At 35.3% G+C, this 117,891-nt stretch overlaps 5 protein-coding genes, 2 long non-coding RNA genes and 3 other non-coding genes across 13 annotated transcripts; 6 read left to right on the top strand and 4 right to left on the bottom strand.

Moving 5' to 3' along the window:
* Positions 1-5,832: 5,832 nt before the first annotated feature.
* On the top strand, positions 5,833-7,530 carry LOC123257898 (UDP-N-acetylmuramoylalanine--D-glutamate ligase). The gene has a single exon (XM_044717864.1). The coding sequence runs from the start codon at positions 5,905-5,907 to the stop codon at positions 7,456-7,458; it is 1,554 nt and encodes a 517-aa protein (XP_044573799.1). The 5' UTR covers positions 5,833-5,904; the 3' UTR covers positions 7,459-7,530.
* A 20,719-nt stretch (positions 7,531-28,249) lies between these two features.
* Positions 28,250-30,536, top strand: LOC123257896. The gene is made up of 2 exons (XR_006507944.1): positions 28,250-28,507; positions 28,573-30,536. It is a non-coding gene; the product is annotated as an uncharacterized LOC123257896 (long non-coding RNA).
* A 3,320-nt stretch (positions 30,537-33,856) lies between these two features.
* Trnan-guu lies at positions 33,857-33,928 on the top strand. Its single transcript has one exon. It is a non-coding gene; the product is annotated as a tRNA-Asn (tRNA).
* An 18,174-nt stretch (positions 33,929-52,102) lies between these two features.
* On the bottom strand, positions 52,103-54,309 carry LOC123257864 (chaperone protein HscA-like). The gene has a single exon (XM_044717836.1). It carries the CDS (start codon positions 54,212-54,214, stop codon positions 52,466-52,468), a length of 1,749 nt encoding a protein of 582 aa, XP_044573771.1. The 5' UTR covers positions 54,215-54,309; the 3' UTR covers positions 52,103-52,465.
* A 1,735-nt stretch (positions 54,310-56,044) lies between these two features.
* Positions 56,045-58,022, bottom strand: LOC123257895 (DNA repair protein RadA-like). Of its 3 annotated transcripts, XR_006507943.1 has the most exons (4): positions 57,501-58,018; positions 57,318-57,439; positions 57,189-57,253; positions 57,052-57,126 (listed from the first exon to the last, which is right to left on the bottom strand). XR_006507943.1 is itself a non-coding variant. In XM_044717863.1 (2 exons), exons 1-2 carry the CDS (start codon positions 57,535-57,537, stop codon positions 56,529-56,531), a joined length of 948 nt encoding a protein of 315 aa, XP_044573798.1. In that variant the 5' UTR covers positions 57,538-58,022; the 3' UTR covers positions 56,045-56,528. The 3 variants fall into 3 exon arrangements, 1 of the variants encoding a protein (XP_044573798.1); XR_006507942.1 differs by having other exon boundaries at positions 57,189-57,439; positions 57,501-58,019; XM_044717863.1 differs by having other exon boundaries at positions 56,045-57,439; positions 57,501-58,022.
* A 442-nt stretch (positions 58,023-58,464) lies between these two features.
* LOC123257892 lies at positions 58,465-68,273 on the top strand. The gene is made up of 3 exons (XR_006507937.1): positions 58,465-58,489; positions 58,552-58,605; positions 67,740-68,273. It is a non-coding gene; the product is annotated as an uncharacterized LOC123257892 (long non-coding RNA).
* Positions 64,221-64,294, bottom strand: Trnam-cau. The gene has a single exon. It is a non-coding gene; the product is annotated as a tRNA-Met (tRNA).
* Positions 65,570-65,642, top strand: Trnag-gcc. The gene has a single exon. It is a non-coding gene; the product is annotated as a tRNA-Gly (tRNA).
* A 15,155-nt stretch (positions 68,274-83,428) lies between the features above and the next one.
* Positions 83,429-85,998, bottom strand: LOC123257890 (ankyrin-1-like; the record flags this gene model as incomplete). The annotated part of the gene is made up of 1 exon (XM_044717859.1): positions 83,429-85,998. A coding segment is annotated over one exon (1,935 nt), but the record flags the coding sequence as incomplete, so codon positions are not given.
* Positions 85,999-104,630: 18,632 nt separating this feature from the next.
* LOC123257891 (aspartate-semialdehyde dehydrogenase-like) lies at positions 104,631-107,198 on the top strand. Of its 2 annotated transcripts, XM_044717861.1 has the most exons (3): positions 104,631-104,879; positions 105,550-106,190; positions 106,251-107,198. In XM_044717861.1, exons 2-3 carry the CDS (start codon positions 105,952-105,954, stop codon positions 106,984-106,986), a joined length of 975 nt encoding a protein of 324 aa, XP_044573796.1. In that variant the 5' UTR covers positions 104,631-104,879; positions 105,550-105,951; the 3' UTR covers positions 106,987-107,198. The 2 variants fall into 2 exon arrangements, with proteins under 2 accessions (XP_044573796.1, XP_044573795.1); XM_044717860.1 differs by having other exon boundaries at positions 105,550-107,198.
* Positions 107,199-117,891: the final 10,693 nt, after the last annotated feature.

Below are 117,891 nucleotides of genomic sequence, written 5' to 3'. Positions count from 1 at the left end.
GTACATCGCACCAACCTGAGGAACGGTGACATGACTCTCATCAAACAAATATAAATTACGTCTTTGGGTAAATATTCAAACAAAGTAGGCGGTGGATCCCTGCTTCCATTCCATAGAGATAACGCGGAATAATTTTCAATACCTTTACATATTCCTGTTGTTCTCATCATTTCGATATCAAAATTAGTGCGTTGCTCGAGGCGCTTTGCTTCAACAATCTTATTTTGCGAGTAGTAATAATCCAAGCGTTCATGCAGCTCTTTTTTGACTAGTTCAATTGCCTGCAACAAAGCCTCACGCGGGGTTATGTAATAGCTATTTGGAAAAATGGTGATTTTATTTACGCCTTTGGTAACATTGCCCGTTATAGCATCAACTTCAGAAATTTCTTCTATTTCATCGCCAAATAACGATAAACGCCAAGCTTTATTTTCATAATGGGAAGGAAATATATCAACAATATCGCCGCGCACTCTGAAATATCCTCTCTCAAACCTGGCATCAGAGCGCTTGTATTGAAGATCAGTTAAGTTGCTCAGGAAATCATTAATACGAATTTTATTTCCAACACTAAGCGGTATGATCATGCTGCGGTAGCTCTCAGGCGAACCAAGACCGTATATGCAGGAAACACTGGCAACTACGATCGTATCCCTGCGCTCCAAAAGGGAGCAGACGGTGGAATAACGCAGCATCTCAATTCTTTCGTTAATTGCAGAATCTTTTTCGATATAAGTATCAGTTTGTGGTAAATAGGCTTCAGGTTGATAATAATCATAATAAGAAATGAAGTATTCAACAGCATTATGGGGAAACAATCCTTTCATTTCCTCATAAAGCTGTGCTGCTAAAGTTTTATTGTGTGCCATAATTAATGCAGACCTGTTTGTCCTTGCAATAACATTTGCCATAGTAAAAGTTTTCCCAGAACCAGTAACTCCAAGCAAAACCTGATCTCTTTTATTGCTATTTAGCCCTGCAATTAAGCTATCGATTGCCTGTGGTTGATCCCCAGCCGGTTGAAAATGTGTAGCGATTTGAAATTCCATAGACTTTACTTACTATCTTTGATTCATTGTATAGTAAACACTATATTGCTTTTAAGATAAGTTGTATAGCTATCGTAAAGCCATAAAACATTAACCAACAATGTCATGCAAGTAGCTGACACTGGAATCTTGTTTCAATGTTAAACAAAATACCATAGAATTCAAGAAGACAATTCCTAAAAAATCCCTACATCCAAAAAAAGGCAAAATGCTGCTTGAATAAGCTAAATTTTTTTAGATGCAAAAACAATAAAACATAGTTGATACTAAAGTTATAGTACTCCTATGACAACGTTACAAAAATTAAGGAAATAGGATAGCTCTGATCAATTGGAATAGTATTTTCAGGTACCGGTGGTCAATATGACATTTTTAAAATAAAGATTTAGAACCTGTTTAAAATCTTCTCAATAGAAGAGAAATGAAGGAAAGAACGACCATTTGTAGGCTAGTGTTAAGTTTTCGCTCGCAATTTTTCCACAATCGTCTGCATTTTTCTAACCAAGCGAAAGATCGCTCTACAACCCATCTTTGTGGCAATACAGCAAAGGAATGTAATTCACTTCGTTTTATTACTTCTACAGTTGCTCCAATAATCGTTTTTATTTGAGTTGCAAAATTTTCTCCTGTATAACCTGCATCGACCAGTATATTTTTAACTTCCGAGAGGTTTTCTTTTGCGCTTTCAACCATTCTCACAGCACTGCTACCCCAGTTGTAAATTAGAAAAAATAGAAAAGGTAAGGAAATAGGGTAAACTCCGAGGTATTTGATATTCATTCCTAAAATAGGAGGTTACCAATGAAAAAAAAAGTAACAGAAATCTTTTGTATAGTCGATGATTTTTGCAATACAGTCGATGAAAATTTTGCAGAAAAACTTCTACCAAGTGGCAAAAAACCAACCAGGACGCCAGAGATTACGCATTCAGAGATTTTTACCATAATATTGCTATATCAAGTGCGACAATTTTAAAATTTTCTATGTGCATTATTTGAAATGATTATACGAATCAGCGTTTCCAAAATTGCCATCCTATAGTAGGTTTATCAGGCTAAAATCGCGGGTTTTATGGTATTTAGCGCTCTTAATGCAATGGTTTTGCGAACAGTCAAAAGTGACAGGGATTTCGTACATAATCTATCGCTGTTTGCCATCCAAAAAGGACCTCGAGAAACAAAGTTTTCAAAGGGTTGGCAAAGATTGGAAAGACTACTTATGGGTGGTTTTTCGGTACATCTAGTAATCAATGAAACTGGCGAAATTCAAGGGGTTACGGTGATAAAAGGCAACGTTGATACCTGTGCCAAATTTAACTAAGAAATTGACTGGATTATTGTTTGGAGATAAAGGATATATCAAAAAAGATCTTTTTCACGAATTATTCGATAGAGGGTTAAAGCTTGTAACCAGTATAAAAAAGGTATGAAAAACTCATTAATGGCGCTAAATGAGAAGATTTTGTTAAGAAAAAGATCGATTATTGAGACAGTTTTTGGCTCTCTGAAAAACAAATTTGAGATTGAGCATACTCGCCACAGATCACCGATAAATTTTTTGGTACACATTTTTTCTACGCTTGTTTCATATTCCATGCAGCCGCTGCATTTCTAAGCTTTACTTCGTTGGCTAATCCGCAACTGGGGTATATAGGGTTGACACCAAGGCAATATTCTTCTGGAAAAGTTGATCGGCATGGCAGCATATCAAAGATGGGACCAGCGGAATGTAGAAGTATGTTATATGAAGCTGCACAAACAATGCTTACAGTTACCAAGAGGACATTTAAATTAAAAAACTGGGGTTGCGAAGAAAAAAGGAATGAAAAAAGCAATTGTAGCAGTAGCAAGAAAATTAGCTGTAATTATGCATAGGATGTTGGTTGATAAAACAGAATTTTATTATCAATAAACATCAAAAGAGCATAGGACAATAATTTTATTGAAAATAAAGATAGCAATGCCGATGGAAGGGACAAGCAAGAACTTAGTTAGACTTCGTGGTAAACATGTTGCCGTCCACTTCCGCCTAACAAGTATAATGCGGCTTGACAAGTTTATTGTCATCTCAGACCGCGGAGAGAACCATATGCTACTTTTAACTTACGTGGAATTACCAAGGATTATGGAGAAGATATGCTGTTTTGATTTGTGTGAAAATTATTGTTGACTTATGTGCAATTAGAGAACCTAAGTCACTTTAGCTATATATAAAAGGTTTAAGTGGTTGTATTGATGTATCTTTGTATTAAAAAACACCCAATAAGCAGAGTTGTAAGTGGAATAAACCACAAAATGTAAGTGCTAGATTTTATAGGCGGTACGATTATAATTGAATTGCCGTAAGAATTTTTTAACTCTGAGATTATCTCTTCATCTGTGTATCCATCATTGATTTTTTTACGAATTGCTTCTCGCATATCATACGCGATCTGAGATCCAGATTCAGACAATGATTCGCCAGAACATATTGGACACCTTATTATTTCAAATAAACTGGTTGCTCGTTTTTCCATGCTTTTATCTCTGAGTTTATTATCCAGAGTAAAAGCGTTTACGCCTGAGTGAAATATCAATATGAAAAGTAAACTAACTACTGCTCTCATCCTTGGTTAATTGGGTTATTTTACCAAGTTGGTTCATAAAATCAGTAGTGGATAACTTTCCAATAAAGCTTGACCCTACATCATCATCGTACTTTATTGAAAATTGAATGCCATCATCAGTTGTTTTTTCTGATAAGGAAGACATTAATTTTTCAAACACATCTGAAGTTTTTGAGTCACCAATCATAAACGAGATTAATTCTTTATAATTTGATATAGCCACGTTGATTTTGTCTTTAAATGAAGACGTAACCAAATTTAATTTTGCACTCCACCATCTGCAGCAAGAGAAAAATTATTACTTTGAATTAAAAATTTCTCTATGTTGAAATTAACTCTGGAAGCTGAGATGTGGTTTACAAATTCGTAATCAAATTTAGTGTCGATACTAAGGTAATTTTCAGGACTTGCAGTATTTTTATACCGATAAGTATAAAAATCAAATCCTAGTTTAGTATTTCCACTTGGTTCTTTATCGAGATGAAATTGAATGTAATTACTTTTATCATTCACTTCAGTTATAACACTTTGCTGATTTTCTGAAACATCACATTTTAATCCATAATCTTCGTAACGAAGTGTATCTATATAGTCTATCACGGTACTATTTTTGTTGAATCGCAATGAAGATGGTAAATCGTTTAGTCTAACAACAAAGTGGCTGCTATCGTTTGTGTGGCATTTTATATTCTTTTTCTCATCATCATGAACAGCAATGTTGACTTCATTGCTTGGTATGTAGATATATACTGATTTATCAAACAATCTATTTTTTATCAATAAAGCATCAGATGAGATGGTTAATTGCTCATTGGAAAATTTTGGGTTTGTCACACGGAAAATTAGGTTAGAAGGAAATCCACTAAAATCATGTGAAATATCAAATTTTTCGTCGTTAATGTATAGTATTGTTTCAGCTAAAAGATTTTTTACCTTACATGCAGAAAAATACCAAAAACCACTATACGCTACAGGAATAAACAAAAGTAAAGAGATGATAATATAGATAAAAATCTTACGCATGATTCCCCTATTTATCTAATGATATGTTTCTTGTACCCCTTGGTATGGTTACACACAAGCCGTCGATATCTTTTGTGATTTTTATTTGGCATCCAAGCCTCGACGTCTCTGTTAAGCCGAAAGCTAGGTCTAACATATCATTTTCCTCATCAGATATAGGGTTATGTATTTCTACAGCATTATAAAACTTTGGATCAACAATTACATGGCATGTAGAGCAAGCAAGAGAACCTTCACATGCACCTTCAAGCAGATCTGGATCACTTCTGTGGGCTAAATTGAGCAGAGTTTCTCCCTCTGCAGCTTCATAGCTTTTCTTACTCCCATCAGGTAAAATAAAAGTAACAGATGGCATATTATTCCTATTAAAATCCTTACTAATTTCTTTATATCCTACAGGTAATAACTAATATTTGCAAACTCTTTACAATTCCAGTACCTATATTTCTTGTTATCCAAGTAGCTCTTTGTTGTCATCCGAGTAGCTGACACTGGTTCCTTTATGACGGCAGTGCCCTCTTCTTGTCATCCCAGTGCCCTGATTACTTGGATCCAGAAAAAAGAATGGTGTCATGCAAGTAGCCTCCTTCTCCTGTCATCCGAGTAGCTGACACTGGGATGACACCCCACTTAACCGTCATACTGCCGCGGTATCTCTTAGCCGCTAACAAGCAGCGGGATGACGATTGTCGTTTAGCCATAAATATTAAGAAATTTACCAAATGAAAAAAAGGCAAAAGAATCCCCGTGGTTGGCTAATTACTTACATTATACTTTCAAGTATGGCGTTTTTTTATTCTAAACGTTTAATAACCGCGATTCAGTTGCTTTTAAGCCGCAACTAATCTAAATTATAAACATTAAGAAATTTACTAAACAGAAAAAAAGGCAAAAGAAACCCTAGGGTAGCTAATTATTCACTATCCATTTTTTAAGTTGGCGTTTTTTAATGTTTTAAATGCTTTATAAGCGTATCTCAGCTTGTGTAGGTAAAAACCTAGAAATTTGATAAAGACATAAGGTGCACATAGTGCAAAAAATTAAACATGAGACGCCAGATACGTGAGTTTTTTTGTCATTTAATCTGTACAGAGAAGACAAATAAATAGCTTCAGTTTCATGATAAGGAGGCTGGCGGAGTTTGTCAAGGAAGTTTTTTGTTTCTATTGAATGACAGTTGTAACCTACGAAAGAAGTCTGTTGTAATTTGTACGATATCTTTATAAAATGGTTCGCATAAGTTATCTAGCAGTGCAACTAAACAAATACAAAAATCAAAACGTCGCGGTTTTTGGTCTTGGTAAAACTGGTTTATCCGCCATTAACGCTCTAACAAAGAGTGGTGCAAGAATATATGCATGGGATGATCATGAAGAGCAAATAGCAAATGCAAAAATGATGTATAAAAAATGTAATTTTATTCATCCCAAGGAATACAATTGGCATGAGATCAGTGCATTGGTTTTAAGCCCTGGAGTGCCAACAGAGCCACATTGGATAGTAAAACTTGCAAGGAGATTTGATTGCAAAATAAAATCAGACATTGAGCTATTTCTTGAAGCTAAAACTACGAACCAGAAGGTAATAGGCGTCACAGGAACAAATGGTAAATCAACCACTACATCACTAATAGGGCACATATTAAAATCTGCAGGGAAAAAAGTAGCTATTGGTGGAAATTTAGGCGTTCCTGTTTTGGATCTAGAAAGAGATGCAGAAATTTATGTAATCGAACTCTCCTCTTTTCAATTGGAGTTGATGAATGAAATTAACGTGGACATTTCAGCACTGCTCAATATTACACCAGATCACATAGATAGGCATGGAAGTATGGAGAACTACATAGCAACTAAATTAAAACTGATAAACGGTAGTGAGGTTGCCGTAATAGGATGTGACAATGAGATTACTGCTGATATATTCAACAAATTCACTGGAGACAAAATTCCAATCTCAGTAACATATTCCCCGATGTCATTCCAGCGCGTGACGCTGGAATCCAGAAAAGAAAAACCATTGCCAACTACTCAGATGACAGAGGGTGGTGCAAGAGATCTAATATCATTGGCAGGTAACAATTTGCTTGATTATAGTGAACAGATTACTGGTATAGATCGAAATTATCTGGATCCCAGTGTCAGCTACTTGGATGACAAAAGGGGCACTGGGATCCAGAAGATCTCGTTAAAACTAGAGAATCATAGCTTATCAGTAAGCGACGTGAAAATAAACCTAATATCCAACGCAGAAAACATAGCAGCCACATATGCCGTATGTAAGGTACTTGGAGTAGATAGCAACACTATTATCAATGGAATCAAGTCCTTTTCAGGACTGAGGCATAGGAATGAACTGCTTGGCAAAATAAGAAATGTGTTTTTCGTGAACGATAGCAAAGCAACTAATGCAAAATCGAGCGAAAAGGCGATCTTATCTTATGAAAACATAAATTGGATCGCTGGTGGAAGAAGCAAAAAAGGTGGAATAGAATCATTAAGCAAGCATTTTACAAGGGTTAGAAAAGCTTTTCTTATTGGAGAATCAACCGAAGCTTTTGCAAATGTTATGGAGAATAAAGTAGATTATGTTAAATGTTGCAATCTAGAAGATGCATTCAGATTGGCTTTTGAAGAGGCCTTAAATAGCGCAGAAGAAGTAACAATATTACTTTCTCCCGCGTGTGCTTCTTTTGATCAATGGAAAAATTTCGAGGAACGTGGTGAAGCATTTTGTAGAATGTTTGAAAATCTCAGGTACAATCACACATGCTGTTTAGTATGATGTTGCGTGGAACAAAAGTTAATAATAGATAAGCTAATTAGGGTTATTCCATTTGAAGGGATAAGCGATGAAACCCTATTAAAGGTGTGCACTGACCTTAATCTAGCTAATAGCTTTTGCAAATTTCAGAATGGAATATATAGCGCTTTGGAGCACATAGCAGAGGACTTAAATAGCTCAATGGAAGCTGAACTAAGGAATTCTAATTTAGAAGATATAAAAGTGCGAGAGCGAGTAAAGTTAGCTATTCAAATACGCCTTTCAAACTACGCTAAGCTACCGAATTATAGAGAACTTTTAAAAAATGTTTTATCATTCTCCGTATCACCAAAAAATACATATTTTTCTAGTAAACTTTTATATAGAACTATTAGCGCGATTTGGTATGGCATTTATGATCAATCAACAGATTTTAACTACTATACAAAAAGAGCAATATTAGCTGGAGTGTACTTAAGTACGATACTTTTTTTTATCAATGATTATTCAGAAGATTTTGCGGATACTTTATCGTTTCTTGATAACCGTATCAACAATGTCATGACATTTCAAAAATTCAAAACTCGCTTAAAAGGAATCATAGGAAATTTCTTATAAGCTATTGATTGTTGGTAGAAAAAGTACTTGAGCACGATCCTGAAAAGGTTTGTGAAAATAAAAATATTCATGCTGATCATAAAGAACATTTAGTTTATCGTGAGGATAATAATGGTACAACAAAATACACCAGTTACGAAGAAAAAGAAAATAAATTTATTGAAGAAGCACATGAATATTTAATAGACTCTGAATTTAATAAAAATTTTGATCTAGGCAGTACAGAATAAGTAATTTCTCCGGAAACTTGACGAAAATAGAACTGGAACTCATCAATGAAAAGTATATGCAAGTTCAAGTTAATAGAGAAAGAAAAATTATTCTCGCTATACCGTAGGTGCGTTCCAAGATTATACTGAAGTTTTTATTGCACTCAGAAATCTTCGTTTTTCCTAATCTCTAGAATTATCAATGCATCATCACTTAACCAGCCTGAGTGAGCTAGTCCATTCAACGTTGATTCAACTAGATTGCTATTGTAAGGTGGGTCTATAAAAACTATGTCACATTTTGAAATAGGTTGTGGTAAGCAGTTAGCACTGCAGCAAATTAGCGTAACACTTGTCCGTAATTCCAAAATCTTTTGCTGTTTTTTTAGGCAATTGCAAATTGTAATAATCTGAATCTACCATAAATGCATGTTTAGCGCCGCGAGAAAGCGCTTCAAATGAAAAAGAACCACTACCACAGAATAAATCAAGTACATTCAAGTTATAAATAGGTTTTCTTGAGGAAAGCATATTAAATATTGCTTCTCGGACAATACTCATAGTTGGCCGTGCAGCTAAATGCTTACCTGTAGTTATTTTTCTTCCGCGATATTTGCCTGCAATGATGCGTAGCATATTAAATAAGCTCCAAAATAATTAATTATTTATACTATATGATTAATGTCAATATGGGCTTTAGCAGTTTAATAGAGAGAAGCTATCGAGTCGCTTGTAAGAAAAACACAAACACAAAACTCATCAGTTATCTTTTTCTGATTTGCCTGCTGCATTAATTGCTTGACCAATCTCATCTTGTAAATCATCATGATCATTTTTTTTCATCATGATTTAGCCCTTCAATTCTGCTTTCTAACTCTAACTTAATTATAGTATTGATTTTATCTATATTATCAAGAAAGCCTCTACATTCTTCTTCACTATACTCTTCACCAGATGCTTTTTTTTCAATAAATAGGTTTTTAAATCCTGCTAGATCAGAATTCTGATCGGTATTTAGTACAACATTTCTCTCTATGAAGCTAAGATCTGACAGCAGTAAGCTAACCTCTAACAGATCTTCACTTTTCACGCTTTTAAGGTCTTCAAGACTTTCTAAAATACTAAACACCTTAATCCTTTCTTGTACAATCTCTTTGTCTTCCTTATCAAATTCAGACAATAAACCATGATTATCTACAAATTTCTCACTCAAAGCTTATTCAATTTAGCAAAATTGACATCCTTGTCAAGTGATGTGTTATCCCGCAACAAGTCTACCCTTGCCCTACGCGCATTTAAAATGTCGTCGTAGTCATTTAACTTTATGTTGCCATCTTTGTCTTGCTGCAATTTATAATAATCAAGGCCTTGAAATTTTTTATTAGTCTTCATCTTCAATCCTCTTCTCATCTCCTTTTGCATCTGGTTTCCTCATTGTTCCGGTAATTTCCTTTTACTGTCTTCTCGATTTCTTTTTTCCTCTCTTTCAGCACGTTTTTTATAGCTTCCTGGGTATTCATTTCAAAAAGTGCCTTAACGTACTCTCTGGATTTTTTGGTTCTTTAAATAAAGGCTTAAGATTATAAACTTCGTCTTTTCGATCTCTTTCTTCTTTTCTTCTAGCTCTTTCAGCACGTTTTTTCTACAGCTTCTGGAGTGTTCATTTTCAAAAAGTGGTGAGAGGTTGTAAACTTTATCTTGATTTCTTCTGCCTTCTCTTTCAGCAACGTTTTTCCATACCTTCAAAAGCAGATCCAAAATCATCAATTTCATCTGAACCTTTTGGTTCCGTGCCTAAATTTCGTGTCACTTCATTTGATTGATCAGGCTTATCTTCTTCTGTTGGCTGATCATGCTGTAGTTGATTAGGCTTGTCTTCTTGTTCTGTGCTTAGTTCTCGTACTACCTTATCTGGCTGACCTCCCCTCGTAGTCGAAGAGGGTCGCCTTCTTCATAGTGGCTGATCATGGTTATCTCTTACTAGTTCCGTGCCTAACTCTCGTTCTACTTTATTTGATTGATCAGGATTGTCTTTTTCTGGTTCTCTCTTACGGCCGATAGTGTAATCATGAAGCTTCTCTAAGAAATCTCGCCTATATTCTTTTGCTCTATAGAGTAGGTTATGATCATAGCCATGCTTTCCTATAGAGCAAGACCATGCTCCCAAGTAAATTTCATAGCATCTTCTATTGTATAGCCCAAATTGATCCTACGTATCCTTTATAATAATCTAAATATTTAGCCGATCCTTCTGTGTGTAATATCTTCCTTATCAACTCCAAATGCCCCTGTAAATTTTTTCCTCGAGCTTATCAACATCATTTTCAGCGATGTTGCAAACTTCGTTGCTTCATAGTAGCACCTACAAACTTACGTGGGCACATCAATAGCGTATTTCAGCACTCCTCCAACTCTTGGTATCCTACCCAGTAGATTAGCTGTACCTCGGCTAATCTATCCGGTAAATGAGTAGCCCAATTACCTAAAGATTCTAGTTTTCCACCAATTGCGTCTTGCAATAATGCTGTTTTAATCCTTCCATTATGCCAACCAAGGCGATGCTTCATACATTCTAGATATATTGTAAACGCTGAATCCACCACCAGCTATACTTGAGCCCATTTGTTGTACGAACTCGCGTAAGGAGAACATTAAAAATGAAAGCAAGAATAACACAAAGATTTCCCTGCATTGATTAAATAACCTCTCTGTATGTCTTGGCACCCTTTGGTAATCGCGTATTTTCTTGATAATTTTTGCAATCCTCACAATCTTTACATTTCTGACAGTATTCACTGTTGGGATCCTTATATAAATCATGAAGTTTCAGTATTCTACAACCTTGTTTTTCTATCGCACTCCGCACTAAAGATCTTATTTCATTAATTATTTCCCTATAACTATTGCATTTATTTATATCTTGACAGTAGCGTTTTATTATTTCACTAACATCACCTATCCTTTTCTCTATATTTTTGATCAGTAATATAATGTCAGCCCTCTCTGATGCATGAGATAAACTATTTGTTAAGCGCACTAGATCTTTTTCACTACAGCCATTACTAACTACCATATCACTTCTGCAATATAGTGGTCTGCTGGATTATCTTTAGTTCCAGGCATTGGATTAAAGAAAGGATAATCTATATAACGAAACCCTTTATATGTTCAACCATTTTATCTTAGGGTAATCCGGTGGAAGCGGGATATATCCAGCGCCTCCAGTAAATTTTATTGTACCACCTTCTCTGCTTATCTTTTCTATACCTTCTATACTTTTATCTATGTTAGAGAAAGAAGCTTCTCCAAGAGTGAAGGTACAAAAATTTGCCCTGGGGTCCAACCAAAGTACTGCTTATCAACGATACAAAAACCGCCAAACACCCATTTTGGAGCACATAACTTTACCTCGAACCATTTATTGTAGCATACAGTAAAACCTAGTTGTCTATAAAAGGTGTTCATTATAATAGCAGCCAGCAATGACAGCAGGGTAAATATCATAATCGACTGTAAACAAAAGCTTATACAGAATTTTATCCAACCTTCAAATAGACTTTTCAGCGGTGAAAATAAAATAGAGATCAGGAACAGTGGCATGATAGCTATAAGAAAAGCTATACCCATAAAGCCAGAGAGAAATATTATGTAAGCATACAAGCACAACAAGAAGTATAGCACAATCCCTATGAAAATTGCCGGTATCATAAGAAGGCTTGCCCACATTTGGTAATGTAAAAACGCTGCAAACTTTTTCCAAACAGAATAAGCAAAAAATTTATTGAACATGTCCTCCATGAAGCTAAACAACTTAGCTTCATCTTCTTGAGCAATACTTCCGGTGTTCATGTTGGGAGCAAAGTTAGTAATTACACTTATCAATTGTTCAAGACCTTTAACGAATAAAACAAGAAAATGATCATAGAAAAATCTAAAACTTCCAGGAGATATAAGCACTATTACTAGAGTGATTTTCATCATTCTGATGAGCATATCATGCTTAGTTTCTTGTATCATGCCAAAAAGATAAAGAAGCGATGAAATCATTACAAATAGAACAAGCAAGGAAAGAACAAAATTGTGAAAGCTCGTACTTTTTTCAGCTATATTTTCGAACATAGCTTGTGCAACTGCAGGATCATTGCTATTAAAATGTTCTTTGCAATTTTCGTTAATCAATAATACACATTTTAGATAGTTATAAATGTAATCAAAAAACCCAAAACTACTTGGCTGCTGCACTCCACTTAAGAACTCAAAAGAGTAGCCACCTACATTATCTAAGTAATATCTATCTAATATTTTTACATATATTTTCCATCCCTTTTTTAACTTCAACTCATTACAATTTCTGTCTTTTAATTTAGTGCTATCTCTGTCTAAAGTAAAAAGACCGCTCCCATTTTCTGCCACGGAGTTGTAACCTAGATGTACAGTAGGATATTGAGGATCGCGCATTAACTTTAGATTTTCGTTAGGATCATCTTTCCCCGTTTGAAACAAAAGATAAGCACCATGACCATTGGTAAACCAACATGGAGCACCACGTGATACTGTATTTGCGCTATCATCTTCATTAATGCACTTGCAATTTACAGTGCAACTTGTATCAGACTTACTTGAAAATTTTTGTATGCTAGGTTTATAATCATTACAAACTAAGTGAAAATTAGGTAAACTATTATCACTTTGTTTACCTTCAAATTTAGTTGCATATTTTAACTGCTCCAAGCTTTGTAAGGTATAACTGCCTTTTTTAGATTCCTTCTTGTTATTATTACTCCAAGATGTCCATGCACCATTTACTCGCACTATTAAGCTATCTCCATTGGTTTCTAATCCAGTATCTTTCCACTTCACCACTTGGTTATGGTGAAAACCAGAATTAATTTCACCAGTGTCAGGATCAATAACGCTTTCATCTTCACCTTCTGGAATAAAAGCATCATGATCGCTTGAAAAATGAGCGCTTACTGCAATAGGTTCAGGACCAAAATAGTCAGCAGATATGCACCTTGGAAAAGGCATATCGTTCTTACTACAACCTGTGATCAGCACATAAGCTGCAAGAAGTAATACCCTAAACCAACATTTGCCTAAACGTGATTGCATATCTAAACTTTTTCCAAATACAGAATAAATTTCTAAAACTTTACTTAAAATATCTTTTTAATTAGTTACTCCATAACATCATTCATATCTTACTCCTCTCCATTTTCTTCCTTGTTTTTAGCTTTAGCACTAGGATCACTTCTTATTGTTTCATCAGAATTTTTTTGCTGATCTGATTGTTTTAATGTTTTAGGTCTATCACTCGTTGTTTTATCAGAACTTCCTTTAGAATCTTCTTTTTTGTCTGGTTGCTTTGGTGTGTTAGGTAATTTAGCCTCAATTTTTCCCCGATCTTTACTCATTTCTGCTTGATACTCTGTATCATACTTTGGGTCTTATCATCAAGGCCAACGGTTGACAGCATAGCTTGCGATGCGCTCTTAGCAACTGTACCAACACTGCCAGTAACTCCATAACCAGAGCTAAATAGTGTTTGTACCATAGTTTCCGATATAGAAACAAAAGCTTCCATTGCACCGGCAATAATGAGGTATATAAACGCCTGGATTAGGTCTATAGGTAATGCTGCAAAGTGTCCACCAGCCCTTTCTCCGGTACTGAGTGCAACATCAACGCTAGTGCCAGGACTGTATCCAAGAGGCAGTATTGATTTCATCAAGCACAGATCATACGATAAGAAATTTACGCTAATTAAACATTGATAGCATGCAGAAAAATTTGTGAGGTTATATAAAACTGAATACATCAACTGATTTAAAAGAGATAAAAATGAAAATAAAATGACTGGTTCTAATGAAACATGAGCCAACGTTTTTATCCAATTATCAAACAAGGGTTTAGTCTTTTGAAATAGAATAAATACGATAAATAAAGGTGTTAATGACAGTAAAAACGCCACTAGAACAGTAGATATTACATATTTAAACGTAGCGCTAATAATGCATTTTAAAAACGCATAAGTAGCGCAGAATATTACCCAAAATGCAATAAAGCCAAAAGGACCAGAGAGCATCAATGATAAAAACTTTAACCAAGTTTCTGCTGTGAATAATACTCCTGCTGTCAAGTCTAAGAATGCAAATTTTCTCTCCCCTTCTCCTACATAGCCAGAAAAACTATCAACTAAATAAGTGCTACCATCTATAAAAAGTCTGGATAAAGTTGTACCAAAAAGTTCCCAGCTTCTATCGCTAAAGGCAAAAGCTATAAATGCTATCTTGAACATTCTTACAATGAAATCAAATTTACTTAGCTGTATTGTTCCAAGCATATAGCCAACGACAGTAAATATAACGTATAGAGTAAGCAAAGCTCTTACCCCTTGAAGAAGACCTCTTGCATATCCTTTGTATGAATCTTTAACGCTGTCCCCAATTACTTCTTCTTTTATAAGTTTAAATACCCCGTTTACATTCGATGAAATAAAATCATTAATTTTTCTTTTAACAAATAAAGTTACTGTGTACTTATTATTTTCATAATATTTGCCATTTTTATCTGTAATGTCATCTCTCTCTACGTTGCTTACATTGATGCCGAAATATATCTTCTTAGATTCTTCGTTCTGAAGTGTTCTCCGCTTATTACATCTAATATGGTGTACTCATCTTTTCCGTTTACTCTTTCTCTCACTCCTACCACTTTAAAATCATTAGTTCCCACACCATGCAAATCTTTAGGTGGCTCATCACCTAAATATACATATAATTTTTCGCCATTAATATATTCACATGATCTAGTCACTTTAACATGGTACCCTCCTCTATTATAGTAATAATGACCATAATCTGCGATAGCGAGCATCACACTACTACCGGGCGTTACCTCGTCATTTACTGGATAATCATTGTTCAATTCCAGAGAAAAATCCTCGAATTTATTGTTATCGCCAATTTGCGAACACATATTATCCCCTTTTGCACCCTCTTTCTTTGGAAGACATTGAATACCTTTAGCGGTATTTTTATCATCAGGATCACCAATTTTTGCAACAAGAGCCTCAGCCCAAGATTTATCATCTTCAGTAAAACTACCTGCTTTAACATTCCCTTCCATTTTTTCTAGATAAGAATACATATCACATTTATTCCTTTATCGTACTTCTTATACCTTATAGAGGAGACACAGTTCCGTTCTCCTGCTTGACCTAAACCATAGTTCCATATACCCTTCTCAGTATAGCATATATTTTGATGGTAACAGTTAAGCTCATAGGAGGAGTACTTTTTTCTCTCATCAAGACTACAGTTTTTTCCATCACATAACTCGTTCAATCCTATTTTAGCGCGGCGTAAATCAAGTAGTGAACCATATACCCATGGTTCGTTGTCTTGAATATAACCTTTATTAAAATGCACCTTATTATCATATGGGGTATACCCATTGCCAACTAGCACTTTGCTTTCCTTTGCTTTTGTTTTATCAAGAGGTAAAAATTGTATTTTATTTTTTGTACCATCTTTACCATCACAAAAAAACTCTCCCCCCTGATGTACTTCACTCACTGTAGCTTTCTTATATACAGTTTCCTTACGATCATTTTCTACAGCTTTATAACAATTGTCATCAAAATTGATGCCTTTCCCTTCTGGATTGTCGTAATCAATTGTTATTTTTCTGGGAACTAAGCTGAAGCTTAACTTGTCACCAGGATTTACTTTAATTCCAGTGTCCACATAACGTCTATTGCTGCCAAATCCTTTGCCACCACATAGTTCGTTTTTACTTTCATTAACACCATAATTGTTAGGTACACTATTAATATCCGCAGCCTTACTATAATTTGGTTCTGAGCCATCAGCACAAAAGCTAGCTGGCACAAGTACTTTCCTTGGATTTTTGTCTTCTTTAAAAGGGCAAAAATTTACTGATCCATCGAGGGTGAATTTGATTTTCTCACCCTGACTAATTACCTGACCAGAATCAACCCAATGAATTTTATCGGCTTTACGAACTGGAACATCCACATTAACGCTGGTGTTTTTGCTCTGCAACCCAGGCTCGACACAATCCATATTACAACCAGTGATTGCAAGACACAGTATCAATAATAGTGATCTTTTACTTATCATTGCTGTCTTCCTGGTTGTGGTATCTGAGGCGTTGACCTTTGAGTCCCTTGTGGTATTTGAGGTCTTGACGTACCTGACTGTTGAGAGGCATCTCCTCTTTCTCTTCTTTGAACGCTTTGTTCATCTAACCCTACTGTTCCCATTAAGCTTTGTTGATACTGTCTTCCAGGTTCGCTTGCTACATAAGCACCAAACAACGAGTCAGATATTGCCGAAGAAGCTTCAACTAAAGCTTTCATAGCGTGTCCCAAAATAACAAAAGCCATCATAGCGGTAATATTAGGTGTATATTTGGAAGCATAACCATAAAAATACAAGGGTTAAAAATCTTTAGGTTAATATTAAGTATACATGTAGAGCAGACCTCAAAATCAAATACTGAATACACAATATAATCCATAACCTGACTTATCAGTGATATAAAAATTAAAAGGACCACTGGATGAATTGCAAATCTTGCTAAATTTTTAACCCAGTTTTGAAACATCTGCCTAGTATACGCAAATAAAAGACAAATAATAAAAATAGGTGCTAAAGAAAGTAATAACGCAACTATTGCTATAGATGTAATAAAAGAAAATAAGGCATTAAAAATAGATAAGCTCACTGTGATTAAACCCCAAATCACCAAGCAAAAAGATACAATGCCCAAAGGGCCAGAAAATATAAGAGATACTATTAACAATACTGAATGCGATGACAAGAACCTATTGAGCGGCAAATCAAGAAACTCAAAAACATTTGAAGTAGTGCCTCTAAAATTTGCTATTTCTATTGTTGTTTTGGAGTGTTAATAAATATAGAGAATGCGTTGTTATAAAAAAAGTCCCAGCTATTATCCTGCAATAGCTGAGCGATGATTCCTATCTTTACGCATATAATTAAAAACTCATATATAGAAATATGAGTTAATCCAAAAAAGTAATAAAGAGTATATAAGATTATATATAGTACTAATAGTGATATTATAGTAGATCTAATGGTATTTGTTCTGCTTGATTTTATAAACTTTCGTAAAGAGACTTTACAGGACTAGTATCAGAGTGAATTGCGTTAGGGTCTTTATAATTAGAGCCGAAAAATGCAGTTTTCACTTTTTCATCAAAGAAATTATATATTGCACTAAAAGTTTTTGTAGGTGGCTCTTGAGTTGTTAGGTTAATGCTAAACTGACCTTCATTTTTGTAATCGCAGCCATGGTCCTCTTATTCCGTAATATATGGTGCCTGTTTTGTCTTTTAATTTTCCTTTCAAGTTTTCCATGTCATGAACTTTGCTGATATCTACAGATATATCCGCTTGATTTTCACCAGGCTTATGCTCAGGAATTTATCGGAAACACTTATATACAAGCTATTTTCCAGACTATGGTTCTTCGTTACTCTTATGTTGAACCCGCCTTTGTCATTTGTATTGTAGCAGCTCTTGTCATTTCTGCTACATAGACTAAAAGTTAAACTTGGTATTTGATGGTCATTCTCCATCTTATGATCACAACTAGTACATAAACCACCACCTGGAATGTGTTCAAGAGTTTCATTATCCATACCAACTTTTAGAAATGTAATGTCAGTTTTTACCTGTTTTCCCTTTAATACGTTACTAATAATTTCAGCAACAACAGATTCACCACTAGAATTTAAAGCATTGAATAGCTCAATTTCTATATTATTATATTCAATATACACGCAATCCTCGCCTCTACGACCAGAAGAAAATTTACATATACGTCTACAGAGTGAATTTAAAATGTGCGTATCTATCTTACTTGCACTGCTCTCTGAAAGCTTGCTGCAATCTATATTCTCTCCTTGTTTTATAGAGTTAATAATATTTTCAATTTCCTTTTTTCTTTCATCTTGATCTAACTTCGAAAACCAGTACTCTCTTCCACTCAACCATTGCGCATCGCCTATTATATATTTATTAGGACATATCCCATCCTTGCCACCTTGGCATTTCTCTTGATTTAAAACATGTGCAAAATGTTCCGTTTCTTGCTCGCTACACTTTTCGTCGATTTCAAATACCTGATTTTTGTCTCACTCTCTTTATCTTTACACACTTTACTTCCAATCACACTAAAGCTTATCGTATCGCCTTTTTTAAGTGCAAATGGTAATGCAACGTCATTTCTCCCAGGCCCAATTGCAAAATCTGCATACTGCTTAGGACAAAAATTAACCTTACTAGGCACTATATCAATCTCTGTTACTCTTATTCTATCTGAGATATTAACACCAGAATCAACCCATTTCTGCTCTGTTGACACTATATCTAGTTTTTCACGCAAACCTGATAAATTTTCTGGCTTAATACAGTGATGTTCCCCGCAGCCTGACAGAAAAAAAAAACGGTATTATCAGCAAAAATTTTAGCATAAATCCAACTCATTCAGTGCTTTTGTTAACACTCTCGGAGCTACTAGAACCAGAACCTCGAGATTTACTCTTGTCTCCACCACTCAACTTCTTAGCAGCAGCACCAGCAACTCCAGCAACACCCCCAGCAGCAGCTTTGGCAGCAGATAAAGCTTTGCCCACTATTTGTCCAGGTGTCTGACCTGAGCCAAGTGCTGCTCTATGGTTACCAGCAAGTTCAGCAGCCATGCCAGGAAGAATGTTTAAAAAGTGGTAAAAGAGGAATAATACTAAACACAATTTTAATAATTCTCCGATGAGAGAGCTGCCAAACTCCATGTATGTAAAGTCGAATAGACCAAGTATGCTGCTCTTTTTAAAGCTATAATTTTGCATCATACATGCAAGAGTAGTTTCATTTTTATCACATTCCCCATCTTTCAATTTAAACCACTGTTTTTTCTTACTATATGAGATTTCTGCTTGTTTCTTTTCATATGACTTGTCCGGTTGTTCATTTTTATATGACTCGTCCAGTTCAAAATTTAAATTTTTAAAATAGATTTTATCACATGCTATGAACATAAAGGACAAAAACGCAAAAAGGATAACCGGGTATAAGCTATAGGTAATCAACTCTTTCACCCAGCCTTCAAAATATCCTTTGGTGTGTTGGAATAAAACCATAGGAATGAACAAAGGTGATAAAATGATGATTACACTTAAAGCAACTAGAGATAAAATAAATACATAGCACAGCCACAAAATAACCATCATCATCAGAACGGCCATAATATACAGACAAGAGCTACTAAAATTTGTCCACCAGCAAAAATAATACCGATTACCGAACCTGCAACTAATAAGACAGGAGCAGCACCAAGCAAGACTGCTAACGTTGCAACACCTCCAGTACCAATTTTGCCACCAATTCCATCTAAAGGGGCACCTAAATAAAATAAAATTCTACAATCAAGCCTATCCCAAGGTGCAAGATAACTGTAAGATACCCTCTTTCCTGCACGAGTATATTCATAATCTGTACCTGCTTTATAATTACATATGCCTTTACTTTCAGATGATGCTTTTAGCACTATCTCTGACAAACCATTTGAGAGACGAGTTAATTCTCCATAATAATGAGACATGGTACTGCCTGTTGTGAAGTAAATCACTAAAGCGAATTTTATGATCAACATATACATTTCTTGAGGCCTCTGAACTCCACCAGACATGGCTTTTATAGAGAACAGTATTAAAGCTAAAACTAAAACAGCAGTTACAGTGTTTTTCAGCCTTTTCTGTGCTACAGATATAAAACTCTCACCATTTGGTGCACCTTTACCTGCAACTAAATTATCTAACGATTCCTTAATGCATTGCACTATCATAGAAGTTACGGGAATAGGAGCTAATGATTTACTCCCTGCCTGGTTATAACAAGCTTCAGAAACATACGAGCTAAAACAGCCAGCATTATCATAACCTACAAAAATTTTCCCCCCTTGTCCGTTGAGTCTTTTTTCTTTAGATCTGATAATAGTTTTATAGTCATCATTATTACCAATAGGAACTTTTTCCTCTCCTGTACCATCTTTATTTTTGAATATCATCACAGATTTTTCACACATAGGAGCAAGTGGGTCAGGTGGCAATTCCGTGCACCCCATATCAACCCCTTGCGGCCAAGGAGTCATTTCGATACCAAGCATTTTCACACTTGCTAACTCCACACACAATCTGCCCATTTTTCTCACTGCTTTGAATGTAGCTCCATGTATGGGTTCGCTCTGTCCTGCTTTGAGAACTCTACATTCCAGACCACCATCAACCTTCGAGGACCATGACCCATCTACGTATCCAGTGTCTTTCTCCCTGACATCAAAGTCTATGTATCCAGGTTTTCCTCTGGAATTAAAGTCTACCTTATTAAAAAGATTACCAAAAGTTAAAGGGTTTCGATGACATACTTCTATATATTCACTGTATTGCACACCATTTTTTGGCCAGTAATAACTCTCTGTACTCTCCTGAACGTTAGAATTTAAGGCTTCTTTTTCTGCTCTTTTCCCGTCATAATCTTTTTTGTTCACGTCTTCCCGAGCTTTATTTTGCAAACAAGAAAAATATTCCTCTTCTGTTTGGTAATTTTCATTGGTGCAGCCACTATAACCTGTGTCTTCTAATTTAAAATTTTTGTATTTTCCATCATGATCACGTGCAACTGGGTGTTTAACAAAACTATGTTCACAAACAACAAGCCCTCCTATCGCTTTCCAGACTCCAACAATTGCAGCTATCATTCCAACAATAACAAGAGCGGTAAACAAACCAGCAGAAGAAACGATCAAAACAATGCCAGTAAATATTGCACCAACAGCAATCGCTATTCCAGCAAGTGCTGCAGCTGTTTTAAACGCTCCACAATCAGGATTAGAGGCACGACTAAAACTGCCAATGGAATTAAATCTGCTAACAAATTCTGTCTTGTCAGTACCACTTACTCCATCTGCAAGCACTGGATATGAGAGTAAAAAGTCTATATTTAGTAAAAATATCGCAATTAATAGCAATGACAGCTTAGTCTTAAACATTTTTTACCTTCTGATAAAATATAGGCAACCATACTTTTGGGTTGTCCCCAACTTCATTTAATATATCGTGTAACAATAGAACACTTTCTGCACGTCCGGATAATACGTTGATTATATCATCCAGGCCTTTTAAGTCTATTCTAGCTACTACAGCATTGACTCCTTGTTTCACCAAAAAGAATCTAGTACTCGGATCTGTGTGCTTAATTAATATATATTCACGTTCAGTTAACATAAAAACATCCCGATAGACACTAGTAGCTTTCAGATTTGGTAAAAAAATCTGTGTCGCTGTTTGTTGTACAAGCGTATCGCTAATAGTACTTTTACTTGCATCCTCAACACTCTGAGTAGCAAAAATCACAAAAGCATTTAGTTTTCTCAGTACCTTCAACCAGTCTTTTATCTTGGGTGCAAAAACTGGATTATCTATTAACGCCCATGCCTCATCAAGAACGATAATAGATGGAGTGCCATCAAGAGATATACTAATCCTATGAAATAAATAAATCAAGACCGGTCCAAGAGCAACAGGATCTTTGAGCAAGCTAGCCATCTCAAAACCAAATACTCTTGCTCGTGAAAAATCTAGCAAATCTTCTTTATTGTCAAATATTGCAGCATGAGAACCATTATCATGCCACATAGATATTGCCCCAGCTAGAGTATCAGGACCTGCAAGCCCTAAAAACGGTACGAGGTTTCTCAAGAATCTGTCTTCTTTTCTTAATTTAAAATTTCCTTCAATTGCATCATTAATTCGTGCAATATCTTCTGAAGTAAATTTATCATTATATACCGAAATTAAAGACTTTATCCACTCCATTAAAAATGTTCTATTATCAGAGGTATCATCAAGTTGTAAAGGATTAAAATTTGTTTTAGTTCTTGGTTCTATTACAGTATAGATACCACTAAGTGCTCTTAAGAAAATCTCTGCACCGCGATCTTTATCAAAAAAGAATATCCTTGGAGAAAACTTCATCGCTTGGGCACACAGGAAATTCATTAAAACAGTTTTACCAGCACCAGTTGGGCCAATTATCATAGTGTGTCCAACATCCCTTATATGAAAGTTGAAAAAAAATGGAGTACCAGATGTCGTGTCAAAAACTGTAACGGCATCTCCCCAGTGGTTATTGAATTTATTACCAGTAGGATAATTATGTTGAGATGCAAATCCAGCCAAATTAAGACTACTTATTGTAGCTTTTCTCACTATATAATCGAAATTACCAGGAATTTGCGCCCAAAATGCTGGTTCAAGGTTAACTCTCTCACGTATAGGGTAAACACCGCAATTAGAAAGCTCTGATTCTACCAACGACAGAGCGTTATCCAATGATTTAGGACTTTTTTCTATACATAAAATAGTCAGGTGATGTTGACCAAACGCAATCTTACCACTCATTGCGTCATCAAGCGCTTGAGAAATTTCTGCTATTTGAGAAATAGCTTTATCTGCAGACTGTATCATTCGATTTTGCTGTATCTGCATTTTTCCAATCGCCATTTGCCTGTTTATAAATTGAAAAGATTGCGTAATTATAAACTCGTAAGGAAGTTGTAAAAACGAATCAAGCATTCCTGCAGAAGTATGATTTCCATATTCTTTGATACTAATTATTCCAGCATATTTACTCTCATTATGAGTCACAACCTGTATCATCTTACGGCCAAAGAATAACCTATGTACTGGTAAGTACCTTGATATTTCAGTTCTTAGCGGAAAAAGCGTATTTGTAACGAAGCCACAATTTACGATTCTAGATAGAAACTCCATTATTTCGCAGAACAAACCATCTGGAGTTTCTTTTACTCCAAGAATTTTAGGCGAATAATTTCTAAGGCTTGTCACTACACGATTTGTCGTTTCCTCTAAATCTTCATACGTGGCACGTATATCACTTTCCCAAGCATGTTTTGAAGTTACATGTCCGAATTTTTTTAGTAGATGTGACAAAAATTCTACTCCTTTTGTGTCCGCTCTACGGATAATCGTAATGTATAGGTCATTAATAAATGATTGCCTTGTTGCGTGTTTTTCTCTCCATTTTAGATTTACGTGATTAGCGAAAAAATTCGGCAAACCTTGACTTGCAAATTCATCAGAAAAAATATTTTTCTTACGTCTGATAGTATGAAAATACAAACTAAATGCCGGAGATGAAATGCTTCTTAGCATCTGATTCCTGATGTTGTTCTGTATGACTAAATCCTCGTCATCGGCAGTTTCAAATGCAAAACCACTTAATTTTATAACCTTAACCAACCAATTTTCTTTTGTCATCAAGGTTGTGCTATTCCAATAGCAAGAATAAGGAATAAATTCAGCAGCGTGAACTTCCCTGTTCAGAGTAGATTTATTCTTTGATTGAATAGCCCTAAACCTCAGCATCACACAACGTTAAGCAATATCATAAGAATTGGCTCCATGGTAAAAACGATTTAAACATTTCGAGCACTTTCCCAATTTTACCATAAATAATTCAATAAACAACGGTTCTTTTGCAGAAGCTATATAACCAAGTCCATGTATACCTGGTAACATTAAGAGAATCACTCTTAAATCATTTGAATTAATGAAAATTAGCATGCAAATCAGGACGTTTAATATTGCAAACATATAACTCACACCAAAGAGCATTGCAGGTCTTGTAAGACCTTTAAATAATTGATCTGTTTGTATACTACCTGTGGACATATCTTTAACCTTCTAATAATAGCTCTAACACTAATACTATATCATTATATTAAAAAGCCATTGAAACTAGTAGCACTTTAAGTTAAGATACATTATTTAATCCCGATAATGACAAGTTGGCCATTTCAAGAAGCAGAAAAAATATTGCAAGAGTTTCCTAATAAAAAAGAAATAATATTTGAAACTGGTTATGGACCCTCTGGTTTACCCCACATAGGAACCTTTGGAGAGGTTTTCCGCACTACAGTTATTGTAAATGCATTAAAAAAAATAGCTCCTGGTATAAAAACCAAAATCATTGCAATTTCAGATGATATGGATGGTTTGCGAAAAATACCAGATAATGTGCCAAATCAAGAGATGCTAAGAGAGCACTTAAATAAACCATTGACTATGATACCTGATCCATTTGGCACTCATCAGAGTTATGGTCATCATATGAATTCATTGTTGTGTAAATTTCTTGATATGTTTGAATTTGAATACGAGTTCAGGAGTGCAACAGAGTGTTATAAATCTGGCGTTTACGATGAAAAACTTTTACTCTTACTGAAAAATTATGATAAAGTGATGGACGTAATGCTTCCATCATTTCGGGAAGAAAGACAGCAGACTTATAGTCCATTCTTGCCAATATGCCCAAAAACTTCTCAAGTTTTACAAGTTCCAGTAATTGAAACAAATACAGAGAAAGGAACAATCACATATGAAGACCCAAACGGGGGAAAAATAGAAGTTCCAGTGACAAAAGGAAAATGTAAACTGCAATGGAAACCTGATTGGGGAATGAGGTGGGCCGCATTTGGAGTAAATTACGAAGCTCACGGAAAAGATTTAACTCCATCTGCTGTGCTTTCAAGTCAAATATGTGAAATACTTGGAGAAAAGCCACCACTTCTGTTTTGCTACGAGCTTTTCCTTGATAAAGAAGGAAAGAAAATATCAAAATCAAAAGGAAATGGCATTTCAATTGAAGAGTGGCTAACTTACGCACCAACAGAGAGCTTAGCATTGTACATTTTTCAGAGTCCTAAAAAAGCTAAACGTTTATATTTTGATGTGATACCAAAATCAACTGATGAATATTTAGAATTTGTAAAGCGTTATCATGAGAACAAAGAAAAGGATATAAATAATCCTGCTTGGCACATTCACCAGGGCAATGTTCCCAGTATAGAAACTTCAGGCATAAATTTCTCACTACTTTTAAACCTAGCAGCAGCTTGTAATGCTGAAAACAAAGAGATCCTATGGGGTTTTATATCCTCTTATGCACCAAACGTTACACCAGAAAATAATAAAATGCTTGATAGACTTTCAGACTTTGCAGTAAAGTATTATCACGATTTTATCAAGCCAACAAAATCATATAAAACTCCAAATGAAAAAGAAAAAGCAGCGTTACTAGATTTGAAGGACACTTTACATTCTCTATCTACAACTGCTACTGCTGAAGAAATTCAATCTCAGGTATTTTCTATTGGAAAAAAATATGATTACACCAACTTACGTGACTGGTTTCAGCTATTATATGAAACGTTACTTGGCCAAAAAACCGGTCCAAGAATGGGATCTTTCATAAAGCTTTACGGAATAGGTAATACGATTTCTCTCATAGAAAGCGCTACTAAATGTATACTTTAGAGTTTACCTCCTTTCATTTGAGCTCTTTAGTTTTAATAAGAATTCCTTGACAAACTCCGCTAGCCCCCTTATCATGAAACTGAAGCTATTGTATTTGCTTTCGCCAATCTGCAGATTAAAAGGTAAGGATTACTTAATGTATCGGCGTCTTATGTTCAATTTTTTGCAGTATATAGATACTGTATGTCTTTACAAAACTTCATCTACATCTAGATTTTTATCTAAATAAGCTGAACGCGCTTATAAAGCGTTACAAGACATCAAAAAATGCCAATACTCGACAGAGATAGTAAAAGACTAGCTAACTCGGGGATTCTTTGTCTTTTTTTCTGCTTAGTAAATTTCTTAAACGTTTGCAGCGTAAGTTAGTTGCAATTAAAAGCAGCTGAATTTCGCTTGTCAAGCGTTTAAAACATAAAAAACGCCAATATTTTAAAGCGGATAATAACCACGGGGCTTCTTTTGCCTTTTTTTTCATTTGGTAAATTTCTTAATGTTTGTGGCTGAACGACAACCGTCATCCCGCTACTTGTTAGCGAGATCTCTTGTTAGCGGCTGAGATACCGCGAATGAATCGCGGTATGACGGTTCGCGGCGGCATGACGATAAGGTTTATACCTTGTCATCCCAGTGCTTGACACTGGGATCCAGCTTTCTTTATAAATTCACCAAAAGTGCTTCATTCTATAACGCAAAACCCATACTCACCAAATCCAATGCATTACTTGCAATTAAGTTTCCTGGATCCCAGTGTCTGGGCACTGGGATGACACCATCATAAAGGAATCAGTGTCAGCTACTTTCATGACACCATTCTTTTTCCTGGATCCAAGTAGTCGAGCTACTTGGATGACAGCTAGCCTGACAACCGTCATCCCGCTACCTGTTAGCGGGATCTATGCTAAGAGATACCGCGAATGAATCGCGGTATGACGTTTTGCAACGGTATGACGGTTCGCGGCGGCATAGTAATTCGTCATCCCGCTGCTTGTTAGCGGGATCTCTTGTTAGCGGCTAAGAGATCCCGCGAATGAATCGCGGTATGACGGTGTAGACGATGGTTAAGTATCCCGCTGCTTGTTAGCGCCGCGGCGGTATGACGGTTCGTGGTGGTATGACGTAGAGTGCTTAGAAGCTGCTATTTTGCTACAAATGGCTGTAATGGCATCATCTATTTTATTGCTATCACAGCCTGTTTGTGCAAGTTCAGCGTTCCCACCACAATTTTTTTCAACTGCTATTGATACTAGTTCTTTTGCACTAATTTTATTAGCTAAGTCTTTACTTACTTTAATAATCAAGACTGTTTTATCTTTTTCTGTTGCCGTGAAAGCTATTATCGTTTTTGGTTTTTGTTGCTGCAAAACAAACTCTCTTATTATATTCGCTGGAATATTGGTAAAAGCATGACTTACAAAATTTATTCCATTTATTTCAGTGCTTTTTATGCTCTCTGCGCTTATAAGTTTTTTATATAAATTTTTTATTTTAGCTTCAGATTCTTTGCGCTCTTGATTTAAAATATTTAATCGGTTTATTATTTCACTCACTGGCGCTTTTACGAATTCTGCAACTTTTTTTAAGTTAATTTCATTATCACGTACATAATTGATTGCTTCTTGACCAGTTAAAGCTTCAATTCTTCTCACTCCAAAAGCAACAGAACTTTCTGTTACTATCTTAAATAAACCGATTTCTCCAGTATGTTCAACGTGTGTGCCACCACACAGTTCCCTTGAATCTCCAATCTTCACTACTCTTACTTGGTTGCCATATTTTTCACCGAATAACGCCATAGCTCCTTCGTCTATTGCCTGATTCATGCTCTGAATTTTTGTAGACGTAGAAAGGTTTCTCTGATTAGAGAGTTTACCATATCTTCTACTAAGAATAGCTGATCCTGAGTAACTTGAGTGTTATGACTAAAGTCAAATCGTAACTTATCCGGTGCAACTAGGGAACCTTTTTGAGTGACATGATCACCCAAGATTTTTCTCAATACAAAGTGCAAAAGGTGTGTAGCTGAATGATTTCTTCTTAAGGTTTGCCTTCTTTCCTTGTCAATGCTTGCTGCAACTGTGTTACCTTTACAAATTGAACCGAACTTAACTATGCATCTGTGCAAATATAGGTCATTAACCTTATTGGTATTCTCGACTATAATAATACTTCTATCAGATTTGATCAGACTGCCAGTATCTCCCACTTGTCCACCTGACTCGCCATAAAAAGGTGTTTTATCAAGTATAATGGTTATCTTTTCTCCCTCCTTTGCAGAATCAATTACTTCATTTTTAGAGGAAACTATAGCTAGTATTTTCGCATCATTTACTTCATTGAACTCATAACCAACAAATTTTGTTTTGCCAAATTTATCGATCAAATCAAACCATACTTGCTCAACAGATTTTTCACCAGATCCAGCCCATTTAGCACGTGCTCTCTCTTTTTGTTCTCCCATTGCATCATCAAAACCCTTCTGGTCAAAATTTATTTTTTTCTCTTTTAAAATATCAAGTGTAATATCCAAAGGAAATCCGTAGGTGTCATATAGCTTAAACGCTGATTCTCCAGGCAAAGTATCGCCCGATTTTAAATCTGCAGTGAATTTTTCCAATAGACTAATGCCTTTCATCAAAGTGTCTTTAAAGTTTTCTTCCTCTGATTTTAACGTCGTTTCTATTAAGCTTTTAGCTCTGATCAATTCAGGATAAATATCCCCCATATAAGCCGAACTCGTGCTATCTATCAGCACCGGAAAAACGCGATGGAGTAGGGAATCATTATATCCAAGCAGGTGGATATAACGCGCGGCTCTCCTAATTAATCTGCGTAATACGTAATTCCTGCCTTCATTTCCAGGGAGCACCCCCTCTGCGATGAGAAATGCAGCCGCGCGAAGATGATCTGCTATGATCTTATGCGCTATTTTATTTTCCGTTCTTCCACAGTACTCTTGTGATTTACTTATCAGAGCAGAAAATAGATCAATATCATAGTTATCATGGACGTTTTGCATAACAGCCGCTATTCTTTCAAGGCCCATTCCAGTATCGATGCATTTTTTTGGCAATTTGTGTAAATTACCTTCTTCATCTTTGTTAAACTCCATGAATACCAGATTCCAGATTTCAACAATTCTATCGCCCTCTTGTAAATTAGGACTCCCATGGTCATAAAAAATTTCAGAACATGGACCGCACGGACCAGTATTTCCCATACTCCAAAAGTTATCATCCGTTGTAATTCTTATGATTTTATCACTTGAAAAGCCACTTATCTTACGCCAAATCTCGTACGCCTCATCATCAGTATGGTAGACGGTTATGGATAGTCTGTTTTTATCAAGAGATAACTCTTTAGTGATAAATTCCCACGCAAATTCTATCGCAGTTTCCTTAAAGTAATCACCGAAGCTAAAATTTCCGAGCATTTCAAAAAATGTGTGATGCCGAGTTGTATAGCCAACATTTTCAAGATCATTGTGTTTACCGCCTGCTCTTAGGCACTTTTGACTTGAGACAGCACGTTTCATTTCAGTTTTTTGAGCACCAGTAAAAATATTTTTAAACTGCACCATACCAGCATTTGTGAACATGAGCGTTGGGTCATGTTCTGGAATCAAAGGAGAAGAAGAAACCTGCTCGTGGTCATTATTTACAAAAAATTTTATAAATCTTTCTCTGATTTCGTTTAGCTTCATCGTTTTTATTGAGGTTATCTATAAATAATAAGTTGTAATGGAAATAAAATCAATACCACTCTCTAGATCTCAGAACTTCTAGTGACATGCACCTTGTGGTAAGAAAAAATCAATATATTCACGATAAATTTACCTCATATCTGTGTTTTATATGTGGAAATTGGAATGGAAATTTATGTAGGCAAAGAAAAAAGAATAGCAAATGTGGTGACTCAACACTGGAATGACATAAAAGGATCAGACAGAGATTGGCCAGAAAGGCATGAAATAGACACTGCAGAAATAATGGAGTCATGGCAGCATTGTTTTATCATTGAAGTCAAAGATCAAGGTTATATTTGCGAAAATGCAGGAGAAAAGGCCGTTGAATTCTATGGTTTTGAGAAAAAGACGCGCATTGATAATAAGTATGCAATTGATGCACCATTTCTGCGACTATATAAAATAGATGCAGTCATTGATAAACTTGATACTGTAATAGAGAGTAAATGCCCAATCAATGAAGAGGAAGAAAGTGAAAGTGTTAAAATGAGGCAAGTATTGTTGCCACTTGGGAATAAAGAAGGTATAACACACATATTGGGCGTAATTACTTTTAAACTCCTTTAATATACAATTTTAATTTGATTCTTTAATAAAATTATTTATACTAATGCTTAATTACTATTAAAGAACTCAATAGTAGTGCTTGTAAATTTATTTGGAATATGAAGAAAATAAAATTAAAAACCAAATCTTCTGTGAAAAAGCGCTTTCACCTTACAGCTAAGGGTAAAGTTATTTCTACTCAGTCAGGCAAAAGGCATGGCATGGTAAAGAGAAGTAAATCTAATATTCGTAATCAGCGCGGTACAACGATTCTTGGTAAATCTGACTCGCGTATAGTTAAGCTTCATATGCCTTACGGTATTTAACAAAATGGAGGTAAAATAAAATGGCTCGGGTAAAACGTGGAGTCACTACTCACGCTCGCCATAAAAAAATATTGAAACTGGCAAAGGGTTATAGAGGGCGCGCAAAAAGTTGTTATAGAATTGCATTACAAAGAGTTGAAAAAGCACTGCAATATGCTTATAGAGACAGAAGAACCCGTAAACGTGATTTCCGTAGCTTATGGATAATACGTATTAATGCAGCAGCAAGAGAGCATGGGCTTACCTATGGTAGGTTTATGCATGGTCTTACACTTGCCGGCATTGATTTAAATAGAAAAATTCTTGCTGAGATGGCAGTTAATTATAAGGATGATTTTGCCAAATTAGTAGAAACTGTAAGTGGTAAATTAGCGGAGAATTCTTAAAGCAAAAACACCATGAGAATTATTTTCATGGGATCACCAGGATTTGCTGTTAATTCTCTGAGCTTGTTACTGAAATCAAAGAGCGAAGTGGTGGCAGTATACACCAAGGCTCCAAAACCTTCGGGGCGTGGACAGAAGCCAATGAAATCTCCAGTACATGTTATCGCTGAAGAAAGTAACATAGAGGTATGTACTCCTATCTCTCTAAAGTTCTCGGCAGAGCAAGAAAAATTTAGAAATTTCAAGCCAGACGTTGCGGTTGTTGCCGCGTATGGATTGATACTTCCAAGAGAAATTTTGAATATTCCAAAATATGGTTGTATTAATATTCATCCTTCATTACTACCGAGGTGGCGCGGTGCAGCTCCGATACAGCACACAATTTTAGCAGGAGATCAAGAAACCGGGGTTAGCATTATGCAACTGGATGAAGGATTAGATTCTGGCCCTATTTTAAAACAGGAAAAATTTCTTATCGAAAAGAACGATAACTACAAGACATTGCATGATAAATTATCTAAGCTAGGCAGTGATTTACTGCTGAAAGTGCTAAACGAAATTGAAAAACAGCTTCCCTTAAAACAGAACGATAACGATGCATGTTACGCTGACAAAGTGGAAGACTATAAAATTTATGCAAGTGATGCCTGTGAAGTTGCTTATAGAAAGGTTAAAGCGTTTTACCCAAAAGCGTTTATCAAGATAGAGAATAAACGTATCAGGATACTTGATGCTGACTTTGAAGCTCTCGCTTCAGAACAAGGTAAGATTGTTAACGATAATATGCACATAAGTTTAAAAGGTGGCACTTTAATTCCTAAAGTTGTACAAATGGAAGGGAGAAATCCTTGCAGTATTGAAGATTTTATTCGTGGCTTGAAATCAAGCATGGTAAAAAAATTTATAGAATAGGCTGCTTTAAATTAGTGTAGAAATGTAATAGCTAAATTTCCTTTTCTTAGATATAATCTTAAAAAACTTTCCATATAAAAATGAAAATAAAAAGAGCTTTAATATCAGTATACGATAAAACGAATATAATTGATCTTGCATCGTTTTTAACGCAGCAACAAATAGAAATTCTTTCAACGGGAAATACTTATAAAACGCTATCTAGTGCAGGAATAAAAACACAAGAGGTCTCAGATTACACACAATTTCCAGAGATACTTGGTGGTAGAGTAAAAACTTTACACCCTAAAATTCATGGAGGAATACTTTGCAATAGAGAAAAACACAAAACGGAAATACAAAATCTAGGTATTAAGCCAATAGACCTGCTTATAACTAACCTATACCCATTTTGGGAGACAGTAAATAGCGGCTCAAATGAAGAGCAAATTATAGAACAAATTGATATCGGCGGAGTGGCGTTAATTAGAGCTGCAGCAAAAAACTTTCGTTTTACTTCAGTTATTTCTAGCATTCAAGACTACGAAGCACTAAAAGCTGAGATGATAAAAAATAACAATAAAACAACATTGGAATATAGAAAACACTTAGCAACCAAAGCATTTGCTCTCACTGCACACTACGATTCTAATATTCACAGTTGGTTTTTATCCCAGAGTAAAAATAATGAGTTGCCAGAGTTTTTTGCTCTATACGGGCATAAAGTACAAGAACTCAGGTATGGTGAAAATCCCCATCAAAAAGCTGCATTTTATAGTAATCAATTTACCAAATATCCGTTGGAAAAAATACATGGAAAAGAGTTGAGTTATAATAATATAGTAGATATAGAATCCGCACTTAACATAACTTCTGAATTCGAAGAACCTGCAGCAGTGATAATCAAGCATAATAACCCATGTGGCGCTGCTATTGGTAATAATGCTTTGGAGGCATATGAAAAAGCTCTATCGTGCGATGAAGTAAGCAGTTTTGGTGGTATAGTTGCCTTAAACCGGGAAATAGATTTAAAGCTAGCGGAAAAATTAAACGAGATATTTTTAGAAGTTGTGATAGCACCATCAGTAAACAATGAGGCACTAAAAATTTTGCAAAGAAAGAAAAATTTAAGAGTGATTATTCATAAATCTTTTCAACAAAATGTGAAATACCAAACTAAAAATGTTATTGGTGGGTTTTTGGTGCAAGAAAATAATGATCACAAGATAAAAGCAGAACAAGTAACAGAATGCACTACAACAAAAAAAGGAAAGGAAGATCTTATTTTTGCCTGGAAAATATGTAAGCATGTGAAATCCAACGCAATAGTTATAGCAAAAGATGGTTGTGCTATTGGCATCGGCGCAGGGCAAACAAGCAGAATAGATAGTGTGAACATTGCAGTGAAAAAAGCAGGTGAAAAATGTAAAGGTGCAGTGCTTGCTTCAGATGCATTTTTTCCATTCCCAGATAGCATAGTAGAAAGTGCAAAACATGGAATTACAGCTATAATTCAGCCCGGCGGCTCGCTGAAAGATCAAGATGTGATAAAAGCTGCAAATGAAAATAAAATTGCTATGTTTTTCACTGGCGTTCGCAGTTTTTTCCATTAGGCTTTGTGTCTTATCGTCATACTGCCGCGAACCGTCACGGTATCTCTTGGCCGCTAACAAGCAGCGGAATGACGGCTGTCGCTTAGCCATAAACATTAAGAAATTTACCAAACGAAAAAAAAGGCAAAAGAAGCCCCGTGGTTATTATCCGCTTTAAAATATTGGCGTTTTTTATGTTTTAAAACGCTTGATAAGCGAGATTCAGCTGCTTTTAATTGCAACTAATCTACGCTGCAAATGTTTAAGAAATTTACTAAGCAGAAAAAAAGACAAAGAATCCCCGAGTTAGCTAGTCTTTTACTATCTCTGTCGAGTATTGGCATTTTTTGATGTCTTGTAACGCTTTATAAGCGCGTTCAGCTTATTTAGATAAAAATCTAGATGTAGATGAAGTTTTGTAAAGACATACAGTATCTATATACTGCAAAAAATTGAACATAAGACGCCGATACATTAAGTAATCCTTACCTTTTAATCTGCAGATTGGCGAAAGCAAATACAATAGCTTCAGTTTCATGATAAGGGCGCTGGCGGAGTTTGTCAAGTAAGTTTTTTCGTTTCTGTGACCAGTTGGACTTAAAGTCTACACAAAAAACGTTTACAACCAACGTTCAACATGGTAAATTAAAAACGGTTTATTCCTCGGTAGCTCAGTGGTAGAGCAGTTGGCTGTTAACCAATTGGTCGCTGGTTCGAATCCGGCCCGGGGAGCTCTTCTCTGTTGAATTTTAGTGTTGATTTTATATGGGCATTAAATCAGTCGTTTTATGTATACTAGATGGTTGGGGAAATGGAGTAGAAAACAGTAAATACAATGCTATTAGCAACGCAAATCCACCCTGTTGGCAATATATTAGCTCTAATTATCCAAAATGCAGTTTATCCGCCTGTGGAACTGATGTGGGGTTACCTGGTGGTCAAATAGGTAACTCAGAAGTTGGCCATATGAATATTGGCAGTGGTAGAGTGGTAATACAAAGCCTTCAGCGCATTAATCAAGAGATTGGAACAATAGAAAACAATGTAAATCTACAAAGTTTTATTAGTAATCTAAAAAGTAAGAACGGAGTATGCCATATAATGGGATTAGTGTCAGATGGCGGTGTTCATTCGCATCAAAAGCATATTTCAACTTTAGCAAATAAAATATCACAGCATGGAATCAAAGTGGTGATACATGCATTTTTAGATGGCAGAGACACATTGCCAAATTCAGGAAAAAAATGCATTCAAGAATTTATAAAGAGTATAAAGGGAAATGACATAAGAATTGCTACTGTTTCTGGGCGTTACTATGCTATGGACCGTGATAACAGGTGGGAGAGAACAATTGAAGCTTATGAGGCTATCGCATTTGCAAAGGCACCTCGTCATGATAATGCAGTATCGTTGATTGATGAAAATTATCAAAATAACATAACTGATGAGTTTATCAGGCCCGCAGTAATAGGTGACTATCAAGGTATAAAACCAGAAGATGGAGTGCTGTTGGCTAACTTTCGTGCTGATCGAATGATACAATTAGCAAGTATTTTGCTTGGCAAAACAGATTACGCTAAGGTAGCAAAATTCTCTTCAATTCTAAGCATGATGAAATATAAAAAAGATCTTCAGATCCCTTATATTTTTCCTCCTACTTCTTTCGCTGATACTCTAGGACAAACAATAGAAGACAATAAATTGCAACAATTACGTATCGCCGAAACCGAGAAATACGCTCATGTGACTTTCTTTTTCAATTGTGGAAAAGAAGAACCTTTCTCTGGTGAAGAAAGAATACTCATTCCCTCACCAAAAGTTCAAACTTACGATTTGCAGCCCGAAATGTCAGCCTTCGAGCTCACAGAAAAGCTTGTAGAAAAAATTCACTCCCAAGAATTCGCACTGATAGTTGTAAATTACGCTAATCCTGATATGGTAGGACATACAGGTAATATAAAAGCAGCCGAGAAAGCTGTGCTAGCTGTAGATGATTGTCTTGCAAAAGTGCTGAGTGCTGTTAAAAAGTCAAGCAACACCGCATTAATTGTTACTGCAGACCATGGTAATGTGGAATGTATGTTCGATGAAGAAAATAATACACCTCATACAGCACACACTCTAAATAAAGTGCCATTTATTGTGTCTTGCGATAATCTAAAACTAAGAGACGGAAGGTTATCTGACATCGCCCCTACTATTTTACAGCTACTTGGAATTAAGAAACCTGATGAAATGACAGGTAGTTCATTGATTTCTTGCATTACCCTCTGTCATTCCAGCTAGGCAGCGTTATGCACCGGAATGACATCAAATAGATGTGTTTTAACTTAATCCAACTTTTAAATTTTTCGCTGTTAGTACTAATGATTCATTAAAGAAGCTGTCAATATCACCAATACTATCTATATTTTTTGTACTGATAGATTGGTCAATTCTTTTGACCAAATTAGATAAAACTTTATTAGGGCCAATTTCAACAAATTTGTTAATGCCACGGCTTGACATATACAAAACCATTTCTCTCCATTTCACTCTGCTTACAACTTGCTTGGCGAGTAAAGTTTTTATAACTTTGGGATCACTCTCCTCTTTAGCTGTAACATTTGTTATCAAAGGAACTATAGGACGGGTTATTTTAATACCCTTCAAAAACTCCAAAACTTTTTCATCAGCAGGTTTCATAAGAGATGAATGAAAAGGCCCACTAACCTGTAATTTAATTAGTTTCCTCACACTCGAGTTTTTGAATAAATCGGGTAACATTTCAAGAGCTTCTCTAGTGCCACTTATAACCACTTGTCCGCCACCGTTATCGTTTGCAATTTCACAAATTCCGTCAATTTGAACTGATTTCAATATATCTTCCACTTCATTTATCTCTGCTCCAAGCAACGCAACCATTCCGCCTTTACATTTCAGTGAAGCTTCATGCATTGCTTCGCTGCGAACTTTCAGCAGCTTGATTGCAGACTCAAGCGTTAACGCTCCTGCAGCACACAGCGCTGTATATTCGCCAACTGAATGCCCACAAACATATTTAACATTGTGATCAGTGAAAAGAGATTTGCCAAACATATGCTCCATAACACGTAGCATTGCAATTGATACTGCCATTATAGCTGGCTGAGCGTTTTCTGTAATGGTTAATTCTTCAATAGGACCGTTGAAGATTAAATGAGACAGCTTTCTACCCAATATGCTATCTACTTCATTAAATACTTGTCTTGCAACGGAAAACTCACTATATAAGCTCCTTCCCATTCCTACAAACTGAGAGCCCTGACCAGGGAAAGCGAAAATCATGATAACTATTATTTATTCCCTATTGAGTATAACATTTTATCTATTTTTTGTCAATATTTTAGAATAATGATTGACTTAGTGAATTAAGTTCACTAGAATATTAACTGACTAAAAGTTTATAAGCAACAATGAATTATCATAAAATTATTATAGTTATGACAGACGGTCAAGAGTTTGAAACTCGTTCCACTTATGGAAAGGAGGGAGATAGGGTAAAACTTGATAGAGATCCTCTTACTCACCCTGCATGGACTGGAAGTTTGACAAGCGGGTTAGCAAGTAAAACTAGCAAATTAGCTAAGTTTAACGATAAATATGGAAGCATTTTCTAATTCTCCTCCTCTTTAAGTTTTAGAGAGTTTACTGAAGCATGCATAAATACAAAAATATAGGCTATGTTGCTTCTCCATCACCAAAATCGCAGGAAGTATCTAAACTATTAAAGAAACTTAATTTTATCAATATAACAGAAGAAAATAAGTCCGAAATTGATCTACTGATAGTTGTTGGCGGTGATGGCTTTATGCTGCGTACCTTGCATAATTACGTTATAGAAAATAAAAACATGCATGTGTATGGGATAAACACTGGCAATGTTGGGTTTTTGATGAATAAATGCTTTAGCTGCAGTGAAGATTTAATTGATCATATAGAGCATGCAACTTCAACTCAGTTAACTTTGCTAAAAATGGAAGCAACAGACACAAGTGGCAAGAGATATCATTACATAGCAGTAAACGAAGTATACGTTTTTAGAAAAGCGAACCAAATAGTAGAGATGAATATTACTATCAACGATAAGCTAAAAGTAGAGAAATTTAGAGGGGACGGAGTAATATTATCTACCCCCACAGGCAGCACTGCATACAACTTCTCTGCCGGTGGCCCAATCTTGCCGCTAAATTCAAATTTACTTGCATTAACCTCTATCAATAGCTATTACCCAAGGCATTGGAATGGAGCGTTAATATCAAACGATACAATCGTACAAATTGACATTAACGACACAAAAAACCGTCCAGCACTTGTAGTATCAGATTACAAAGAATTTCATGATATATCACAGATAAAAATACAAAAAGACCATGAGAACACAATCACTTTGCTTTTTGACAAAGATTACCCTCTGAATGAAAGAATCTTTGATAGACAATTTCTATACTAATAATTATCCGTAAATTGGTATTTACTATATCTTAATAACTATAGCGTAATCAATGCAGCATAGTAATTAATTTTGGAGTGAATATGCCTGGACCAGTAAATGAAGAACAAACAGTAACATTAATTTCTTCCACATCAATAAGTGAAGATGGCGAGATAACACCAGGAATTTTACCAATACCAGCACTTAGGACAAGTACTCCGAAAAAAAATGATGAAAATACAGCTTTAGAAGCTTTGTTAGAGGAAGAATTTAAAGAGAAAAAAAACAGCAATGCTAATTCAAGAGATCCGTTAACTCTTGAGACTCAAGTATCACCTCCTTCCCTAGAAGAAACAAAAGGTGAAGAAACTCATGTTGACGTGCCACAAAATCCCACTCTAAGCAGATCACCTTTTCAAGAGACAGTATTTAGTCCACCTTGGAATAGTGAAATATTAGAAGATTTACAAAGAACTAACAGCTCAAGTATACCTCCAACTGGCTCACTACCATCATACACAAGCGCAGCAGATGGCTCTAAAAAGTCTTTGCTTACAAATAGTAAATTTAACATAAATGACGATGCAATTTTAAAAAATAAAAAAACAAACAGATTCTTGCCAAGAGCAAAGTATGCCATGCAGCAGAAGGGTTTTATAATTTTTGGTGCAAGTGCTATTATACTCAGTATATCTGCAGCTTTATTATATTTACAAGATAAAGCAAAATTTATTGCATTTTTTACAAACAGCCCAAAATATATCACTATACCAGTTATCGCACTTGCTGCATTGCTTGCAATTGGTCCAATATTTTTTGCAACAAGGCAATTTATAGATACTGAAGAACATTCCATTCAAAAAAAAGATGCGGATAAAATTTTAGCTGAGGTGTTGGAGCACCAGCCAAAAGATAAAGCTATAAAATCTGTAAGACTGGAATATAGCAATGGCACTCATTCAAATTTTGTACTTAATGCTTGGGAAGCTAAACAAGGCTTCACTAACATTGACGAAAAAGTAATTACTAGAACTAATAAAATAAAATCAGTAATTAACGACAGACCAATATTTACTGCATTATTTACTGGTGTAGTTGCTGCAAATATAGCGTTTCCTCTAGGGCTACTTGCAACACATGGTGTTAATGGTGTACAAAAATTTTACCAAAACCCTTTGACTAATAACATAGGATTATCATTACTTATAGGTTCTGGTATACTTGCATTACTCATTGTGGGTTTTGGCATACATTATTATAGAAAAACAAATTGCACTAACCTTATATATTCTGAAGAAGAGATTGATCCTAAAGATGTTAATGGGAAATTCATTGAGGAAATAAAACGAGAAAGAACAAATGTTCTTGGGGAAAATCACAGTAAAGACGCTAAACGCAGCAGCTTAACGCTTGAGCAAGTTGTGGTTCAATCTCATAATTGTAAGGATATTGTTTATAGTGTCGGTTAATAAAATGCATGATATAGCTAGTGCAGCCCTACGTCATACCGCTGCAGACCGTCATACCGCGATTCATTCGCGGTATCTCTAGATCCCGCTAACACGTAGCGGGATGACGATTGTCAGGGTAGCACCTCCCTCCCCTGTCATCCAAGTAGCTGACACTGGGATGACAAAAAAAGGAGCACTGGAATGACATCACAGGGGCACTGAAATGACATCCTCCTAGTAGAGATCGCTTTTGTAATTGCAACATTCACGTGTATCCGTTCAGCTAAGCGGTGTAAGAGATGATAGATAAGAGGTTTTGGAAAGGATTGAGACCCCTTTGTTTCCATGTCAAGTATAATGAAATTATCCGTTCAAGGAATGCATTTCCCCGCTTCGATTGGGTAAAATATGAATTTTTGCGATAAACGACATAATGCCGAATTTGCTGTTCAGCATGGTTATTTGTCAGCGGAATATTTTCTGGGTCATCTAAAAATTTCCACATCATTCTTTCAGATTTCAAAATATTCTTTGCAACTCGAGAAGCTCCAATTGCTTCAGGTAAGCGAGATATTTCCTTCAAATAATACCTTGTACGTTTTCGCAATTTTCTTGCACGTCTGGCAAATCTTAAAATGTCTATCTCATTTTTTAGTAAAGCTTTTTTTAGTGCAAATAATTCAGTAGTGACATCTCTTACATAACAGCCAAGAATCTTAACTTCAATGTTCCAGCTATGAGCCAGCCTTTCAAAATCTCTTATTAAATAAGCCCAGCAGATTTGCCTTTTCTTATCATTAAAGTAGTTGTAGGCTGAATATCTATCAGTTACTATCAAACTATTGCGATTGCAAAATGTGCTGTCTTGCAAAACCTTCATTCCTCTTGATTCTGTCAATTTTACAAAACTTGCCGTATTGCTTGCAAACATCCAACACCAGCCAAGTTTTCCTTTGTTATAGTGACTGGTTTCATCGATATGCAAAACCTCACTTCTGCTTATTTCTTGTTCGATTTTCTCATATGTTTTTTCGCATTTTAATGCAACTCTGTGTTCACTATTTGATATGCTGCCAACACTTATGTTCAAATTAAAAATGTCATTTATGATACTAGCCACTTCATGCTTTGAGTTTTTGTAAAATCCGCTGAGTGCTGCAATTATAGACTTAACCCTTGGACCAAATGTATCTGGCGTAACACCTTCTGGTAACTTGCTACTTTTTCTTTTTCTGCATCTCCGACAACGACCATGTTCCAATTACTACATAAGGCCTAATTTCCGGAAGATCAACTTTTTGGTGAACATAAGGTTTTTCGCATATTACAAGCTCTCCTCCGCATTCGCAAATATTAGGCAACTCTATTTTTACTACTTTATCCGCTTCCATTGTAGCATGAAAATTTCCTTTATGCCCAACCTGATCGCCAACATTCCTTTCGCTTTTTGGCTTGTCCTTTTTTGTTTTGTACAATTCTTTAGAGCTCGGTAGAGATGAATTTTTCGAGTTTAAACCAAGCCTTTCCTTTAATTCAGCGTTCTCTATCTTTAAAGCTTTATTTTCTGCTTTTAAGTTTTCTATCTCTGCTTTCAGTTTTTCTATTTTTTGCTGTAAATTTTTGCAAAGTTCTAAAAGGTTTACCACATTACCTCACTTTTGCTCTATGATTATCTTTTTAGATCACTTTGTCTACCTTATTCTACCACTCCGCTGAACGGATACCTTGGGTTAGCTATAGCTAACACCACAATTGTACTAACATTGTGATTTGAGAACAACCTTCACCAGAAAGGGTGTCATTCCAGTGTTAAGCACTGGAATGACGAGAGGTAACGCAAGAAGTTTACTCTTAATAAAAACCTGATGATGAATCATTATTACCAAATTTCGGCCTATTTCTGTTGCTGAAACCAGAACGAGGACGAGGAGGCCTCTTATGGTGACTTCCTCCAGGTTTTCTACTAAATGAATTATTGTAATAATTATCCCTGTCATTTGGACCATCTTTCCTTTCCTCGTTGTAAAGCTCACCTTCAAAAAACTCTCCCGTCTCTTGATCAACCCGACGTCTTGACAACTTTGGACACCCACCTTTTTCGAAGTCAATTACTAGTGCTTTGAAAGTATCATCTTGTTTAAGTACGCTCTCTATAGAATCTATATGTTCATTAGCTACTTCACTTATGTGCATTTTTCCTTTTCTGCCATTAAGAAATTCAAGCTCTACAATAGACTTCTCTATTCTTACAACCTTGACATCAACTATAGAACCTTGTTCTAGTTCTGTTATTGAATCAATCATCATACTCTTTGCAATTTCAGCTTCAGTGCCACTCGTAGCAAAAACAGAAACTTTACCATCATCTCCTATTTCAATTTTTGCATTACTTCTTTCACACACACTGCGTATATTTTTCCCCTTAGAACCTATAGCAGCAGAAATTTTGTCTTTATCTATGTAAAATGATAACATCCTTGGTGCATGGTCTTTGACATCATCACTGTGTTCTGAAATCACTGCATTCATTTTTTCTAAAATATGTAATCTTCCAGCTTTCGCCTGTTCTAAAGATTTTTCAACAATTTCAAAGCTTATACCAGAAATTTTCATGTCCATTTGTAGCGCCGTAACCCCTTCACTAGTTCCTGCTACTTTAAAGTCCATATCACCAAGATAATCTTCATCACCAAGTATATCGGAAAGTATTACATACTCGTCTTTATCTTTGATGAGACCCATAGCAATTCCAGCAACAGGGGCCTTTATTGGCACACCCGTATCCATTAAAGCAAGAGAAGTCCCACAAACTGTTGCCATAGAAGAAGAACCATCAGACTCCAAAATTTCGGACACTACTCTTATTGTATAAGGAAATTCAGACTTATCGGGTAAAACAGGATGAATTGCTTTCCAAGCAAGTTTGCCATGACCGATTTCTCTTCTTCCTGGTGCACGCGCAGCAGAAGTTTCTCCAACAGCAAATGAGGGAAAGTTATAATGCAACATGAAATGCTCACGTCTATCCCCTTCAATATCATCCACAATTTGCTCATCTTGAGTGGTGCCAAGAGCAGTAACAACCAGTGCCTGAGTATTGCCTCTTGTAAATAGTGCAGAACCGTGAGTTTTGGACAGAATATCAACTTCAACTTCTATCTGACGTATCTCATCATGCTTACGACCGTCTATCCTTACACTTTTCTTCCTAATTATTTCACGTACTAAAGATCTTTCAAAGTTTTTTACTGCATACGTAATTAACTTTTCGTCTTTTCCAGTTTCTTTAAGAGTATTCAATATATTCTCTCTGATCGCTTCTAGAGCTTGAACTCGCTCTTGTTTTACTGTTTGCGAATATGCTTTTTCAAAATCTTTACCGTATTTTTCGAGCTCTTGTGTTATATCTGATGCATCAATAGGGGCAAAGCTCTCAGGTTTATTGCCAATTGTATCAGCAAACTCTTTTATGAGCTTAATGACAGGCTTAAGGTGTTCATGGCCAAATTTTATTGCATTAAAAACATTTTCTTCAGAGAGCTCTTTCACTTCTGATTCAACCATTAAAATTGAATTTTCATCACCAGACAAAAACAGATCCAAGCTGCTTGCTTTCATCTCTTGAACAGAAGGGTTGAGTATATAGTTATTATTTTCATCACAACCAACCATCACTCCAGCTATAGTAAAGTGAAAGGGAACACCAGAAATTGCAAGAGCTGCAACAGCACCAATCAATGCTGGCACTTCAGGAGGATTGACTGTATCATAAGTTAATAGATTGCACACCACACTAATTTCATCATGAAATCCTTCTGGGAATAGTGGTCTTATACTTCTATCTATTACCCTTGAGATTAAAGTTTCTCTATCAGATGGCTTGCCTTCTCTTTTAAAAAAGCCGCCAGGGATCTTACCCATGGCATAGCTTTTTGCGATAAACTGTACATTTAAAGGAAAATCAACATTTTCTTCCTTCTTTTTACTTACAACAGTTACTAAAACAGAAGTATCACCGTAATTTACAACTACTGAACCATGTGCTTGGCGTGCTATTTTTCCTGTTTCTAAAGATAAGGTACGACCACCCCACTCTATAGATTTTTTTATAATTTTAAACATACTAAATTCCTCGATTATTTTCTAATGCCTAACTTCTCTATTAATTCCTGATAGGCTTCATTACCAAATTTACGCTTTATATAATTTAAGTGCTTGCGTCTTCTACCTATCAATATAAGTAAACCACGCTTAGAGTGATGGTCATGCTTGTGCACTTTAAAATGCTCAGTTAAGTTACTGATCCTCTCGGTCAAAATTGCACATTGTACAAAAGATGAACCTGTATCATCTTCTTTAATTGCATATATATTTATCAAACTCTTTTTCTTTTCGGATGTTATCGACATCTAAACCTCATTTTAAATATTAAAAACACGAATAGGTTTCACACAACCATAAATAAAACTGCAGATTGCAATAGGTACACTACCCACCACCGTACAACAAATATCATGATTCTTTAAATTACGCAAGTTATTTAATACAACTTCCTGACCTTTTCTGATTTTCCCCGCATCTTCTAGGGAAATTTCAACTTTGAACATCGATTTTAAAGCCGATTCAATGGGGATGACGAAACTTTTTGTATTACTCCCTGTCACTCCATCATCTTCTGTCATCCCACTCCCCTCTGTCATCCAAGTAGCTGACACTGGGATGGCTTTGTTGCATCGCTCTTCGGATAGTAGGTAACGCACAATAAATTTATGAAGCTATCTCAAATTTAGCCATACCAATATCAGTGAACTTATTGAGCAAATAGCATTTAACAAGTAGTTCCTTCTCTCTATTTGTCTCAGATTTATTCCTAAAACTAAACCCGAATGTTTGTTTCAGTCGCGAGAAAAAACTTTCTATATAAGATCTTTTTCCATAACTCATCTCTTTTTTCCACTTCTTTATACCATCTTCATCATATGACTTTATGAGCTTGACTGCAGAATTTCTCTCAGCCATATAGTCTAACTTTGGATGCTCTGCTGCGTTGTTTTTCGGAGGAATTTTCGTTTTTATACCATATTGATTACACAGCTTATAGAGCTTTTCTCTGTCATATGCCCTATCTGCATATAGTACTTTTATGACATACTGAAAATCGACTTCTTTTAGCAAATCACAAGCTCCATAGTGATCAGCCGTTACTGTATTTTACAGCTATGGCTTTTTTGCTGTTTGTATTCAACATTACATGCAATTTTCTTGTCTGTTCATAGCTGCGATACTTTCTATCTTCGCTATTTTCTTTGCTATGACCAGGAGTGTTGTTGTATATACTAATTCCTGTACTGTCTATAGCAATTTCGATATCTTCCATATTATTTTCTGCAATCATTGATCTTAATATTGAGTTTCTTAAACCTTCTTGATGATTGTGAATAGCTGATAACTTGCAAATTTTTCCCAATTTGCTCAAGGTATCCTGCTATAAACCCAACTGTTTGCCTCAGGCCTATTCTAAATAAACAAGTTATTATGTGCACCAAAATTACAACTTTATCGCTATAAATATTGTTGCCACCTGGTATTTTTGGACCATTCTCGTACCACTTTTCTATGGCTTCGTTGATATAATGAAAAATATTTCCTCTTTTTTCTAGAAATTTGTTATATTCGCTATGGTTACTGACCCTCATTTTTTGTGGCATATTTTTCCTTCAACAGTTAAATCGCTATTTATAATGAATTTTGTCAGTAATCACTAATTTTTCTGCTGCTATGCAACAAAGCCCACTGGGATCCAGGAAAGTTTGCTTGTGAGCAAGCAAACTAGTATAGAAAGTGGTTACAACATTTTCGATGAGATTATATGGAAAACTGGATCCCAGTGTCAGCTACTCGGATGACAGGAGAGGGGACTGGGATAGCAAGAGAAGAATTCTGAAACGACAAACCTCAAAAAAAACTTATGTAAAATCTAGCATTAACGAAAATTATACTTTTTTCATGCATGCTATGGTTTTTATAATTAACGGAGAGTGTGATATGGCGTTGAATGATCGATTGAGTAATAAAACAGAACAAGAACTCATAAACGACAATGATTTTATAAATGCTTTAGTAGGAAAGCTTACAGCAGGCCAGGATCCACAAATGTATCCTAAAGGAACATTAGATACTAAATTCAATGATAAAGTTAATGTTACTGGTAGCAATCTTCAGTTGCCTGCTTTCGTAACAGCACTAGCAGCACGGGATGGTGCTAATGGTGTTTATACTAAAGCTGCTGCCGATGCTGCATTAGCTAACAAACTTAATGTTGATGGTACCAACATATCAGACCCTTTTGTAACTGCCCTTACAACAGGTGGTACTAATAACAATAGGGTGTATACTAAAACAGCAGCAAATACTGAATTAGCTACTAAAGCTGAGTTGTTACGTTATGATGACAACGGTAATCAAGTGCCTATAACAAGCATAGCCGATTTAGTACCACGGCTCGCAGCAGGTGCTGGTGATAATGGTGTTTATACTAAAACAGCAGCAGATACTAAATTCGATGGTAAAGTTAATGTTGATGGTTCCAATGCAACTGATCCTGGTGTAACTGCCATGCTAGGCAAACTTATAGATGCAAATAAAGTTCTTAAAGTTGATGGTTCCAATGCAACTGATCCTGGTGTAACTGCTATGCTAGGCAAACTTACTGGAGCTAACATAGTTGCTAAAATCGATGCTTCTAACCTTACAGATGCAGCAAACAAGAAAGCTTTCGCGGAAGCTATACTTCCTGCACAAGACGGCAACAAATCAATTTTAGTAAATAAACTTGGGGAAGCTTTGGATAGGGTTCAAAATAATGCTAACGACAAAGTATATGGTGCTGCTGGTCAGGAAAAAATAGCAAAAGATTTCTTAGCTGATAAATATCCTTTTGCTAAAATCGATGCTTCCAACCTTACAGATGCAGCAAGCAAGAAAGCTTTCGCAGAAGCTATACTTCCTGCACAAGACGGCAACAAATCAATTTTAGTAAATAAACTTGGGGAAGCTTTGGATAGGGTTCAAAATAATGCTAAGAGGTTGTCCGGAAACTAGTAAATTCAAGCATATTCCCTCTTTAACATAACCCTACTCATAGCTAGGTATATGAAATTCTCAGTGGATGTTGTGAGTAAATCATACTCCTTCGATAGCCTTCTATTCCTATTAACCCAAGCAAAAGTCCTTTCTACAACCCATCTTCTTGGCTGTACTTTAAACCCTTGTTCTCTTGTTGGTAGTAGCTCAGGTGGCGTATCTTTGTGCACCCAAAATCTACATGGAGGCCTTTTAACAATTTCAATATCTATGTCATATTCTTCCTTTATGTGATTCTTTAAATTTCTTCCTTGGTATCCCATGTCAGCCCACATTTTTTTAACTTTAGTATATTTTGTTCTCATATTGTTTAATGCTATTTTAATACCATCTCTATCATTTTCGTTAGCAGCGCCTACGTAACAACCTAGTATAAAACCCTGAGTGTCTGTAATTATATGCCTTTTTCTACCCTTTACTTTTTTACTTCCATCATAGCCTTTGATCCCCCCTTTTCTGTAGTCTTTACAGATTGACTATCTACTATACAGGCACTCGGCTGCTCATTCCTTCCTATTTTTCTTCTACTATATTTTGTAATTTCATAATTCATTTTCTCAAAAATTCCCTGCTTCTTCCATTGCCTGAACTGCTCATACACAGTCTTCCATAGCGGAAAATCATTTGGTAAATACCGCCATTGACACCCTGTACGCAATACATAGAAAATTGCTTCTAATATTTCTCTTTTGCTATACTTTGGCGGCCTTCCTCCTTTCTTGTATGATACTCTGAAGTGTTTTTCTATTCTTGCCCATTCCCTTTCGCTTAGATCTGTTGGATACTTTTTTCTCATCTTTACCCCGTACTAAAATTTCAGATATTATAGCCTTTTACTTGTTTCCGGACAACCTCTAACGACAAAGTATATGGTGCTGCTGGTCAGGAAAAAATAGCAAAAGATTTCTTAGCTGATAAATATCCTTTTGTTAAAACTGCAGATCTTGGAACAAAAGTTGCAGAAAAAGCTGTCGTGGATGTTCTAGTTCCTGCTCTTGCAACAGTTGGTACTGATGATACTAAGAAGGTTTATACTAAATCAGTAGCAGATACTGCGTTTGCTAAAATCGATGCTTCCAACCTTACAGAGGCAGCAAACAAAAAAGCTTTCGCGGAAGCTATACTTCCTGCACAAGACGGCGACAAATCAATTCTAGTGGATAAATTGGGGGACGCCATAGCTAGCACAGATAAAGCAGAGTATAATGTTGGAACTGAACAAACAGCAAAACAGTTCTTAAACAGTAGAGGGCTAATTCCATCAGAGGATGCAATATTTAATAGACTCACAAGCGATGACAAATTCAAAACAAGCGTTACAATTGATGTCAATGCTAGTAATAATGGATTTCAAGAAGCTGTAAAGAACGTAATGTCACAACCGAAATTTGACATTCCAGTAGGTGATGATGTTGCACTTGACTGGACTTGGTAATTCAGCGCTAGATCCAAGTAGTCACGCTGCTTGGATGACGTCATACGGTCCTCGGATGACGGAAAAAAGGACTCAGATAACACCCTACAATGTCATTCCAGCGCGTGACGCTGGAATCCAGGTCTTTTTAGCTATCATAGGATGACAGAAGCAGACCCTCCACTTTGTCATTCCAGTACCCTCTTCTTGTCATGAAAGTAGCTGACACTGGTTTCCATCCAAGAGGGTGTCATCCGAGTAGCCCCTTTCTCGTCATGCCGCCGCGAACCGTCATACCGCGATTCATTCGCGGTATCTCTTAACATAGATCCCCTACTATACCTTAACATAGATCCCGCTAACAAGCAGCGGGATGACGAATTACTATGCCGCCGCGAACCGTCATACTGCTGCGGTATCTCAGCCGCTAATAAGTAGCGGGATGACGGTTGTTGTTTAGCTATAAATATTAAGAAATTTACCAAATAAAAAAAAGGCAAAAGAAGCCCCGTGGTTGGCTAATTACTTACATTATACTTTCAAGTATGGCGTTTTTTTATTCTAAACGTTTAATAACCGCGATTCAGTTGCTTTTAAGCCGCAACTAATCTAAATTATAAACATTAAGAAATTTACTAAACAGAAAAAAAGGCAAAAGAAACCCTAGGGTAGCTAATTATTCACTATCCATTTTTTAAGTTGGCGTTTTTTGATATTTTAAATGCTTTATAAGCGCATTTCAGCTTATATTAGGTAAAAACCTAGAAATTTTATAAAGACATAAGATGCACATAGTGCAAAAAATTAAACATGGGACGCCAGATACGTGAGTTTTTTTGTCATTTAATCTGTACAGAGAAGATAAATAAATAGCTTCAGTTTCATGATAAGGGGACTGGCGAAGCTTGTCAAGGAAGTTTTTATGATTTATCTAACGAACTTTACACTTGCTAAAGTTGTACCATCTTGGTAACTTTAACTGAAAGAAGTTATTTTTTATCCAATATGAAAAAAGCCTTTATATTCACATCCTTAATAGCAATTATATTGATAGTTATTACTTATTTATACAGAAACGACGGAACTAATGACTCACAAGTGGTAAATGTTTATTCATCGCGCAAAGAAGAATTAGTACGTACTTTGTTTGATGAATTCACGAAAAATACAGGTATTAAAGTACGTTACATCATTGATGATTATTCTCAGCTACTTTCACGAATGGAAAACGGTGGTGAAGCTGACTTATTTTTGACTGCTGATGCAATCAACTTAATTCTAGCAAAAAAAAGAGGACTTTTATCTCAAGTAGATTCAGAGGTTTTAAAAAGTGTTATACCTGCAAGATTTAGAGACAGTGAAGATTATTGGTTTGGTCTTACAAAAAGAGCTAGGATATTGGTTTACAATAAAGAGTCAGTAGACCCTAAGGACTTAAGTACTTATGAAGATTTAGCAAATGAAAAATGGAAAGGAAAAATATTAGTGCGTTCTTCTACAAGTCCATATAACAGATCGTTAATTGCTTTTATGATTGCAAATAATGGTTTTGAAAAGACGAAAGAATGGGTAAGCGGAATTGTGAGCAATATGGCAAGAAAACCAAGTGGTGGTGATGCTGATCAAATTTACGCCGTAGCAGCGGGTGAGGGAGATGTTGCAATAGTAAACAGCTACTACTTTGCGAGAATTCTTTTATCAGAAAATAAAAAGAATGTTGCAGACAAGCTAGGGGCTTTTTTTCCTAATCGCAACGATCACGGTGTAATGGTAAACATCAGTGGTGCAGCAGTAACAAAAAACGCAAAAAACAGGGAAAATGCTATAGTCTTATTGGAATTTTTAGTAAGCAAGCAGGCTCAAGAGTTATACGCTAAAAAAAACCAAGAATATCCTATTATTGAAGGCGTTGAAACTTCCGATATACTAAAATCTTGGGGAAATTATTCACAAAGTGATTTGCCTCTAAGTGAACTTGAGAAGCATCTTTTTGAGGCTGTTATGATAGCGGATGAGTGTAAGTGGAAGTAATCCCCAGCGCCACTAAACATTGGGATGAAAGATTTATGCTAATATACCTTACTCTTGACTCGCTGAACTTTTTCTTCCTTCTAACTTAATTTTGACTTTACTATCTTTTTCCGTTCTTTCACCAAAACAATTGCTGCACAAGAAGTCTATTGAAAAAAGGTAATAAGAAAGTAGAATAGGTTCAAGTAGTTGAAAAGGAAACTATGAACAAGAGAAGGAATTTGTTAAACATCTCAGACCTTACAGTCGATGATGTAGAAAATATAACTAAGTTGGCCAACCAGTACCTTAAAAAAGAAGTTGCAAATAGTCATATCTTGGAAAATAAGACAGTAATAAATTTATTCTTTGAAGATTCAACGCGTACACTTGCGTCTTTTGAAATAGCAGCAAAAAGCCTTGGAGCAAATGTTGTAACTTTGCCAATAAGATCTTCTTCTATTAACAAGGGAGAAGATCTAAAAGACATGATCAAAACATTAAATGCAATGAATCCTGATTACATAATAATCAGGCATAAAAGTAGTGGTATCATTAATACACTGGCAAAGTATGTTAACTGCTCGCTAATCAATGCAGGCGATGGAAGTAGTGAACATCCAACTCAAGCTCTTGCAGACTATCTTGTAATCAGCAATCACAAAAAGCAAATAAAGGACCTCAAAGTTGTGATATGTGGAGATATTCTGCACAGTAGAGTTGCAAGATCAAATATAAGATTGCTAAAAATGTTTGGAGCAGAGATAAACTTGGTCGCACCACCAACTTTGATTTGTAAGCATTTTCCTGAAGTAGATTCAGTCCATTATTCATTAATTGAAGGTATAAAGGATGCTGACGTAATTATGCTTTTGAGATTGCAGAAAGAGCGCATGAATAATAGTTCTTCAGAGAAAGAATATTTTTATTTGTATGGACTTGATTCACAAAAGCTATCATACGCAAAACCAGATGCGATTGTTATGCACCCAGGGCCAATAAACAGAGGGATTGAGATTAGCAGCGATGTAGCAGATTGTGTTATTTTACAGCAAGTAGAATTTGGATTGGCAATACGTAAGGCAGTGTTGCACTATTATAGGCCTTGCTAATATTAAAAGATGCTACACAACTAATGCAAAAAGGGGGGGCATGAAATGACAAGGCTTGTAAATGGTTTGAGAATGGCCATTAAGATGTTAAGGCCGAGGATATGGTGTGGAAGTTTTTACGAAAGCCTGAAGTCAATCAACAACCTTGCAGAACGGCAAATTAGACGGCTATCGTAAAAACAGCTTTTTCACCTGGTCGGAACATGGAGAAAGATTTGTGGAAAGAATGTTGTCGATATTTTTGACATCACGTCTCAATGGCCAAAATCCCTTCCAAAAGTTACGACTGCTTAGTTCTTTATTCATTCTCACAATCCGTGAACGGTTACAACCTGGATTCCAGTGGGCTTTGTTGCATCGCTAGCTATGATGGATTAAAGATAAAAAAGATAGGGAATATCAGTAGCTTATTATTCTGGTATTTATAACAAGAACGGTCAATGAATACCTAAATTTGAGTAAAAGAAATTTCACTACCATTTACCAATCCGGCTAAAATTCAAGAATTTCAATGCTTTAGCTATTTTCAATAGAATTAAATTTATTAATATAAATAACAAATTACTATTCTTAAATTTGATCAGATTGATTGCAAAAAAACAAGATTTTCAATAGGTTGCTTATAATCCTAACTATAGTTAGCCTTTCATAAGTAGCGATGCAACAAAGCCATTCCAGTGTCAGCTACTTTCATAACACCATATTACCTTAACAAAAGCAAATGTTCGTACAGATGTGCATCAGCTACTTTCATCTGCCACCTGCAAATTGCAATGTTCGTACAGTTATGTGTCACGCTACTTGGATGACACCGTTGAAAGAAATGAACCAAAATCGTTTTGAATAGAGGAATAACATTCACAAATAAAATTTCATATTACCATTTTTTAATTTATGTATTATAATAAGCTTAATTTATAAGAAAAACAAAGTTGGAAGAACTAAGCAAAAACTGGGTGATAAGAACGGGAAGATTTTTATCTTCATTGTTTTTTTTACTGTTGATTGCGCTGTCAATACGTAGTTTTTTATTCGAGCCATTTCATATACCTTCTGGTTCAATGAAAAGCACCCTACTTGAAGGGGATTACATTTTTACTAGTAAATATTCATACGGTTACAGTAAACACTCCTTTCCATTTTCTCCAAACATTTTTAGCGGCAGGATTTTTTATACCCCTCCAAAGCGTGGCGACATAGTAGTTTTCAAACCCACAAGAAATGACAGCATCAGGTTTGTTAAGCGAGTAATAGGAACACCAGGTGACAAAGTGCAAATGATAGAGGGAGAATTATACCTAAATGATCAGAAAGTAAAGCGAAGGCAAATTGAAAGTTTTTTTGATTATGAGTCAAATCGTAACATACCAAGATATATAGAAACGCTTTTAAGTGGCAAGGAACATGAGATTTTGGTAGATGACATTTCTAATAAGCTATCATATAACACTCCGGTTTATTATGTACCTAACGATCAATTTTTCGTTATGGGAGACAATAGAAATAATTCTTTAGATAGTAGGTTTCCTGAAGTTGGTTTTGTACCAATGGAAAATATCATTGGGCGTGTAAGCATAGTTGGTTTATCATTTAAATTAGGAAAGGTCGATTGGTTACCATTTAATTTCAGGTTACCTGTTGCTTTGAGATTAAATAGGGTATTGCACAAGGTTGTGTAAGCTTTTTCTACCTATTTGTTAATTCACACAACTCTAAAGAAGAATTTTCTAACTCGGCGATAGTGTTGTTAATTTCATTCAAGTCATTGCCTTGTAAAGCGTTTTTTGCATTTTGTAATAGGTTTTTCAACTTTTGATCAGTGGAAAGGTTATTATTGTTTTCAACCAAGTGTATGAGTTTATTTCCATTAATTTTAGCGCCTGCAAGGGAACGAGCCTTCATATCCTCGTCAAAGCTGTTTATTGACTGGTCAACCATATTTTGAATATCAGCTTCACTCAAGCCAAAACTTGAATTTACTTCAACTGTCTGCTCGATTCTGGTGGTTTTTTCTCTTGCAGTAACAGTCAAGATTCCGTCAACGTTAACTGTGAATTCTATTTCAACTCTTGCAGAACCTGCAGGCAGTGGCGGTATACCTTTTAGTTCAAACTGCGCTAGAGATTTGTTATCCTCTATCATTTCACGTTCTCCCTGACAAACATGAATTTTCATTGCTGTTTGCCCATCAACATAAGTTGTAAACTCTTTTATCTCTGAAACTGGTAGTGGCGTATTTCTTGGTATGATTTTTTCAACTATGTCTCCCATAGTTTCTATGCCAAGTGATAAAGGTAGAACATCCAGGAGAATATTTCTATCTTTTGAGCTCGAAATTAAATCATGAGCCTGCAGAGCTGCCCCAATGGCAACTGCTTTATCCGGATCCACGTCATTTAGTACTTTATTTCCAAAGAGTTTGACTAGTGAATTTTGAACCAATGGTGTTCTAGTTGCACCACCAACTAAAATTACTCCTTTTATATCGTCAATTTTAAGATCTATATCGCTTATAGTACGAGTGACTATATTGATAGTCCTATTAACTAAAGGACTTATTGCCTGCTCGAATTCTTCTCTGGTAATTTCACATTCAAATGGCTTGCCGTTAATGCTGAATTCAAAAATGCCTGAGGTGTTTTTGCTCAGGTATTCTTTTACAATACGTGATTCGATAAGTAAGGAATTTAGTTGCTTAGCCGTCTTTTCTCTATACTTATCAATCACAATTGAACTCAGCAAATGATCAAAATCATCACCGCCGAGTTTGGTGTCACCACCAACCGCAAGAACTTGAAACACTCCTTGATGCAATTTCAATATCGAAATATCAAATGTTCCACCACCAAGGTCATAAACTGCATATATTCCACTGCTATTGTTCTTTTCAATGGAGTAAGAAAGCGCTGCAGCGGTTGGCTCGTTAACGAGGCGAAGAACTTCTATGCCAGCTAATTTTGCCGCATATTTAGTTGCGTTACGTGCTGAATCGTCAAAGTAAGCTGGCACAGTAATCACTGCTTTTTTTACTTCCAGTCCCTTAGACTTTTTTACCCTCTCACATAAAGCTTTTAATATCTCAGCAGAAATCTCAATAGGAGTAAGATACTTTTCCTCTGCGCATTTTATTCTAATAACTTTTTCGCTTTCATGATCTATTTCAAAATTGAGGCCTTCTTTATTTAATTCTTCAACACTTTTACCCATTAAACGCTTTATTGAGTAGATTGCATTTTGACCGACATCGTAGCCAGTTTTCAATGTATTATTTTCATATGAAAGAGCAGAAGGCAGCAGTTCTCTTCCTTGTTCATCTTTAAATATCTCCACGTTACCAGCTTTATTTACCATAGCAATCAAAGAATTGGTAGTACCAAGATCTATACCAAAAACTACTTCACTTGAATTTGGTTCAGAAATTTGAATTGGTTGCATTCTTTTTCACCTCCTCAAATGACTTATATAAATATTTCAATCTTAAGACTTGTGTAGCAGCTCCATCAAAATTCTTTACAGCAAAAGTGTTAATTAGGTTTTTAACGCAATCTTTTATTTTTTCATCAATCATCCTGCTTGCAAATTGTAGATTGTCGCAGTCCAGCAAATACTCTCTTATTTCCATTGATTCACTTAATATTTCAGAATTTAAGTGGTCCTTTTGGCTTTTCACATCAAAAAAATCCAGCAAATGCTCAGCACGTTCTAGTGGTGACTTTAGCACTTGATAAGCTCTGTTAATATTTTCCATGTTTTGGGACTGTCTTTCATTTATATCAGTCCTGCTTAGCTCAATATATTTTTTCTCTAACTCATCAAAACTGATATTGAAAGCTGGTTCAATTTCAAACAATGCAAAATAGTTGCTAGACATGAAAACTCTCTCCACAACCACATTTTCCTTTCTCATTAGGATTTTTGAAAACAAAACCCGATGAAAATTTTTCTTCTACATAATCCATTTCAGAGCCAAGAATAAACATGACGGATTTTGGGTCGATCAACACTTTAACTTTTTGGCCATCACTACAGTTTTCCTCAATTATCGACTCTAAAGGACGAGTATCATATGCATATTCAATATCATATTTTAAACCAGAACATCCTTTTTGCTTAATTAGCACTCTTATTCCTATTGCTTCTTCCGGTTTCTCAAGGTTAGTATGCTTCTTTTGGTCCAATAAATACCTTATCCTTTCTACTGCTTCCGCAGTTATAGTGATAAGTTTTTTATTCTTTTTTACAGTTTCACCTCCGCCTACTTCTTGATATTCACCCATGTTCGTAGCTTCTTAATTCTTTTGTTTACTTTGATAGTCATGAATAGCAGCCTTTATAGCATCTTCAGCAAGTACCGAACAGTGTATCTTCACTGGAGGTAAAGACAACTCTTCCACTATTTGAGTATTCTTTATCTGTGTAACGTCACTGATGGTTCTTCCCTTTATCATCTCTGTTAACAAGGAACTTGAAGCAATGGCAGAACCGCAGCCAAAAGTTTTAAATTTTGCATCTTCAATAACACCTTTGTCATTGACCTTTATCTGCAATTTCATTACATCACCGCACGATGGTGCACCAACTAGACCAGTGCCAACATTTGGATCATTTTTATCCAGAGAGCCAACATTTCTTGGATTTTCGTAATGATCTAAAATTTTCTCATTATAACTCATAAAATTACCTGTGAACCGCTATTCTACATTATAACATATTTAGGTTAAAAACTAAAGAAAAATGCACTAGCAAACAGTATATTTTACTCACAAAATATATGGGTTACGAGTGTATTTACTTTACAAATACACGTAGTGCATGTCATTCTCTATATTGTAATTAAAAAGGAGTATTCCCTTGAGTTTATTTGGTAACCTTTATAAAGGCTTGTTAAAAACTTCTTCTCGCTTTAGCGACGGAGTGAAAAGTATTTTTTCTGGCAAAAAAAAATTAGATCAGTCGCTTTTAGATGAGCTAGAAGAATTGCTAATTAGCATGGACATTGGTCATAAAACTTCTAAGTTGATTATCGATAGGCTCACAAGCATCAAATTTGACAAGGAAGTTGAGTATAATATTATCACGCAGCAATTAGTGAATGAAATAGAAGCTATATTAAATCCAGTCGTGCAGCCGTTAATTTTAAATAAAAAACCACATATAATAATGGTATGCGGAGTAAACGGTAATGGTAAAACCACGACTATAGGTAAGCTTGCATATAAATATAAGGAGATGAGAAAATCCGTTATGCTTGTTGCGTGTGACACATTTAGAGCTGCTGCTAGTGAGCAATTAAACATTTGGGCAGAACGTTCTGATTGCTTGATTGTTACTGGAGAGTACGGTAGCGACTCTGCAAGTGTGGCATATAGAGCTGTAAGTCAAGCTATAAAGGATAACGTTGATGTTGTTCTAATTGACACAGCAGGAAGGCTGCAAAATAATGTGAACCTTATGGAGGAGTTATCAAAAATATATAGAACGATAAAGAAATTGGATGGTACTGCCCCTCATGACGTTATTTTAGTTCTTGATGCAACTACCGGCCAAAATGCTTATAGCCAATTAGAAGCATTTAGCAAAATGGTTAATGTTACCGGGCTAATCGTAACAAAGTTAGATGGCACTGCTAAGGGCGGAGTGGTAATTGGACTTGCAGAAGCTTATAAGATAAAGTTACATGCTATAGGAATTGGCGAAAATATAGAGGACTTAAGGGAGTTTACTAGCAAAGAATTTGCTGAAGCGTTATTTAATTGTAATTAAAAATTTCTCTTAATTCCCTTACGTGACCAAGCTTAATTATCTCAATATCATGAGAAGAGTAATTACCATTTTTAGGCATAATTGCTTTTTTGAATCCTAACTTTTGTGCTTCTTTTAGTCTGAGATCAGCATGCGAGACATTCCTAATTTCTCCTGAAAGTGCAACTTCACCGCAGATTATTGAAGAAGTTGGCAGCGGTAAATTTACTACACTTGAAATAAGGGAAGCAGCAACAGCAAGATCAGCCGATGGTTCCTGTATTTTGAGTCCCCCTGCAATGTTTAGGTATACCTCTTTATCATGCAAAAACATTTTGCAACAAGCATTTAGCACCGCGATGATCATAGCCAATCGATTAATATCCCACCCAACTACTGCCCTTCTTGGGGTTGCCATATTAGTCCCTGCTATTAATGCTTGCACTTCCATTAAAATTGGTCTTGAACCTTCAATTCCTGCAAATACGGCGCTGCCAACTACTTCTCTGTCATGGGCCATCAGAAACAATGATGATGGGTTATCAACAGGCACAAGTCCTGCTTCAGACATCTCAAAAACACCAATTTCATTTGCAGGGCCAAATCTATTTTTAATAGTGCGTAAAATGCGATATTGATTACTATTTTCACCTTCAAAATATAATACCGTATCCACCATATGCTCCAAAGTTTTAGGTCCAGCTATTTGTCCATCCTTAGTTATATGGCCAACTATTAAGAGGGAAATACCATATTGTTTCGCAAGAATAGTTAATTCATGTGCGCAAGTGCGGACCTGAGTTACAGTGCCTGGTGCCGATGTAATTCTGCTATCATACATTGTTTGTATAGAGTCAATTACTAAGAATTTAATACTTTTATTTTCCTTTATTGTTGCTACTACATCAGTTAAAGACACTGTAGATAAAAGCTTAATTTTAGGTTCATTTATCTTAAGACGCTTTGCTCTGAGACTCACCTGCTCTAAAGATTCCTCGCCAGATACATAAAGACATTCAAAAGAGGAAAGTTGCACAACATTAGCTGCAATTCTAAGCAAAAGGGTAGATTTCCCAATTCCAGGTTCGCCACCAATTAAAATGCTAGCACCTTGAACGATACCCCCACCAAAAACTCTATCTAATTCTTCTATTCCTGTTAAAAAACGACTTGGAGTGATAATTTCGCTACCCGATAACGTCTTTATTAAAATTGGCGCAGATATACTTCTTTTGCCCGTTTTTACTGCTATTTCCTCAACAACTGTATCCCAATTGTCACATGCAATACACTTCCCTACCCACCTACCAGTGCTGTGACCACAGGATTGACATACATATACAGTTTTCATCAAAGCCAAAATTATTTTGTTGTAATTGTAATAAAAATTAGCTGAATATGCGAAGTAAATCTATAGCTAACCCAAGAAAGGGTTCCCTATGTCATACCGCGATTCATTCGCGGTATCTCTAGATCCCGCTAACAAGTAGCGGGATGACGGTTGTCGTTTAGCCATAAATATTAAGAAATTTACCAAATAAAAAAAAGGCAAAAGAAGCCCTGGGGTTATTATCTGCTTTAAAATATTGGCGTTTTTTATGTTTTAAACGCTTGACAAGCGAAATTCAGCTGCTTTTAATTGCAACTAACTTACGCTGCAAATGTTTAAGAAATTTACTAAGCAGAAAAAAAGACAAAGAATCCCCGAGTTAGCTAGTCTTTTACTATCTCTGTCGAGTATTGGCATTTTTTGATGTCTTGTAACGCTTTATAAGCGCGTTCAGCTTATTTAGATAAAAATCTAGATGTAGATGAAGTTTTGTAAAGACATACAGTATCTATATACTGCAAAAAATTGAACATAAGACGCCGATACATTAAGTAATCCTTACCTTTTAATCTGCAGATTGGCGAAAGCAAATACAATAGCTTCAGTTTCATGATAAGTGGGCTGGCGGAGTTTGTCAAGTAAGTTTTTTGTTTCTATTCCCAATGTTATATGGTTATGTAATACCAATTCTCATTACTAGTGAATCAAATAAGCGGCATTGCAGAGTTTTTTAATTGTGGAGTGAGAAAGAGAGGTAATAAATTTGCACAAAGCGCTCTCAAGCAAAGCAATTGTGTCGTAGATTTTGTTACGCAAAATGTTCTGTTTTATATATAACCAAAACCTCTCAACAGGATTGAGGTCAGGTGAGTATGGTGGTAGGTATATAATGTCGATATTTTTAGGTACTTTTAAATTTTTTGACTTATGCCAACTAGCACAATCCATGATAAGAAATGCCTCCCTTGTTCCTAAATATTGTGACATCTGCTCAAGGAATATATTCATACAATCAGTATTGACGTTTGAGCTAGAACTTTCTCCATTTCTGGGATTAACTGCACTATAGAGATAAAAATTTTGCCTACCTAGTTTTACCTTAACCTGTGTCCTAATGCCTTTTTTAAACCACCCGTGTCCAATCTTTGAATGTGTGCCAAACCGCGATTCATCGAAGAAAAATAGCTCTTTTTCAGGATACATGACAATAGTTTCATTAAGATTTTTTTTTAAATTCCTCTTGTTTACTTTTATCTTGTCCGTTATGCACTGGTCTTGGTGTGATATATGAGAATTTCATTCTTTGCATATTACGGTGTACTGTAGATTTGCTGATATTCAAACCAAACTTTTCTTGAATTCTTATTTTCATTTCTTTTATAGTAATATTGGGGTTTTCCTCTATCCACACCTCAACTTGTTCACGTTGACTTTGATTCAATATAGTTTTTCTACGGCGTTGAGGCGGAGCAAATAATTTTTCTTCTCTGCCAAATTTTAGGTCATGCAGTAAGTGCCTTTCTTGAAATGCAGCATATCTTTGCTACGGCTGTTATACTGTGCTTTTTTGCTGCAATTACAGCATTTAGTTTTTTTGCAACATATGCGTTATTTCTTACTTTCTTCAGCATTTCTTTTGCTGATTCCACCACTTTTTCATCCAATAATTTTGATCTTAATGCCATTTAAACCTCGCTACTTTACTTACTTCAGTATGGCTTTTTTTCTATTATTGTCTATCCGTTACTTGTGTAGCGGGAATTGGTATAAGAGGTTGTCCGGAAACTAGTAAATTCAAGCATATTCCCTCTTTAACATAACCCTACTCATAGCTAGGTATATGAAATTCTCAGTGGATGTTGTGAGTAAATCATACTCCTTCGATAGCCTTCTATTCCTATTAACCCAAGCAAAAGTCCTTTCTACAACCCATCTTCTTGGCTGTACTTTAAACCCTTGTTCTCTTGTTGGTAGTAGCTCAGGTGGCGTATCTTTGTGCACCCAAAATCTACATGGAGGCCTTTTAACAATTTCAATATCTATGTCATATTCTTCCTTTATGTGATTCTTTAAATTTCTTCCTTGGTATCCCATGTCAGCCCACATTTTTTTAACTTTAGTATATTTTGTTCTCATATTGTTTAATGCTATTTTAATACCATCTCTATCATTTTCGTTAGCAGCGCCTACGTAACAACCTAGTATAAAACCCTGAGTGTCTGTAATTATATGCCTTTTTCTACCCTTTACTTTTTTACTTCCATCATAGCCTTTGATCCCCCCTTTTCTGTAGTCTTTACAGATTGACTATCTACTATACAGGCACTCGGCTGCTCATTCCTTCCTATTTTTCTTCTACTATATTTTGTAATTTCATAATTCATTTTCTCAAAAATTCCCTGCTTCTTCCATTGCCTGAACTGCTCATACACAGTCTTCCATAGCGGAAAATCATTTGGTAAATACCGCCATTGACACCCTGTACGCAATACATAGAAAATTGCTTCTAATATTTCTCTTTTGCTATACTTTGGCGGCCTTCCTCCTTTCTTGTATGATACTCTGAAGTGTTTTTCTATTCTTGCCCATTCCCTTTCGCTTAGATCTGTTGGATACTTTTTTCTCATCTTTACCCCGTACTAAAATTTCAGATATTATAGCCTTTTACTTGTTTCCGGACAACCTCTAAGAAGTCTAATAGCAAATTTTTAAGTTCCTCTTTAACCAACGGGCTCTCATGAGGAGAGGAGAGTAAAGATCTTCTTCCATAGATATCTTAACACTTTTTTCTTCTTCTACAGTTGGCGGACGAGTAAGAAAGTGAATCTTTGGTGCACCACTAATTATTGCCATTGGTGTTTGCTCCGCCCCTTCCCCCATAACTAAAACAGCAGATGTTGCCAGTGCATCAAGAAGATTGACTTGTGTTACTTGCAGTGGTTGATTATAAAGATCTAGCTTGCCTATATAGGAATAAAGTGGTTCAAATCCACACCAACCAAGAGCAACGCCCGTAACCCCACGACGCATAGGTGTTACATTACTATCTGTAATCAAAATACCAAGATGTTTTATGCAGTGTTTTGTCTTGAGATAGTTCCATATTGATAGAGCTGTTTTCTGAACATCCTTTGGGTATAAAATATACATTTCATTACCATTTGATTCATCAATACCAGCAGATGGAATTAAGATATTGTCTTTAATCGTTAAATAGATGCCGTAAGAATTATGGTCTACACCAACAATTGCATCAGCTTCTCTTTTGATTAGCTCTTCTTTAGAACAAGCAGTTTTGCAAACCACTTGTTTTTGACAAACAGAAATGATTTTTGATGTGATAGCAAGAACAACTTCCTCTCCTAGCAACTCTGAAACATAGCGATCAAGAACCTGCTCTAATACTTCTCCACATTCAATGCGGTGGGTATAAATTGCTTTAACATGCATATTAACGTGTTAGCCTACATATAGTATAATCTTTCGTTTTGGTGAGAATAGTTTTATGCCATCCATCAAGAAGTGTTAAGTTGAAATATACATCACCTTTATAGGGTTTGTAAATTTCTGTCATGATGAACTCTGAAATTAGATTATATTCTAAAAAAAGATGCGCTATTTGTGCTCCACCAATCACAAAGATTTGAGGGTAACTCCAATTACTTTGGATTGACAAAAACTCTTGCATAGAAGAAATAATAGTGCATTTTACTCCTCTGTTAAAACAAGAATTTAATTTGTCACGAGAAAAAACAATAGGAATACGATTCCCTAATATGTCTTGAGGCATAGTTTCAAATGTCTTTCTCCCCATAACAATAACTTGTTTGTCAGTCACCTGACGAAAATGATCTAACTCACTTGGATAATGCCAGGGCAATCCATTATTTATTCCAATTACCCCCTTGGGATCAACAGCCATAATTCCGATAACTAGCATCCCTGTAAAGCAGCTTGAGCTACAAAAAATCGCATGTGATCACGCACATTATGCACTCGAAGGAAATCAACCTTGTTGTGCAATGCAGATGATAAAGCAATTGTTTCTAAATCTCGGTTAAAGACAGGTTCTGTAGAAAAAGAAGAAATAAATGACTTTCTAGAATGACCAACCAGAACTTTGCAGCCAAAATTTTGTAACGTTTCTATACTGCGTAAAATCTGGATATTCTGGTACATAGATTTGCCAAAACCAATACCAGGATCAATAATGATCGAGCTTTGATCAAAACATAGAGCTAGTAATCTATTAATGTTCCTTTCTGCCCAATTATTTATGGTATCAATTGGATCAATGTCACTTGGGATAATGTTGTCACTATGTGGTGGTATGGAGAGTGAATGCATAATAACGATACTACATCCACTGCTAGCAATCGCTTTTAAGGTATTATCATCTAGATCTCCCTTCTGATCGTTTACCCAGGCAATGTTGTAGTGCTCCAAAACATTCAAAATAACATCTGGCCAGAAACTATCAATGCTGACTTTAATGTCACCAACTTTCATATACTGATTGAGATTATCAAGCACTGGTTTTAAGCGTGCATATTCTGCTTTTGGAGTTTGTATTGAGGAGCCAGGTCTTGTTGATTGAGCACCAAGTTCAACTATGCTTGCACCATCTGATAACAGCCGCAGTGCCTGCTTGGTTGCTTGATCTGCATCATAATAAAGACCACCATCTGAAAATGAATCAGGAGTAATATTAACAATACCTACAAGCTCTGGTGAAAGCGTAAAACTCCTTAAAAAGCAATCCTTAATGTTAGGGTTAATAGTACCAAACGTTTTGTTAACTACTGCCATGGGACTCAGCATTGCCATCAAGTGAAGCAAAAATGGTCTGTTTATCAATTCTGGGTGAGGAATCTTAAGGTAGGGTGTATCAAGTGTCAGGTCATCCCATAACAAAATATCCAAATCAATAACGCGAGGTGCCCATTTTTCATAGACCTGCAGACGGCCAATGTCACATTCAATTTGTTTAAGGCCCTTTAACAGCTCTTCAGGAGAAGAAGAACAACTTCCATACACAACCATATTTAGAAATGGCCTGTCCCACCCAGGTGGAGCATCATTTGGTAAAATAGCCTTAGTTTCCAGAATAATTGAAGATTTTAAATTTTTAAAATAGCGTTCCTGCAGTAACTGAGCAGCCTTTTGTAAATGGGAAAAGCGATTCCCCATATTTGAGCCAATAGAAATGTAAATCATTCTTGCAACGCATTACGATAAGTAAAGAAAACACCTCCATGCACACTGGGGACAGGTGGTGCAACTTTGTGAATAGTTACGCCTATAGAAGAAATAATAAGCTTTTTTTGCATCACAAGGTTATTAATGGTCCTGTATATATCATGAGTTAAATGCTCGATTAAGTTGAATTGCTTGCTTTGAACGAGAGATTGAATACTCTGAACTACCTCCAAGTAGCATATAGTATCCTCAAGCCGGTCAGTTGTAAGTCCTAAAGGGGGGGATTTAAAGGTAAAATCAATATTAACACTAACTAATTGAGAATGATACTTCTCTTCTGCACTATAGCCTAAATGAACCCAAAGCCGTAAGTCAGATATAAGAAGATTACATGCAGACATTGCATTCCAACATCACTGAGTTTAAGCTACTTACAACTACTAACACACGCTAGCATTCATCATTCCATCAAGAAAACCCCACAAGAGCCTTGCTCCCTTTTGAGCACCCTGCATAACTTTATCTTGCTCTTTTTCATCTAGATCTTCAATAAGATTTGCACATTCCTCAGAATGCCATTCATCAGCATGCATATGGACCGTAAAAAATTGAAGAGAACGCTCATCACTTATTGAATAGTGTTTTTTTAAACCTTCAATTTTAGACTTAGAAACCTCTGGAGTTTGACGTTCATAAGCATAAAGTGCACCCAAACCGGAAGCAAAACCTGATCGTACAATATCAAAGTAACCATCAACTAACTCCTGTGTCTCTTTAATCTGTGCATCCTTATGGAGATCAGACCGTGTTACACCAAGCCCTTCAGCAAAACGTTTCCATAACTCTGGGTGATTTTCATCACCTTGTTCTTCTTCTATCAAATTACCAAGCAAAACCTGTCGCATTTTTAAATCTGGGCACAAAAAATGTATACCACTGATATAACGAGGAAACGCAGCAACATGGTGATAATACTCTTTAGCATAGGTTTGTAAAGCTTGCAAGCTTAAGCTTCCTGTATTCCATGATTGGTAGAATGGATGATTTAGTAAGTGCAACCCATCTAACTTATTATTCAAAGATTTAGTAAATTCCATTATTTCCTCTATTATATCAACATATAATTCATATACTATAGTTTTCTCATTGTTACGATCATGCTAACAATGGTGGGATTGGTAGGACTCGAACCTACGACCAATTCGTTATGAGCGAACTGCTCTAACCGACTGAGCTACAATCCCTTTTATCAATATTTATAATACACACAAAAGCAAATTTGTCTATTAGCTTATTTCACTATCAACCCAACTTGACAAATCATTTGTTGCACCAATTTTGCGTGCAATTTCCTTACCATCTTGAAATATGATTAAAGTGGGTATAGATTGCACTCCATACTTACTTGGCACTTCAGTCCCTTCATCTATGTCGAATTTGCAGATCTTAATCTTGCCTTTTCTATCCTTAGCCAATTGTTCTATACGTGGCATTAGACTTTTGCATGGCCCACACCATTCTGCCCAAAAATCTACCAGCACGAACCCTTTATAGTCAGTGACTTCAGATTTGAAATTTTGATCATTTACCGATGTAATATCATCACTCATAAAATACCTAAATTTTTGTAAAATATAGCGTATCTATTAGCAGTTAATCAACTAAATTCTTACCGCAGAGCTTGAAAAATTGCCCTAAAGTGTTTTGCACAAACAAAAAACTTCTATTACATCTGGTGGTTAAAGATATCCACGTTTTCCCAACCCATTAAGTCTAACTCAATACGAGTAGGAAGAAATTCAAAGCACTTTTGGGCCAATTCTTTTCTATTTTCACGTTCCAGCATTAAGTCTAGCTTTTCCTTTATCCTGTGGAGATACAAAACATCAGATGCAGCATAACTTTTTTGTTTGTCTGTTAAATTTTCATTTCCCCAATCAGAAGATTGCTGCTGCTTATTTAGTTTGGTATCAAGCAGCTCTAAGCACAACTCTTTTAAGCTATGATTATCTGTGTAAGTGCGAACTAAACGTGAAGCTATCTTTGTGCAATAGCACGGAAGTGCCCAAGTTTCCAAGTAATAACGTATTATGCTCACATCAAATCGCGCGAAGTGAAATATTTTAGTTATATTTTTATCCTCTAATATTTTTCTCAAATTTGGCGCTGTATAATCGTTCTTGAGTTGAACTAAGTGAGCGTTGCCATCATTAAAAGAGAGCTGCACAAGGCATAATCTATCTCTGCCATGAAGTAGCCCCATTGCCTCGGTATCAACAGCTATAGACCTTACATCATCTGGTATTGAACTAGCTGGCAAGTCGTCTTTATATAAAAATATTCCCATAAAGCTTTGTGGAATAATTAAAAACTTATGATAATCAAAAATAAGCCTTAAGTATACGAAAAGATCATAGAAGGAACCACGCAAATTTATGGGCTCTCACATTTTTCATGTACACGGGGTTTACAAATCGCTGTATATGCCTATAATTAAGTAAATTTAGGTTAATTTAATTGCGGGAGTAGCTCAGTTGGTAGAGCGCAACCTTGCCAAGGTTGAGGTCGAGGGTTCGAACCCCTTCTCCCGCTCTTTACTTTCAAAATCATTTCGTCAAAAATCCCTTGACAAACTCCGCTAGCCCCCTTATCATGAAACTGAAGCTATTGTATTTGCTTTCGCCAATCTGCAGATTAAAAGGTAAGGATTACTTAATGTATCGGCGTCTTATGTTCAATTTTTTGCAGTATATAGATACTGTATGTCTTTACAAAACTTCATCTACATCTAGATTTTTATCTAAATAAGCTGAACGCGCTTATAAAGCGTTACAAGACATCAAAAAATGCCAATACTCGACAGAGATAGTAAAAGACTAGCTAACTTGGGGATTCTTTGTCTTTTTTTCTGCTTAGTAAATTTCTTAAACATTTGCAGCGTAAGTTAGTTGCAATTAAAAGCGGCTGAATCTCGCTTGTCAAGCGTTTAAAACATAAAAAACGCCAATATTTTAAAGCGGATAATAACCACGGGGCTTCTTTTGCCTTTTTTTTCATTTGGTAAATTTCTTAATGTTTGTGGCTGAACGACAACCGTCATCCCGCAGCGGGATCTCTTGTTAGCGGCTGAGATACCGCGAATGAATCGCGGTATGACGGTTCGCGGCGGCATGACGATAAGCTCGTCATCCCGCTACTTGTTAGCGGGATCTCTTGTTAGCGCCGCGGCGGTTGTAAGTTAAAAATATGTGTATCCGTTCAGGAGAGTGGTTTAAGAAACAATAGATAGGAGATTTTGGAAAGGATTGAGACCCCTTTGTTTCCAAGTTAAGTATAATGAAATTATCCGCTCAAGGAATGTATTTCCCCGCTTTGATTGTGTAAAATATGAGTTTTTGCGATAAACGACATAATGCCGAATTTGCCGTTCAGCGTGGTTATTTGTCAGCGGAATATTTTCTGGGTCATCTAAAAATTTCCACATCATTCTTTCAGATCTCAGAACATTTTTTGCAACTCGAGAGGCTCCAATTGCTTCAGGTAAACGAGATATCTCCTTCAAGTAATACTTTGTACGTTTTCTTAATTTTCTGGCACGTCTGACAAACCTCAAAACATCTATCTCACTTTTTAGTAAAGCTTTTTTTAGTGCAAATAATTCAGTGGCCACGTTTCTCAAGTAACAACCCAGAACTTTAACTTCAATATTCCAACTATGTGCTAATCTTTCAAAATCTCTTGATAAATGTGCCCAACAGATTTGCCTGTTTTTATCGGCAAAATAATTGTATGCTGCATACCTGTCAGTTATTACCAAGCTATTGCGATTGCAGAATTTACTATTTTGTAAAACTTTCATTCCTCTTGACTCTGTAAATTTTACAAAACTTGCCGTATTGCTTGCAAACATCCAACACCAAGCGAGTTTACCTTTGTTATAATGGCTCGTTTCATCAATATGTAGAACTTTACTCCTACTTATCTCTTGTTCGATCTGCTCATACATTTTTTTGCATTTTGAAGCAACTCTATGTTCACTATTTGATATGCTACCGACGCTTATGTTCAAATTGAAGATATCATTTACGACACTCGCTATTTCGCGTTTTGAATTTTTGTAGAATCCGCTGAACGCTGCAATTATTGACTTAACCCTTGGACCAAATGTATCTGGCGTAACACCTTCCGGTAACTTGCTACTTCTTCTCTTTCCGCATCTCCGACAACGGCCATGTTCTAACTGATATTCCACTACATAAGGCTTGATTTCTGGAAGATCAACTTTCTGATGAATATATGGTTTTTCACATATTGCAATTTCTCCTCCGCATTCGCAAGTATTAGGCAACTCTATCTTTACTACTTTATCTGCATCCATGTTGGCGCGAAAACTTCCTTTATGACCAACCTGACCGCCAATATTCCTTTCGCTTTTCGGCTTATTCTTTTTTATTTTATACAACTCTTTGGAACTTGGTATTGATGAATTTTTTGAGCTTAAACCGAGTCTTTCTCTTAACTCAGCATTTTCTATCTTTAAAGCCTTATTTTCTGCTTTTAAACTTTCATTCTCTTTTTCCAATCTTTCTATTTTTGCTTCTAACCTTTCTATTTTTTGCTGTAAATTTTTGCAAAGTTCTAAAAGGTTTACCATATTATTTCACTTTTGCTCTATGATTATCTTTTTAGATCACCTTTTCTACCTTATTCTGCCACTCCGCTGAACGGATACACAGCTTTTTCACCTGGTCAGAACGTGGGGAAAGATTCGTGGAAAGAATGTTGTCAATATTTTTGACATCACGTCTAAATGGCCAAAACCCCTTTCAAAAGCTACAGAATCTACTAGCTGTCACTGCTTAGTTCTTTATTCATTCTCACAATCCGTGAACGGTTACGAATTTCCTTCATGAAAAAAGAAGAGCCTGAAGGAACAAAAATCGAAGAGGATGAATCAAGAACATACCTTGCTTCTGGATTAAATAATACTCTTCATGGCAACATTTACCAGCTAAAATTGTTAATGTTATTTTTAAAGCGTGGACTAGATAAAAGCTACTCTTTTCGTTTGGCTACAGAGTAGAATAATGCTGAAAAATTTGATGATTTGGTTTTTATATGTAATAATTCAAAATCAAAAAAAATATATCGTTTTTTGCAAGCAAAACACAAGCAAAATAAGGAGGATAATAAAATTGGAATAAGCGATTTACTCACAAAAAATAAAGATGGTGAATTTAATTTGGCAAAGTATTTCATTTCCTACTTAAAGATTAAATACAATCAAGACTTTATCAATGGTGAACTGAAAGATTTTGTTATTTGTACCAACATTGATTTTGATCTAGATCAAAGCAGAACACAAGATGCAGTAAAAAAGTTGAAAGTGCAAAAAAAATAAAGGAAAGGAAATTTTGGTTGAAACAATTAAAGATAATGATGTCTTCTTTAAAGATGGCGGTGAGAGATATAAGCTTTCTTATGAAGTATATAACAATGTTACAAAAAATAATATCATAGAATTCAGTAGGATTATTCCTAGGATGTTTCTATGTTCCAAAAGAGGAAACTTAAATAACAAAATAAATACCCTTTTAATATACACAGAAGGCATTCTATAGCTAACTTAAGTAACCAGATACAACTATAACTTTTATTGTTTAATAACATTTGTGCCATTCTCTCTAACTTGAGCTTATGGTTTAAAGTACTTAATGACCAAGAGCATAATTATTACTACAAATAGGTGGTCTTAGGCTTTCAAGATGACTATTTACTTTCAGCGAATCGTCCAAATCATGCTCTATTTTTTGTGTTTTTATCTCGAATTTAAATCCTAATTTTTCGCAGAATTTTTGAAAATATTCTTTAATAACATCAAACAAGTTTCTACTTTCCCCTTTATAATTTTTTAGTTCCTTAGGAATAGTAAGTAATAATTTGCCATCTTTATAGGTTACACCATCTTGAGACTCAAGTACAAATTCAAGTGAAGTCGATAGATCGCATATTTTTTCTCCTGGGTTATCAAACTTCGTTACGAACACTAACATATCAGATTTTACTTTTGTACTGATTGGATCAGCACAATCAATACACATTGTTTTATTCTTGCTATATTCCCCTTTTAATCCATATTCCAAGAGTGAACTTTCAAGAATAGGGATGCTTACAGCAAATTCATACCCCGCTTGGTTACAATTAGTGATTATTTCTTCTAAAATAGGGTCATTCGGAACACTTGCTTCTGCGTATTGGAACATTTCCTTAAAGACTTCTTTTACAAATGGGCGATAGTTCTTATTCTCATCTCCTACTTTTAGTAATAGATGCAGATGCTCTCTTCCAGCATTGTAAAATCTCTCAAAATCTTTCCCATATGAGGTGGTTTTCTGATAATCAGGAATTTCAGAATTTTTGCAGTGACTTTTCCATAATTCACATAACGCATTATGTGCAAGTTCCTTTTCAAGATCCTTGAGGACTGAATCAACAAAAGCTCTACCATAATCTGTATCTATTTCTCTTTGTTTTTCTCTTGCGGTTTCACTACTGTATATATCATAACTATTAAAAAGGTTGCTTTTGCGATATTGAGCTCCTTCAATTAATGCAGAGGTTAAAACTGTATCTATAATTTTTCCATTAATAACAAAGTTCATTCTTGGAAAATCGAAATACATTGTTTCACCAGAGTTTGCTGATTTATTGCTCTCACCAGCCTTTAATTCACTAAAACCAAATTCTTTAATTTTAGCCTTCAATGTAACTATTGGATTTGCCTCACTCATACTCCCTCTTTCTTCAAAGTCAATTATACCATAAGAGTTATTAATAGATTATTGACAATATGTAAGCTTAACAAAGGCTTTACACTATCTGTATAATAAATACGCTAAGACAAAAATTTAGATCTAGAAAAGATAATTGAACTTTATTACATTCCATCTATAATAATTTAAAGTAGCAAGCCTCAAACTAGAAGCCTGCTATTACTTACTGGTTACTTTACATCAATTCTCTTGATATGTTTCTCCGACTTAGGTATGGTTACGTGCAATATTCCATCTGAAAAATTAGCAGACACTTTATCTTGCTCTACATTTACTGGAAGCTGAATAGACCTATAGAAAGATCCATAGTATCTTTCTCGATGGTAAAACTGCTTATCTTTTGACTCGTTATTACACGTCTTTTCACCCTTCACTATTAAGCTGTCGCTAGATATACTAATGTCTATGCTTTCTTTGGAAATACCTGGTAGCTCTAGTGAGAGACAATAGCTTTCTTTTGTTTCATAAAAATCGCAAGCTGGTAATAGACTACTACCTCTTCTGGAAAGCTCTGAGTCCCATCCTGTAAAGAAGCTATCAAATATGTTATCAACGGCTCTTTGTAGTCCTCTTACACTAAAGTTATCACATTTATTGTTTTTATTTGAATGAACTATATTACTCATGTTGTACCTCCTTTCACTAATATATGCATTACGTAATCATTCTACTTACTAATTTCAATCCTAAATCTAAAGTCAGAGCTTTTGTTAGATGTGAAAAGTTGTTCCAATTTACTATGACTTGATTATGAGAAAAAAATCTTATTTGGATTACCATGGGTAATGCTATAAACTAGATTAATTGTAGTACGTAGAGTTATTGCATTCCTCCCATTTCTGCGATTATTTTCTTCATCTTCATTTGATAAGTATTTTACTTTCCAAACTTACCTCCAATGATTTATTTAATATTCCCCAACTTTTAGTGCACTAAATTTGCTCATTTTTCCTTAACTTGACACGTATACTTTTTTGAATATTTCCATAAAACCTTTAAAATAATCTTTAAATTACTAAAGCCATTACTTAATGTTGAAAGTAGCTTGTTCTGCTATTTTTCCTTAACTTAAACGTACTGTACTTGAGATGTACTTGAGGTAATCACTACATTGTTAATATTAGTATTAGGATTACTGATGCTAAGAGGGTTACAAGCATCTATCAAAATTCTTAAGTCTTCGTTACTCAGGTAGCTAAATATTTTTTCAGTACAGTCATATGGTAACTCAGGAAAATTGTTAAAGAGAAAATGGAAAATTTTATTGCCTTGTTCAAGTAACTCTTTTCTTTCCATACCCTTTCTGAAATGACTTTCGATCATACTAGCATATATTGGAAATTTTGTTTTATAGTCGTCTGATTTTAAAACCTGCACTATATTTTCATTCCTCATATATATTGCTAATGAGCTTGTACCTTTTGCCAAGATATCATAAAATGAAATGTTAGGATTATTAATCTTCTCACTCTTCATCCTTGCTATTTCTTCCTCACATTCATCCTGAAAGCCACTTATTTCACCACTGATACTCATTGATAGTAAATTTTTTTCACTTACATATAAATTTGCGGTTTTCATTTTAACTATGTGGCGTTTAAGAGCTTCAGCAGTTACTTCACACGAACAGACACCACGATCAGGATCGTAATAACCATCATCATCAGAGTCATAGTTGTTGAGTTGACTATAGAATGACCTTATACCAGCCATAGCAGAATCAAGTGGTGTATGATTATTTCTACTCGTAATATTAATATCAGAGCCATATTCCAAAAGAGTTGTAACAACTTCTTCATGTCCTTCTTTAGAAGCAATGTGAAGTGCTGTTCTGCCATACTCATCTCTAGAGTTAATATCAGCACCAAATTTCAAGACAGTCTCAATAATTTCCTGGTAACCTTTTTGAGCAGCCAGGTGCAGTGGTGTTATGTCACTTTTAATTTTAGAACCAACTTTAGCACCGCATTCTAGCAATACTTTTACAACCTCTTTATGGCCTTTTTGAGTTGCAATATGAAGCGCAGTTATTCCATCTTTTTGCTTAGCGTTTGCGTTAGCTCCTTTGTTCAAGAGCATTTTGCTAATTAGAGGTTGTCCGGAAACTAGTAAATTCAAGCATATTCCCTCTTTAACATAACCCTACTCATAGCTAGGTATATGAAATTCTCAGTGGATGTTGTGAGTAAATCATACTCCTTCGATAGCCTTCTATTCCTATTAACCCAAGCAAAAGTCCTTTCTACAACCCATCTTCTTGGCTGTACTTTAAACCCTTGTTCTCTTGTTGGTAGTAGCTCAGGTGGCGTATCTTTGTGCACCCAAAATCTACATGGAGGCCTTTTAACAATTTCAATATCTATGTCATATTCTTCCTTTATGTGATTCTTTAAATTTCTTCCTTGGTATCCCATGTCAGCCCACATTTTTTTAACTTTAGTATATTTTGTTCTCATATTGTTTAATGCTATTTTAATACCATCTCTATCATTTTCGTTAGCAGCGCCTACGTAACAACCTAGTATAAAACCCTGAGTGTCTGTAATTATATGCCTTTTTCTACCCTTTACTTTTTTACTTCCATCATAGCCTTTGATCCCCCCTTTTCTGTAGTCTTTACAGATTGACTATCTACTATACAGGCACTCGGCTGCTCATTCCTTCCTATTTTTCTTCTACTATATTTTGTAATTTCATAATTCATTTTCTCAAAAATTCCCTGCTTCTTCCATTGCCTGAACTGCTCATACACAGTCTTCCATAGCGGAAAATCATTTGGTAAATACCGCCATTGACACCCTGTACGCAATACATAGAAAATTGCTTCTAATATTTCTCTTTTGCTATACTTTGGCGGCCTTCCTCCTTTCTTGTATGATACTCTGAAGTGTTTTTCTATTCTTGCCCATTCCCTTTCGCTTAGATCTGTTGGATACTTTTTTCTCATCTTTACCCCGTACTAAAATTTCAGATATTATAGCCTTTTACTTGTTTCCGGACAACCTCTTACTTCATTTCCTTGTTGAGCAGAAAGATGGAGAGGTGTTATATCACTTTTAACTGTAGAATTAACATCTGCATTATATTCTAAAAGAGCTTCAACAACTTTCGTATATCCTTTCTGAGCAGCAGCATGAAGCGTCGTAATACCATTTTTGGTTTGAGCATTTATATTAGCTCCCTTACTTAGAAGCAGTTTAGCAATTTCTCCCTTAATATTAATATCAGGATCTTCATTAGTAAGAAATCCAAAAAAACCTTCACTCTCACTTAAAGCAGTAAAATGCAATGCTGTTCTTCCATATTTATCACTAGCGTTAATATCAGTATCGTGTTGCAAAAGAGCTTCAACGATTTCTATGCATTCCTTCTTAACAGCAATATTCAATAGCTCAGGATTATCTTTTACATTAGCTCTATTAGTTAAAAGTAGCTTGGTAATTTTTAAATCGGCATTCTCAGTAGCATAAAATATTGGAGTTTTTCCAGTTTTGTCTTGAGCATTTATATCAGCTCCATAGCTTATCAATAATTTAGCTACTTCTTCCTGTTTGTTTTTGGCTGCACTATGTAAAGGTGTAAAACCTTCTTTAGATGTTGAATTGTGTAACGTATTAACATCAGCACCATACTTCAATAGGTCTTCAACAATTTTCAAATATCCTTTTTCAACAGCAGCATGTAATAACTTAGGATTATTTGCATCTTCGAGATTAACAATAAGACCATATTCTAGAAGAGCCTCAACAATCTTTTTATACTCTTCTCCATAGCCGTGCACTGCGATTTTAAGAGAGCTTCTGTTACTTTGATGATTAATATCAGGACAATACTTTAAAACATCCTCAACAATCATTAAATATCCTTTTTCAACAGCGAGGTGTAGTGTGGTTTTACCATCTTTGTCCTGATTATCAACTTTAGCTCCATGTTGTAAGAGCAGCTTTACAACTGTTTTACGTCCTGTTTTGGTAGCAATATGAAGTGGCGTTAAATTACTATTTGTGCTAGCATTAATATCAGCACCTTTATTCAAGAATAATTTCACAGCTTCTTCATTGCCTAGTTCAGAAGCAAAATGTAGTGGCGTATATCCTTCCTTCAATGTGAAAGAATGAGTACAAGCACCATGGTTTAGAAGATCTTCGGCAATATGCATATATCCTTTCTTAGCAGCAATATGAAGAGGGGTTATACTATCTTCCCCTTTAACATCAACATTAGCACCTCTACTTAAAAGCAACGTGATAACTTCTTTACTACCTTTTTCAACAGCAAAGTGCAGTGGTGCATAACCTTTTTTCCATGTTGAAGTACACACACAATTAACATAAGCTCCATATTTTAAAAGATGCTCAACAATCTGTAAATACTCTCTCTCAGCTGCAATATGAAGAGGAGTTATACCATCATTGCTTCTGACGTTAATGTTAGCTCCACGATTTAAAAGTAGTTCGGTAATTTCCATTTTCTTATTTTCAATCGCATTGTGAAGCGGAGTTCTGCCATACTGATTTTTAGCATCAATGTTAGCACCTCTGTCTAGAAGCATCTTAACAATTTCTATGTCACCATTTATAGCAGCAAAATGAAGTGGAGTATTAGAAGGTCTTTTGTTTTTGCTGTTAACTTTAGAACCGTTTGTTAAAAGTAGTTTAGTAACCGCTGTATGTTTATTCTCAATAGCATCACGAAGTAAAACATATCCTTCTGACCATGCTTGTGAATAAGATAGTCCAAAAGAATTAATTAACTCCCTTGCTCTTTCTAGTCTTCCTTCACGAACTGCAGAAATTAAACTGTAGCTTGTATTATCATTGCCTAGCATAACTACTTACCCTCCAGATTATAACATTTTCCTTATATTAATATAATCATAAATAGATGATATATTATCCACAGTATATAATATAAGTCAAACTAGTTTAAACATAATATTTTTACTATCTTGCAGTGTTTTAGTTTCTGTAATAAATCCAGGTGTTTACATATACTCTCCTTTAACGCAATAAATATGTCTAATAGAATAAAATGGTAAACTTGTAGCTGTGATGTGGAGTATAAAGTAGCCCATGTACCAAAAATTTGTACTTTTTTCTATATCTACTTTCCTTAATTTGACTCTATGGCTTGCTGAAACTCAGATATTGTAACTGATTTAAGTATAATATTAACTTAGGTTATATATAAATATTTCAATAGTATTATTCAAAGTTTCAAACTTTTAACTCCACTTTCTATATTGACGTCTTGTAAATTTTGATCTGGCTCCTTCAGCATTTTTAACAATTTAGTTGCAATATTCTTATGTTTATTGGCTATAGCAACTTGCAATAATGTATTCCCTTGATTATTACGAGCATTTGTTACAGCTATAAACTCATCAGGTTTTACTGCTTTAAGCTTGCTGATAATTTCAACATTACCTTTTTTTGCATCTCCAAACAATTCTTCAATTAATTTCAGTAGGTTAGTAACTTTTTGGTCCTTAGAAAGATCAATAGGTATTTTACCTTCTTTGTTCTCAATGTTATAAATTGCACCATGTTTTAATAAAGATTTTACAACTTCCAAGGAGCCACCTTTAGCTGCAACATGAAGTGATGTAGTACCACTAGAAGTAGTTTTAGCATTAACAAAGTCATTTAATTTATCACGACTGATATGTTGTAACAGAACCTCAACAATTTCTTTGTAACATTTGGAAGTAGCAGTGTGTAATGGTGTATTACCTTTATTAGTAACTTGACTAACATTAGCTCCATTTGTTAGTAAGATGTTTACAATATCTATGTGTCCATTGCTAACAGCGTAATGCAACGGTGTTCTTCCATCAATATCTTTATCGTTGGCATCAGCTCCATCTTTTAACAGACGCTGAACAGTTCGTATATCACCTTTACTAGCAGCAATGTTGATATCTTTCTGCAGATGCTGGAGAACCTCTGATGCTTCGCTACCCTCAAGCTTAAATCTAAAATTAATCATCTCTATCTTTTTTAAAATGTCTAAAACACTCGGATGACTTGGTCCAAAAACAGCTTTTCTTTGATCAAAACTTTCTCTGTAGACTTTAAGTGCGCTGATCCATTTCCCTTGAGCAAAAAGTACATTTGCTATGTTGTATTGAGTATTCAAGGCTTCTGGGTGATTTTGTTGTAAAGCTTTTTTCTGTATATTTAAAACCTCTTGAAAAGCTTTCAAGGCTTCATGATATTTATTTTGATTGAAGAGTACCCCAGCAATGTTATGTAACGTTCTCAAGGTATCAGCATGATTAATACCTAAAATTATTTTCTTCTTTTCAAAAACCTCTTTATAGATTTTTAAGGACTCTTCGTATTTACCTTGGTTAGCTAGTACCATTGCTATATTATTTTTGGCACTCACAGTGGCTAGATCATGTGTACCTAGTGTTTCTTTCCTCTTTTCAAAAACTGCCCTATTGATATTTAACGCTTCTTCATATTTTCCCTGTTTATCTAATACTAATGCCATGTGAAACTGAGTATTTAAGGTATCTGAATGATTTGACCCTAGTATTTCCTTTTGTCTCTGATAGACTTCTTGATAAATATTAAAAGCTTCTTCATCTTTCCCCTGTCTATGCAGCACTAAAGCGATTGTACTTCTTGTACTTAAAGTATCCTTATCGTTTGAACCCAGCATTTCTTTTTGTTTCTGAAAAATCTCTTCAAGCATATTTAAAGCTTCTTGGTAAATTCCTTGCTTATATAGCACTTTGGCTATATATGTCTGAATATCTAAAGTACCAGGATTGTCTGTTCCTAGTATTTCTTTTCTTCTTTCAAATGCGCTTCTGAAAATACTTAAGGCTTTTTGGTAATTGCCTTGATTCAAGAGCACTAAAGCTGTATCAATCTGAGCGGATACGTCACTTTGCGATATCTGCTTCAACTGCTCGACTTTTGAAAAGTTACTATGTACTGCAGCAACTACTAACGTTTTGTTCTCTCTATTACGAGCACTCATCACTGCTTTTACTGTATCAATATCCTTTATCTTATTTAGGTCATTAATAACTTGAGCATTACCATCTTTAACCTTTTTAAATGATTCACTGACTAGTTTAAATAAGCTAGTTATACTTTTATCCACAGTAAAATCTGATGGTGTTTTCCCACTGTCAGAGACAGCATTGTATACTGCACCATTAGATAATAGGGCCTTTACAACTTTTAAGTGAGAGAACTTAGCAGCATAATGCAGAGGAGTAAACCCCTTGTTACCAACCACATTAGGATTAGCTTTATTTTGTAATAGAATATTGACAACTCCATCATAGCCCTTCCATGCAGCATAATATAATGGTGTTACACTATCAGCATTTTTGGCATTAACAAACGCTCCTGCTTTAATGTAATTCTCAACCTCTGAAGAGCTATTACGTTTTACAGCCTCAAATAATTTCTCAGTTGATGCTAATAGATTGATAACGTCTTTATCGTTAGTCATTTCTAATGGTCTTCTACAAAGCTTGTCAACAGCGTTATAAACTGCACCATTTTTTAATAAAACTTCAATAACGTCTTTATAACCAAAATTAGCAGCAATATGCATAGGGGTTAAGCCATTAGTATCTTTAGCATTAACGTCAGCACCTTGTGCTATCAAATACTTTACAACTTCTAACCGACCTTTCATTGCAGCATAGTGTAGTAATGTCTGGTTAGCTGTACCAAGCTCATTAATACTCAACCCCTTGCTAAGGAAAAACTCTACGGTATCTTTATAACCTTCTCTAGCTGCAATGTGTATAGGCTTTGATCCAGAGGCATTTTTAGCATTAATATTAGACCCTTCATCTACTAGACATTTTACCATTTCCAAGTTACTTTCCTGTGAAGCAATGTGCAGTATAGTCCAATCATCATTGCCTTTAGCATTCATATCTACTTTTTTATACTGCAGTAACATTTTAACCACTTGCAAATGACCATGTGCAACTGCTAATTCTAAAGGTGTTCTGCTCTTATTATCCTTAACATTAACTTTTGCTCCATTACTTAATAGGACTTCAACAACATTAACATGGCCGTGTCCTGCAGCTATATGTAGTGGAGTACCTTCAACATTTACAAAGTTAACATTAGCCTTGTTTGCTATCAAAACTTCAGCAACTTCTTCATGGCCTTCTTGTGCCGCAAGATATAATGGTGTTATACTATTAATAGTCATAGCATCAACATTGGCTCCCCTTTCTATCAGAGCATTTACTATCCCCTTATGTCCTCTTTTAGCAGCCAAATGTAATAGTGTAGCATCTTCAGGACCTTTTATATCAATATGGGCCTTGTTTTTTAGCAAAATCTCTACAATATCCCTATAACCAGCGAGTACTGCTAATGATAAAGGTTCCCCACCTTCTGCATTAACACTAGCTCCATTTTCTACAAGAACTTCAACGATCTCCTTATGATTATGCTTAATAGCAGAAAGCAATGGTGTTAGGTTGTTACTCTTAACATTAACACTGGCTCTATTTGCTACCAAAATTCCAACGATTTCCTTATGACCTCCTTCCACAGCTACATGTAATGGTGTACTACCTGCAATACCTTCTGTGTTAACTTTAGCTTTATTTTTTATTAAAAGATTCACAATATCTTTGTGACCTCCCACAATAGCTGCATGTAAAGGTGTAAGACCATAATTAGCACTAGTATTGACTTCAGCTTTACTTTTGATTAGAAAAGCAATAGCGTCTTTATGTCCACTTAGAGCAGCTACATGCAATGGCGTCATGCCATCATTAGTTCTAGCATCAACTTCAGCTTTATTTTTTATTAGAAGATCAATAATATCTTTGCTACCATTCATCGCAGCTGCATGTAATGGTGTACTAACCTTAATGCCTTGAGCTCTAACTTCAGCTTTATTTCTTATTAGGAGTTCAATAATATCTTTGTGACCTTTCAGAGCAGCTACATGTAATGGTGTTAGATTATTATTGGCTTTATCATTGATTTCTACTCCATTTTTTATTAAAAGCTCAGCAACTGCCTTATGACCACTCTCTGCTGCATAGTGTAATGGCGTAGCATTATTTTTATCTTTAGCGCGAATGTTAACCCCATGCTCGAGAAGAGCAACAACTATCTTCAAGTGGCCACTCTGCACTGCAAAATGTAGTGGGGTTATACCTTCCACAGTGGCAATACTAGCATTTGCCTTATTTGTCAGTAAAGCCTTAACAATTTTCTCATGTCCATCTTTTGCTGCGTAGTGCAAAGGTGTGTTATTATAGGTTTTGTCAACAACATTAACATTAGCTCCATGCTTCAATAAAATATTAGCTATCTTTTCATGACCGTTTTCTATTGCATAGTGTAATGGTGTACAACCATCTATAACTCTGGAGTTAACATCGGCTCCTTTGAGAATTAAAGCATTCACTACTTCTAGGTGGCCATTTAGTGCTGCTGTATGTAATGGTATTCCCTCCTTATCGTTTCTTGCATTAACATTTGCCTCATTTTTCAGTAAAAAATTAACTAGCCCTAGATAACCACTTTCTGCAGCTATATGTAGTGAAGTAAAGCCACCCATAGTTTCGTTGATGTCAACATTCGCTTCTTTTTCCAGCATAATCTTAGCAACATCAATATGATTGTTTTTTATTGCATAGTGTAAAGGTGAAAAACCAGCTATATCTTTGGTATTAGTATTAGCATTATTTTTTAGTAGAATTTCAACAGCATCTTTGTGACCATTTTTAGCTGCAATATGTAGTGATGTTTTGCCACTATTATCTAGATCATCAACATATACACCTGTTTTTCCTATAAAAAATTCCACAATATTTTTCCTTCCATATGCAGCAGCAATATGTAGTGGGCTTTGACCATTAATATCTTTAACATTAACGTCTAAATTTTGATTAAGAACAAATTTTATAATTTCAAGACTAGGTCCCTTAGCAGCAAAATGTAATGTAGTCCATGAGTTAATACTTCTAGCATTGATGTCTGCTCCTTTTTTGAGATAACTCTTTAAGTCTTCAAGATTTCCTTCTTCCAACGCAGCAAACATTTTTTCCTGATTAGTAATAGTGATAAGGTTTTGATCGTATTTATCTTTCAGCTTGGAAGGATCATCTCTTACCGACTTGCCAATTTTCTTCTTACTTTTTATTACATTTTCTGAAATAAGTTTTTTAGCATTCAAGATAACTGCTATTGAGGGATCAGATAACAATACATCAACTAAGGTATTATCGTGTGCTAAATGATTACGCAAACATTTTCCAGTTAATAAAGGAGTGTTATCATCTAAAAAAAGTAGATTGTTTTCTAGATGCTTCTCTGATCTACCTAAAATTGACATTATATCCAGAACAAGCATTTCTACTACTGCTTGCAACTCTTTATTCCTCTTGTAGGAAGGAAGCTTTTCAGTTAACTTGCCACTTAATGCGTTATTCCTCAAAATACTTTTCAGTTCAGATAACTTCAGTTCAAGCTGGTTATTGTATTTTTCTTCTGTTATGTTGTAAGCCTTCCTTTGTTTATGTATAGGAATAAACGAACCTTTCTCATTCAACTTGTTTCTTAATTCCTCAATCCATTTAAGGTCACCTGTTCCAAGTTCAGCAATGTAAAAAATCTCACAAGTTAATCTATTTACTTTATCAAGGTTGTCATCCTGTATTCTTGACCTAACACTATGAGAAATTTTCATTGATAGTTCGGCTATTTCTTTAAGATTGTGAGACTCTATTTGGGAAGGAATATTCTCTAGTGTTTTATTAGCAAAGAATTTTATTCCTCTAATAACATTATGGTCAATCTTATTGTCATTCAAACCAACATCTAAGCTCTTTAATGATATAAACGCCGTAACATAATCAGTTCTGATATTTTTTGATTTAGTTTTTGCAAAATTGATTATGTTATCAATTTTATTAAACAGCTCCTTTTCATAATTCGTCTTTTCAGTTATATTATTGCTTAATTCTTTTATGAGTTTTTCAAGCTTATAATGTTCCATCACTTTAAAACTCTCTGTAATCATTTCATCTAATTCAACGTTACTAAATATTCCAGCAACTTCTTTTATCTCGTCTAAGTTTTCACTACTGGTAATTTTCTTTAGCAACATTATGACTATTTTAATCTTGTTATTGTAAAGAATATCAGTAATTACATTATCGATTCTTTTAGTATCATTTTGAACACCAATAAAAAAGCTAACATCTGTATTTTCTTCAATCTCTGTTCTCTTAGAGAGCGAGTAAGCATGTGATAGTGAATTACGTAAATCTATAATGACTTCTCTTGTGTTCCTTGGTAATGATAGTAGAAGAAGCTCGCTTGTAGTGCTAGATAACTTAGGAGATTCTAGGGTGTTTTTTAAATATTCACCAATAACTTGTAAAACCCTTGTAATAATTAACTGCCCTTCCCTTTGTTTAGGATCAGCTGATAACGCCAACTTTATATAATCACTTATTTTCTCTAAAGAATGAATATCCCTAATTTGTTGATAATCGCTATACAACTCTCCAAATTGAGGATAATTTCTAACGATCTCTGCAACAACCCTCTCACGTTTTAACTTTGGGAGATCAGCAAATTTACCAATGTCCACACCTTCTATAATATCTTTTTCTTCTTTAAGTTTCTTTGCAAAATTTTCTAAGTGGTTTAGTATTTTACTTTTATTCAATGTGGCATTATAGAATAGATTCATTTCCTGTCGTTTTATGTGAGAAGAAACAAAACTGATCAAACAAAATTCCATTTCTTCCCAAGGTAGTCTATTGTAGGTTGATTTCAACTGCCGCTTTAATATATGAATATTTTGTGCAATAAACTTTGCTATGAATAAAAACTTTTCATCTACTTTTTCTGTGTTTGAATATTCTGCCTTTAACAGGCTAATATTTTGAAGTACTAACTCAATCCGCTCTCTGATGTTATTAAGATAACTCTTCACATTCTGATCTTGTCCAGAAGCACTAGAGAAAAAACGGAGGTTTATCAACTTATTTTCAACAAAAATTTCTATCTCTTCTGACAAGAATACGTTCTTTAGTTTTAATTCCTCATAAGATCGTGAAAGAATTTCATCTAATTCCCTGAAATGAACAGCAAAATAATTGCCTGGCCATTTATTAATGAGTGTATCAAGAAGTTCAACATTACCTGAACGTATAGCATAATAAAACGCATTATGGCATGTTTCATCCTCATCATCTGGTAATATAGTAGTTTCTCTGATGCCAACAGATAAATTACTGAGAATTTTACTATTATTGCCAAGTAGGTATTCTAAAATCTTTACCTTATTGTGTTTACAAGCTAAGATAACTAAGTTAGTACTCTTAACAGGGTTATTAGCATTATCATAATAGTCTCTCAAAGTTACTTGATCTTCTGCATCACTTATGTAATCAATAAAATTGCTTAATTTTTTTAAGCTATCGACATTACCATCTGATATTGCCTCTTCGAGTTCAGTTAAAACCAGGAGATAAAGTTCTTCAGCTTTTGCTTTTCTGCGGTAGAGCTTTTTATATTCTCTAATAAACTCCTCTTTTGATGTGTAAGAACGTGATAAAAACTGTTTATCTTCTTGATAAAAACTGGTTTGTTGTTTAGGTACATGCATAAACCCTCTCTGAGATATATTTACACCAGTATTAGAATAGCAAAGTTTACTTAATATGGCAAAATTTAAAATAGCATCTTTTGTTAATAAAATATTTTTGAGAGAATATCTACTAATCCTGCAATTTCAGGACGAAAAGCCTTCACAACATTTGGTTTTGGGTGTGGGAAATGTGTTGGTTGTTTAAATTTTTAGTAACACCTACTAATAATAACCCGTTTGAAAACAACAAAGAGAAATGATGATCAACTTACATAAAAAAGCACTAAGTTTAGTGTTTTGGCATTATAGCAATCTCTTATGTATCACCTCTCTGGAACCATACGACTAATTGTTGTTCATAAAAAACTCTAGTACTGACAAAAAATGTATTTATTCTAATCTTGCACGTTTGGTATCATTACTTATAGAAGTTTCATAAAGTCTTGTACCAGGCTCTACGAGATTATTTAAGGGACTTAAAGATTGAAAAGTACGTTTATTGGAATCATCAAACGCTACTATAAAGTTTAACAAGTTATCATTATATAGATATTCAGTTATATTATATGTAGAATCATGGTCCAGAATAATTTTCTTTTCTTTGGCATCTTGATCTGCCACATCTAATTTAGTATAAAATTGTATCTTACTTAACTTATTTAACAAATCTGCTCTTTCTAAAAAAGGTTTTACCTTATCTAATATGATATCATTATATATAGGATAGCGTATGGAATAATCAATTTTTGCTAGTCTTACAGATAATTGATTATTATATAGTACATGTATGTTGAAGTTATTTGTAACAAATTCATATAGTGGAAGGCTATCTTTTATTTCATCTGTTTTCATTTGAAGAATTTCACAAACACAGTCATCTAGATAACTTGATAATTTACTGTAATTACTGCATCCTTTATAAGGAGATAAGTCAATAATTTTTCCGTAATCCTTATTGAAGTTCCTTACTAAAGTAAATTTAATCAACAATTTAGTGCATGCTAGATCACTTACAGCGTTATCTAAAGATGTGGAACAATTATCATAAAGCCGTCGTTCACGATTTCTTATGTTAATATCAGCTCCATATTCTAATAGTTCTTTAACTACTCCCAGATTTTTACCACTTTTTTTTACAGCATGGTTCAGTGCAGTATTGCCTTTACGGTTTGTTGCATTTACATCAGCACCATGTTTCAGAAGTTCTCTAACTAATTCTAATTCCTTCCCCAGTGTTATAGCAGAATGTAGTGGAGTTTCACTATACATGTTTCTTGAATTGACTTCAGCACCACCTAACAAAAGCTCTTTAGTAATTTCTACACTACTAGTAGTATGAAGTAACGTATCTCTATTCCTTTCTACTCTAAGGTTAGCATTAGCACCTGCAGACAAAAGAGCTTTAACTTTTTCTAAGTTTCGTTCATAGACTGCTTTTTCTAATTCTTTGTTAATATTATTATTTAGCATATTTTTAAAATCCTCCTAAATTTCACTATTTTGTAACAAAATTTTTGTATATTTTCTAGATCTTGTCACCCTCATTAGAGTTTCATTTAAGAGAGCTATAACTTTAAACTCTTTACTCGATTTTCTACGCTGACATCTTGTAAACTCTGATCTGGACTTTTTAATATTTCTAATAATCTACTTGCAAGGTTTGAGTGTTTATTGATTACTGCAACCTGGACTAATGACTTGTCTTGATCATTACGAGCATTTGTTACAGCTACGCGCTCATCAGGTTTTATTGCTTTCAGCTTACTGATAATTTCAACATTACCATTTTTTGCATTCTCAAACAGCTCTTCTACTAATTTCAATAGGTTAGTAATATTCTGGTCTCGAGAAAGATCAAGTGGTATTTTACCTTCCTTATTCTTGATGTTATAAATTGCACCATGTTTCAACAAAGACTTTACAGCTTCAAAAAAGCTATTTTCAGTAGCAACATGCAACGATGCAGTGCCTTTAACTATTGTTTTAGCATTAATAAAATCACTCAATTTATTGTGGCTTACACGTTGTAACAAAGCTTCAATAATTTCTTTATGACCTTTGGAAGCAGCAGTGTGTAATGGTGTATTACCTTTGTTAGTAACTTTAGTAGCATCAGCTCCATTTGCTAGCAAGATATTTACAACTTTTATGTGCCCATTATTAACAGCATAATGTAATGGCGTTCTTCCATCCACGTTTTTCGAATCAATGATTGCTCCATCTCTAATGAAACTCTCAATTCCTAAATAATTATTATCTTCTATAGCCTTAAATAACTTCTCAACCAATTTTAGTAATTTTATGACTTCTGGGTTTCCTCTTCTTTCTGCAAAGTGTAATGGTAAAACATATCTACCTCCTTCAGCTCTAGCATTAAAGTATGCTCCGCTCATAAGTAGAGACCTAACTATATCTAAATTACCAATTTGTGCCCCTAAGTGTAAAGGCGTAGCATTTTTATCCATTTTTGCATTAACATCCGCTCCATTTATAATAAGAGTTTTAACTACCTTAGGATGACCATATTGAGCTGCAAGATGTAGGGCTGTGCCTTTATTTTGATTTTCTTTTACATTTACATCAGCACCATGTTTCAATAGAACGGTTGCTATCTGATCATAACCTTTTTCTGCTGCAAAATGTAAAGGAGTCCAATTTGTGTGATCTAAAGCATTAATATCTGCTTCCTTTTCTAAGAGCAATTCAACCACCTCTAAATGATCATGGTCTACTGCAAAGTGTAGAGGTGTAGTACTTTTAACTGTTTTAGCATTAATGTCTGCTCCTTTATCAAGCAAAGATTTAGCAACTTCTAAACTACCATCATATGCTGCACAATGTAGAGGAGTCCAACTTCTGTTATCTAGAGCATTAATATCTGCTCCATTTTCAATCAAGAAATTCATTATTTCCAAGTGATTATGTTCTGCTGCCAAATGTAGAGCTCTTCTACCATCATCCATCTTTGCATTTATATTTGCTCCTTTTGCAATTAAGCTCTCTACTATTTTTAAAGAAAAACCATTATATGCTGCATTATGTAAAGGAGTCCAATTCTGATCATCCACGGTGTTAATGTTTGCTCCATTTTTAATTAAAAAATCACTCACCTCGAAATGACTTTGCTGAATTGCTAGATGCAAAGGTGTAAAACCTTCGTTTTTTTTAGCATTAACATTGGCTTTTTTCTCTATTAGTAGCTTCACTACTTCTAAGTGACCATTCTGAGATCCTATATGTAAAGCTGTGGAATTATCGTGGCCTTTAGCATTAACATCAATTCCCTTTACGAGAAGAAGAGACTTAACTACTCCAAAGTGATTACGTTCTGCTGCTAAATGTAGAGGTGTAAGATTCTCATAATCCTTAGCATTAACATTAGATTTTGCTTTTAGTAAAATGTCTACTAACTCTAAAAAGCCATTTTGAGACGCTAAATGTAGAGGTGTAATCTTATCATCTGTTTTTGCATTAACGTTTGCTCCAGCTTCAAGCAGAACTTTAACTATATCGCTTAAATAATATACATACACGGTATATTTAGGATAGTAAACTCCCCTTTATTAGGAGTTTACACTAAAAAAAATGTAGATGATGAGTTGGCAAAAAAAGCTGATACAGCCGCTCTAGCTGACAAAACTGACAAGAATTACGTCGATACTGAGCTAGGAAAGAAAGCTAATTCAGCTGATTTAGCAGCTAAAGCTAACACTGCAGACGTTTACACTAAAAAAAAAGTAGATGATGAGTTGGCAAAAAAAGCTGACACAGCCGCTCTAGCTAACAAAGCTGACAAGAATTACGTCGATACTGAGCTAGGAAAGAAAGCTGGTGCAGCTGATCTAGCCAACAAAGCTAATACTGCAGATGTTTACACTAAAAAAAATGTAGATGATGAGTTGGCAAAAAAAGCTGACACAGCCGCTCTAGCTGACAAAACTGACAAGAATTACGTCGATACTGAGCTAGGAAAGAAAGCTAATTCAGCTGATTTAGCAGCTAAAGCTAACACTGCAGACGTTTACACTAAAAAAAATGTAGATGATGAGTTGGCAAAAAAAGCTGACACAGCCGCTCTAGCTAACAAAGCTGACAAGAATTACGTCGATACTGAACTAGGAAAGAAAGCTAATACTGCAGATGTTTACACTAAAACTGCTGCTGATACTGCTTTTGCTAAAATCAATGCTTCCAACCTTATAGAGGCAGTAAACAAAAAAGCTTTCGCGAAAGCTATACTTCCTGCAAAAGACGGCGACAAATCAATTCTAGTGGATAAATTAGGAGAATTCCTTGATAACTCTACTGACAATAAGTATGGTGCCAAAAGTGATCAAACAGCAAAGATACCGTCTTGTTAGTCAACAAAAAAGTCATAAAAATTCTCCAAATTGCATAATAAAATCAAAAAATACTTCCAACTGTGTAGCAGTATACAGATTATAGTTAGTGGATATGTTGATAAGTAAATTAGTTACATATAAAACAGCAGAAATTTACTTATCAACATATCCACTAACCAACAACATTCAATAAATTTGTGTAAGATGCCATTTTACATAAGATGAATTAGAAGCATTTTTTGATTTTAAAGTACTAAACCTTCAGTTAACCTTTTAGCCCTATAGTTCTTGATATGATCTGGATCAAAGGCCTTTTTTGAACTTAAAACACCAAAAACTATATGAAGTAACTTACGCATTGCAGCACCAACTATGGCCATAGCATGCTTGCCTTTCTCTTTTAATCTTTCGCAAGAAGCCATAATGATAGGATTATGCTTTTTAGCTGCTATAGCAGGAAAGTACATTGCTTTACGTAATGTTCGTGAACCGGTTTTACTTAATCTGGGCTTGGCATGTACGGATGAGCCTGATGTTATATTTTGTGGTATAGTTCCAGCATATGCTGCCAATTGCCTAGCATTTATAAAGGCTTTTATACCAGGAATTTCAGCTAAAATAGCTATTGCTGTTTCCTCTCCTATTCCTGGAATAGTTAATAGGAGTTGAAAATCTTCCAACAATTCTTTGTGTTGTTTTAATAGTTCGCGTATGGAGTTTTTTATTGTTTCTATTTTTTGCTCTATGTTCATTGCAAGGTCTTCCCAAGCATTTGCAACTTCTTTAGGCAGTCTCTCTTTCTTTTCTAAATGATTATTTGCTAATGTTAACTCATCCTTTAACGCATTTGAGCAAAGCGGATAATAACCCCAGGGCTTCTTTTGCCTTTTTTTTCATTTAGTAAATTCCTTAATATTTATAGCTAAACAACAACCGTCATCCCGCTACGTGTTAGCGGGATCTATGCTTTGAGATACCGCGAATGAATCGCGGTATGACGGTGTAGATGATGGTTAAGTAATTCGTCATCCCGCTGCTTGTTAGCGGCTAAGAGATACCGCGAATGAATCGCGGTATGACGGTGTAATGATGGTTAAGTAATTCGTCATCCCGCTGCTTGTTAGCGGGATCTATGTTAAGGTATAGTAGGGGATCTATGTTAAGAGATACCGCGAATGAATCGCGGTATGACGGTGTAATGATGGTTAAGTAATTCGTCATCCCGCTGCTTGTTAGCGGGATCTATGTTAAGGTATAGTAGGGGATCTATGTTAAGAGATACCGCGAATGAATCGCGGTATGACGGTGTAATGATGGTTAAGTAATTCGTCATCCCGCTGCTTGTTAGCGGGATCTATGTTAAGGTATAGTAGGGGATCTATGTTAAGAGATACCGCGAATGAATCGCGGTATGACGGTTAAGTAGGGTGTCATTCCAGTGCTCCTTTTTTTGTCATCCCAGCGTCACGCGTTGGTTTCAACATTATATCATGAACTTTCTAAAATTCATTGAGTTATGCTTTCAAACGGTAGTGCCGGGGTGTGAGTATAACGATTATCAGTATATAAAAGTCATAGCAGACAGGCTGGAAGCAGCGAGCGCTGGTGAAGTGAAACGAATAATATTCAATATGCCTCCGCGTTCAATGAAATCCCTGTGCGCTAGTGTTGCGTGGCCCGCATGGATACTGGGAAACCAACCAACTGCGAGAATAATAGTTGCAAGTTATTCTCAGCGGCTCAGCGAAAAGCACTCGCTCGACACCAGGTGCGTGATGCAGTCTAGTTGGTATAGAGCGCTATTTCCAGAGATAGAACTATCCAAAGACCAGAATACCAAATATAAATTTCAAACAGTGCAGAGAGGATACAGAATCGCAACATCAGTTGGTGGAACACTAACTGGTGAAGGTGGTGATTTTATCATTGTGGACGATCCGCTCAGTTCTGCTCAAGCTTTGAGTGAAACGCTTAGAAAGCGTGCCACAAACTGGTTTGATCAGACTTTAGTAACCAGGCTGAACGATAGAAAAAAAGGAGTCATCGTTCTTGTAATGCACAGGCTACACCAGGAGGACTTAACTGGACACCTTCTCTCCAAGCCAAAAAACATATGGCATCATATTTGTTTGCCAATGATTTCTGAAAATAAGCAGGTTATTTATTCAATCAAAAAGCCAATACCTCCCGTTCCTATCATCCGAGTAGCTCAGCACTGTGCGACCAGGCGATTATATAATAAACCAGCGTCACCTGTAAGGATATTATATTCAAGAGAAGAAGGTCAGTTGTTATATCCCCTCGATGGAGGAAAAGAAGAAGTTGAGATAATAAAAGCTGAACTTGGGAGTTACGCTTTTGCTGCTCAATATCAACAAAACCCTCTGCCGCTTTCAAGTGGTATAATTAAACCAGAGTGGTTGAAACGCTATAAAAAATTTCCTGATAATCTCTCGCATATAACACAAAGTTGGGATACTGCGGTTTCAACAAGTAACATGAGCAACTTTAGTGTCTGCACCACCTGGGCAAAAATAGATAATAAATTCTATTTACTCGACGTATATCGCGCAAAGCTTGAGTATCCAAAGCTTAAAGAACAGGTTTTGTCACTAGCTGCAAGATGGACGCCACACGCAATTTTAATCGAAGCAAAAACAAGTGGTCAACAATTGGTGCAAGAGCTAAAGACAAACAGTGATTTACCGATTATTGAAATAGTGCCACATGATGACAAGCTCACTCGATTCCACCGGATTGCTCCGATGATAGAGTCTGGCAAGGTTTTTCTGCCACATCAAGCAGTATGGCTGAACGATTTTGAGTATGAGATTTTAATGTTTCCTGAAACGCGCCACGACGACCAAGTGGACAGTACCGTGCAATATTTGCAGTGGGTGAGAAACAGTACCTCCAGGGTTGCAGCTATACGAGCATTGTGATTTGAGTCTACCAGTACTGGGATGACAGCTAGGAGACAACCGTCATCCCGCTGCTTGTTAGCGGGATCTAGAGATACCGCGAATGAATCGCGGTATGACGGTTCGTGGTGGTATGACAGTTCGTGGCGGTATGACGGTTCGCGGCAGCATGACGATAAGCTCGTCATCCCGCTACGTGTTAGCGGGATCTATGCTAAAAGATACCACGGCGGTATGACGTAGAACTGCTGCTTGTTAGCTGATGAGATACCGCGAATGAATCGCGGTATGACGGTTCGCGGCGGCATGACAATAAGCTCGTCATTCCGCTACTCGTTAGCGGAATCTATGCTGAGATATCGCGGCGGTATGATGTAGGGAAACCTTTCTTGGGTTAGCTATATCAATAGCATTGCTTTAAAAAGAGTGCCCATATTTTCAGTCAACCTTAAGAATTCACTAAAGATCCTATTCTTTTGTTCATCACTTGCGCTTTTCATTAAAGCCTGGGTTCTTTCTTTTATGCCAAAAAGATATAAAAATTCCCTTTGAGTTAAAATCTCACAATCTACATGCTTTAATGAATCTCTTAACGCTTGAAAGTTCACAAGTGCGGTAATATCACTATTACCAACATTCTCAAGAAAATTAGCATACTTATGTTGTTTTATCGATTGCAAAGTGCTCTTATATGCGGGGTATACATAACCGTAATCTACAATCAAAGCAGCTCCTTTATTATTATATATCTTCTTCTCAAGTTTTTTTAATATTTCAACCCCAACTGAACATATTTCCACCACTGCACCATTAAAAAATTTTCCATTTGTCATCTGAGTAGCTGACACTGGAATCCATGATTCTTTTTTTCTGGATTCCAGTGTCACGCACTGGCATGACACCAAGAGACTGCCATCATCTTGTTTTGTCACCATATTTTCATACCCATATCCTAATATAGCAGAGCTATCAACTATCATAGCATTGAGCCCTCCTGTTTCAGCAATAAGTGGTACGATAGGACCATCCCTATTTGCAAGCATTTTATTGATTATTTGAGCAGTTTGTGTTGAGCCAGTAAAAGCTACTCCGGCAATTCTATTGTCTGGAACTAATATTTTGCCTAAATATCCACCATCCCCAGGAATGAGGTGTAACACATTCTTTGGTATCCCAGCTTCATGTAGTATCTTAACAGCTTCGTAGGCAATAATCGGCGTTTGCTCTGCCGGTTTTGCCAGCACTGCATTACCTATCGCCATAGCGATAGGTAAGAAAAAAACCTCGACTTCCCCTTATCATGCTCCATATAACCGATAGAGTAGAGATGTACTACCAGTGAAACGGTGGTAATAACAATCAGCATTAAGGATGAGAGAGCATCCACACTAATTGCCCAATTTACTTTTAAGATGCTCAATGAAAACAAAGGAAATAAACTCAAGTGATAATTTTCAGAGAAGGTGAGAAAAACATACCAAGATAAAACTGCAGATATTCCAATCCCTGCCGTTGTAACTAACTGACTAAAAACATCTCTTCTAAAAAGTGCTGCAAATAGCGAACCAAAAAGTGGCAAAAATACTATTAATTTCAGTATATACGTCATACTTTCATTCTTTCATTAAATTTGCTTGTTCAACGTCTATATTGCCACGGCTTCTATAATATACAACCAATATCGCAAGCCCAACTCCTGACTCTGCTGCTGCAACAGTCAACACAAACATCACAAAAATTTGCCCAACTATGTATATCATTCATAAAGGCAGAAAAAGCAACTAGATTGATGTTGATTGCCAGCAATAATATTTCTATTGATAACAGTATGTTGATTATGCTCTTACGGTTAATGAAAATACCGCACACCCCAATAGTGAACAAAACAGCAGCAACTATCAGAAAATGATTTAATCCTATTTCCATTCTACTCCTTTTCCAAATTTAGCCTTAACCAATTTTACAGATGAAGATTGCGTCAATTGCTTTAAAACATTCTGTCTTTTAATTCCTTTTTTCTTGTCTTGCAAAGTAAGAGCAATTGCACCGACAATTGCAACAAGCAGCAGAATACCAGAAAGATGAAAAGCGTACATGTAGTCAGTATACAGCAAATTACCAATAGCTTTCACGTTATTAGTATTATAGTTTATAACATTACTTATATTCAGCGTTGAGCTGCGGATTACAAAGCTGATGACTAGAAAAAACACAACACATAATATAGCACCAAGAGTGAAATGCTTTGCAAAACCCTGGCGCAACCTTATGTAGTCAATATCGAGCATCATAACTACAAAGAGGAATAACACTGCAACCGCGCCGATGTATACTATCAGCACCATCATAGCAATGAATTCAGCTCCAAGGAGAATAAAAAGCACTGCAGAGTTAACGAAGGTGAAAATTAAAAATAATACTGCATGCACAGGATTTCTTACGCTAATCACACAAACAGCAGATAAAATGCTCAAAATCGAAAAAAAATAAAAGAAAAAAGGCATTGATACTTTAATTGCAACAATAGTTACTAATTTAAAGTGACTATTGTTGTAAAGTCAATATTATATTAAACGTTTGAAAACATTGTACTACAAAGCTCCAGCTCCATTTTAAATTATTATACAGAGCGCTTTCTAAGTGCTTAATCAATACACTAAACCCTTAATTTATCCTTGATTATTTTAATTTATCAATATATAATATGTGTATGTTAGTAATTAATGGCGGCTCAAAATGTACAACATATTTGGTTATTTTCAAAGTAATAACACTTGTAATACACAAAGTGGTAAATTAAATAGAGAAAGTTATCAGTACACTACAAGAGATTATGTGACAATTTACTTTAATAACATACCAGCCAGTTTAGGTAGATCATTGAGAGAATTTAAAGAAAAAGCGTATGGATTTGTGTATGATATCGGAGCTTGGTTGAAAGAAACATATGAAAATCTCACTGAACGACCTGCAACGCATAATCACTATACCCCAAAAGAAAAACCCCTTGTTGAAGAAATAGAAATGAAGGAACTAAATTGTACATATAAGCCATTCCAAACTCCACCTATTCACCCAACAACTGGTGCCAATACCTCAAATCAAGTTGTTGTTACTCGACATACACCTGAAACTACTAAAACAAAATAGATGTAAAACCTACGTTTAAATATATAGTACTTGAGTGAAGCATTCTTTAACTGTTCTATTCAATAAAACCTTTACAATATTTCAATCATAGGTTTAACTTTACGAAGTTATAATCTATAGGGCTACGATGAACGATTATCTCTCACTGCTAAATCCAGAACAACAATCAGCTGTAACTAACATAGATGGACCGGTTTTAATATTGGCAGGAGCCGGAACCGGAAAAACAAGAACGATTACTTCAAGAATATCACACATAATTAGAAATGGTCACGCTTATTCTGATGAAATATTAGCTGTTACATTCACAAATAAAGCAGCAAATGAGATGGTATCAAGGGTACTTGAGCTAACGGGCACAAACATACCATGGCTTGGCACTTTCCATGCAATTGCAGCAAAAATTTTGCGCCTGCACGCAGAAATTGTGGGCTTAAACCCCAATTTTACAATCATTGGTGTGGATGACCAATTACAGGTAATAAAAAATATTATCAATGAAATAAATCCTGATTACCTATCAGAAAAATGTAAGACCATTATGAATATTATTCAGCAATGGAAAGAGAAGTGCTTATTGCCATCTGAAGTGGAAGATATTCAATCATTTAGGCCAGTATATGTAACTGCACTCAAGGTCTATCACCAGTATCAGGAAAGGTTGAGATTCCTTAACTCTGTCGATTTTGGTGACTTATTGCTATATAACATACAACTCTTTAATCAAAAGACCGAAGTTCTGTCCTACTACCAAAACAAGTTTAAATATGTCATGGTAGATGAATATCAAGATACAAATGCGATACAATATCTTTGGCTAAAATACCTTGCAAAAGAGCACTCAAATATTTGCTGTGTAGGAGATGATGACCAGTCGATATATAGTTGGCGTGGTGCAGAAGTTGAAAATATTTTGAAGTTTTCTGATGATTTTAAAAATGCAAAAACCGTTAAACTAGAGTGTAACTACAGGTCAACATCCCACATACTTGCAACTGCGTCATATGTTATCAATCACAATAAGACTCGCTTAGAAAAAAAATTGTGGACAACAAACATTGAAGGGGAAAAGGTAAATCTAATAAAATTATGGGACGGAAAAGCTGAAGCAAGGTTCATAAGCGAACAGATATTAAAGCTCAATAAATACAGATTTAGTGACATTGCAGTGCTGGTAAGGGCCACTTTTCAAACTAGAGTTCTCGAAGAGTATTTTATAAAATATTCAATTCCCTACAAGATTATAAGTGGCGTAAAATTCTACGAACGTCAGGAAGTCAGGGATATAATTGCATATTTAAGACTCGTTACAAACAATAACGATGACTTAGCTTTCGAAAGGATCGTAAACCGGCCAAAAAGAAGCATAGGAGCTACAACTCTAAAGAAAATATACACGACTGCTCAGGATAACAAAATTTCTTTTTTTGAGGCAGCAAAAATATTAGTTAATAGTAATCAAGTAACCGAAAGAATTAAACTCTCACTAAATGATTTTTTAAATAAAATTAAAGCTTGGGAAGAAATAGTAAGCGTAAAACCACTGCATGAATTCGTTAAAATCGTAGCAAACCAATCAGGGTATATTGAAATGCTTGAAAATGAGGAGGTAACAGGCTTAGCACGAATAGAAAATGTCAAGGAGCTCATCTCATCTTTAAAAAATTTCGATAATGCCACAACTTTCTTGGAGCACATAAGTTTGGTGATGGAAGTGGATAATATGAATAACGATGACACCGTATATGTTATGACTCTTCATGCAGCCAAAGGACTTGAATTCCCGTGCGTGTTTCTACCTGGTTGGGAAGAGGGATTATTTCCTCATCAAAGATCTTTTGATGACAAAAGTGGTAAAGCTTTAGAAGAAGAAAGGAGACTCGCATATGTTGGCATAACCAGAGCCAAAGAAAGGTTAATCATTTCATGTGCAGATAGGAGGGAAATTAACAACCAGTGGCAACCGATGCGCACTTCTCGGTTCATTAAAGAATTGCCAAGAGAAAATGTTGAGGTAATTAAAAGCAACATTGCCTACTGTTGAAGCTATAATTGCAGATAAACATATCTTACAAATCTGAATTACTTTAACTATATGTTTCTCCTGGCAAAAATTCTGTAACCGTTCACACTTAATTCTTCAATCTCATACCAATTTCTATTACATAACAAACAAATAGACAATAGGAGTGAGAAGGTTATACTAAGGCAGTATAATGATGGAGTTTTGGAATGGCATTGGTATCAGGTTGCAATTTTAGCTTACATTGTGCCAATCTTTCTTCAATTGCTGCTCGCATAAATTCTGCCTGTCTTTTAGTTGTATTAAATAAGACTTGACCTGACACTTTAAAAAAGTAAGTTAAAAATAAAGGAGTGTTAGATATGAGTACAATACAGACAAAAATATTAAAACCAAAGCTAGAGAACTAGCAAAACAACTAGGAAATGTGTCTCAAGCATGCAAAGTGATGGGATACTCAAGAGATACATTTTATCGCTTTAAGGAGTTATATGAAAATGGAGGAGAGGAAGCATTACATGAAATAAGTAAGAAAAAACCGCTATTAGCAAACAGAGTTTCCGACGATATAGAAAGAGCAGTGATTGGTATAGCAACAGAATTTCCAGCATATGGGCAAGAAAGAGCTGCAAATGAACTGAGAAAAAGAGGTATAATAATTTCTCAGGGAGGAGTAAGGTCTGTATGGCTAAGAAATGACCTTGAAACTCTCAAAAAGAGACTTAAAGCACTAGAGACAAAAGTAGCTCAAGACGGAATCATTTTAACTGAAGAACAACTTGCAGCTTTAGAAAAAGTGAAAGAACAAAGGGAAGCTCATGGTGAAATTGAGACGCAACATCCAGGTTATTTGGGTTCTCAAGATACCTATTATGTGGGCAATATCAAAGGTATAGGGCGCATTTATCAGCAAACTTTTGTTGATACTTATTCCAGAGTTGCAATGGTTAAACTTTACACGGACAGAACAGCTATTACAGCTGCAGATCTTCTCAACGATAGAGTTATTCCATTTTTTGATGAGCAGAAAATTCCATTATTACGCATTTTAACTGATAGGGGTACGGAGTACTGTGGCAAGCCCGAAAATCACGCTTATCAGCTTTATTTGGGCATAGAAAACATCGATCATTCTAGAACTAAAGCCAACTCTCCACAGACTAATGGCATATGTGAAAGGTTTCATAGAACCATGCAAGATGAGTGTTAGAGGTTGTCCGGAAACAAGTAAAAGGCTATAATATCTGAAATTTTAGTACGGGGTAAAGATGAGAAAAAAGTATCCAACAGATCTAAGCGAAAGGGAATGGGCAAGAATAGAAAAACACTTCAGAGTATCATACAAGAAAGGAGGAAGGCCGCCAAAGTATAGCAAAAGAGAAATATTAGAAGCAATTTTCTATGTATTGCGTACAGGGTGTCAATGGCGGTATTTACCAAATGATTTTCCGCTATGGAAGACTGTGTATGAGCAGTTCAGGCAATGGAAGAAGCAGGGAATTTTTGAGAAAATGAATTATGAAATTACAAAATATAGTAGAAGAAAAATAGGAAGGAATGAGCAGCCGAGTGCCTGTATAGTAGATAGTCAATCTGTAAAGACTACAGAAAAGGGGGGATCAAAGGCTATGATGGAAGTAAAAAAGTAAAGGGTAGAAAAAGGCATATAATTACAGACACTCAGGGTTTTATACTAGGTTGTTACGTAGGCGCTGCTAACGAAAATGATAGAGATGGTATTAAAATAGCATTAAACAATATGAGAACAAAATATACTAAAGTTAAAAAAATGTGGGCTGACATGGGATACCAAGGAAGAAATTTAAAGAATCACATAAAGGAAGAATATGACATAGATATTGAAATTGTTAAAAGGCCTCCATGTAGATTTTGGGTGCACAAAGATACGCCACCTGAGCTACTACCAACAAGAGAACAAGGGTTTAAAGTACAGCCAAGAAGATGGGTTGTAGAAAGGACTTTTGCTTGGGTTAATAGGAATAGAAGGCTATCGAAGGAGTATGATTTACTCACAACATCCACTGAGAATTTCATATACCTAGCTATGAGTAGGGTTATGTTAAAGAGGGAATATGCTTGAATTTACTAGTTTCCGGACAACCTCTTATACCAATTCCCATTACACGGCAAACAGATGGACAAAGATGGAAGAAAAGCCATAATGAAGTAAGTAAAATAGTTGAGGTATAAATGGCATTAAGATCAAAATTATTGGATGAAAAAGTAGTAGAATCAGCAAAAGAAATGCTGAAGAAAGTAAGGAATAATGCATATGTTTCAAAAAAACTAAATGCTGTAATTGCAGCAAAAAAGTACAGTATAACGGCTGTAGCAAAAATATATTGCATTTCAAGAAGCGCACTAACTTCGTGGGTAAAACTCTTGAAATTTGGCAGAGAAGAAAAACTGTTTGCTCCTCCACAACGCCGTAGAAAAACTAAATTAAATCAGGTTCAACTACAGCAAATTGAAGAGTGGATAGAAGAAAATCCTAATATTACCATTAAAGAAATGAGAATAAGAATCCAGGAAAAGTTCAGATTAAATATCAGCAAATCTACAGTACACCGCTATATGCAAAAGATGAAATTCTCATATATTACACCAAGACCAGTTCATAATGGACAAGATAAAAGCAAACAAGAGGAATTCAAAAAAAAATCTCAATGGAGCTATTAGCAAGTATCCAGAAAAAGAGCTATTTTTCTTTGATGAATCACGGTTTGGCACACATTCAAAGGTTGGACATGGGTGGTTTAAAAAGGGGATTAGAACACAGGTTAAAACAAAATTAGGTAGGCAAAATTTCTATCTCTATAGTGCGGTTAATCCTAGAAATGGAGAGAGTTCTAGCTTATTTGCACCAAATGTCAACACTGATTGCATGAACATATTTCTTGAGCAGATGTCGCAATATCTAGAAACACGAGAGGCTTTTCTTGTTATGGATTGTGCTAGTTGGCATAGGTCAAAAAATTTAAAGGTACCTAAAAATATCGATATTATATACCTACCTCCGTACTCACCTGAGCTAAATCCTGTTGAGAGGCTTTGGTTATATATAAAACAGAACATTTTGCGCAATAAAATATACGATACAATTGCTCTGCTTGAGGGTGCTTTGTGCAAATTTATTACTTCTCTTGCCAGCTCCACAATTAAACAACTCTGCAATGTCTCCTATTTGACTGGCCAACAATGAGAGTTGGTATTACAATATCATCTTTAGAAAGAAAATCTACAGTTCTTTGGAAGATCTACAGATTGATGTTGATCATTGGTTGCGTTCTTATAATGAGACAAGACCTCACTCGGGTAAATATTGCTATGGCAAAACGCCTATGCAAACTTTTCTTGATAGCAAATATATTGCTTTTCAGAAAAATATTAGTAGCATTACACAAGAGCCTGATATTAGTTTTGACTACCTCAATTCTTCTGTCAGTTAATTCTTGTCTGTCAGATCAAATCTTGTCTTTTACATTTTAGTTCTGCAGTGCACTATCGCATCATCCACATATCTTTCAAATGGTACTGTTGGGTGATTTTGTTTCATCCATATATCAAATGCATGGTGCATAAATATGTTTGAAATGATTGGGCTTATTGAACCTCCTTGCGGAACTCCTTTTTTCCCTAACTACCTTACTGCCATCTGCTTGCTGAATAGGGGATTTCATCCACCTTTCAACATACAGTATGACCCATTTGCAGTCTGTGTGCTTCTTGATAGCCTGCAGTGCTAAATTGTGGTCCAGATTGTCGAAAAATCCTGTAACATCAACAGCTTTCTTGGTAATCGTATCCTGTCTCCAATAAACAGCGGTTTTGCTATGTATCCTTGATCAGCAAAAAACTTACGTAAAGTTGGAGCCTTGTATTTAGCTTGAGTGAAAAGATTTAGAGCACCATCACGATCTTGAACACTTGCACTATGAACATCAGCCGCAATAATTAAGCCCACTGTATCTACAACAATATGACGTTTTCTACCCTTTATTTTTTTTTCAGCATCATATCCTCTGGATCCCCTTTTTGAGTGGTTTTTACTGATTGACTGTCAATTATTCCTACTGAAGGTGTTTCATTTTTACCAAACATTTTTCTTACCTCTTTTACTAGCATATTATGTATTTTTTCCAATTTGCCATTACTACGTCACCTGAGAAAATAGTCATACACCGTCTTCCATGGAGGAAAATCTTTCGGCAGCATTCTCCATTGACAACCACCTCTCATTATATACCTTATTGCATTAATAATTGTTCTGATATTGTGCTTTCTTGGCCTCCCTATCTTTCCTTGTGCAACATGTGGCTCCAAAATTTCCCATTCCTTATCACTTATATCACTTGGATACAATTTTCCCTCCTATTTTTTACTTACACTATCATATTTTTTTCCTCATTCCTTTTCAAGACATACTCTTAGACAACTGGACGTCGAGCCTATCCTAGTGTTGCATATCAAGCTCATACTCAGTATGTAAATCTTTGACCAAAGCTACAACGTATTCTTTTTGAACAATTATACTGATTTTGATTTCGGATGTTGTGATAGCAAGTATTTCTATCTTTTTTTCGCTTAAAACCTTGAGTGTACGGTGCATCACTTCAGTGTTAGACATAACACCAATACCAATTATTGAAATTTTAGCTACATTATCGTTTATAGCATAATTTTCATTCTTATTCAGTAACTTTTCCATTAAATCAATATCAAATTTGGAGATAACAAAACTTGACCCATGTACCATATCAATTTTAACGTTTGCCCCTACTATATCTCTTAAAGTACGCAAGTTATTTGCAAGGTTAGTGAAAGTTACAAGAGCTTCATTAGTGCTATAAGTTATTCCAGTAATTAAGTATCTCTCTAGTACATCCCTTTTGTGTAGCACTGTGGTGCCTTCTACTTCCTTAAAAGTGGATAGCACTTGCACTTTAATGTTATGTTTCATTGCAAGTTGTACTGAACGATTATGCAGTATTTTAGCACCAGATGACGACATTTCCAACATTTCATCGTAAGAGATAAATTTGAGCTTGCGTGCCTTTGGAACAATTCTCGGGTCTGCTGTATATATTCCATCAATATCAGTAAAAATTTCGCAAGTTCTAACACCAAAGGCTACCGTGAAGGCAACTGCTGATATATCAGAGCCTCCTCTTCCAAAAGTAGTGATTCTATCATCATTTATACCCTGAAAACCAGCGATGATCGCAGCAGTATAACCCTCAGCAAAAGATCTTTTCACACGGTCAATCTTTATTGTTTTTATTTTAGACTCAGAATAAAAATCATCAGTTACAATTGGTAACTGCCAAGCAAGCCACGATTTAGCATTAACTCCGATCGATTGGAGAGTGATAGCTAATAGACCGCAAGAAATTTGTTCTCCTGCTGAAAGCATAACGTCATACTCTGATAACTCTTGTCTGCAACTTAAATTTGAGATTTGCCTAGCCTGAAAAGCCATTTGGTCAGTAAATCCTGCAACAGCAGATACAACAACGATTACATTACAACCTTTCTCAATATCGTTTTTTATCAAATTTGCAACTCGGTTTAAATCAGTTAGCGAAGTCCCACCAAATTTTTTTATGATTATTTTGTCCATAGTTACAATATAACTCTCTTCTGAAGAAAAATATAGTTTTTGTAGAGATAGCAGCTTGCAAGCCATTCAGAAAAGGGAAGACAAAGCTATAGCTAACGCGTCATACCACGATTCATTCCATAGCTGTACGAACATTCATTTTTGAAGGTAAATTGCACAGCAAATGGTGTCATCCCAGTGCCTAGACACTGGGATCCAGAAGACTTAATTTCAACCAAGTGGCTGCATAATAAAGGCTGGATTCCAGTGCCAAGCACTGGAATGACACCCTCCCTTGTGGAAATTGCTCTCAAATCACAATGTTCGTACAGCTATGGATTCATTCGCGGTATAGATTCCGCTAACTAGTAGCGGAATGACGAATTTGTTGTTTTAAAATTGTCAGTAAATCTAAGTCAGTTTAGCTATATAGCACGAACTAAACCACTAAGCAGCAGAAGACCTTGCATGACCTCCAAAAAATGCTTTTACTCTTTCAAGATAAGTAGGTGGTTCTGCAGGGATTTCTATTTCATCTATTTTAGAATATATTGCCGCGTCTACGACTTCATCCGTTATTAACTCCCTTAACCTTTGTTTTATCTGCCCTCTCTGAATATGCTCCCCATAGTCGTTATAAAACTTTACATATAATTCCTTAAACACAAATTCTTTTATAGCATCTCTTGTATAAGAAATGCCGTCCTTTACTTCATCACTCACGTTGCTCAAATCCACTTCAGAACTTGGTGAATACAAATCATCAAAATTTTCTTTCAAAACTTTTATCTTATAGTAATGCTTATCCACATATCTCTCAAAAAATCTTTTAGTAGTATACCTAGCCAACTCTCCTATTTGCCAAGGCTCTAGTTGAGCTGCAAAGTTGTTTTCTGCTTCAAGGCCATTTAATGCATAAATAATGCGGAGAAGCATTCCAGGACCACATTGGCGGTTACTTTCATCAAAGCGAACCAGTAATATAGATTTCAATAGTTCTACGTCTGAATTTTGCTTTCTTGCCGCAATTAAAACTAAATTTATAGCCTGTGTCAATGTCAATCCGGTTTTTGAATCTACCCAATTTACCCACTCCCCAGTTTCATAACCATCCAATCTTAGATAAGGTTCTATCATTCGTTTTTGCTGACTTGTTAAACCGCTTATATAACTTTTAAACTCTTCATCTAACTCATTTGATGGTGCCCCATATTTTTCCTTTAATTCTTTAGCACATTTAATGGTGCTTTCTTCAAAACTTCTAGTATGAACACTTTGACTACCAGTGCCCACATCACTTACATTAAACAAAAAGCTTAGCTGCTTTACATTCAAACCCAAAGGTGAAAAGAGTTTTACTGATGGATATTTTATTAACTCAAGAAGTGCTACTGGAATTAGCAGTGCATAATTTAACAATAATAAACCAAAATTAAATATAAGAAACTCACGTAGAGCTGATACCTTTGATGCAATGTACAAAAATGGAAGCTGTAGGTAATATATCAAGTGTATACTGAAGAATAAGATTTTGTCCTTTAATTTTATTGTTGGATCTTTATAAACCTCAAACAACATGCTATTGCTATCAATATTGTTGTTTTTAAAGGAGGTATAGTTGTTTATGATCTTCTCTTGCAAGGGAAGAAGCATTTTATTCAGGCAAATAAACGCAGCAATAACAATAAAACCTGTAGCCAAAAATGCTAGTGCAGGGCTAGAAGTGCTTGTAGATAAATAGGCATAAAGACCATCAACAATTAAGTTTTTGTATAATCTTTCAAAGGGACGAACTAGAATCGGGTCAAGGATATAGTTAACAAGAAGATTTAAATAATACACGAGAAACAAAAGTGCAATCAAAAATGCAATAATACTACAAACAACCAAAAATGCTTTTAATCTCGGATTCATAACCCCCTCTTAATAATCTGTTAATATAATCTATTTTAGGAATAAATTGAAAAAAATGCAAGTTTTTATGTTAAAAGATCAATTGAAATTTCTGAGTTTAGGGTATATTGTTAATCTATTTAGATAAGAATTATTGTGTCAAATAAAATAGATTTTTGGGCTATTTTTGCCTTAGTGATTAGCAGCCAAATTGGCTCTGGAATTTTTATGCTTCCAATTAGCCTTGCTCCATATGGCATGTATAGCCTTATAAGCTGGATAATATCAGGGCTTGGTGCTATATCTCTTGCTTTAGTTTTTGCCTCACTCTGCGCAAAATTTCCGGAAACGGGTGGCCCTCACGTCTATGTAAAGCATGCTTTTGGCCCTGCTGCAGCTTTTTTTGTTGGTTGGACGTATTGGGTGATCTCATGGGTTAGCACAACAGCCGTAATAGTTGTGGGTGTTGGTTATCTTACACCATTTTTCCATGAAGATATTCAAAACGTACATCTGTTTTTAGAGATGTTATTACTTACAATTATTACACTAATAAATTTTAGAGGAGTAGCTACTGCTGGACGTGTTGAGTTTTTATTGACGGTGATAAAAATTTCTGTATTGCTTGTAATACCTATAGCAGCATTGTTTTTTTTTGATAGAAATAACTTCATCATAAGTGAAGAAATATCAAATCTTACAACATCGCAGATTCTTGCCCGTTCTACACTTATTACTCTATGGGGTTTTATTGGAGTTGAATTGGCAACAGCACCTGCAGGGTCAGTTGATAATCCAGCTAGAACAATACCAAGAGCAGTGGTACTTGGAACAATCTCTGTTGCTGTTGTGTATTTTATCAACAATCTTGCAATTATGGGATTAATAAATGGCAATGATTTAGCAAGTTCAAGAGCACCATATGTTGACGCAATAAAAATTATGGCCTCTGGCAATTGGCACTTGATTATTTCTATAACTGCGTTCATTTTTTGTGTTGGTACTTTAAACGCTTGGGTACTAGCTAGTGGACAAGTGGCCCTTGGCCTTGCAAAAGATAAACTGATGCCACAGTTTTTTGCTCAAAGAAACAAGCACGGTTCTCCTTTCTGGGGCATAACAACTAGCTCAGTTGGAACTGCAACTTTACTAATCCTCACTTCAAGCAACAATTTTGCTAAGCAGATCACATCAATTATCGACTTTTCTGTAGTTTCATTTTTATTTGTTTACCTTGCATGCAGTCTTGCTTTTCTCAAAGTTATTGTGCAAGAAAAGAGTTGTTACAAATTTTTAATTGGCAGTATAGCAACAACCTTTTGCTGCTGGGTAATATTTGAAACTTCTGTGAATACCTTGCTGATCGCAAGCTTATTCACTGCAAGTGGCGTACCTCTTTATTTATTTTGGTATCGCAGAGTTTCTGTATAGCAAATGTTATGTATCTGTTCAGCAGAGTGGCAAAATAAGGTAGACGAGAAAAGACAACTATAGGAAGAAATGGGTGTCATGCCAGTGCGTGACACTGGCATCCAGTTCTTTCGCGCAGTTCCATCAAAAACGTTGTAAAGGATTAATCGCTTTCGTGTTTACCAACTTAGTGCCCAATCTGGATCCCAGATACTGTCTCTGCTGTCAAACAAATTATCCAACAAAATTACAATTAAATGGTTGATTCTTTTTAAGAATACCAAAAAAGACATGCATTAATTTTCGCATTAACGCAAGAACTATGACTTTTGGACATTTGCCTTTACTTGCTAGACGCTGACAAAACTTTTGAAAATGATTATTATGGTTTTTGACTACTATAGCTGGCATATAAAGAGCTTTTCGAATACGCTCAGATCCTATTTTGCATATGCAACTTCTCTTACTTACTGACGATCCCGATTGATAATGTCCTGGCAGCAAAAGCTGTAAATTGTTTAGCATTGTCAAAGTTATCAACTGATGGCATTTCTGCGACAACAGCAACAGCAGTAAGATATCCTATACCTTTTATAGTCTTAAGGTTTTCCACCATATTTTTTAGATGTGGATAGTTATTTATATGCTCATTAATTTCTTTTTCGAGAACAATAATTTGCTCCTCTATTGCCAAAATTACTTTAGATATAGCTTCTTTGCAACTGGAATGCATATTTTTGTTTTCCAAGCGATTTGTCTGTTGCACCTTATCATCTTTTAGCGATTGCATGCAACGCCCTCAAATGCCTCATTTCAGGTGCAATGGGCTTCCAAAGAGCAGGTTTGTTGGCGATACAAAATCTAGCTATCATAGCTGCATCTGATTTATCTGTCTTATTTCTGAGCAGCTCACTTTTGCCAAAAGCTTTCTGGGTTTACTATACTGACATTATGTCCTAAATCGTGCATAAAAGTAGCCAAATCTTCTCCATACCAACTAGTTGCTTCAAGACATAAATGAGTAAGATTTGCTCCATGGCCATTGCACCAAACTACAAGTTTTGCAAAACCATCTTGATTATTTTGAAAGACTTTGTGTCGTTTTTTACTGTCCACTAACAAACAAACATCAAATTTCTTTTTTGAAATATCCACACCCAAAATAGCATTTACTTGCATAAAATTGCCTCCAAGACTATAAATAAACTGAGAGTTTAGACTAACCTTGTAATACGGGATATAATTTCAAAAGATACTGTTCAGTCTTTAACTCTATGGGAGGGAAGCAAAATCTGGCTTAATGGCATTAGTGTCGCATCAGCTTCACCCTCCCTGTGAGGTATTTTAGCTCTAATGCCTCACATCATAAAGATACAAGTGTCACGCACTGGGATGACAAGAAAGGGAGCACTGGAATTTTTGTTTCAATATTTGTACATGAGCCATGCATCTGAACAGATACAATGTTATAACTAGAGATAATTTTTAAATGATTGATATTTATGAACTACGACTTTTCTTGTTGTCCACTTGTTCAACATTACCCTTCTCAAGTTTACTATCTACTTCTTTTGTGTGTTCATCATCTATACTAGTTTCATCTTTTATCTTACTAGGGTAATCTTCCTGCGATTTTTTATATGCTTCCATGTTGTCATATATAGGGTTACTGATGATTTCTATTTTTTCAGGTGTGAAAATCCTTGCTAAAAATCTCCTTATTATTGGTATTGACCTTAAGAAATCTCTTAGCTTTGAAGATTCTTGTCTTTTGTTTAGAGACTGTTGGTCTATTTTAGAGGTTTTTACACCATACTTTTTATCATCAAAATTTATTGTAGGCTTTCTTTTATTCGAAAGAACACTTTGGGCCTTTGATCCATTGGTTCCTTCAGGCCCTTGAGGTGTAGAAATTGCAGGTTTAACCTTAGTTTCATCGTATTCCTTACTCATCTTTCATTTCATTATGTAATATTACTAATATTGCATAATAATAGCTAAATTACAATTAATTGCAAGGTAAAAATATTAAAACAATTGTAAATTTTGTCAGTAAAAATATAATAGAACTTTGAAATTAGAGGTTCATCTATATGGGATACAAAATTGCTGTTATTGGAGCAACCGGAAGAGTAGGGCGTGAGGTATTAAGCACGCTTGCTGAATTTCAAGATGAGGCGATAGATTGCGTTATTGCACTTGCATCGAAAAAATCAGAAGGGAAGAAGGTGAGCTTTGGTGACAAAGAGTTAACAGTTTTATGCCTTGAGGATTATGACTTCGTTGGAACTAATGTAGCCATTTTCTGTGCTGGATCTCATGTTTCTGAAGAGTATGTACCAATTGCAACACAGGCTGGATGCATCGTGATAGATAACAGTTCCCATTTTAGAATGAAAGAGGGTGTGCCACTCATTATTCCAGAGATTAATAAAGAAAAAATTATGGAATATAAAAACCACAACATAATATCCAATCCAAACTGTACTACAATACAGATGCTGCTAGTACTACATCTATTACACCAAAAAGCAAAAATAAAGAGAATCGTTGCTTCAACTTATCAATCAACTTCTGGTGCAGGCAAAGCAGCAATGGATGAGCTCTATGACCAGACAAAAAAAATCTTTATGAACGAAGCTAAAAAACCCAAGATATTCTCTAAGCAAATAGCATTCAATTGCATTCCCCATGTAGGAGAATTCATGGAAAATGGTTCTACAGAAGAGGAATGGAAAATGCAAGAGGAGACAAAAAAAATTTTAGAGGAAGATATAAAAGTTACTGCAACTTGTGTAAGGGTACCCGTCTTTATCGGTCACGCTATGGCAGTAAATGTGGAATTTGATCAACATATCACTGAAGAACAAGCTCGTGAAGTGCTAAGTGAAGCCGAAGATAGTGGAGTTTTAGTGTACAACAGGCGTGAAGATAGTGAATACATAACTCAAATTGATGTTGTACAGGAGAATGCTGTATATGTATCGCGTATTAGAAGAGACAATACTGTTGAGCACGGATTAAATATGTGGATAGTGGCTGACAACCTGCGCAAAGGCGCAGCATTAAATATAGTGCAGATTCTTGAGATTTTGATAAGAGAGCATTTGTCAATCAAGTGCATATAGAGCGCACGTACGTTGTAATTCGAAGGAAATTTGTATACCACATGGCAGCGCGTGACGCTGGAATGGCTTTGTTGCATCGCTACTTATGAAAGGCTAACTATAATTAGGATTATAAGCAACTTATTGAAAATCTTGTTTTTTTGCAATCAATCTGATCAAATTTAAGAATAGTAATTTGTTATTTATATTAATAAATTTAATTCTATTGAAAATAGCTAAAGCATTGAAATTCTTGAATTTTAGCCGGATTAGTGAGTGGTAGTGAAATTTCTTTTACTCAAATTTAGGTATTCACTGACCGTTCTTGTTATAAATACCAGAATAATAAGCTACTGATATTCTCCACCTTTTTTATCTTTAATCCATCATAGCTAGCGATGCAACAAAGCCGGCTGGATTCCAGTGTCAAGCACTGGAATGACACCATTTGCTGTGCAGTTTACCTTCAAAAATGAATGTTCGTACAGCTATGGAATAAATCGCGGTATGACGGTTCGCAGCGGTATAGTAACTCGTCACCCCGCTACTTGTTAGCGGCTGAGATACCGCGGCGGTATGACGTAGAAGCTATACTTTTATACTCACCAACTCAGTATCCAATCTGGATCCAAGTAGTCAAGCTATTCGGATGACACCCTCATAAAGTGAAATGAGATCCCGCTAACACGTAGCGGGATGACGAGAAAGGGGCTACTCGGATGACACCCTCATAAAGTGAAATGAGATCCCGCTAACACGTAGCGGGATGACGGGAAAAGAGGTACTGGGAGACATCCTTCCTGGTAGACCCAAATCACAATGTTCGCACAGTTGTGCGTCACGCGCTGCCGAACACTGTATGGTTATACAAGAAAAATTAAGGCTTAAAAGGAAACTTAAGCAGCTAATAGGACCTAAGCCTTCTTAATAAAACATAAAAAGCTCCTTTACCACCATGTTTTTTCGTAGCTTGCTGGTAGTATAGAACCATATGCTGGATTTTAGTATCATTTAACCACTTATTTAAGTTATTCTTTATAGTGTCTGTTTTATTTGTTGCACTGCCGTATCCCGTAATTACCAATAAACATCTATTCCCTGCTCGATAATTTTTGATAATAAAATCTATCAATTTACAGTAAGCATCCTCTATATTATAGCCATGCAAATCGAGCTTGTCGCTTATAAAATATTTACCCCTATCAACTTTTGATTTTGTGTTTTGGTCAAGACAAAATGATGAGTTACCATTATTGGTATTAAGAAAATTCCCTTGTAAGTCGGAGGTACCTTTATCAACCATAGACTTTATATTTACTTTATGATCAACTTTCAAAGTAACTTTTCCACATTTTATTGGCTTAACATTTTTTTGCCAATCCAACTCATCGTCCGACATAAACGCATTAATCGAATTGTATAATTTTACAACAATATTCAAACATAGTAAAATGTTGCTTATTCTATAAAAACCAGATTTTCGATAATACGATGAAATCGTCAAAAACTAATGAGAATTTTTGGCTGTATGGAAAGCACACCTGCATGTCAGCACTGAAGAATAAAAATAGGCGGTGTATAGAACTGTTAGCAACAGAAAATTTCTATAGAGAGCACAAAAAAGAAATTAGGCAATGTGTAGACAGTAAGGGCATTAAAGTTCGATTAGTAGAAAGCAAAATACTTAATGACGTTTTACCCAAAGGTGCTAACCATCAGGGAATTGCTTTAAATGTTGCCCCTATTCTTTATAACTTAAGCATTGAAGAAATAGCTGAAAGCTCGAACGATAGCTCTACTATAGTCATTTTAGATCAAGTCACTGACACGCACAATATTGGGTCGATTTTAAGAACTTCAGCTTGTTTTAATGTCGACGCATTGGTTTTACCACATAACCATTCACCAAGTGAAAATGCATCTATTGCAAAAGCAGCAAGTGGAGCATTGGATATTGTCCCACTAATATACGTTACAAATATAGTAAAAACTATGCAGTATTTAAAAAAGGTCGGTTACTGGTGTTATGGGTTTGATTGCAATACTAAAGAAAATATAGATGAAATAAAGAGTTTTGAGAAAAAAAGAGTAATTATTTTTGGTTCTGAAGAGAAAGGGGTACGAAGACTAGTTAAAGAAAACTGTGATTATCTTTTAAAAATACCAATGTCAAATGCAATTAACAGTTTAAATGTTTCAAATGCAGCAGCAATAGGCCTATATTCTATTTATATTAAAACAAATGCCAGCGCATAGCTGTTTATAATAAAAACACTTGATAAAAATATGGTTTTATATTATAATGTGTTAAGTAATGGATAAAAGGAGTTATATTATGTCTTACATGAGAAATGAACAGGATATTCGCTCTCAAGGCGTTTATTATAGTGCTGGGCTTAGAAGTTACCTAACTAAAGTATATAACTACATGGCTTTAGCTTTGGGCGTCACAGGGCTTGTTGCATTTTTAACAGTATTTTCTGGTCTTTTTCAAGTAATTTATTCTAATCCCGTTCTATCGCTTGTGGTAATGTTATCTCCGGTTGCATTGGTGTTCTACATGTCTTATAGAATTCAACACCTAAGTGCTCAGTCTGCCGTTACTATATTTTTCTCGTTCTCAGTGTTAATGGGGCTTTCCTTATCTTATATTTTTATAGTTTATACTGCAGAAAATATAGCAAGAGCGTTTTTCATTACATCAATTATGTTTGGCTCTATGGCTTTATATGGTAATACCACAAAAAGAGATCTTACAAGTATGGGCTCTTTCTTGATTATGGGAGTCTTGGGGATAATTATAGCATCCATAGTAAATTTATTCCTTGGAAGTAGTCCTCTCTACTTTGCAATATCGTTCATATCAGTAATAGTCTTTACCTTAATGACTGCATATGATGCTCAAAGAATCAAGGACGTTTATTATAAACATAATGACGGATCAGAAGTTGCTACTACTAAATTGGCAATACTCGGTGCAACTAATCTTTATTTTGACTTTATTAATATATTTCTCAATCTACTCAGGTTACTTAACTTGTTCAACAATAGGGATTAGATGTTTTCCTTTTTAAGGAAAGGCAGTAGGAATTCTATAGTTTTCTTTCTAATATCTCTAGTTGTATTGATGTTATGTCTTGCATATGCATCGGTGCCTCTATATAGCATTTTTTGTAAAGCTACTGGGTATGGTGGCACAATAAGAAAAGTAACTAACACAACAACAAATATAACTAACCAAAAGATCAGGGTCCATTTCAATGCTGATATAATGTCCGATCTACCTTGGGAGTTTAAATCAGAAACTAACTACTTTGACGTAAACATAGGAGAACAAAGTTTAGCGTTTTATTACGCAAAAAATCTATCTGATCAGCCTTCATTTGGTATGGCAGTATATAACGTTACGCCTTTCAAAGCAGGTAAGTATTTCAACAAAGTTGCATGTTTTTGCTTTGAAGAACAAATGTTGCTAGCAAAACAAAAAGCAGCTATGCCCGTATCTTTCTATATAGATCCTGAGATAATGCTTGATAACAACACAAAAGATTTGAGCGAAATAACACTATCATACACATTTTTTAAGCTTAAGTAATAAACTTTTTCCTATTGTCACCCAAGCAGCGTGAGCTATAGCTAAACTGACTTAGATTTACCGACAATTTGAAAAACTGTCATTCCGCTACCCGTTAGCGGGATCTATGCTTTGAGATACCGCGAATGAATCGCGGTATGACGTGTTGAAACAATCCGATAAGGTAAACCTCGTCATCCCGCTACTTGTTAGCGGGATCTCCGCGGCGGTATGACGTGTTAGCTATAGAAGGAGTGCGTTGTTATTCAAATAATGATTATGCAACAGATCTGTTGAATTGAGCAGGAGTTCTTATTTGCTTTTTGCGCACCGACTACTTGTGTCTCAGTGCTTGGTGTTATCAATTCCCATCCTTCATTCTTTGCTTCACAAGCATTCCAATATTGAGCCAATTCCTTATTATTTTTTACAGAATCTGGCATTTTTTCATGAGGTTTTTTTTCCAATGTATGCTTAATTAGAATCTTACAGCAATCTTTGCATTCAATTGACTTCTCTGCATCATATAATTCAGTAACACAATCTAAAGCGGTATTTCCACCGTAGTGTTCATGTGGGCTATCACTTACCCCCGCTTCTATGAGAGCCTTTAACACATCTGGAGAACGCGTCAAAGCGCAGGCATGTAAATATCCTTTCTCATTTTGCACGTTAGCCCCTGCTTTTATTAAAACTTGCGCTAGATTTGGTAAAGCGTGAGGCTTGTGATTAATAGCAATAGAAAAAAGACTATCTACTGGAAAGCCATCATAGTCTTTCAAATCAAATTTGTGATTAATATCAAAACCTTTTTTTTCCCAAGAAGCATATAAATATTCATAATAGTTTTCTTTGCTTGAAGTTCGCATTCCACTTTCTAGCCTTTCTTTTATTTTTTTTATTATATTACTAGTATCTAAATCGTTATCTTCATCCACTTTGTACAACACATTATACAAAACACTATAAAGCCAAGTTTCTCTATTCATTATAATTTATACCTTAAAACTATTAATATACACTTATGTAGTATATAAACTCTAAATAACATTTTGCAAAATATTAATTGTTAGATAACATAATCAAAGTTTTTATCTTACATTCACCATGGTTAGAGCTATACAAATAAAAAAAACTGGGGGACCAGAAGTATTAGAATTTGTAGATAAGAGTGTAGGTGAGCCAAAAGGCGAGGAAGTCTTAGTGCGTCACACAACTATCGGCTTAAATCGTTATGATTTAGAGCACAGAAAAGGTACACGCAAAATTAAAAATTTACCATCAGTGCTTGGAGTGGAAGCAGTGGGAGTTATTGAAAAGCTTGGTAAAAAAATCAGTGATGGGTTGAAGGTCGGAGATAGAGTTGGATATTGCACAGCTCCTCCAGGGGCATATTGTGAAAAGCGCATTATACACCAGAAATATCTGATAAAAATTCCAGATGACATATCTGATGAAGTTGCTGCTGCAGTGCTGTTTAAAGGTATGACAGCTCACTATTTAGTTAATCAATCTTATAAAGTTAGGCCTGGTGCTTTCGTGCTAGTTCATGGGGCTAATGGTGGCTTAGGACAAATAATATGCCAATGGGCAAAGGATAAAAAAGGTGTAGTGATAGGTTCTGTAAGCTCTGATGAAAAAATGAAGATAGCTTTACAAAGTGGCTGCACATACGCAATAAACTACAATGATAAAGACTTCGTTTCTAAAATTATGGAGATTACGCAAAACAGAGGAGTAGGTGCAGTATATGACCCCATAGGTTACGCTACAAGCAAGCTCTCTTTTGAATCTTTAGGCAGGTTCGGCATATACGTTTCCTATGGGCAGATATCAGGTAACGCTCCTATTAGTTTTTCTTTACTTAGTTCACGTTCATTATTTGCAACTGGAACCTTAATATATCATTATAAGCATGATAGATTCACATTAGTGCTTACCACAATGGAAATCTTCGAGATGATAAGAAAAAAACTTTTAACTGTACGGATCAATAAAAAATATAAATTTGATGAAATAATTCAAGCACATCGTGATATGGAAAATAGAAAAACGAGTGGGTTAAATATTATTAAAATCTCTCAAATAAATTAATAGTTAAAATTAACCATTCATTAAATTATATCAACTAGAATTTCACATATTTAATTCTCCTTTTGGGGGAATTAAAAGCATATAGCTAAACTGACTTAGATTTACCGACAACCGTCATCCCGCTACGTGTTAGCGGAATCTGTAAAAGACAAGATTTGATCTGACAGACAAGAATTAACTGACAGAAGAATTGAGGTAGTCAAAACTAATATCAGGCTCTTGTGTAATGCTACTAATATTTTTCTGAAAAGCAATATATTTGCTATCAAGAAAAGTTTGCATAGGCGTTTTGCCATAGCAATATTTACCCGAGTGAGGTCTTGTCTCATTATAAGAACGCAACCAATGATCAACATCAATCTGTAGATCTTCCAAAGAACTGTAGATTTTCTTTCTAAAGATGATATTGTAACACTCATCTTGCATGGTTCTATGAAACCTTTCACATATGCCATTAGTCTGTGGAGAGTTGGCTTTAGTTCTAGAATGATCGATGTTTTCTATGCCCAAATAAAGCTGATAAGCGTGATTTTCGGGCTTGCCACAGTACTCCGTACCCCTATCAGTTAAAATGCGTAATAATGGAATTTTCTGCTCATCAAAAAATGGAATAACTCTATCGTTGAGAAGATCTGCAGCTGTAATAGCTGTTCTGTCCGTGTAAAGTTTAACCATTGCAACTCTGGAATAAGTATCAACAAAAGTTTGCTGATAAATGCGCCCTATACCTTTGATATTGCCCACATAATAGGTATCTTGAGAACCCAAATAACCTGGATGTTGCGTCTCAATTTCACCATGAGCTTCCCTTTGTTCTTTCACTTTTTCTAAAGCTGCAAGTTGTTCTTCAGTTAAAATGATTCCGTCTTGAGCTACTTTTGTCTCTAGTGCTTTAAGTCTCTTTTTGAGAGTTTCAAGGTCATTTCTTAGCCATACAGACCTTACTCCTCCCTGAGAAATTATTATACCTCTTTTTCTCAGTTCATTTGCAGCTCTTTCTTGCCCATATGCTGGAAATTCTGTTGCTATACCAATCACTGCTCTTTCTATATCGTCGGAAACTCTGTTTGCTAATAGCGGTTTTTTCTTACTTATTTCATGTAATGCTTCCTCTCCTCCATTTTCATATAACTCCTTAAAGCGATAAAATGTATCTCTTGAGTATCCCATCACTTTGCATGCTTGAGACACATTTCCTAGTTGTTTTGCTAGTTCTCTAGCTTTGGTTTTAATATTTTTGTCTGTATTGTACTCATATCTAACACTCCTTTATTTTTATTATTTTTAACTTACTTTTTTAAAGTGTCAGGTCAAGTCTTATTTAATACATCTAAATCCGATAGAGCATTGTTGGCACACCATCAAAAGTTGCCTCAGACCTCTAATGCATCAATGTACAGACTTACACCTTTTAGTTGGTAATACCATTTTAGACGTTTATCATTCGTTTTAGAAAATACTATAGTTGAAATAGCGCAGTTACTCACCCCATAAATTTGGTGCTCTCTTTCAATCAAAGGTGTCTTGCTGCTTGAAATGTTTTCTTTGTAAAAATTTGGCTTATCTTTATATCATCTCATTCAAACAGCATTAACATAACTTATGCCTTTTTTGGATGTAGAAATTTTCTAGGAATTGTCTTTTTGAATTCTATGGTATTTTGTTTAACATTGAAACAAGAGGCCAGTGTCACGCACTGGCATGAAACCCATTTGTTCCTATAGTTGTCTTTTCTCGTCTACCTTATTTTGCCACTCTGCTGAACAGATACATAAAGAAAGTGGAAAATTGGACATTCTCAACTCGGCTCCTGCAGATTAAAAATTAAGTTGAATAAAAATTGGATTTGACGCAGTTTTTTCCCATAGTTTAAGAAATTAAAAGTTTAACGATTAGAATTATAATTACAAACCACAATAAAAAATAGACTTTTCCATTTGATTTATTTTTAATTTGGATGTTTTCTAATTTTTTATCAGCTATTAGGTTCAATTTTTCTATAAGGCTAAATATCCCTTGGATTGTTTTTACAGGATAAGAACTTCTAATTTTTTCCCTATACCCTATTTTACTTTCATGTTGACTGCTTATCCACGCTTCAACTACTTTCCACATATTGATTTCTGGGTAGATCTTTCTACATGTCCCTTCCAGTAAAATCATAGTTTTCTGCAGCAATAACAATTGTGTTTGAACTTTCATATCAAAATCACCAGTTATTTTTAATAGCTGAGCAAGTAAACTAGCAAATGAAATCTTCTGTATAGGCTGCCCAATAATGGGTTCACCTATTGCCCTGCAAGCTGTGACAAAATTTCTATGCTGTGATGAAACGTAACCAGCTTTAAAGTGCATTTTTGCAACGTGATCATAATCCCGATTTAAAAAGCCTTTGAGTATCTCTATAACGTAATAGCATGTCTCACGATCTATTCTACCCATGATTCCACAATCCAGAGCAATAATATTGTTATTACTATCAACCATTAGATTTCCAGGATGCATATCAGCATGAAAAAAACAATCCCTGTATACCTGATTACAAAACGATTCTATAAGATTGATAGCTATTTGCTTATGATTATTCAGTTTTTCAACTTCGTATATTGGCGTTGCTTCTATCCATTCTAATGTTAAAACCTTTTTTGCAGTTCTATTCCAATCTATTTCAGGTACATAAAAACCTCTGTCATTTTTTGTGTTTTCCTTTAGTTCCGAAGAGTGAGCAGCTTCAAAACGTAGATCTAACTCTAATCGGCAAATTTCAGCAAAAGTTTTAACTAATTCAATTGGCCTCAGCCTTTTTGATTGTTCGCTAAATTTTTCTGCAATTTCTGCAAGCCAAGAAAGCATTTTTATATCTCTTGAGAATGTTTTCTCAATATTTGGCCTTAAAACCTTCACAGCAACTTCCTTACCCTCAGTTGTAACCGCTCTATGCACCTGAGAAATCGATGCTGCTGCAATTGGCTTTTCAGAAAAGCTTGAAAAAATGTCGCTCAATTTACAATTAAACTCACTTTCTATAGTTTTAACTGCTATTTTATGTGAAAATGATGGCAATCTATCACATATCAATAACAAGTTATTTGTTATATCTTCATTTAAAACATCAGTACGTGATGAGATAGACTGCCCAAACTTAATGAACACCGGACCTAATTTTTCAAGAGCACACTTTAGCTTGTGGCCTTGTATTTTATTTATTGATTTTTTTGATGGTGGAAGTAAATAAGGTAATATATTGTAACGCGTCAGCACCGTAGTTATGTGCAGAAGACGCAGAATATTTTGAATCATTTCGCTGCGTAACTGCTAAATATTTCATTTAGGGTTCTATTTTTCATAATCTCATCAGGCTTGCCTTGGCAATAGATAGTATTATTTATACAAATTATGTAATCTGAGGATGGTAGAGCAGAGTTAAGATCATGAGAAGTCATAAGAATCGATACCAATCGTTTTTTTGCTATTTTATTTATAATATCATAAAATTTAGCCCGCGCGTTAATATCCATTGCACTAACTGGTTCATCTAGAATGATCAAGTCAGGCTCTGCAATTAAACAACGTGCAAGTAGCAATAATTGTGTTTGCCCTGCAGAAATTTCTAACACTTGATTCTTCAAAATGTTACCGATACCAACCAACTCTATCGTTTCTGTAATAATGGATTGATTTTTCTTTAGTCTTTTCAAGGAGCTATTTAAAAGGAAATATTCAACTGTTATTGGCATCAAATTACTAATACTAAAATTTTGCGGCATATAGCCAATTTTTATGTTGTCAGCAAATACGATATTACCGGTACAGCTTTTATTTATGCCAGCAATTGCTTTCACTAAAGAGGTTTTACCTCCACCATTTGGACCAAGTATTGTAATTATGTCTCCTCTTTCCATGAACATATTGATATTGTCAAGGATTCTTTTACCATCATATGCGAGAGCAAGATTTTCTATTTTTAGAACACGATTATTGACATTATTCAATTTATTGACAAAATTTAACTTCTTCTCAACGTTTATATGAGACATTTACTGACTTTTTTTCTATTACTTTCATTTACACTATACTATAATATCGCCTTTTCATCCAATTTAAAAGTTGTAGCTACAATCAAACCTATCCACTCACTTGTAGCTTCTATTACAGAAGGGATTTTAGAACCGGAATTGCTTGGCTATGCAACATCTGCGCATAATTATATATTAAAGCCATCTGATGCGAGTAATTTAGAATCAAGTGACGTTATATTTTATGTTGACGATAACTTAGAGACGTTTGTTCAAACTTTCGCCAAAAATAATAAAGAACTAGTGCAATTGTCAAAGGCAATCAACCTACTTCCTACTCGGCCACATTCATTTTCTAGAAAAATTACTCACATTAAAGATGAAAAAGATTTACACATTTGGCTGAGTCCCGAAAATGCAAAGAGCATGATACTTTCTGTAAGTGCAACATTGTCTAACATAGATAAAGAAAATTCCCATCGATACAACTCTAATGCAACAAAAGCTATAAAAAAAATAGACCAAGAAGTAAAAGAAATTATGAAAGAACTGAATGATTTTAAAAATCAAAAATATATCGTCACTCACGATGCTTATCAATATTTTGAAAAATATTTTGGTTTAAATCACCCAAGTGCCATTCTTTCCATAGAAGAGGATTCTTACATAGGTATGAGGAGTTTAATGAAGCTAAAAAAGATAATGAAGGAAGAAAACGTTAAATGTATATTTGCTCATTCACAGGAAGACAGCATAAAGCCTAATGCTCTTTCTAATGACGCAAAAATGGTAGTTCTTGATCCTATTGGATCAGACATAGAGCCTGGAAAAGATGCATATCTAGCTATAATCAATAACATTGCACAAAATTTTAAGTCTTGTTTTGTTGAGTAATAAGTTCCCTTTTAGCTTACTGTTTTATTGTTCTGCATTTATTTGTCCTTTACATATTATGCAGGTTTAGAATTATGCTTTATTCTTACGTTTATGTCTTGGCCCAATACAATCAATAAGTTAAGCAAGTATTCTAAGGAGAACCCTTCGATTTTTGACCTATTGATTTGAGATACTTTAGGTTGATCAATCTTTAGAGCGATCAATAGAAATGATACCACAAATAAATTTCAATGATACCACTCATTGATAGAGGAAGTGTTATCCAATCTCAATATTCAAGCAAAAAGACCTAAGTGTATCGCAAGACCTGCTGCTGCATCTCCTGCATGTGGTTATGCTAGTGTC

Source organism: Drosophila ananassae (genome assembly GCF_017639315.1).
Source record: "Drosophila ananassae strain 14024-0371.13 chromosome 4 unlocalized genomic scaffold, ASM1763931v2 tig00000073, whole genome shotgun sequence".
NCBI lineage: Eukaryota > Metazoa > Arthropoda > Insecta > Diptera > Drosophilidae > Drosophila > Drosophila ananassae.
Note: the sequence above shows the minus strand (reverse complement) of the source record. Positions and strands in the feature narration are given on the sequence as shown.

What these genes read in the sequence shown, in the direction of transcription:
- LOC123257898 (XM_044717864.1), top strand. Translation starts at nt 5,905, where the DNA reads ATGGTTCGCATAAGTTATCTAGCAGTGCAACTAAACAAATACAAAAAT.
- LOC123257864 (XM_044717836.1), bottom strand. Translation starts at nt 54,214, where the DNA reads ATGCAACCAATTCAAATTTCTGAACCAAATTCAAGTGAAGTAGTTTTT.
- LOC123257895 (XM_044717863.1), bottom strand. Translation starts at nt 57,537, where the DNA reads ATGTCTTTATGTATCTGGCGAGGAATCTTTAGAGCAG. An exon ending in GCGAGGAATCTTTAGAGCAG is followed by an intron (nt 57,440 to 57,500) that starts GTGAGTCTCAGA and finishes TTTTATCTACAG; the next exon opens with TGTCTTTAACTGATGTAGTA.
- LOC123257891 (XM_044717860.1), top strand. Translation starts at nt 105,952, where the DNA reads ATGGGATACAAAATTGCTGTTATTGGAGCAACCGGAAGAGTAGGGCGT.